Consider the following 127,200-nt stretch of genomic DNA (forward strand, 5'->3'; position numbering starts at 1 on the left):
GTAACCCTTTAGCATTTAGCATCCTCAGACACACATCTTTGAGAATTCTGTTCTGTTAAATCAGACATCTTAAGTTTAACACTGTACTCAGGTCAAAAAGTGAATAGCCCAAATTTTACAACCTCAAAATTTAAAAGTGAAATCTGAAAACAAATGTTTTACAAAATCTAGTTAGTATGTAGTTCTGATTCAAAATACAACAACCCAGTGTCAGTCTAGCAGGGACGAAGGCCACGTGACTCCTGTATGTAACACCTGAAGAATTACACTCCTCGATGTCAGATTGCTTATTTAATGACAAAGATGAAGAAGCCCTGCAGCAATTCACAAAATAACAATATGAGCTACAATCAGTAATTCCGTCATGCACATGTCTAACACAAATATCAGCAAGAACTTAATAATGATGATATAAGATGACATAAATGATAATGATAACCAAATAAGATAAAGGACTTACATGAATTATGTTAGCATGCTTAAAATCCACACTCTGTAACAGGAACGTCTGTATTGCTTACTGTTTAACTTCTGTAACCGGAACGTCTATGATACTTACAACAATATGGCCGACTCCTAACTGAGTATTAATAATATACTACCCCCTAGTGGCCAGTGGTAAACTCTGCATCCCCCCCAGTCCGTAAAGCTATGAACGGGAATAGGTTAACGGACTCAGTCTTGCATCCAATGGCCCGTCTCGGGTTCGTAGCGTTTGGGTGGCTTCCTCGGGCGGCATGGCCGGTCAATGCGGGGCAGCGATGGCGGTGATTGCGACACTGGAAGCGACGCATCCGGGGTGACTCCTGCAGGGACGGGTAAATCTTGGGCCCCAAAACCAGAGGTTGCCTCACCAGGGGGCGCAGGCGGGGAGGTTGTCACAGCCGTGTCACTGTTCCCATCTGCTGCCCGTGGAATGAACCCCTGGGGTGTCACAGGCCCCGGGTGTGCGGGCAGGGTCTGGCGTTCCAGGGTTGCGGGCGGCAGCAACAGCACAGCCGGCTGCTGTCGGGCGTAGGGGGTGGCTGGAGTGTAGCCGCGAAGAAATCGCCGGTTTCGCAAAGTAAGGCGCCCCGACCCGTCAACCTTAATCCGATACTGATCGTGACTTAGCGACTCCACCACGACTCCCGACCGGTCCCACTTGTGAGGGCCTGGGCCCTGCTGATTCTGGAGGAAAACTTTCTCGCCAAGTGCCAATGGGCGGAGTGGTCTTGAGTGAGCCCTCAAAGACTCAGTGGTGTGGGACATACGGGTCCGAAGGGCATCCTCCTTCGCCGCCCATGCCTGGCGCCAGAGTGGCCGGATATGTGGGTTCGAGAACTTTTCTAGTCTGTTGACAAAAGAAAATGAATCTCGAAGGGGGCGACCAAAAATGATCTGTGGCGGTGAGAGGTGGGGTCAGGCGTGTTGCGCAACTGTAACATTGCGCGCAAAAAGCGATCATGATCAATACTGCCAGTTGGGCCAGTGTTAGACATCAGAAGGCGCTTAGCAGTCTTCACTGCAACCTCCGCTCTCCCATTCGACTGTGGGAACCCGACCGAGGAGACGCGATGTCTGACGAGCCATAAGCGGAGGAAGTCCTCTGTATGACTAGCTTTGAACTCTGGACCACCGTCGCTTGAAAGTTCCTCCGGCACGCCAAAGGTGGCAAAGAACGTGCGGAGGTGGCGGACCAAGCCAGCTGAGCCTCCTAGATCAGTGCCTGCTGTGGAGCTTAGGACCTCCACCCAGCCCGAGAGTCGATCTCCGACAACTAGGTAGTGGCGGCCTCCATAATCAAAGAAGTCAGCAAACACCGCCTCGAATGGGGTCGATGGTGGTGGGGATAGTAGGGGGGGCGTGGCTGCCTGTGATGGAGCATTGCGGTTACAGTCTGAGCATCCTTGCCTGGCGGCTCGGATGTCCTTCGACATTCCGGGCCAGAAGACTATGGCACGGGCGTGCTGCTCCATCGCAGAGGTTCCTTGGTGAGCTGCATGGAGGTGCCGGAGGACTCTCTCACGGAGCGACGCTGGAACCACAACACGGTCGTGATATAGGAGGACGCCATCTTGTGCGTAGATGGACTCACAGGCTGGCGACAGACTCGCCAGGATAGGATCATTAACATCCACCCTGCCCTCGTGCTCGATCAGGTGCAGGAGGTGGCCGAGGCATGTGTCAGCTGCCGTCTCTTGCGCCAGAAGGGACCATGAGATGGCTCCAAGTTCTTGTGCATCGTCGCGGATGGAGGCCATTAGTGCCGACTCCACGGCATCAGGCACGCTTGGTGATCCCAAAGAGAGGCCGTTCGCAGAGCCCGAGGGGGAAGGATGTCTGGAGGTTGCATCAGCGGCATGGTTGCCCTTGCCAGGCATGTATACGATGTCAAAGCGCCATGGCAGGGTGCGCTGCTTATGTCTGAACAGGCGTGAGTTTGTTATCTCATCTAGCGTACGGTCGCCAAAGATCTTTACAAGGGGCTTATGGTCGGTGACCACTACGAGGTTGTCACATCCTTGTGTGAAGTACCGCGTTTGCTCCAGGCCCCAGGCCACGGCAAGGGCCTCCCCTTCGATGGCCGCATAGCGCTGCTCCGCCGAGGATAGGAACCGTGAGCCGGCGAGGGTGATCCTCCATCCTCCTGGGCAACAGTCCGGTATGCCTGAAGTGCAGCTACAATGTTTCTGGAGCAGGAAGTAGCCAATACCACGCCTGGACCAGTCAGGGCGGAGGCAGGTGCGCCTACGCATGTCGAAGATCTCCACACCCTCACGGATGGCCCCAACTATGGCTTGTTTGGACGCTTGGAAGGCTTCCTCCAGTTCCGGGGACCATGAGAATTTGCAGCGTGGGCTGAGGAAAGGCTTGAATGGCGCCATAGTGTCGCGCAACTGGGCGTAGTTCGCCACCTGGTTGACGAGGCCGAACCAGCTTCTAATATCCGTCGTAGAGTCCGGGGTGGGGAAGTCTCGGATGGCGTCCAAGTACTTCGGGAGTGGCTCTATGGTAGCGTCTGACACCCTGAACCCAGCAAAATCAACACTCCTTTCTGCGAATTGAAACTTATCTGGGTTTAACACAATGCCTGACCGGCCGACACATGCCATGAAGTCGATGGTCCTCCACCAGTGATGCTCTAGGTCAGTGTCATAGTGAATAGTGTCATCCACACAACGTTCTTTGCGCTCAAAGTCCGAGAGGACAGCGTCAAAGCGGCGGTTGTAACCGTCCCCCGATGACAGGAAACCTTGTGGCGCCCTGGTGTAGCGCCAGCGGCCGAAGGGCGTGATAAAGGTGGTTAGATGTCGATCCGACTCACGCAGGGGCACACTATGGTAGCCGTTCCAGGCGTCCGTGACAGTTTTCCAGGTGTCCCTCGGGATGCGACGTGCGAGGTGGAATGGGGATTCAGTGGCGAAGGTTTCACGTTGGCAGAACTTGTTAAGAGGCGAGAGGTCCACAGTCCTGCGGGGGGAGCCGTCGTGCTTCCGAGTGACCACCATGCGATGGCACCATTTCACCGGTTCGCCGTATGGCACACGTTCAATGACTCCAAGGGCTTCATCCCGAAGGAGGTCGTCGTAGACTCTCTGCTGCCAGTGCAGAGACACGATGGCCGCAGTGTGGCATGCTTTTGGTGTGGCTGCGGGATCCACGTGCATTTCGATGGGTGGCCCCTCCATGCAAGGCAAGGCTCGATGAGGGCAAGTGTTGAATGTAGATGAGGCGTATCTCTCGAGTAGCCACTCTTTCATCCGACCATTGTTCCCCGGTGTGCAGGGGAACGGTAACGCCTGAGGACGTGGAGGAGGGGCTGAACGCTGGGGGCATGAGCATGGAGCGTCATGTGGATTATTTTGGCCTGTGCAGCCACTGTTGGTGGACCTCGTAGCATTCACAGACAAGGACTTGTCTGGTGTGTCACGAGTGCCAGGGCCATGCTCGTCTCTGGGTCCACCTCCACTGTTACCTGACGGGAAATCCGTAGGCAAGAGGCCGAGGCTAAGCAACGACTCATAGGAGAGGTACATTGCCCGAACTGAGCTGCTCACGTACACCATCGAGCGGCAGGACGTCACACTGCAGTTGCTGGGGGCTGTTGAGAGCCTAGCAAAGAATGCTCCCTCAATGGCTATGGGGGAGCGGTTGGCGGCCGACAGGCTAAGTTTGACGGGACGCAGGTCGTCACGCGAGAACCCGCAGGCGAGGAACTCCTCTAGAGACCAAAGATCAGATTGTGCGCCAGTGTCCGCAATGGCGGATATGTGCACCTCATTGACCGAGCGGTTGTGGATGCTGTCCCTCGGCCCGACTGACCTGTCACCTGAGATGGTGATTGGGACTCGGGGGTGGTCTCTTAGCTTGGCCCGCCTCCATTCACCCCGGGAGAAAATGTGGTGCTCGAGCCTAATGTGTGTGGGATGATGGACAGTGCTGTGTGTCATCTGAGCGCGGTGACGGCCCCCGCAGCGTCGGCCAGGGCGTGCCCCGAATTGAAAAGATGATACCTGGGAGATCTGCACTGACTCCACGGCAGCCTGCTGACTATCGGTCGATGGCTGTTGTCGGCTCTTCCGGCGGCGGGCCCTATAGCAGTCAATGCAAATCTGGTGTGGCTTGACATTCCATCCGCGAGACCCCTCCGTGAAGACCCTAAAAGTGCTTTTACAGTCCGGGCACGAGGCTTGTCTAGCCCTGTCTGTCGGGGCTGGGGTCGGGGTGGGGTTTGGCCGTATACCTTTCTTTAGGCGCTGGAACGACGACATGGCTGACAGAGTGGATGATGGGAGAGCATTGCGGGCCATTTCCTTATTCTCAACGACTGCAATTACATCATTCACTGGTTTTGTAAGAATGTCAGGTATTCCCAGTGTTTCGCGGCGAATATCAGAGTCATAAATTCCATTGATTAGAACTTCACCAGAGAAAAAGCGTGAAAGGAGCACAGAGGCTTACGGAAACCCTAACAGAGTGAAAGGACAGAGACGTTCTTCCCCACGGCTACAGTAAGAGGAACACCTCCTGGACACACTGTGAGGATGTCTATGAATGATGAGGGACATGTGGTCCGGATCAGAGGACTCCCCTGGTCCTGCACACAGGAGGAGGTCGCCAGTTTCTTCTCTGGGCTTCTTCATGAAGAATTACACTCCTCGATGTCAGATTGCTTATTTAATGACAAAGATGAAGAAGCCCTGCAGCAATTCACAAAATAACAATATGAGCTACAATCAGTAATTCCGTCATGCACATGTCTAACACAAATATCAGCAAGAACTTAATAATGATGATATAAGATGACATAAATGATAATGATAACCAAATAAGATAAAGGACTTACATGAATTATGTTAGCATGCTTAAAATCCACACTCTGTAACAGGAACGTCTGTATTGCTTACTGTTTAACTTCTGTAACCGGAACGTCTATGATACTTACAACAATATGGCCGACTCCTAACTGAGTATTAATAATATACTACCCCCTAGTGGCCAGTGGTAAACTCTGCAACACCCAGTTCAGTTTCAGGTTAAAGATAGAAAAACACAAAGCAGTTTAGAGTCTTCATGTATTCGTGTTTTATTCAGGGGCAACATTTAGATATATTAATGCATTCCTATGTTGAGAATGCTTCCACTGGCCATTGTTCCTCTGACGGTGTTCCTGGGCTCAGTTTCTGCTCTGTCGCAGCGAGGACAGGAGGGGGGGCAGCAGGTTGAGAGCGGGTCGGTGCTCCTGCGCCCCCAGCGCCACCAGAGCCCCCGCAAGGAGAGAGGTTACTGTGGGCAGGACCGGGGGCTGAAGCGGCATCACCTGCAACAGAGACAATCACACAGGAAGCTCACAATGATAAATAAACACAAAACTAACAGCTTCATCCATAACCATGTTCTTTATTTATTTCTAACAACAGATCTAACAGCAACATTTGGCATTAAAAACAATTAAAATAATTCCGTAGCCCTTTAGCTTATCACAATTGATCTTTTTTAAGAAGCTTTACTTAATTTGTGACAGCTCTTTTCAGTTCAGTTACAAAAAAGGTAAGACAGTAAAGGCGTATCTTTCTTCCAAAGATCTCAAGAGAGCTTTTTTCTTTTGACCTGGACTGAAAAACCTGTCTGCTCAATAAAACAAATGTAAAATGGGACCACATATCAGTATTGTAACTTTTCCTACCGTTGCAAAAGGCTTTTACCTAAGAGAAATGGAAGCGCTTTGGCATTTGTAGAACAGCCAATTGGAGCTCTCTCTGAAATTATCAGTAATACGGGAATGTCTATAGACAATACTGTGTCTCAATTTTGATACTTCCTATAGTACACTGCCATGTGGTAAAGTGTGTGAATTTCAACCATGTGATGTTGTTTCAGATTACACATGGCTGCTGTGCCCTCACAGGAAGTGACAGCTAGCTAGCTAGTTAGCTAACAGCGACAATCATTCGCAGTACAAATGATTACAAACTGCTAAATTAAACCTATCAAATAACAGCTGCTTCTTTTCAGCACGAGAAGTGGTACATTACTTAAATACTTGAAGAATACACATGTATATCTTTTGCTTATCTCGTGATGTAACGTCTTTATGTAGTCAAGATGGCCGTCGCTGAGTGTGAGAAGTGTCCTGCGTTCAACATTCTTTGACCGTTACGAGTTCAACATCCAGGTACTCATAGCATTTTGCCATACTTTACCGAGAGACACACTTGTGCACTCCAAAAAAAATAGACAAAAGAAAAACAAAACCACAGGAAAGAGTTTCTACAGCCTAAAAGTTGTGCCAAGAGAAAAAAACCTTTTAATTACATTGTTGCTCTATATTGACCAAAAGTATTTATTTATTATTATTATTATTCTACTATTACAACATTAATACAGACAATTTCAGATTCCATCAAACAACAATATTAGTAGAAGCGGGAGGACACAAAGCCTAGCTTATACAAAGAGCAGCCTTTGAGAGGGCTGCTCTTTGTATAAGCTAGGCTTTGTGTCCTCCCGCTTCTACTAATATTGTTTGTCCAGTTGCAGGATAAAAAAAAGAAAAGATAAATCAATAATTAAATATGCACACAAATAAACAGAATTCTATACATCTATACATTCTATCATTAACATCCACCCTGCCCTCGTGCTCGATCAGGTGCAGGAGGTGGCCGAGGCATGTGTCAGCTGCCGTCTCTTGCGCCAGAAGGGACCATGAGATGGCTCCAAGTTCTTGTGCATCGTCGCGGATGGAGGCCATTAGTGCCGACTCCACGGCATCAGGCACGCTTGGTGATCCCAAAGAGAGGCCGTTCGCAGAGCCCGAGGGGGAAGGATGTCTGGAGGTTGCATCAGCGGCATGGTTGCCCTTGCCAGGCATGTATACGATGTCAAAGCGCCATGGCAGGGTGCGCTGCTTATGTCTGAACAGGCGTGAGTTTGTTATCTCATCTAGCGTACGGTCGCCAAAGATCTTTACAAGGGGCTTATGGTCGGTGACCACTACGAGGTTGTCACATCCTTGTGTGAAGTACCGCGTTTGCTCCAGGCCCCAGGCCACGGCAAGGGCCTCCCCTTCGATGGCCGCATAGCGCTGCTCCGCCGAGGATAGGAACCGTGAGCCGGCGAGGGTGATCCTCCATCCTCCTGGGCAACAGTCCGGTATGCCTGAAGTGCAGCTACAATGTTTCTGGAGCAGGAAGTAGCCAATACCACGCCTGGACCAGTCAGGGCGGAGGCAGGTGCGCCTACGCATGTCGAAGATCTCCACACCCTCACGGATGGCCCCAACTATGGCTTGTTTGGACGCTTGGAAGGCTTCCTCCAGTTCCGGGGACCATGAGAATTTGCAGCGTGGGCTGAGGAAAGGCTTGAATGGCGCCATAGTGTCGCGCAACTGGGCGTAGTTCGCCACCTGGTTGACGAGGCCGAACCAGCTTCTAATATCCGTCGTAGAGTCCGGGGTGGGGAAGTCTCGGATGGCGTCCAAGTACTTCGGGAGTGGCTCTATGGTAGCGTCTGACACCCTGAACCCAGCAAAATCAACACTCCTTTCTGCGAATTGAAACTTATCTGGGTTTAACACAATGCCTGACCGGCCGACACATGCCATGAAGTCGATGGTCCTCCACCAGTGATGCTCTAGGTCAGTGTCATAGTGAATAGTGTCATCCACACAACGTTCTTTGCGCTCAAAGTCCGAGAGGACAGCGTCAAAGCGGCGGTTGTAACCGTCCCCCGATGACAGGAAACCTTGTGGCGCCCTGGTGTAGCGCCAGCGGCCGAAGGGCGTGATAAAGGTGGTTAGATGTCGATCCGACTCACGCAGGGGCACACTATGGTAGCCGTTCCAGGCGTCCGTGACAGTTTTCCAGGTGTCCCTCGGGATGCGACGTGCGAGGTGGAATGGGGATTCAGTGGCGAAGGTTTCACGTTGGCAGAACTTGTTAAGAGGCGAGAGGTCCACAGTCCTGCGGGGGGAGCCGTCGTGCTTCCGAGTGACCACCATGCGATGGCACCATTTCACCGGTTCGCCGTATGGCACACGTTCAATGACTCCAAGGGCTTCATCCCGAAGGAGGTCGTCGTAGACTCTCTGCTGCCAGTGCAGAGACACGATGGCCGCAGTGTGGCATGCTTTTGGTGTGGCTGCGGGATCCACGTGCATTTCGATGGGTGGCCCCTCCATGCAAGGCAAGGCTCGATGAGGGCAAGTGTTGAATGTAGATGAGGCGTATCTCTCGAGTAGCCACTCTTTCATCCGACCATTGTTCCCCGGTGTGCAGGGGAACGGTAACGCCTGAGGACGTGGAGGAGGGGCTGAACGCTGGGGGCATGAGCATGGAGCGTCATGTGGATTATTTTGGCCTGTGCAGCCACTGTTGGTGGACCTCGTAGCATTCACAGACAAGGACTTGTCTGGTGTGTCACGAGTGCCAGGGCCATGCTCGTCTCTGGGTCCACCTCCACTGTTACCTGACGGGAAATCCGTAGGCAAGAGGCCGAGGCTAAGCAACGACTCATAGGAGAGGTACATTGCCCGAACTGAGCTGCTCACGTACACCATCGAGCGGCAGGACGTCACACTGCAGTTGCTGGGGGCTGTTGAGAGCCTAGCAAAGAATGCTCCCTCAATGGCTATGGGGGAGCGGTTGGCGGCCGACAGGCTAAGTTTGACGGGACGCAGGTCGTCACGCGAGAACCCGCAGGCGAGGAACTCCTCTAGAGACCAAAGATCAGATTGTGCGCCAGTGTCCGCAATGGCGGATATGTGCACCTCATTGACCGAGCGGTTGTGGATGCTGTCCCTCGGCCCGACTGACCTGTCACCTGAGATGGTGATTGGGACTCGGGGGTGGTCTCTTAGCTTGGCCCGCCTCCATTCACCCCGGGAGAAAATGTGGTGCTCGAGCCTAATGTGTGTGGGATGATGGACAGTGCTGTGTGTCATCTGAGCGCGGTGACGGCCCCCGCAGCGTCGGCCAGGGCGTGCCCCGAATTGAAAAGATGATACCTGGGAGATCTGCACTGACTCCACGGCAGCCTGCTGACTATCGGTCGATGGCTGTTGTCGGCTCTTCCGGCGGCGGGCCCTATAGCAGTCAATGCAAATCTGGTGTGGCTTGACATTCCATCCGCGAGACCCCTCCGTGAAGACCCTAAAAGTGCTTTTACAGTCCGGGCACGAGGCTTGTCTAGCCCTGTCTGTCGGGGCTGGGGTCGGGGTGGGGTTTGGCCGTATACCTTTCTTTAGGCGCTGGAACGACGACATGGCTGACAGAGTGGATGATGGGAGAGCATTGCGGGCCATTTCCTTATTCTCAACGACTGCAATTACATCATTCACTGGTTTTGTAAGAATGTCAGGTATTCCCAGTGTTTCGCGGCGAATATCAGAGTCATAAATTCCATTGATTAGAACTTCACCAGAGAAAAAGCGTGAAAGGAGCACAGAGGCTTACGGAAACCCTAACAGAGTGAAAGGACAGAGACGTTCTTCCCCACGGCTACAGTAAGAGGAACACCTCCTGGACACACTGTGAGGATGTCTATGAATGATGAGGGACATGTGGTCCGGATCAGAGGACTCCCCTGGTCCTGCACACAGGAGGAGGTCGCCAGTTTCTTCTCTGGGCTTCTTCATGAAGAATTACACTCCTCGATGTCAGATTGCTTATTTAATGACAAAGATGAAGAAGCCCTGCAGCAATTCACAAAATAACAATATGAGCTACAATCAGTAATTCCGTCATGCACATGTCTAACACAAATATCAGCAAGAACTTAATAATGATGATATAAGATGACATAAATGATAATGATAACCAAATAAGATAAAGGACTTACATGAATTATGTTAGCATGCTTAAAATCCACACTCTGTAACAGGAACGTCTGTATTGCTTACTGTTTAACTTCTGTAACCGGAACGTCTATGATACTTACAACAATATGGCCGACTCCTAACTGAGTATTAATAATATACTACCCCCTAGTGGCCAGTGGTAAACTCTGCAACACCCAGTTCAGTTTCAGGTTAAAGATAGAAAAACACAAAGCAGTTTAGAGTCTTCATGTATTCGTGTTTTATTCAGGGGCAACATTTAGATATATTAATGCATTCCTATGTTGAGAATGCTTCCACTGGCCATTGTTCCTCTGACGGTGTTCCTGGGCTCAGTTTCTGCTCTGTCGCAGCGAGGACAGGAGGGGGGGCAGCAGGTTGAGAGCGGGTCGGTGCTCCTGCGCCCCCAGCGCCACCAGAGCCCCCGCAAGGAGAGAGGTTACTGTGGGCAGGACCGGGGGCTGAAGCGGCATCACCTGCAACAGAGACAATCACACAGGAAGCTCACAATGATAAATAAACACAAAACTAACAGCTTCATCCATAACCATGTTCTTTATTTATTTCTAACAACAGATCTAACAGCAACATTTGGCATTAAAAACAATTAAAATAATTCCGTAGCCCTTTAGCTTATCACAATTGATCTTTTTTAAGAAGCTTTACTTAATTTGTGACAGCTCTTTTCAGTTCAGTTACAAAAAAGGTAAGACAGTAAAGGCGTATCTTTCTTCCAAAGATCTCAAGAGAGCTTTTTTCTTTTGACCTGGACTGAAAAACCTGTCTGCTCAATAAAACAAATGTAAAATGGGACCACATATCAGTATTGTAACTTTTCCTACCGTTGCAAAAGGCTTTTACCTAAGAGAAATGGAAGCGCTTTGGCATTTGTAGAACAGCCAATTGGAGCTCTCTCTGAAATTATCAGTAATACGGGAATGTCTATAGACAATACTGTGTCTCAATTTTGATACTTCCTATAGTACACTGCCATGTGGTAAAGTGTGTGAATTTCAACCATGTGATGTTGTTTCAGATTACACATGGCTGCTGTGCCCTCACAGGAAGTGACAGCTAGCTAGCTAGTTAGCTAACAGCGACAATCATTCGCAGTACAAATGATTACAAACTGCTAAATTAAACCTATCAAATAACAGCTGCTTCTTTTCAGCACGAGAAGTGGTACATTACTTAAATACTTGAAGAATACACATGTATATCTTTTGCTTATCTCGTGATGTAACGTCTTTATGTAGTCAAGATGGCCGTCGCTGAGTGTGAGAAGTGTCCTGCGTTCAACATTCTTTGACCGTTACGAGTTCAACATCCAGGTACTCATAGCATTTTGCCATACTTTACCGAGAGACACACTTGTGCACTCCAAAAAAAATAGACAAAAGAAAAACAAAACCACAGGAAAGAGTTTCTACAGCCTAAAAGTTGTGCCAAGAGAAAAAAACCTTTTAATTACATTGTTGCTCTATATTGACCAAAAGTATTTATTTATTATTATTATTATTCTACTATTACAACATTAATACAGACAATTTCAGATTCCATCAAACAACAATATTAGTAGAAGCGGGAGGACACAAAGCCTAGCTTATACAAAGAGCAGCCTTTGAGAGGGCTGCTCTTTGTATAAGCTAGGCTTTGTGTCCTCCCGCTTCTACTAATATTGTTTGTCCAGTTGCAGGATAAAAAAAAGAAAAGATAAATCAATAATTAAATATGCACACAAATAAACAGAATTCTATACATACACATACATATATACATACCTACACCCAGTTTCCTGGATGAAAGGAACAATAATAAAGATAAAAACATAAACTGTCAGAACGGAGACTCCAGGGTTTGAGAAACGTCGAGCCATATTGCCTACACAAGCTTATAAAGATGTAGATGTTGGTTCTAAATAGTTGGAACTTTCTTAAACTATTTAATGAAAATAAAAAGGTTGGGAGCCCCTGCTCTGTAGCTGTCAGAACACCCACTGGTTCGCTGCTCACCTTTTCAACTTTATGACAGTGAATGAGTCCATCCGGTCCAATGTAAAAAGTAGAGAATGCATCGTATGACCTAGAAAACAAGACTTTGGATGCAATCAAAACAATTGTGACAAAATACTTTGGAATAAGGTGCTCCGAGTGATCGACCACCAATAGTATTTAATCTTGAGGTGGGAAATTTGAGCTCCAGAATTCATTGCAGCATGTGGGAAAGAGGATTAAGGAGTGAATAACAGTCCATGATACTTTCTAATCAGAGGTATAAATAACGAATGGAAGGTTCAAATAGGAAGCTATCTGACAATATTGCTTCCATTGACCGCTTATCAGCTCCCAAAATCCTGATCTGAGCACTTTATACTTCAAATCAAACACTTACCTAATACTTACTGCATATTTATTGATCAAAGGCTGTGTAAACGCTGAATTCAGATGTAGTAATGCATGTTTGTACCTGTACAGGTGAGATTTGTCTTTGCGGTAGAAGCGCAGCAGCTGGGAGTAGAAGGGCAGGCCGATAATCCTCCAGCGAGCCTTTACAGTGCCATCCTCAGAGTGTTTAGTGAGCTTCAGCACCTCCAGCCGAGCCTTGGAGTAGTAACACACACACAGGATGCGCCACAGGGAGAGGGTCAGCTGGTACACCAGGAGGCCTCTAAAACACACACAGCCACAGGGAGGGCACAGAGGCATGACCAACAGAGTGGAGACTTGTATGCAGACATTTTGAAGTAACGTATCCCCGTTAGCCCTGACTGCAGGAGCAGCATCACCTGGATTTGGTATTAAGGAGTCCGTTGATGAATTCCAAATCACTGGAGTACATGGTGTAATCGTGGTCCTTCGAGAAGAAACTCGGGAGCTGCAAAGCAATCATAAGGTATGGTTTAAAATGAGTCACCATGTTGGTACTTTAACAATTTGAAAAAACGAAATTTGAGAATGTTTTCAACTGAAGTAATAATTCCTCAGTGAACAATTGTCTATTTGTGCACATTATGACCAAGACACTGTGTCTTATCTGTTTGAGGGAACTCCGGTCAGACGCAGTTTCTATTTATGACTGTCACAACGGATAAATTAGCTACTCCTTTCCTTACAAATTGCATTTTCATAGCAAAATAAACATGTTTGTGGTTTCTATGAGACGAGGATCCGCGTGTTTTTTTCTTTGAAAGTTTGAAGTTATACATTTTGATATTTTCTTTACTACTACAACATTGGATACACTACTGGAGGCCATTGCCCTGTAGAACAACTCCCCTCTGGCTGGCAGAGAACTCTCTGCTCCATAGCTTCCCTGTGATCACTGGACTCAAACCATACTGTACATTCTTTATTTATTCTATTTAATATTCCACACCTCTCACACTTTGTACATATTACATCCTGCTTTATCTCTTGTTTTTGTTGATATTTTTTCTGTACATTTTTTTCCCCAAATGTATTTACTTCTTTAATTCTATTTTATTGTACATATCCTTGTTTTTATGCTGCTGCAATGAAAAAATGTCCCAAATTGGGATCAATAAAGTAATTATATTGTATTCCATGACAGAAGACTAACATTTTAGAACAGCCCATCTGTTAATTGGTTCTGTCTCTGATCTCGATGTTGATTGGATGCGTGGTTTGTTTACGTGATTAACGGTAGAGCAAACAAACTCACATCTGCACTTCACAAGGCAGTCCTATTTTGGTTTTATTTCATCTACTGCTTTTTCAAATCTTCAATAAAGCATTTTTGTTCCAAAAGTATTATTCCCGTATAGCTGCACATCTACTCCCTGGCATTCATTTGTTGTTGTGAATGTTAAAATCCAGAGATAGCAAAGAAGAGAATGTGCTGCAGAAACAAGTCTTCTAAGTCTGGAGGTGGGTATGACAGTGTGGTTGGTCACGAGTAACTAGCTTTATTAAGTGTTCTTAAGACTGTTAGCTATAATGCATACTGCTTATTATTTATTTCCCCAAATAAGGAACACAGACATACTGTGAACAGTGATCAGGGATTTTCTCAAGGATGCTCCCCTGGAGAGTTTCCACCCAGGCTGCTCTGCTTACATAGAGCTGCTCACCTCTCCACCTCTGCCTGGTTCACGCTGTCTACATTTAACTGATTCCTACATCCTGAAGCTGAACATTGCAGCCACTGTTGAAACCACCCTGTGATTTCTGAATCTGCAATTTTCATCCTAAAGTTCCGACTTTATTATCAAAATATTTAAACTTTTATTCCCAAAATGGGTACTTTGACCTCCGAACCCAAACATCCTGTTAGGGCTGCTCGATTATGGAAAACATCATAATCACGATTATTTTGGTCAATATTGAAATCACGAATATTCAAACGATTATTTTTAAGTCTGAAAACACAATGCATTTATTCAGCATTTCTCTCCAAAAAAAAACCTCACTTGTAACTGAGAATTTTCAAAATCCCCCTTAAAAAGACAAGCCTACTACACAAAATGTTCAAATCGAAAATAATGTACAAATATGTATCCAGCTGTTCTGCAATTTCTATAAAACTTTGCATGAATAAAATAAATATACTTAGAAAATCAAATAAGACATAGAAAAGCACATTTTGCACATTGTGTGGTGCTGTGCCTCGTCGGATTCTTCGAATCCAAAGTGTTCTACCCTTTTTGTCGATCAAACGGGGCTGCCCTCCCTCTGCCATTTTCCACTGATTTTTGAATACTGCGGGTCACCACATACACAACTCGCGTCCTTCACTTTACAGCTGCTTTGAGAGCCAGTCAGCAGGGCCGCGTTGAATGCTTTGGGGGAGGGACTGAATTGCTGAATTGCTTGACCCAAAAATCGAAATCACGATCAAAATTCGATTAATTGCACAGCCCTACATCCTGTCACATAAATTAAGCTGCGTGCTCTGTGCAAATTTAATCCAGACTCGTTTTCTATTTTTTTGCTTCTCTGTTTGCCCGCTGCCTGTGACCCTGAAGCTGATCTCAGTGCATCATCTTGGAGGACATTGAATTCCTTAAATGCATTTAGAAGAGAGAGGGCATTTGGGCAATGGTGCACAGGTGTATCCTTTGCAGAAAATGTTCCGGCATCTGGGAGCTATAAAAGAGGCATCACAATGAACAGGTGGTGCAGCTGAGTCATGGGTCTTTTTGAAAGTGAGGTGGCTTTAAAATGACGCCTCTGTGTCTCTTTCTTCTCTGCTCGCTTGTAAGACGACAACCGACAACCACCCGCCTTCTCAGGTCAGCTGTTCAACTGCTCCTGCATGTGCCCAAAGCTAAAACAAAGCTCAGGTGATTGTGATTTCGCTGCTGTGGCCCCTGCACATAAGACAGGCCTCTACACTGTTTTTAAATTGGTTCTTAAAACCCACCCCTCTCCTTAGCGTTGGATACTTTGTAGATCGTTGCTTTTAAATGGTGAATTGTTTTTACTATATGGCTGTTATTTCATTGTTGTTTATATTTTCTGTGTTTTGTTGTGTGATTTTTTTGTTTCTATTCATATATTTATGTATCTGTACAGCACTTTGGTCTGAAGTGCTGTGTTGTATTGTGAGGAAAGGAATGGATGATCCACAAACAGAAGAGAGACGGGGCAGTCTTACCTCTATCCTTAGTCTTTCATACATCAGGGCCAGCTGCCTCTCTCCCTCACTGTCTCCTTCAGTGTGCTCCCCCTCTGCTCTCTCTGCATGGCTGTACAGAGAGCTGGGAGGCTGCAGAGAGAGCGCCAGAAGCTTGTTTTCAAGTCCAATATCCTCCATAGTTTTCAGCCCGCAGCCAGGCACCGGCTCCGTGCCCGGGCAGTGGAAACAGTAAAACTGAGAGCCGTACATAAACGGTGCCGGACACCGCTCGGCTGCAAACAGGCTCCGGAAACAACCGTGTTCTCTCTCTATAGCTACGCCATTTCTCTTGAAGCTGTCCACGCTGATGTCGTCCTCCCTGCTGCCGTCCACCGTGGTCAACGGGAAGGAGAACTCAGAGGGGGTGTGAGCCCCCGGAGCAAGGAGGTGTAGTTTATTGTGGGCAAACAGCGGGAGCTCCAGCAGGGTGTGGAGGCGGTGGGACTCGCCCTGCCGCACAAGCACACACAGGCTGAGGGCCTCTTCCCACTCCTCCTCGCTGTCGGCTCCGGACAGAGGCTGGCTGGCATGGTGGAACGGGTGCGAGAGGACAGGCTGCTTAATGTTCTGATATCTCAGGCTGTTGGGGGGCGCCAGGGCCCATGATGCACTGCTCAAGGGGCGTGTCTGACGGATCCAGTGCCAGTCGAGTGCCTGATGCAGGAGGACAGGAAGAGAGAGAACAACACTTAACACCACCAAGGATGTGTAAGAATTGTTAGTATGAAAAGAAATATTATTGTTAATATAATTATAGACGGACAAAGAGGAAAGCAGGACAAATATCAGCGTCATTCAGTAGAAAATCAGTGATTAGGAGATGCTTTCTTGTCTCTGATCCAGGAGAAATGGTGTTAAGAACCCGCCAAGATTGACTTTTTGATCACCCTGTCTCTTGGACGGAGAAGATTGACTGTCCACTTCGTTTATTGACGTTAAAAACACATGAATTTCTTTAAAATTCAGTTTTAGATCATGTGTCTAAAACTGAATTTTTAATGAGGTGTAAATAAGACTTTGCTTACTATTTGTAAAAAAATAACACATTTTTAACAACTTTCTTTGACTTCATGTTGATTTTTGGAGTTCGATCCGTTTTCCTTTTTGTTTTCTTAAATACATTTATTTTTGGTTTTGTCATTTTGGATCCTCTGGACTATTGTAATTTATGGATAAATCGGTGGTTAAACTATCTATATTCCAACTGTATTGGAGAAAGCAGCTGACTTTTCTTAAAGGCATATTTCAGGACATTACTGAGTCTGTTTCTTGCACAAATACCCGTTTAAACATTTTAAAAACTCTTAACGATACCACTAAATTATTTGTCAAATAACTTCATAACTCATATATGAAATGGAAGAGAGGATCTTAAAACAGACTACCTGACAGAGACTCCACCTCTGATTCCTGGCGGTTTGCCTCCTGCCGTGGCTGCGGACACAACCCACCCAGAAGGCAACCCCCCCTCTGCTCACAGCCATTCACCACAGGAGCAGGGGCGACCCTCAGTTACCAGCTGACCATCACACAGAGCAGCAGAGACACCAGGAAGACACACACAGAGGCTAACCGATCACTCCAGACAACTCCCGCTCTCTGCAGCCACAAACCTGAGGAGAAGAACAGAGCGAGTCAGTGCTTCAGCTTCCTCCCAGACACTGGTCAGCTGTGAGGAAATCATGTGCTTCTGAACTTCAAATGCTACCAAATAGTATTGATATCCGCAAGAGATTTTCACCAACCATAAGATTCATTGGTGCTGGAAAAAAAAAATTTTTATGACTAATAATCATTCATTGTTTAAGCTAAAATGCTAAATAGAGTGATGGAGTGATGGGTTAGCATCACAAGGGCTCCCTCGACACAAAGTACATTTTTCCAATTTGAAACATAGCAGAAAATAAGATCTACAGCAAACGTATTTTTATGATATTTCAGCAGGGTCATCTCCACATATTAACATCACTTTATGATTTTTTGAAGCATAAATGCAATTAACAGAAGTAAAAAGCTAACATTAGGCTATAAACTTAACACATCAGGGTCACATGACTTTACGTAAAATACGCTAAGCTGAAGACGGCTAGCGTACGGCATGATGACATTTTTATGACACATAGACCTTCACCAGTGGGGTGTTAACCGACATAGTTTATCGTAGAAGAAAACGTGAGAATCTGTTCATCTTGTGTTCAAATATCTTTGAGACAGGGGAATGGAAGTGGTAAAATGCTAACTTATTTCTGGGTTTTAGGACTCATTCCTGCACCACACCACCAAAATGTAAGAAAGGCAACAGGCCACTACCACCACCCTCAAAGGCTGAGGATTTTTCACTACATGCAACATATTATACAGTCATTTCATCCATCTTTAATATGAAATAACTATGTGCAGCCCTAAAGAGAGAAGGTTTTGTTGTCCGTATGGAAAATAAAACGTCTAAAAAACTCTAGCCGATGGATGTCTCCCTGGCCTGGGTCTTTTACTGAGCTTTCAGAGACTGTGCCAAGAGCACATGACCTGCAGCAGACCACACGTTTATAATCAGTGTCTCCATGGTGACTGATAGACCAATTAACAGACAGGATGCCATTACAAAAGGGTTATTTCACAGACTGTGTACTACAACTTGTCATGTAAGAAGGCGAAAAGGAGTAAAACTCTTCCCAGTGAATATTCCTTTGATAGATAACACCTTTATAATGGAAGTTGTATGCAGGTATACCTGTATAACTTTTGAAGGGAATGCCGTGGTTAATGTCATATGATAAAAGAATAAACAATATGTCATCTACAATAACCCAGACAGTGAGCAATAATTTAAATAATGAAGTAGCAATACTAAATATCAGTGGTGTGAAATAAATAAGTACATTAACTCAAGTACTGTACTTTAATCGAGTTCTTATTTTTTGTTACTTTGTACTGCTACCACACTACAGTTCAGCGGTCACTCTTGTACATTTATACATATATTTAATCCCTTTAGTTACTTTACAGATCTGGATTAATGATGGTAAATATAATCAGCCCTTAAATCAGACTTTAGTTCACCTGGAGTAAATCCAGCAGCTACCCTGCAGTATACAAAGCCATTAAAACTAGCTGCACCTTTACCAGCTCTGAGAACACTTTGATGATCAATCATTATAAAACATATCAGAGATATTATTCTGAAATGGACCAATCAAACAATGACTACTTTTACTGTCGCTACTTTAAGTACATTTAGATGAGAGTACTTTCTACTTTCACTGGAGGAACATTTAGAATACTTTTACTGTGACAGAGTATTCCTACACTCTGGTAATTCTACTTTTACTCAAGTACAAGATCTGAGTACTTCTACTTTTACTCAAGTACAAGATCTGCATACTTCTACTTTACTCAAGTACAAGATCTGAGTACTTCTACTTTTACTCAAGTACAAGATCTGAGTACTTCTACTTTTACTCAAGTACAAGCTCTGAGTACTTATACTTTTACTCAAGGACAAGCTCTGAGTACTTCTACTTTTACTCAAGTACAAGACCTGGGGGCTTCTTCCACCTCTGGCCAAATATAAACTAGACAATGAGGTAGTGCTGGTCATTTCTAGATGTTTCTACACGAATGATGACAGCGTGAAGGAAGAATGACTGTTTGGTGACAGAACAACCACAACACATTATCATTATTGTAGATTTAGTAACACATTAAATACCAGGAACATATTGTTTTACATAAACCTAGTCATTTTGTTTTTCAAAATTAACGTTACACTCGAAACAGCTGCATTTGAAGTATCTACTAACTCCGTCACATTTCTCTACAATTGCTGGGACTCCAGATATCTCGCCGTTAACCGTTGACTTTACCTTAAAAGCTGTTAATGCTGGCTGCCTAACTTGACAGCCAATGGTAGCTGCTAGCTTGCTAGGCTAACTATTTACTAGCTAGGAGCAGGCTAGCCAACGGCTAGTCAACCGTCCCTGAAGCATTAACGCACTGACCCGCGCTGCAGTCAGTGTAGCTGCGGTGCCCTCCAAGGGTTGGACAGCATTCAAGGATATGTAGAAAGCACAAGGTAGCTAACTTTCACAAATGTCATTCCTGTGTGTGTCCTTGCCTGTGGTCCTTGCCCAGCACGCACACCGTCGTAATGCCGCGTTCACTGCCGTTGGAAATAACAGGACTGTCTTTTACTGCCTTTTTTTTCTTTCTTGTTTTGTAATTATTATTTTTTGCTAAACAAGTGCAGTTACTAAATTACATTAGACCAACAGTAAATGAATATCAGGGGTGCATTAAAATAGAAACGACAGGGTTAAGAAAATAAATAAAGATTCAGCAGTTTATGTGTCATTGTGCCATTTAAGACTGCAATAAGGCTGTAGAACTTACACATATTTATTGATTATTACAATAAACAGTATTATTTTCCTGTACAGTATTATTTTGACTTTATTTAGCTTATCTTATTATATTTGTAATGTATATAGTTTACTGCCTACGCATTTACTTGTGTATAGGTCACTTGCAACATTCTGGTGCCATATTTTATTTTGATTTGTTTTTTTCTTGCAAAACGTTTCTTGTTTTATGTCAACTTTTTTCATGAATGCTACCATTTGCGCTTTTTTGAAAACCAATAAAGTTGTAATGGAGGATATAGATTTGTATTTGAATAGAGTATATATGTAACCCTAACCCAAAACATGGCGTCTGAGCTATACATTGGTTTGTATCATTTAAAAGTTAAACATGTATTTTCTGGCCTTTTCTGTTTAAAGTAAATGTATTATTATTCTAGCCAATTATTTAATTTTGTTAAAATAATTCTTTATGCTTTTATTGTGAACGTGGTTTTGGGCACTTGATGATTTGAGCACCTAAACCATTCCCAAACCATTTCGAGGATGTGGTGTTGACTTGGTGTGTCCTTTTTTAAAGTCTAATTAGAAATGAACACAGCTACGTTCGTGGATCAACTGAGAACAGTTAAATTCCCTGGTCCTTTGTACCAAAGCGAGGCAGACCCTATTACTTGGATCAGGTTTTGTCTATGATGATCACCATGGTTAAATATGGTGAGTTTCCCACCCTAAGCGGTTAGATAATCTTAATAATCCTAATATTAGATATATATATTAGCTATAGGTTTGCATGCTAATGTGAACATGTTGCTTTTAAGTGCCATGTCCAGTTGCAGCTGGACAATAGAGGGCGCTAGGGTTCTATCAAGGTTTCAAAGTTTTATTGGTCATATGCACAGCATATACAACGTATATGTTGGCAATGCAAATCTTATATCCCATGCTCCTCCAACAACTCAACATACATGGTGCAAATAAGATAAATACAATAGTGCAAAAAGAGAGAAGAATATTTACAATAACAACAATAAAGATTTAAGGATGTGAAATACATATGTGGAATACATTGAAAGTATTTAAATACACTGTACCTACAGTCATTTAAAGCAATACATTTTTTAAAGCAGAAGCACTCATTCCTGTTTACAAAGCAGCGGGGTCGGCTCTCGGCCTCGGCCCCGAAAAGTGGTTCTTATTTGTAAACACAACATCGGAGGTGGGGGCGGGATTAACCTGATCAACATCAACAAAGAGCTGCACGTTTTGCATACACCAGGGGCGTCGCTAGGAGCGCAAAACATCCGGGGCTTTAGCCCAGGGCCCCTCGCTCTGTGCTGCGGGGCTGTTTCGTAACCCCGTCACGACTCAGGTGTTTTCATTTTGTTACAAGCATTACTGTCGCAGAGGCAACGTGTGTGCGCATGTTTGTGTGCGTGCGTTTGTGCTACATGCATAATAACTAGAATTAAGTTTGGACACCATGCCTTCACAGTCCAGTAATATCAGTGAGAGACAGAGGGGGAAAGAATAGAACACTGATGTTGAATTTGCAACAAATGATTCGGACTCCAAAAGGAAAGCCAGGTCAGTTAGTAACAATGTTGCAATTGTGGCTGCTGGCCGTGGCCTCATACAAACCTCTGGTGCGATTTCATCAGAATAGCCCCGGATCTCTGTGCCTTAAAACATATAGGCCTACATATAATTGTATATATTCTTTATATATATATATATATATATATATATATATATATATATATATATATATATATATATATATATATATATATATATATATGTAGGCCTATATTTTTTTAAGGCACAGAGATCTGGGGCTATTCCCAAGAGATCCGGGGCTATAGCCTCGAATGCCTTGGTCTAACGACATGCCTGGCATACGCCACAATCATGGATGCCGGCAAACTAAAACAGCAGTGGACCACCGGGGAGACGAGCTGCCTCCTTGGTAGGCCTATTTGGTCCTTGCAGGAGGTCTAGACAAAGTTCGAGAGGAGTACTAGATCCAAGGCCATTTTTCAGCAGCTGCAGCGAGAGATGGCCAAGGCTGGATTCGAACGGACAGTAGAGCAAATCAGCAACACATTAAAAAAAACTGAAGAACCACAACTTCAGTTGAAGTGAAAATGGTGGTCCAAAACACTGCCCGCATTATGATGTTCTGGACTCTGTCCTCCGCGACAGACCGCAGAGTGGACTAGGCGGCGGTAGGCCTACAGTAAACTCCATCACGCCGGAGTCGATGGAGGGCGACATGCTGAATATACAGAGCTATACTGACAGTGATGAGTTATGCATTTCTGATTTATTCAGTACCGAAGAAAATACAGCTGCGGTGTACTATTGTAAGCTCACCTAGATATGTTGCACCGTGCACTTTGGTAGTGTTGTTCTATGTGGGCTTTAGGAACGTAGGTAACAGTGAAAATATTCTTCAGTACATAGGTTGGAATTTAAATAAAAAAGGAAAGTGGAAGTTATGGTTGCTCATAGCTCTCCAATGCCCCAGTCAAGGAGCTCTCCCCTCCCCAACTCTTCTCAGAAGCCCTTGCTTCCCACTGGCCTACACAAACAGGGTAAGGTTCAGGGGCGGCTGGCCCATAGGGGGCGATAGTGCACCGCCCTCCTTAAGCCAAACGAAAAAAAAAAAAAAAAAAAAAAAAGAGAGAAAAGAGTTTATTTTGCCGGTCTAAGTCTTAATAGTATAGTCCAAACAGCAGCCTGAATATCGCTGCGACAATCAGCAGCCTGGATGTCACTGTCCAACCAGTAGCCCCGCCCCCTTGGGGCGATATCAGTCAGATTGAAAATCGCCCCAGGCGCTCTCATAGACTTACATGTTGAGACTCGTTTTTTCAAAAATCGAACGATACAATGCATTTCTATGGGCTCCGGGGGGGGCTTGCCCTAACGTGATTTCGTCATACGCAGTTACGCACTGATGCGTGCTCGGACGTACAGCGCGCGCGTCTGGCGGAGACCTGTAAACCTGTAAACTGTATAGTGGTAAATGGAATATGTTCTGGAAAATTTTGATTAATTACAGTTTTGATTATAGTATAATTTGATTTGATTATTGCTATGGCATCCATGATGGCTATAAATTGTAGACTGTGCTAAAAGTGATTTCAAGGGCAAACTATTAGATGACAAACTATCTGTTAATGTGTGTTTTATTGTGGAACCAAATGTATTGTATATTTTATGTCTGGGGTTGCATCTAGTGGTTGAAAACCAAATTAAACAATGAGATGTGACACTGTAAAGCTGGCTATCTGACTTTTATTTATTATTATTTTACCCATTGAATGGGTCATCTTAGCCATCATCACAACTTTTGCCCCCCCTGAGAAATTTGTCAGGAGCCGCCACTGGTAAGGTTTACAGTGGTCATAATAGAAATGTGCATATAGAGTAGCATGGCATACTCACTTGTCGTTTTTAATTAACTACATGACATTATATTACACAGTACATTTCAAATATATATTTGTGATAATTTGACATAATATAGATTGATCAGTATACATTTATTATAAAATGTCATGACTATTGTTTTAATTGTTATTGTTCCCTTTGTAGGGAACAAGTTTGGCTGCAGACACCTTTTTAGCTTATATTCTTTACTCCTGGAAGAAATTGATCTGTAACCAATAATAACTATTAATTTGTGTAGAATGCTACTTTTGTAAGTTTTACTTTGATCTCACTTAACATTACCTTGCAATTTAACATCAATTGGTAACTACTGTAGATGGCCAATGGGGGAATAATTGACCCGGGAAGACCACAGATGATACACATTTGAATAAAAAACCCCAAAATGATATAAAAGTAGTTATCGTTAATTGTATTTTCTGAATGTGTATAGAACTATCCATTTTATTTCTGTAAACAGGTGCAACACAACCACAACAAGGTCAAGAAACCAAAATATATTTTTTATAAAAAACGTTAAACCGGGTCACATTGGACTTGGAGGTTAATATCTAATTGACCTTAAGGAATTGCAAAGTTTAGGTTAAGGATTATGTGTTTTACAGGGGAAGCTAATTCAAAATAATAATGTTAGTTTAATGCATGTTAAACTTGAATTTGTGTGCATTTTTCTCCAATTGGTATCCACTGTACTGCGTCCAAGTTAACCACTCAGCCTCAACCTTATCTTTGCTGCCAACATTCACTCAGAAGCCACTAGGTGTGAGATCGCCCCTTTCCGAGAAGAGAAAGAGAGATCTTACAGACGAATAGGGAATTTCGTTGCGCTTGACTTTAGACCAGTAAACATCGTCAGCAGCAAAAGGTTCAAAGAAATGGTCATACTCCTCAAGCCAGGGTACAGCGTTTCCAACCGTGACACTATAGTGCACAGCATTATACGCAATCTGACTTAAAAGAACATTTGAATAAAATTAAAGTTGTTCAGCAATCTGCTTTGCAACTGACATCTGGACCTCAAACCAGATGGAAGTATATGACATTCACTGCTCATCTTATTTCTGAAGATTGGGAACTACATTTGTTTGTATTAGAATCAATTGTGTTGGAGGTGACCCACTCAGCTGGCAACAAGATAAAGCGGCTCTGAAGTGTGGACACATTGAGTTTCCTGCAGTAAAGAGAGTTGCTGTCATAGAGGACAATGCTGCTTGTATGTTGTTGCGCTTTGAACTACTGTCTGATGACTCAGCGTCAGGTAATGTCCAGGGAGTTTGCAGATGTGCATAAATGTGGCTCTGAGACAAGATCCAAACTGTTGCGCCTACTGGAACAGAGCTGGCCGGTTCAGCTGTGCTTTCAGACCTTGATACCACCAAACGGTCTAGATATCAGAGCAGCCCAATGGAGCACAAATAAAGACATTTACTGCAAAAGTGGGTCCAAGCAGGAAATTAAGTGTTTGGGAAATGACATTTCCTGGAATGGAAACCTCAGACCCTTCACAATGAAAACTTTTTTTCTTTTTCACTTGCTCTGCATCCAAAAGGTAACAGCTGATGCAGCTCTGTTCTGAGAATCGTTTCACAGCTCAGCTCCCCAAAAAATGCCCACTTTTCCTGAGGCAGTGCTATTTGGAATGGTTCAGATTTATTGTGCGTTTTGGAGGGTGATCACGTGCATGTGGTCAGTAGCAGTGAGCCAGTGACCCAACCTACCTCTCAGGTTACACCCTATATATAACGCCCGCTCCCCCCCCTCCCTCTCCACCAGCTCCTCTCTAGAAGCTCCCTCTCCTTCACTCTGGTCCTGGTGTTCCTTGCTGTCAGCAGTGAGCCTCTTCTGCCTTGCACTGTTTGCCCTCCATCAGCTTGTCAACCATCTACATGCTCTGGAAAACCAGGGACTGTATTTTCAACTGGCTTTCTTTGGGAGTTAGGGGGTTCTGGAGACCCGACCTGACAGAGGCTGCAGCGGACACACATGCCCACATCCCTTTCTCCTTTTCTTGCTTGTTTTGGGATATTCAGGTTTAGCAGGAGTGGGGGTTCGGAGGACTCCCACACCATGGATCACTCTTTATATGGTTGTCTACGCAGCCCTCACACCCCAGCCCAGAGCCTGCACCCCGCCATCACCCACTCTCCACTGGGCCGGAGCTTCAACGTCTCCTACCTGGATGTACCGAGCTCGTCCCCCCCCTGCAGTTACTCTGAAGGAGAGGACACTGGCCACCTGTCTCAGCAGCAGCAACCTCAGCCCCCGCCCGACTGGTTGCTCCCTCAGACCACGCTCTCACATAACTCACGGCACAGTGTCTGCCTGCCAGAACTCGAGGCCACTGCCCCAGAACTGTGCTTGGGGGGGCCTAACCTGTGCAGAACCAACCCCAGTTTGGGCAGTGTTGACCCTATCGGAGGGTCCTTGGTGTCTGGGGAATACGGCCGGGAGAATCTGTCTTCAAGGGACAGAAGGAGCCACAAAGGCAGGAATAATGGCTCAGGTAAATCTATAATCCATTCACTTTCAAACAGCTCAGTCCAGCCCTCTGAATGAAATTAGTTTCCAGATTTTTAATTTTTTTTACTTTATTTTAACTGTTCAACAATTTCCTTTAGTTTTAAATGCAGATATACGTCTGTTGTTGAATTGATTCTTTATTTTCTTATAAGAACAAACTGAAAAAAATCTTCCAATTTACTGACGTGGTATTGTTTGCTTGTAATATATATATAATATATATATATATATATATATATATATATATTATATAATCCTCACTAGTGTGATTTGCTTTAACCTGTCCTCATTAAACTGATCAGTCATTATTTTCTTTAAAAACTAAACTTGAGCATCATTTGATGTGGTCAAAACTTTTGCCATTGCATATTGGATCAATTAAGGATTGATTGCTTTTAATAGTTATACCAAAGAAAAGACCAAAGACTGTTTTTGGTCTAATAAAAATCTAATTGGAATAGAAAGGAGAAATAAATAGTACCAAGTGTGGCAGCTGTTTATCAAATTACAACAACTTATAATTTAATTTAAAAGATAACAAGACCAAAAAGTAATTCAATTTAGCAGCAATTTTGATTTGATTCCTCAATTATTTTTAAAGGAGGAATATCACCAAGAGCTTTAACCCTAAACTAATTTTCATCCTAATTATAACCTAAACTAAATATTACATTTTAACAATATCTATAAACCAAAAATAAATATGCAATGTTACACATAATTAAGTGGAAAAGTTCCCATTTGGCTTTAAGTCTATATTTATTTTATTTCTTGGCATACATTTCAATGTAAACTCACCAGGTTGTTAAAACAAAAGGCAGGTTCAAGTATCAAAGGCATAAAGCCTAGCTTCATATTTTTTTAAGTACTCTGCACAAACAATATTTGATTGTATGAATGGTAAAAGGACACAAAAGAGCACATCATTTCCAGGATATATCCATGAGATTTAAAGGCAGGAATTATATCTTGCAGCGGTTGCCAAGTTAGGAACTTTTTTTCCGATTCCCCTGACTGGATGTCCCGGCCAGGAGCGAGGCAGCTGACTGACACACGGAACACTTGGAGAGGATGTGTTGAAGCTGCCAGCGGGCGGACTCAAATCCAATTTCCTAACTTTAACTTTACTGGCACTGACAGAAGCCGCAGCACTTTTATTACAGACATTTTTCTGGACTGGATGTACTTAAAAAAGGATGATGATGAAATACACTGAGTTATTGACCTACAACCCTACAGAGAGCTGGCTGGGTGAAGCTTAAATAATTACCTAGAAGTCCTTCAATTACAACTGTCAGAATGACTAAAAACACAAATCCTATAAATTAAAGACTTCAAGGCTTAATATAATAAGTAATACATGAAATAGAATACAATGCCATGGAAAAAAGACACGAAAACACCAGTGATCAGTTTTTTATTTGTTATCTCTTGGATTTCTGTTTAACATAATAGCAGAGGAATTGTCCTGACTGTCAGCACATCACACAATTACATAACTGATGAAAAGTCAGTTGGATTTATGCACTAAAGACTGGAGAACCTTGGAAATGGTAAATAGGTACTTTTTATGAAGGATTACTTTCAAAAGCTTCCATTCATTCTGTCTTTTTACTGTTAACAGATATACAAAGCATACCTGAAATCAGAAATCCTCCTCGGTCCAGCAACAGGGAAATTAACAGCAATACAGAGTGCAGAGTACAAAGAGTTACTTATAAACTATATAAAAACACAAGCACAGGTTGATAGATAAATTTAAAAAACAATAAGTGGAAACAAATAGGTAGCATTTTCTTTTTCAAGTTACCATACAAAAGTATTGAAGTAGCCGGTAAAGTTTAGATAAATTGTAAATAAAATAAATTGCACATGAGGAAAAGTTTCATATTTATGGGCAGTGATATTGCACATCAGAGATATTAAAGTTTTGTTGGTGTGTAATGACAGATTTTACGAGTGCGGAAAATATTATTTCACCTTTAGAGTGCATTAAATCAGGGGGAAGCTTACTGTTAATGTTCAATAATATGTAAGACATGGCTCCTAAACTGAGACTTTTCTACTTTGTATATGTTATGAACCTATTTTTATTTATTTATATCCTTTTTAGACTTTCTGTTTCATTGTTATTTAAAGCTTGGAGAGACACGTAAAAGAGTTGACTTTAGTTAAGGCCGTGGACGGGAATCAAACCTGGGTCCAATCTTGACTCTTACTTTTTGCTACTAGCTGCAGGCTCAGACACAGGCAGTCTCTTTGCTCTGAATTCTTTTGAGAACTTTAAGGCACCATGTTGAATTTGGACCACTGCTATGGAGCAATGCTGTGATGACTAAATTACTGTCTTGGTTGTATCTTTTGCAATGACACAAAGAAACATGTACATTTATGCCAATGGTTAACACAGATGTTACATAACAAATACAAGTATATTGTAATGTTCACAGACAAATTTCAACTCAAGAGTACGACACGGATACAGACAAGGTTAAACAAGTTCAGTTTGCTTAAAGCCAAGTACAGGCAGGGTCAAAACCAGGATGTCCAGCATAGGCAAACCAGTCAAATAAAGAGGGCAGGCAGGATATTCAAGGTCCAAAATCAGGCCTTCGAAATGGGTACAAAAGATAACTGGGCAAAAATGATAATGCTGGAAAAGTGACAGGAGAGCTATTGAAAAGCAACACCGAAAAACCAACATGAGCAAAAGACAGAAAAAGTAAATCTTTGCAATGCAGGTTTAATTTTTTTAATTGGCTTCAACTTTATTTGTAGCATAACTCCAGAGGGGATCAGACTGACCTTTTCACATCAGAATAATGGTTCCTGTATCGATAATAAATGTTGACTCTAGACATGTATGTTGCAGATATGTGTAGCATTTTCACATTATTTCTGGCTCAATGAATTGTACAGACTTCTAAGATTTGAGATGTTATTAATATAATAGAAATAATACAATACTGTTTGTAAAAATAACAGTTATAAAGGACCTCTTAAATTACCATCTTCACTACTTCTCAATCAACTTCACTATATGTATATCATTTTTAATAACACACATTAAGATCACTTTAACAACCCCCAAGGACAAATTCAGTTCTTCACTCTGGTGTTCAAAATTACACATATTGGCCGGGAATACACACATGCACAGACTGGACCTATAGGCATACACCATTGGCCCCGGAGCAGTTTGGGGACTGGTGCCTTGCTCATAGACACATCTGCAGTGCCAAGGAGAGGAACTGACACTACGCCAGCTACCAGTCCACATTCTTTTTAAAAAGTGTATTAAAAAAACAAAATTATTATTATTATTATTTTATTTTTTTCAAATATTTGGCTGTCAACACATCCCTAGATCATTCTGATGGTGAACAAACTATCAGGTTACAAACGTATTAAAAAGCAACAATAAAATAGCTAGATACTATTACTCAATAATGTCAGAATGTTGTTACAAATAACCAGAATAATGATTTGAACTCAAGCAATTAGACCCTAGTTGTAATAGACTGTCGTTATCCTCTAATGTATTTCCCCTGAAAAGAGCTAGATTTGTATTTATTTGTGCTGTTGGTCTAGGTGCAAAAATGGAAGGATGAATCTCAAAACACAACGTGACTTATTAAGTTTTACAGAAAAATAGAAACCAAACTTCCTGCTGGTACCACGGGAAGCATCACCAAGACCCCTGTAATACAGTAAAGTCGCCTCACACTTCTAATTAGCTTTCTCTTTATTTTTGTTTCCGATGGGCCCCTGCAGTTTGTCATCCCCCCTAGAAAATTTCAACCCCTCTTTTTGTCCTTCCTCCCCCCTCTCTTTTGGAAACTCGGCTGTGGTTGGAAAAAGTTCTGTTTTTCATTTCAGAGTCCCAAGACGGGAGCTATAAGTCAGACATGAGCAGCAAGCCCAGGAAGGAGCGCACAGCATTCACCAAGGAACAGATCCGGGAACTGGAGTCCGAGTTCGCACACCACAACTATTTGACCAGACTGAGACGCTACGAAATATCTGTCAACCTCGACCTCACGGAACGACAAGTATGGTACCTGCATAGTTACTGTGAATCATTGTGAGGGCGGGGGAGGAAACAGAAGCAGCACAATGAGTATGATAGCCGTCACAATCCAGCCATCATCCTCCAAGTCATGAAATACAATCAATGAGGTATACATTTTGTAATGAGTTCTGTTAAAATCTGGTTAAAATGAACAAAGGCATGTAGGGAAAACCAGAGGAAAAATAAAAAGCAAAGCACATAATCTTGAGGATTAAAAACACTTGACAGAAATAAACTCAATCAATGGATACTCACAGGAGATGGCTGGCAGACATGGCATAATGAGACAAGACAAACTGGGGGCGAAGGTGAAGGCAATCAGGACGGGGTCGACAATCACAGAGGCGGGAAACACACAAAGTCAGGAAGATATGTGAAGCGAGAGTTTACCGCCAAATACAAACAAACAGGAAGTCACGAGAGAAGACCCAGAATAAGACGTGAACTAAATTCATAAATGCCTGGACAACACAGGTAATGTGATTCCTTTGGGTACTTTTTTTTTACCCGTTTTGGTTTCCATATTAATCCTAAACATTAAAACGTTGGCGGCACTAAAATAAGCATATTTTTACTTCATAAGAGTCCTTTAGTATCTTTCATAGAATTTTACAGGAATTCAGTAGTTTTTTTTTTTTCCTTAAACACTTGATCCATTAAAGTTTTAGAGAGCAGTTTATTTATTTATTTAGCTAAATGCTGTCGTACTTAGCATCAGATGGAAATATAAATGTCAGGCCTATCTCTTTTAATTTCTTGCAATCAGATGCAAGAAATAGGCATGTAGCATTTTTGTCCAGACTTTGTGTTAAGGCTGAACCTATCCTGAACATATCTCTGTACTCTGTATTTACACAGAGATATGATGCTATATGTAGCATCTTTTTGTTTGACTCCAAAGAAAGTCTAGCTCAATAATATGAAAGCATCGTTATGGTGAGACACACATCTTTTAGCTTTTTAAGAGCAGAATCAAACTTTTAGTTAAAACATTTGATTTACATTACTAAACATTTAAAGGTACCATTTTATACTCTTTTTCAACAATAGATTACAGGTCTCAGATATATACAGAACATGTCTCTGATTGGCTGAAACACTAAACAGATCATTGTAGCATCCCATAATCCCCTCTGTTTCAGCCCTGTTCCACAAGTGCTGATTCTGTGTCTGTAGCTTTAAATGCTAATGAGCTGCTGCTGACCACGCCCCTCTGAGAAGTGCTTGGTTAAAAAGACACAATGGTGCTCTAATAGGAGACTCAGGTGATAAGGTGGGCGGGTGTTACCTTGGTTGGTTATTGGCTAACGGTTGCACAACCCCAAAAAATCATTGTGACGTCACAAAGTGGCCAAATCTTATCAGCTCATTTCCAGGCAGGTTTTTATAGAGATGGATCAGGACAGAAAGTGAGAGGGTCTGAATCTCTTAACACAGAAGTGACATATGTTTATATATAAAAGACATGAAAGAGGGGATTTTGCATAATAGGTGACCTTTAATAATATTGCTTTATTCGTCCACATTTTCTAAGAGAGGCGCAATGAGATCCATCCCTCTGAGGATAAATGTCTCCCATTTAAAAAATGACCAAGACTTCACAGGAGAAACTCTCCAGTGTTGTGACATGAACCAACGGTTGGCTCTGAGGTTAATCTATTCCAAACCACACAGACTCTTTGAAACGTCAGTGTGCTGCTTGGTCTGTGAAGTGACTTTCTGATGCTGTGTGACACAGTCCAGATGGTTGATGCTCACAAAGGAACATTTGTATGGAGTTAGCGGTGCCGTAGATGGTGACACCAGCACAGTCTGCTGTTGATCATTGGGGTTTAAAGTGTTTGGAAACAGCTGTGTTTGACCAGTTATTCAGAAAACAGACAGATGACTGCTTCAGGGTTTTTCTGGAAAGTAGAGGGACTAATGGGCCAACGGCCTGTCATTAATGCTTGTAGAAAAGTAATAAGACACAGGTGCAACATTACTGTTTAGTATGAAGGGTAATGATGAAAAGTAGAGCATCACTTTACTGTATTTAAGATAACAAAGATAGGATGTTGGAAATGGAAGCAGGGTTTTCAGTTTTTTGGGCGATCTACGGTTATTCTGCATTTCTTTTAATCCAGAACATCAGAGTGAACATACTTGTAAGGCTACTTGTTGTTTGCAGGTTTTGAATAAAAGTATCATGTAACTGAGACAAGCAGTAAATTGTATTCAATCTTTCAGTGCGGCCCGGTACCAAATGACCCATGGACCGGTACATTTGCAGACTGTCCAGCACTTCTGTCCAACAACAATCCTGCAGTTTCAGCACCACCACCCAGTGCATTTGAGGTCTGTTCAGTGTTTTGGATCAGGCAACAGCCAGGACAGCTTTCCCAGGATTTAGGTCTTTCTGTCTGGAGCCAAGTCCTCAACAAGCACATCGGCTGCTCCTCCAAACTTCACCAATACAATTTCCAAAAATCTGTACGTGAGAGGGCTGATGTTGGCTTCTTAGAACTTTCTCAAAGCTTCTGATTCCACCAACAGCACAGATCTATGACTCATTTTAATTGGCTTGTTTCTTTCACAACATTTTTTAAATATATAAATTCATATTGCAATTTCATGACCTAACTAAAAGGTGAGCACCAAGAAATTCATGCCGAAATGAGCCAGACATGCAAGGGGTTTATTCCCAATAAGTGTTCGGCAGATCACATACTATAGCTGTAGGCCACGGGACAGATTACTACAGGGATGGACAGGACCTCATTCGTCAAAAACGGATGTCCCGAATTTGGGCAAGAACTTTTTCAGAGACACAAATAAAAGGAGGCAGCTGAGAGAGACTCGTGCATCAGCAAATATCTGGTTATATTGTATAACCTTAACCCTAACCCCAACACTTATCTAAACTGCATGCTGCAGGGAAGTATTTTTGTAGGCTGATACCCAAGTTAGCATCACAAGGACTTCCTCGATAAAATCTGAAATATAGTCGAGAGAAAAAAGATCTTTGGCAAACACCTGGTTTTGAATCTTAAATGTTTTGTTAAGCAGGATAATCTCCACATATTAACACCACTTGAGGTGATAGAGATGATTTCTTGAAAAATAACTTAATATAAAGTTAAAGACACCTTTTGCTGTTGGGTCACTAAATATTCTCTGCTCTATGATGCCTTGTAGAGTTACCTGTGGCTATGTTGGTCACACTAAGGATATGTATAAACATAAAAATGTTTTTTTTTAAATTCGATTAAACCCATCATAATGAGGGATGGGGAAGATTTCTACAAAATTGGCAAGGGAACATATTTCACACAACAGCAGAAGCATTACATGTTATGTGATTTTTATGCAATGATTTTTGAAGTGCAAATGCAAACACCAGAAGTGAAAGCTAACGTTTGGCTTTAAAGGAACCACAAGTCTGTCATATGACTTCCTGTCACCATCACTGAGCTCAAGGCGGCTAATGTTTGGAGAAATTAAGTTTATTAGTCTCTTTATTGAATTATTAGCAAACACCATTGTGAAGACACAAAAGCTTTGGACAATCACACATTTTGGATATCTCATCAGCTTGTGTTAACCACAGGCCTTATTTCACGCTTCTAACCAAACACATTTGGACGAACGAAAAAATGTTGAATTCAAGACGAGGGAAACTGAAGTTGTAAAATGATTACTACTTTCTGGGTTTAAGGACTAATTCCTACTGTATACCTCTTTATTGGTTATTACTACCCTCACTTCAAGAGGACAATAAAAACTGCCAAAGATGTCAGCCAACTACTCATGTGCACACATGCAGGGGGGTTCACTTGAAAATAAACCTGGGTGTTTTCTTCATAGAAATTGATTTAGAATTGGTGTTCATTTTTCTGAATAAAAATGTAGTCACTACTCTTTCTTAAATACAAACAACATCATGTCTATTAAAACCCCACAGGAGCAATTTGGGGTGAAGTGTCTTGCCCAGTGACACAACAACATGCTGACTGCAGTGGGGATTGAACCTGTGCTCCCATGATCCAAAGATCAGCCCGTAACCCACTAAGCCACAGCCTCCCTTTGTACATAGAAAAGCCACAAAGATAACGTTTACTTCTGTTTATGAAAGACTTCAACCTTCAGGGGTGTGGATGCTTTTTTTTTTATACTTGTGTGTAAGCATTTGGATTGGATTGGACAGAGTGAGATTTATGGTTTTGTCCTCTCATACACTCATGAGCCTCCCAGTTTTAAAAGTGTAATACTAAATCACGGAAATAAAATCAACTGACCATAAATATTAAAGCCTGTTTTGATTGCTCGGGAAATGATGATATTGTGGAGATACATAGAAGATGCAAAACACTCCATTTCCTGTAATAATATGTTTATGTTTCTTTCTAAAGTAATGAATTAGCTCAACGCAATGATCAGATATTGCACTTCGCCTGGTTTGCTGTGTAGAGATGGAACAGACAAAGTTATTTGGTCTCACTGCTTTGTTTTTCCTCTCAGGTGAAGGTCTGGTTCCAGAACAGGAGAATGAAGTGGAAGCGTGTGAAGGGAGGCCAGCAGGGGGCAGCATTACGAGAAAAAGACTTGGTGAATGGGAAGAAAGGGACGCCACTGTCTTCTGAGCTTTCAGAGACAGAAGGACAGAAGTGTTCACCAAGGGAAGCTGAGGAGGACAGCCAGGAGAGCAACCAGAGCTCAGACAACCTTCCGCTATGACCTTTGATGGTGGTACTGGTCTGGACAGAACTTGAGGAAATAGTGGGGGGACACATGTATACAGCATGTCTCTCAAAAGACAAGGAAATCAGACTCAAAGAACATTCCAGAGAGGCTTCAAACAGATAAAAGGTTTGTATTTTGTCTGAGAATGTGTTTCATTCAAATTGTACTGTACTTCTTGTCACAGTCAATGCAAACATCTTTACATGTACAGTTAACTGAGTTAAGTAAGCATTCTTGCCAATTCTTTTTTAATTTAATAATTTATCAAAATGTGTACCCAAAATAAACTGAACCTTAAACTGTTTTCTACATTCTAAAATAAACAGGTTTATCCTCTGCCTCTTGATCACTCTGAAAGTTTACTTGCTTGTCAACTGAAGAAAACTTTGATAGTAAATGCGAATAAACTATAAAAATTCAAATGACTATGTGGCAATGTCTAGCATTTATACATTTAGGAGGGAAAGTAACGATTAGGCACAAACAACTTGGCTTAGGCCACCAACACAAATTATTATGTAAAGGAACATGCAGGAACATTCCTACTTTCACCTATAGCCATGAAGGGGGGGTCATGACCAAAAGAACGAGATTGTGAACGCAAGTGGTCGACAGAGCCTTGCATGAAAACGGCTAGTTAAGTTGTGTTTCTCTGGTGACGACCCCTGTTAGCTTGCTCTGCTGCATGCAGCTGTCATCTGATTGGTTGGACGTCAAAAGGTCAGCGTTAACTAGGTCATAGTTACAATTATTTTAACTGTAGCTATTTTAACTATGAGCGCAATGCTCAGCAACAATTTCAAGTGGTGTGCGACCCCAACGGTAGGACCTCCGCCTAGTTGTCAAACATGTCGACAGCGTCAGGTCAGCCATTTCACCGCTTGACTCCTCCAAGTTGGTCTCCAAGTTGGCAACACTTCCTCGAAGCCTCCCTCCACACCCCTCCCCCAAGTAATCATGACTGTACGTAAAAAAAAGTAAGACTGTATTCCAGACTGTAGGAATACTCCGTTACAGTAAAAGTCCTGCACTCAAAATGTTACATAGCTAAAAAATAACAAAACTATAAGTATCTAAATATACTTAAAGTACCAAAAGTAAAAGTACTTATTGTTTGATTGGTCCATTTCAGAATAATATCTCTGATATGTTTTATAATGATTGATCATTAAAGTGTTCTCAGGGCTGGTAAAGGTGCAGCTAGTTTGAATGGCTCTGTATACTGCAGGGTAGCTGCTGAATTTACTCCAGGTGAACTAAAGTCTGATTTAAGGGCTGATTATATTTACCATCATTAATCCAGATCTGTAAAGAAACTAAAGGGATTAAATACATGTAGAGGAGTAAAAGTACACCATTAAGCTCTAAAGTGTAGTGTAGTAGGAGTACAAAGTAGCTAAAAAAAGTAAATACTCAAGTAAAGTACCTCAAAAGGTTACTTGAGTAAATCTACTTAGTTGTGTTACCATACTGTGTGTTAGATCCTGTAGAAAAAGAATACTTATATTTTTACCTGAATGATGATCCAGGTTTGTGTTTACTGAGAGGAGGATAATAAGCTGTGAGGTGTGGAAAGCAGGAGGCAATTGTCACGTCTGATCCTCGATGAAGCTCATACTTGACCCCCGAGGGAGGGGTCTTGTTGTCGTTACAGCACCCGTACCAAGATCAACACAGCAGAAGACTTTCCACATTCAGCTGGAGGCCCGCGCTGTTTTCCAGCCAAATTATTTAGGAAGATTTACGGCACTGCACCAGTGTTGATAGGCCTTGGAATTCTTCTAGCTTTTTGTTAACAAATCTGGTGAGAAATCTGATCTTTCAGGAGAGCAGAAAATGAAAAGAGATATTCAGTCTCAGTTTTTCCCCGGTGACTCAGTCCCTTTTGGGAAACAGTTTGACCGTGCGTCCTCCAAGATTATCCACAGTCTTTGGGAAGTTTCCATACCGTTCATCTGGGGAATATTAAAAAGGGCCATCTGTTAAAAGTCTTAAACCCCGTCATATTCAATAGAATAAATTACACTTGAAGAACAGCAAATCTTTTAAGGCAGGTTGTGGATCTCATTGTGTTTTTGTAGGAGGGAAAATGAATCTAGAGCAGTTTAATATAGGAAATGACAGACCAAAGAAATACCAAGCATTATTTGTTCAGTCCTGGTTAAATGTATGTAATGATGCGATGGTAACTTTGAGTCTAATACCACAGTGTGACAGTGGAAAGTGGGATCAGGGGCCAAGGACTTGGAAGCCCTTCAATACGCTGGCAGGGCCCCCCGACTGACTGCTGTGGTACGCATTCAGAGCTTTAGCTGCTCGACTGTGACTTAAGCACAAGGGAATTGATGACTAGACCAAGAAATAAAAGTTCTTAAACACAAAGTGAATTCTAAAAAAATACTGAGCATTATTACACTTTTTATTTCAGGTACGAGAACTGTGATGAGTGGAAATTAAAAAAAAGTCATTTCTTTTTATCCAAGACTTTGATGAGATGAAACAGTCTTTAGAACTTCTCCATACAACATGGTTGACAAAGAAGAAAATGACCAAAATGAAACTTGTTAAAGACAATTTGGAAAAGGACAAGTAGAAGAAATGTAATAAATAAGTAATTTAAAAATCACTTTAGTTTTAGGATTCTATTTCTGTGTGCCTGGGTCATTGTTGGGTTATTTACAGAAGATTAAATAAAAATGGTTTAATCTCGCACAGTATTGCATATTATTCCAATCTAAATACAACATTTGTTGGCTTTTATTCATTTATACATGTTTAAATCTTCTGAAATCTTGTGCAGCTCAGCATAAAATGAGTGTCTTTTCAATGAACTAGTTTTAGTTCATTCATTCATTTCGATTTTTTGTCTTCCTGGGGATTTCCAGGGCCTTCCCTCTTCAGAGGATCTGCAGCACCGTCCTTCAGTCAGCTCACAGTGAGTTCTCCTGTCACTTTGCAATTTTCCAGGGTTTGGTTTTCCAGTCATCAGAGCATTTCGCCACTACTGATCCAGTCTCTTCAGCTGCCAGTACACCACACGCTGTTGTTGCCCTGCTGGCTTTTCCAGCCGCTGGCTCCTGACACCAGACGAGTCCTTCAATAAACCTCCAGTCAACATTTCAGAGAACCACAAATAACCAGACGGCCTGGAAGAGGACATTCACTCCTTTTTCCCTTTCATTAATGCTTAAGTTGTATGGCACTTAATTAATATCCTGCTCTCAGTAGAGGAGATGTACTGCTATAACATGAACAAATGTAAAGCAATGTGTGAAGGGACTAACAGAAAGGCTGAATAGAAGACTTTTGGTGAAGTGGAGATTTGTGGTGAGCTGCTCCTTGGGGGTTAAATAAAGCTGGAGGAGGAAATTGAGGGAAGTAAAAGTGCAGGTTGTTGACAGATGAACCCCCATTCAGACCATCACTGTCCTGGAGTTCTACCAAAGATCCAAATCTCCAAATGGTGGCAGTGTGGGCTACATAGCTTCAGAACACTTCTACAGTGTATATTTTCTTTAAGGAAAGGTTTAATAACAGATGTGTGGATGCAGTTAGTGGGACTGCTGTAGCAAAAAGACAAATGTGCAGTATGAGAAGCTTCTAGATTGCTTCTTATCCCAATATGTGTAGTGTCCACTAGAGACAAATGTAAAATGTGTGATATTGGGCTATATAAATACACTGATTGATTGAGTCTTTTTTCCTGTGACATGTACAGTTTTTAAAAGCAACCGCTGGAAAATCCAATCTGTCAAATTCTGTCCTTCAAAGTGAATCACACATTTAATCTTCAAAATTGCAAACTGTGTGCTCCATGATACCGGTATACAGCTCTGAAAGTGTGGTGGTCCAGTGCCTTGCTCAAGGGCTGGAACATTTCCACGCTACCCTCCATATTTGGTTCATTAGAGATTACGCTAGCCAAAGAAAAAATTGAGGGTCAAAAAAATCCCTTCGTCTTGATATTTTTAGATGATTTTACATATTATTATTATTATTATTATTATTTTCATAGAAGCCATTCATTTATAGATATTTATTTTGACATATTCATTTTGGGGTTTTGAGGATATTCCCACACTAGTAACATTATGAATTGTGGTCAACCTTGTTAGAAGTTTTTTTCTTATTCCCAATCAAAGTGTTATATGTGATCCTCCAAAATACACATCCAGAAGGGGTTCGGAGAAATCAAAATACACCCACTGCCACAGAAAGACTCTTCCTGCTCCACATCTGGAAGACAGACTCTCACACTCACACATTAACCCTAACACACGTTGAAACTTCATAAAATAGTCAAGTTGTAGTTCTATGGAATCTTTCATATGTCATCAGTCTGTAAATAGATTGGTGCCATCATGGTTTTGTGGAAGTGTGAGGGTGTTTGGCAATGGTTTAGTTGTGTTAATTGACAACAAGAAGTCAAACTGAAAATGCGTCCATGGTAAGGGGTAGTTCAACGCTGAATTCACACCAAGTTAAGTGTGGCATGCGACCAGCTGCCATGCAAAGTTTATGTGTGGGTGTCACTCCAACCTCAGCTAGCAGCACGTGGATATGAGCAGCAAGTGCTAAGCTAAGTGCTCAGAGGACCCCCTGGAGAAGAGCAGGAAACCAAGTCATAACACCTCCATCTCTCTGGTGTACCAGGGGGGTGCAAACCAACACCGACAAACTCAGCTGACCCTGACCATATCCTCCGCTTAATGGGCCGTCACCATGTCAGGGGGGTAAAGAAGGTCTATTTAATGTCCCTTCACAGTCGACGAATAATATTTTTTTTCCCAAAGAGAGTGAAGTCTTTTTGGCAACAGAGGAGCCAAAAGGTGTCCCTTGAATTCAAGCGGTGTCAGAAGAAGTTGAGTTGAGAAATAACTCGTAAGAACACCATCCTCCCTGATGTGAGGACTGGCAGCTCGGTTGAACCACTCTTACTCTTTAAAGAGGACATATTCTATTCAAGTTTAGGCTGATATCAGTATGTAGTGTCTCTCCTCAGACATGTCTCCATGCTTTAATGTTCAAAAAGCTCTTTATTTTTCTCATACTGTCTGTGCTGCAGCACCTCTTTTCACCCTCTGTCTGAAACCAGAGCCCAGTCTGATCTGATTGGTTAGCTGGCCGACTCTGTTGTGAGTGACCCACCGCTTACACCCCTTTCCTGTTGTGGTCACAGCAGTCTGCTGTGTTTTTCCTCCTCCTGGGTTTGCCACTCCCCCTGTCGGTCTCACTTCACACCTGGCCGTCATCTGCAATCATGCTCACCTGGTCGTCATCTCCAATCAACTCCCCTTCATAAACCCTTGGATTCCCTGCTGTCGGTGCCAGATCGTACTTCGCTCTACAGTGGTAATGATACGTACCCGGCTCCAGTTTACCTTGTTACCTTGTTACCTTGTTACCTTGTTACCTCGCTACCGAACTCTCGTCTCTTGTTGCCTTTGACCACAACCTAACTCTGTTTCCCTCTGCCTGCAGTTATCCGGATCACGCACTCCAGCTCGCCTGCCTCACCCTCCCCCCGGCTTCCGCGTCCTCTACCTGCTCCTCCACCTCACTCAATAAACCCCCTTGCATCAATTCAACACCGTCTCTTGTCTGCTCTTGGGTTCAGAATCGTTATCATAACAGAACGATCTGGCCAAGATGGACCCAGCGGACATGGACAGCATCCGCGGAGCTCTCGCCGCCCAAGGCACTCAGGTTGCTGAGCACAGACAAGCCCTCCGGGAAGCTATGGAAGCCTTTAAGAATCTCGCTACCCGAGTCACTCAGATGGGTGCGCAATTGGACTTACTAGCCCCCCTTACCACAGCGCCTCCACCGTCAGCTTCACCTCCGCCGGCCCCCACTCTCCCGACACACCTGCCACGAGCTCATGAGCCTCTCATTCCTGCGCCTGAGCGCTACGCTGGGGACATGGGTATGTGCAGAGCCTTTTTGATCCAGTGTTCACTAGTTTTCAGTCAGCAGCCCCTCACCTATCCCACTGAAAAGGCTAAGATCGCCTACATTATGGGGTCACTTAAGGGTAACGCATTAGAGTGGGCTTCAGCATTATGGGACAGTGATTCCCCAGTCAACGATAATTTTGAGCTTTTTGTAGCCGAAATGAGGAAGGTTTTTGATCATCCAGTAGAGGGAGGGGACCCTTCGTCAGAGCTCCCGCAGTGTAGCTGAGTTCTCCGTCGAGTTCCGGACCCATGCAGCCAGGTCGGGCTGGAACGACAGGTCACTATGTGGGCTTTTTCTTTCCGCTCTCAGCGAGTCAATTAAGGATGAGCTGGCTACTAGGGAGGAGTCTAACACTCTCGATGAACTGATCTCCCTTTCCATCCGGCTGGATAATCGTCTACGCGAGCGGCGTAGGGAGAGGACAGGCAGTTCCGTACCCCCGGCACTCGCTGCTTCCTATTCTACTCACTTCCCGAGAGCTGCTCTCTCTGCCCCCGTGACACATGCAGTCACTGAAGAGGAGCCCATGCAGCTGGGGCGCACTCGTCTTACCCAAGCGGAGCGGCTTCATCGGATCAAGACCGGAGTGTGTCTGTACTGTGCGCTGCCCGGGCATCTCATCTCCACCTGTCCGTCACGACCAAAAGACAGGGCTCGGCAGTGAGACTCGGGGCCCTGCTGAGCCACGCCCCCTCCGTCCCCGTTCCTCACTATGCACGCTCACCGCTGGATGCCACTCTGCTGTCCCTCGGTCATCCCTTTCCGGTATCGGCCCTTGTGGATTCGGGAGCGGATGAGAACTTCATCGACGCCGGCTTCGCGTCTCAGGTTGGCATTCAGTTGGAACAATTACCCTCTCCATTAAACGCTAATGCCTTAGATGGCCGCCACCTGGCCCTTGTTACTCACTGTACTAAGCCCCTGGAGTTAATTGTTTCTGGTAATCACCACGAGATGCTTCAGTTTCACGTCATCCGGTCTCCCCTTATTCCCCTGGTTCTGGGCCACCCCTGGCTCAAGCGGCACAATCCCCAATTTGACTGGTCTTCTGGCAAGGTGGTGAGTTGGAGCACCTTTTGTCACTCCACCTGCTTACAGTCTGCCCTGTTTCCAACGGAGGGAGGTGTCCCCTTGCCCCAGGAAACCCCCGACCTCTCCTTGGTCCCCCCCATCTATCATGACCTGGGAGAGGTGTTTAGTAAGTGTCGTGCACTCACCCTGCCTCCCCATCGCCCCTATGACTGTGCCATTGATCTCCTCCCCGGCGCCCCTTTGCCCAGTAGTCGCCTGTATAACTTGTCCCGTCCTGAGAGGGAGGCCATGGAGAAGTATATTAAGGATTCTCTTTTGGCTGGCCTCATGAGACCCTCCTCTTCTCCTGTTGGTGCAGGATTTTTTTTTGTTGCCAAGAAGGACAAGTCTCTTCGTCCATGTATTGATTTCAGGGGACTCAATAACATTACAGTCAAAAACAAGTATGCCTTGCCCCTCATCAGTTCCGCATTTGAGCCGCTGCAGGGTGCTACAGTCTTCTCTAAGTTGGATCTACGCAATGCCTACCACCTGGTGCGTATCCGGGAGGGCGATGAGTGGAAGACTGCTTTTAACACCCCCCTCGGCCACTTTGAGTACCTGGTCATGCCCTTCGGCCTCACTAACGCCCCTGCCGTGTTCCAGAACCTGGTAAACGATGTCCTCCGGGATTTTCTCAACCGCTCAGTTTTTGTCTATTTAGACGACATCCTTATTTTCTCTCGCAACCAGGAGGAACACTTCCAGCATGTCAGGCAAGTTCTTCAGCGGCTGTTGGAGAACAAATTATATGTGAAGGCCGAGAAGTGTGAGTTCAGTGTCACCTCTGTATCCTTCCTTGGGTTCATCATTGAGAGCGGGCAAGTGAGGACCTGTCCCGAGAAGGTCAGTGCAGTGACAGACTGGCCCATTCCCGATTCCCGCAAGAAACTGCAGCAGTTCCTGGGATTTGCCAATTTCTACCGGAGGTTCATCCGTGATTACAGCAGGGTTGCAGCACCTCTCACCCGTCTCACCTCTCCTGCCCGCCCATTTGCCTGGACGCCTGAGGCGGAGACTGCCTTCTCTGGTCTTAAGAGACTTTTCTCGTCTGCCCCCATTCTTATCCAACCTGACCCCTCCAGGCAGTTCATCGTGGAGGTCGATGCGTCTGACACGGGGGTGGGGGCGGTCCTGTCCCAGCGCTCAGCTTCTGATGAGAAGATTCACCCCTGCGCCTTTTTCTCTCGCCGGCTGGTACCTGCTGAACGTAACTATGATGTTGGTAACCGCGAGCCGCTGGCTGTGAAACTGGCATTGGAGGAATGGCGGCACTGGCTTGAGGGGGCAGAACAGCCGTTCGTGGTTTGGACCGACCACAAGAATTTGTCATACATCCAGACAGCTAAGCGCTTGAATTCCCGCCAAGCCCGGTGGTCCCTGTTTTTTGGGCGGTTTAATTTCTCCCTCACCTACCGTCCCGGATCCCGTAACGTCAAACCTGACGCCCTCTCTCGTCAGTTTAACACTATGAACACACCGGCCTCCCCTGACACTATCCTCTCTCCTTCCTGCCTCAAGGTTGCTGCTGTCACCTGGGAGATAGAGTCCCTCATCCGGAAGGCCCAAGCCACCGAACCAGATCCGGGCAACGGCCCTCCTAACCGTTTCTTTGTCCCCAGTTCGGTTCGCTCTCAAGTTCTGGTGTGGGGCCACACATCGCGCTTTGCCTGTCACCCTGGCGTGGGCCGCACCCTGTCCCTCCTGAAGAGGCACTTTTGGTGGCCAGCGATGGACGCTGACACCCGGGCATTCGTGCTTGCCTGCACGGTGTGTGCTCGGGCCAAGTCCTCCCATCAACCTCCTGCTGGTCTGTTACGCCCTCTCCCTGTTCCTGGTCGGCCCTGGTCCCACATTGGCCTGGATTTTGTGACTGGTCTTCCCCCCTCTAAGGGCCACACTGTAATACTCACCGTTGTGGACAGATTTTCGAAGGCGGTTCACTTCATTGCGCTTCCTAAGCTCCCCACTGCCACAGAGACTGCCCAGCTGCTTGTGCAGCATGTCGTTCGCCTCCACGGGATTCCCGCTGACCTCGTCTCCGACCGTGGTCCCCAGTTCGTTTCCCAAGTGTGGAAGGCCTTCTGCCGAGCGCTGGGGGCCTCTGTCAGCCTGTCATCAGGGTACCAGCCGCAGACTAATGGGCAGGCTGAGAGAGCCAATCAGGACCTCGGAACCGCGCTGCGTTGTGTGGCTGCGCGCAACCCCTCGGCTTGGAGTGACCATCTCTCTTGGATCGAGTATGCCCACAATTCCATGTCCTGTGCTGCCACCGGCATGTCCCCGTTCGAATGCTCCCTGGGATACCAGCCACCCTTGTTTCCTGCTCAGGAGGATTACATCTCCGTCCCCTCGGTCCAGCACCCGGTCCTCTCCGCCGTTGTCGCAGGACGTGGAGGGACGCACGCACCGCTCTGCTGCGCTCCGCAGAGCAGAACCGGCGCATTGCTGATCGCCACCGGGCTCCCGCTCCTGCCTATCGGGTGGGTCAACAGGTGTGGTTGTCCTCTAGGGATCTCCCCTTACGAACTGGCTCCAAGAAGTTAACCCCTCGTTTTGTTGGCCCTTTCCCTATTATTTCCGTCATCAATCCCTCAGCGGTCACACTCAAGCTGCCTCCAGCCATGCACGTCCACCCCACCTTCCATGTCTCTCGTTTAAAGCCAGTCTCCACCAGTCCCCTCTCCCCCCCGGACGTTCCCCCCCACCTCCCCGTTTGACTGACAACCACCCAGATTACACCGTCCGGCAGTTGCTGGACATTCGTCGTCGGGGCAGGGGGTATCAGTACCTCGTGGATTGGGAGGGTTATGGGCCAGAGGAAAGGAGCTGGGTTTCGCGGGGCCTCATCCTCGACCCCTCCCTCATCCGGGATTTTCATCGGGCTCACCCAGAGAGGCCTAGGCCGCCTGGAGGCGTCCATTGAGGGGAGGGTACTGTTGTGGTCACAGCAGTCTGCTGTGTTTTTCCTCCTCCTGGGTTTGCCACTCCCCCTGTCGGTCTCACTTCACACCTGGCCGTCATCTGCAATCATGCTCACCTGGTCGTCATCTCCAATCAACTCCCCTTCATAAACCCTTGGATTCCCTGCTGTCGGTGCCAGATCGTACTTCGCTCTACAGTGGTAATGATACGTACCCGGCTCCAGTTTACCTTGTTACCTTGTTACCTTGTTACCTCGCTACCGAACTCTCGTCTCTTGTTGCCTTTGACCACAACCTAACTCTGTTTCCCTCTGCCTGCAGTTATCCGGATCACGCACTCCAGCTCGCCTGCCTCACCCTCCCCCCGGCTTCCGCGTCCTCTACCTGCTCCTCCACCTCACTCAATAAACCCCCTTGCATCAATTCAACACCGTCTCTTGTCTGCTCTTGGGTTCAGAATCGTTATCATAACACTTTCCCACCGAACCAGTTCCACTTCTCGCTCCGTGCTTGTGCTCTTCTGGTTCCGAACTGGTTCTTCTTTTTACCCCCAGTTGTGTTTCCACCGCCCAGAGCCCGGCTGGTGCTGCGTCATGACATCATCGTTTACATCACAGATTTTCGTGCTAATGTCGCTCACAACAACAACAATGGGGCACTGCGTTCGGGTCGATGATCGTGTTGCTTTTAATCATATGAAGCCAGATCAAATGAAAGAACTACTTCTCCAGCCTTATAATTTTCTCCAGAGAGCCGTGGTTCATTGTTTATTAATGTGGTTCAGCATCATATACAGCCCGGCATTTTGCTCAGCGCTACTGCTGGTTACAACATTTTTTTGCCATACTCGCCATGACTTCAGGTTAATCTCGCCCCCCTCCAACGTAAGCGTGATGTTTTTGGTTGTTGTTTCTAGACGGGCAGTCGAGGGGGGCCAGATAAGAGCCAAGAGCCGTAAACTACAATGGAGGTTTTTTATTTGGGGGGAGGTTATGTGGGAGAGAAACTCCCTCTGTATGGAACACAGGGATTTTAGCCTTTGCAGACCATTTACATGCACTAAAACATAATAGCAGAATAGAGCCTCTTTAACTTCCTTACAATGTGTCAGTTTTTGTACAGAGAAGTGCCTTAATGTGCATTATATTCCATATATTTGATTGCCTCTCATCCCTCTGTGTGACTGCAGCACCTCCAGTATGGAAACAGCTTTAAATGCTTTCTCCAACATGTCTTAAAAATGGTTTATTTTGGAGGCTTTACTCTCAAAAGTTGCATTTTTGCTGGAGAGAAAGTAATCTTTGGACTGGTGATGGCCAAATCATCACTGTTGATGTGAGAACACAGCAATCAAATACTGCACCGTCGTAAGAAACTTAAAACATAGGGCTTTTGGAGAAAAAAAACCAGGGGCAATAAATCACTCATCTCAAAGTCCCCTGTGCACTCTCTACATAGAAATAAACACTCAGAGATGTTGACTGATCCTAAACACCAGGCTGACGCTCTGCTCATGAATAAAGGGCTCTCCGTGTGAACCTGATACTGTTTCTCCTGGGAAGGAAACACTAGAGGCAATAATTCAGGTTCAACTTTTTAAGAGTTGTAATAAAATGGTGATGATGTACAACCTTCAGTGCAAACAGGGGTTAACAAAATGAGGAAAAAAGCTGCCAGCATCCCATCAAACCTGATGAAACAGCAACACGAGTTGAGGATTTTCACATATCGTGTGAAATAAATCTGATACATTGGTTCAGCTACATAGTGTACCCTTTTATTTACACCATTAGAGCGTAGGGTTACAGACAGTGTCTTTTACCTGAGATGGTTTTAGAAAGAAAAAGAGGGACCCCTTATAAAGTTAGAAAAATCCCTTGCCTACTCCTCTAAGGCTGACTGATTTACACACTGTAGGTGGTGGTGGAAAAGTCTGAAGGGAATTGGCTTGGGAACCGATTCAAGTTCTCGAAAGACCAAGTGCTACTGTGGTGTCCCTGAGCAAGGCACCGTTCCCTACACTTCCGTACATATGGCAGCCCACTGCTCATAACACTAGGATGGGTCAAATACAGAATGTAAATTTCCCTTCTGTGGGACAATTGAGGATATATTCTTCTTCATTTGTGGTTTAAAAGGGAGGAACTTGCTGGAACTATTTCAACAGTTCAGTGAACTCGACCATAACTGGTATCCTGCGCTGCAGCCAGAGCAGCTGCACAGCACTGGGTGGACAGAGACATTAATATAAATCAGGATTATTAATCACATAATTACATTGTGTGATGCTCCAGCTAAAAAAGTTTGACAGTTGATGACTTCTTCCTATTTAATAAATGTCTATCTGTAAATCAACAGAAATATCAAAGCAAAATTAGGAATATATTTGCATTTAAAATTAAAGAGTTGTCTCATTTTGCATGACGAAAAGTACCTGGAACTCATTCCGCTGGATAGACAAATGAATTAAGAAGTCATAAAGTATTATATTACACGAGCATTCAGCGCCATCACCTGGAGACAGGGAGTATAACTTCCTCTGAACGTCTATATCCTGACAGCGTTGAAGAGCTACAAACTCACTCTGGATGAACTGACAAATGCTATTCATCAAGTCTGCTTGCAGAAAATAATGATAGTTTTGTAGGTATTTAATGTTACAGTTAAAATTACAAGAAAAGTAACTTCTTGAAAACATATGAAATGCAGTTATGACCATAATGATCCTATTTTCACAGTGTGGACACATCAATAGTCCTAAGAGAAGCTTCATTCGTGAATTCTCCTTTGGGTGTACAGAGGCTCTGATTAACAGCCAGCAGTGCTGATGTTTGATCACAAGATGTCAGTAAAGCCCTTTCTTTCTACAGTTCTACAGCAGGGGTGTCTAGACTACTTGTTTTATATTGTACTTCTTAAATATATAAGTAAACATATATTACATAGTAGTATTTATGTGTTAATAAGCCCAATTTCTAAATAAATTCAGTCGATTAAAGTTGAAAACATTCTCTAACAAATATAAGTTGATAAGAGAAAAGCCCAATAACTTATTTATATAACAAGCTTAAAATATAGCCTTCATATTTCCTCTTATTATTAGCTATCAGAGGCTCCTGTTTTAAGGAAGAACCTGCCAACAGAATAAATGAAACCTACAGAGAGCTGTGGTGTAGGCTGATTTTTCTTAAAGCATTTTCAATTACCAGGAATATTTAGCTACATTTGATTGGTGTTGCTAATTTATGACTTAACTCATTAGGCGATATACCTGCCTCGAGCGGCCGAGCCCTTCGTTTGTTTTTCTGTATGTGGCCCTCAGTGAAAAAACTTTGGACACCCCTGCTCTACAGTATACTCCCCACCTCTTTATTAAGGACACCAAGGGTGGGAGGGTCACTACCCTGAGTAATGTATTGTGTTACAATTATTAGTAACCTGTACAAAAATGTTTTTATTAGCAAAATAATCTAAGAATTATCATTCAGAAGTATCGTAACCTGATTACTTTCCATTGCTTTTAGATTACCTCAATATCAAATGAGTAAAAGAGCAAAGGAATATCGATAGGATGTTGTTTTATGTGAGACAGCAGATCAATGTGAGCTTAGAAAAGGAGAAAGCAAGATATTTAGGATCAAAATGATTGTATGATAGGAAAAGCTGCCTTTCATGAAGCAGATTCAGCAGCAGTCTACACACCACCACTGAAACACATGAGCACATACTACAGCTTAAAGAAGAGAAATAAAACCTGAGCTGACGGGAAATGCTCCGTTTCAGTTTAACACACACAGTTAAGCTCACACACACTATTTTATCAACATATAGGTTCACCTGCTGAATTAAAAACAGAACAAATGAACCAAAGAAAGAGAAACCATGAAGCAGATTCAGGCAGTAGATTCACTCTTACAGTATTACAGAACAGAACAGGAACAGCTGACAGAGAGAGAGAGAACCGCTGACCCTTTACAACACACACTATATCTTTTTAGGTTTTACTAACACTGTAATCCTGCTAGTAATCTTTGCTATTTTAGAAATGTACCAAAAATGTCATTACATCTCTTCTTTCTGTAAATTTAAGGGAATAGATTTGCCTTTGTTTTCGTATTCTGATTACGTAATCCTGCTGCGTGTATCTGTTACTCCCCAAACCTGCTGTTAGGAATACAACTAGAACTACACAGTGATGTCACAGGGCTTGAGGTCTGTTTGGTTATTGGTTCCAGACAGAACCGACGCAACCAGACTCCATTCAACACACTTTTAAGTTGTTACATTTTGTGTCAAAGGACAGAGCAGTGGCTGATAGACCTGTATTTAAGGAAACGTCTCAATGAATTGAGTCTGAGATCGATTTCCTCAAGAAGGCTCAAAATCAAGAAATAAAGAAATGACAGATCGCTGTCATATTGGAACACAGAAACACACCTTTTGAAATGATTAAAACACATAAGGGTTTGATCATTGAACAGCTTATCAGATTGATTTCTTTCACAATTTGTTTTTGTCCTCTTGACATTATCACTAAATAAACAATAAACCAAAAGAGAACATGCTGCAGGCTCACTGTGTCCGCTTCTGGTTTTTATGAGTACAAATTAAACTATGTTTATCTTTTGATTACCAAAAGAGAAAGGAAGATCTCTCAACAGAGAGCAGAGATCTGCCAGCAGATCCCTGCTGTCTGCTACTTTATCTGGAGGGGAGGCCTGTGTGGAGACAGCTTCAGAAGACAGGAAATGTCTGCAGAGGTCTGAGAGCCTTACAAATGACCACAGGCAAACACAAAGCTACCCACAAGATGGAAAACAAATCTGAGGAATGTTATGCATGCCTGCACAACATCCAAAGTGAACATGTAACACACCTAACCCGATCAACCTAAAATGTGTTGTGCTCGTTTATGAACTTTTGCTCAACAATGTTTTGTAGTTATGGCGAGTCACAATTTGTGTTTATATCCTCACCAAATTCAGACTCCTCACTATTAATAACTGCTGCGAGGAGCAGTTATTAATACACACAGCTGCAGGCACCAGCAGAATACATTAGAGCACCTCTTTTTACCCTCTGTCTGAAACCAGAGCCCAGTCTGTTCTTATAGGTCAGCTGGCCGGCTCTGTTGTGATTGGTCAACCACTAGGTACCCCTCAAGAACACGTGGGTTTGCTATCTTGGCTCCGGATTGGTGGAACAGGCTCCCCATTGACATCAGGACAGTAGAAACTGTGCATATCCTCCGTCGTAAACTGAAAGTTTATCTGTTCTCATGGCATCTTGGCAACTAAATTCTTAGAAGAAAAAAACAACTTTAAAGAGTTAGCTTAGGCCTTGTAATAAATTCACCAGCACCTACATGCACAGAAACCTATAGAGCACACTACAGGAAAGGCAATACTCCAAAAAGAACAAACCCAATGACTGGAGTTAATTTAATCACTGCTACATGGCATTTGAGGTGTAAAACATGAAAGGAAAGTAAGTGTATTTCAGTTCATTCTTCTCACGTGTTACCAACCTTTCCCTTATCCCTCTGACTGACAGGAGCTCTGCACTGCTGACAGAGATGGACTTCCTCTCACCTCCATATTCTATACCACCTTCTCCATAAGGCATCAGGCTAAATGCTTCAGTAATAACGAGGAAATAGTTTATTATCAATCAATTATTACACAGTTTAGTTTTTTTCACTAACAGATCATTGCTAAAGACAACACACCATTGCTGAGGAGAATCATGGGACTATGTACAGTCATATCAATCTGCAGAAAAAGTGTTTGGCCAATGTAACTTCAGCTCTGAGCAACAAACATTATTTTTCTCCATCAGAAAACACCATGGAGTACTTTTGGAATATTCATTTTTATTTTTCTGGAGAGCAGGAAACTCTGGATTGCTTAGTAGCTAAAGTGTCCCAAGAAAAAAAAGGGAACAAGAAAAGAGGCTAAAAGTCAGAGCGCTGGACGTCAGAGAAATCATCAGAAGAAGACAGACAGGAAGTAAACACATACAAATGTAAAATTATTATTTAAATAAGCTCCAGAAATCTTGAATGGTGTTTCTTTTTCATAAATGTTAGTTTTTTTATCTTACGTTCATAAGCTGCTTAGTTTTTGCATCAGGCTGTAAATATACAAGACGTTATAATAAAATGCACACATTTACAAATTTCTAGACTCAACACGGGCATATGATCCTAAGTTAAATAAAGTACGAGGTAACATGAAGTTGTTTACATCTCTAAGTTGATATTAAATGTCTATTTTGTTGTGCACTTTATCAGTAAATGTTTGCAGGAACTGTTTGTAAAAAGCGTGTTCCATGACAGACACACACAGCATTGAATCCGGTCAGGTAGAGCAGCAGGTGAAGTCAGGTACAATGCAGACTCTCCATTGGAGGGCTTAATAACCCACTCCCCCCCCCCCCCCCCACACTCGGTGGTGTGGAACAATACTTAATATGGCGGGCCCCCAACGCCCAAACAGAGAGGTAGTATTGGGTAAGGTGTTGGGGGTGGTTTGGAATTGGGCCGCAGAAAGAGCTAGACAGGAAGTAAACACTAAAGTGAACAACAGAAGAAGACTGACAGGAAATAAACACTGAAGGAAAAAGCTAAAGAAGATAGACAGGAAGTAAACACTAACAGTTACAGAACTCTTTGTCATCCACAAACCCTTGCTTGGACAACACCTCATACAGCCGAACAGACCAGATGGGAAAGTATGTTCTATGCTGCTAGGTTTGTCAGTGTTGTTATTCAGGCTCAGGTGAAAGAGACTGCTTCTACAAAAGGTTGAAGAGAAGGCTATGTGAATGGCATTACAAGTGGTTTTGAAAAGGGAACATAAGCATCAGGGATTTCCATACATTTCTCATGCCCTCAGTCTCCTCTATGCTAACACAACCTCTATCTTTGATGTGAGCCATATCAAATTCTGCATGTGTGCAGTGAATTCATTCAGAGACAGTGATTTATTATCAAAGGGAGAATACACGGGGCAGGGAAGATGTGAATGTGTGTATGTATTGCTGGGTTCCATTGAGTGTGACCGTTTGTGACACAAAAGAGTTGGGAGCAAAATCTGGGCATCACCCTCAACCCACTTGAGCGGCACAGAATTTGGAGGGCATCACTGGACTCCCCTCCAGACTTAAAAGGATTAATGAAACACTTTCTGGCTTATGTTGGCATGGTTGTGTTGTGGGCACCCTTATACACTCTATGGATTTGTCCGGCTTGAAAGGTTCTCTGGGATGTACTTGGAGATACGCTTTCTGAGATCTTGAACATGGAAGTAGTCATAAGTCCAGCTACTGCTAGCCGGACATCCCGCTGAATGGCATCATTTCTAAATTTGCACACAAACTCATTGCTATAGCACACATTTCAACTTAACACAGAACTGAAAAGTCAGAAAGCCCAACTGTTGATAAATGGTGAGAGGACTTTCTGAACATAATAAACATGGAAAAAGCTGCCATCTCCCTGTCAAATTTTGATAAGAGAGATAACAGGTTATAGGTAACAATAAAATCATCCCTGAACTTAAAGTTCCTCTATTATACTTTATCAACAATATACTGTTGTTGAAAATAACTGTTTCAGCCCTGTTCAAAAAGTGCTGATTCTGTGTCTGTAGCTTTAAATGCTAATAAGCTGCTGCTGACCACGCCCCTCTGTGAGGTTATTGGTTTAAAAAACCACAATGGTGCTCTAGGAGGAGATTCAGGTAAACAGGTGGGTGGGGGTTACCTTGGTTGGTTTTTGGCTAATGGTTCCATAACTCAAAAAAACATTGTGACATCACAACGTGGCCCAAAACATATCCGCTCAGTTTCAGACTGGTTTTTATAGAGATGGATCAGGACAAAAAGAGAGGGAATCTTTTTTTCCTGACATTTTCAGAATCTCTTAACACAGAGGGGACACATATTTATGTATGAAAGACAAGAAAAGGTAGATTTTGCATGATAGGTGACCTTTAAATCATCTGCACTGCTCCCTGCTGTAAAAAACAACACAACCATTGGACCCACGCTTTTCTCACTCCGGAATAAGGATCATGAGCGTAATTGTATGTAATACATCAGGAGTAACTGGTAAATATGTATGTAAGGGACACATGCATTCAAGACCAAGTTTCACATTGTTAACTGAGTTGTGTTGGGTTTCTTAAGCTTTTCTTCAACATGTTTGAACGATGTGTAGGCCTAACAAAATAAGCATATGTTGCATAAAGTTTTAATGAGAGCACGGGATGAAGTATTTATATGTGCTTATAGTGGTGCGCTGTACACAGAATTGTAGTTAACACAGCAGTCTCTTTTCCTGAGCATTTCTCATTCGCATCTCTCCTTAACCCCATGACCTTTTTCCCAGAGGTCAAGCAACAGTGGTTGGAAAAGTCACAGGACCTGATGTTTTTGACAATGTGACCGCAACCTGTGTTTGTCTGCCAGGGAAATGCAGCACAGCCAAGCAGGAAGTAGATCGGGACAGTACAGACGGTGTTGACGTAGGTTGTGTAGCTCACATGCCGGGCGCTGCGCCAACTCTCTGATTATTTTTCTGCTCTCCTGGAGACTTGAACTGAATCAAAGTCTCAGTGCCATCGCAGGAACCTCCACAGGGAGAGCAGATATGATCCACACTGCAAACATGTCAGGACATTTCATCTCCTCAAGCTCTGTAAACAATGATGTACAGTATTGTGGTTGAGGAGAGAAATATTAGCATAATAAATTCAGGTTTTACCAAACCAATAAGTGGTGATGGAGCCGGCTATTCGCATCACGGTGCCTACGTCATGGGCAAAATAAGGCACTTGAACACAACGCTAAGACTACAACAATCTACCAAGTATGTTCTGCACCTGCATGTAGTAAATAACAAGAAATACAAGCTGTTGTTATGAAAAATACATTAAATCAAACCAGTGTTTTTCTGACTTTTTTCACACCACTCCCTCAAACAGCTTCATTCCAGAAATCCGTTGTGAAAATATCAGAATTTAACAAGGATCAGATGAAGATGAAAATGAAGAGAGCGTATTCTATTATTGATGAGATAGATAGATGGAAAGAACGATCAATCAGTGTGATTTATTTTGCTGAGACCTTCTTCCACAGACTCCACATGCTGGATGGGTGGTGGAGAATGTCGGCAGCAGCAGAAAGTGCCAACAGTTACACCGCAAAAACATGGCTGAAAGATGCTCATCTCCAACTTTACCAATGCCCCATAATTGGTTTTGTATGTCAGACACTTAGTCAGATGCAACTTGAAGTGTTATTGACAGTAACAAGGGTACATTTAATCAGTTACTACTCGAGTTTAGGTAAGAAAGATCAGTCACCATAAGAATTCTGACTGTACTTATGAGACAAGACGTGTTCGCTTTATTAGTATTTAACTTAATAATTTAGGATTAGGGTTGGGGGTGATTATGTGATTTGTAGAGTGGTCAATTGCAAAATAGGCTGTAACAATAGTAATTTTAAAATTCATAGCCCCACCCAAATAAATTAGCATCGGCTCCCATCAGTGGATGTAAAGATGTAAAAGTGGAAATAGAAATCCAATCACAAAGTCCCACAATTGGGAAGAAGTTAACTGCAGTAAGTTAGAGGCCTTGGTATTGGTCCACCCTTGGCTCCAGTTAGTTGGGATAGCATAGGCCATGTGCACATTCAAGTGCATGAAGTGCATTCTCACATTTGACCTAGTTGAAGTGTCTCTCTTGGGGAAGTGCTGGCGGCGTAAGGGGCTGCTGAAGTGGAGTTTATCATCAGCATAGAGCTTACTTCCATCTCCTCCTGGTGAGCAGCAGCTGTAAGGCGGAGAATCTCTCTCGTCCTTATCAGAGCAGGTGGAGGAGCACACAGTGGGAGACTGAGTTCTCTGGCTGAACACATGACACCAGAAGTCCCACTGCAGATTTCCGAGAATGTCATCACAACAGAGATCTGACCTGAATGACAGCATGTATTTTGTAGATCTGACAACACCATATCAACCACAGGTCTTTTCAGCAACCAACTTAAAAATCTAAGCAATACCACTGTTGACTATGATATGATTTAACTTTTTAAATGTTTATTGCTAAGAAATAAGTTCAGGAGTGAGATTGTGAGAACATGCTCATTGAAATGCTTTTAAAAAAGGTGATTTTTCAGACTCAAATTCAACAGAGAGATGACTTACAGACGAGAACGGAACCAGTGTGTGCCTGCGGTGCGCTGTAGATCTCTTGATGGCTGGTCTGGGTACACGCTGTATAAATGTCAGGAGGTAATTCCTATGTTACATGTCTTTCATTCAATCACGTCCAGTGTTTCCGGTTTTATTTTATTTCTCAAATCTCCCCTCGTTTCAGATTAACTCCCTTGCTGTTTTTGTTTGATTGTGTGCCCGCGCTGCTGAGTGTCACCTGTCTGTCATTATCCCTGCTGCCACCTGTTCCGCGTTTTCACCCTCCTTTCCTTGTGTATTCATTTGTTGGGCGCCCCTCTCTCCTTTAGCTAGTTTGTCTTAGTAGATCTGCATCGACCGTTCCTCTAAATTTACTTGCATGAGGCCAAATGCTTTTTTTTTCTAGTCGATATACCTTTTTGGAAGCCCATGACAGTTAAAGCCACAAGTCATGAATGGAGTAACTCCTTGTGAGGTAATCATAGATGCTCCATAACTAAAATAACATATAGCCCTTAACCTCATACTCTATCTTAAGCACAGTTTTGCAGTTAGCTGTGCTGTCATTACTATTAATAACACATGTGTCTTGTTGGCAGTGTTTCACTTCTGGTGTCAGTGCATGTGATCTGTCAACAAGCTGCTGCATGATTGATTACAGCTAAACTGTAATTATTGTTCTGTCTATGACAGATTTACAACAAACAGGCCATACACTAACAATACAATCAAGTCATTATACATGTCCAACGCACATTCTACAAACACTAGAAGCACTGTACACAGAGTTATTGAAATACAATACTGACAGCATACAGTAAACTGCAGCTTCCTTGGCCTGCTGGGCATGAGACTCAAGTTTTGACTGATTACATATCAGGGTTTGAGGGGAGGACTCTTTTAGATGTAATCTTCCAATGGCTACTTTTCAAAATCTTTTTTAGATGTGTTGTAGCTAAATTGGTTTTACAGTAGCCAAGCTATCAGTGGACAAGTTCTGATACAAAAATGATTGTTGATTACAACTTTCAGTTTTAACTGTTTATTCATGCCTTGGATAATTCTACCTCTTGGAATACTGAAATATAGTGCAAGTAACTGAAAATTGAACTTAAGTAGGCTATAGTGCTTGGGTAAATCTGTTTAGCTACTTTCCACCACTAGTATTACGCTTGCCCTGGCTGCTCCAAAATGTTCCAAACTGAGATGGGGAGGGGAATGTGTGTGGGGGTCACATAGGAGACACCTGTTTTTTTCAGACACAGGAGTCTCAGGGTGCTCGGGGTTGGAAGAAAGGGACTGTGTGAGGTGTCAGGGAAAGAGAGAAAAGCTGAGCCTAGGTTGAAGGGAAGTGAGCAGAACTGTAGGGGAACCCAACCGGCCGCCTGCTGAAGCAGAGGAAACATATGAACCCAGGCGCAACAAAACGATATAAGAGGATAACATGGCTGAAACAGAAGGGGAACAGACTTGTAAAGTATGAAAGGACCCATCATGCTCATGCTCCACATATCTGGAACAAACTACCAGGTGTGTAACAACCTGGGGAGGAGACCAGGCTTTGTGCCACTGAAAAGTCATGACCTGAGGAGGTCCTGGTGCCTGCATTGCACATTATTTTGTTGAAGTTTCAGAAACTGCCACACCTTTGAAAATGTGTATGCAATATAACGCAGAAAGAGTCCAAAGCTCTGCTCGCTTATAAGGTACTTTCCTATATTTGGTTCTACTCTGAAGACATTACGGCAACATTAAAGAAGGGACTGCTGTCACACTGTTGTTAACCATAAAAACATAACTTAATATAAAGATAATCTTTATATGTTCCTTTTACTTTAATTGAGTCAAATATTTGTAGCGAGTCAAATGCAATGATTTCAAAGGGAAACAAGTATTGAACTCACTGATTAAAGTTATAAATGTTTTAATATATTTCCTCATTTAAATTAAGCGCCTAAGCTAAAGCTGCCACGCCGCACAACAGCTAACTAGCATAACAACTAATGTAACAGCTAACTTGCGTAACAGATAACTAGCCCAACCGCTTGCTTGTTCCGTTTCAGTTAGCACCCCTGCTTGCCTGTGCCTTCTCATATAGCTTTTATTTGATTGGTTGTGTGTCGTAAGGTCTGCACCAATCAAGGTCAAATTTGAAATTATGCTAACTAAAGGATAGCGTTTCTACTAGTCGAGTTGCACAACTCTCTCCATATTGAGCATATTTCCACACTTCAAAGAAGCCTGCTGTCTTCTGCTGACCACATGCTCTCCGATGAGGCTTTGACCTGATTTATACTGCAGCTTGTGTTACTCCCCAAAAGAGTTATTTGTCTTGACAGCGCAGAATTATGTAATTCTCCGTGTTTTTCTCACCTCGCCTTACCTTGTGCTGCACCAGCATGTACCCTGGCATGCTCGGACTGACAGTTCCTATCTCTCACTCCCTCTCAAGCACACCAACACACACTCCTGTCGGCCCCTCGGCAGTGGTAGTTGGCTGTGTTTGAAAGTAGATGGTTGTGTAACACACTTCCCCAGAGGCTGTGTAGTTGTGTCTAGACTAACCATGCTGAACAGGAAGACAGCTGCTAAAGCATTACAGAGAAACACTTTGCTCACTGTTTATTTAAAAATACATACAACAATGGAATAAAAATGTAATTCCATAATAGTGTTATCATTATCACCAAAATGTTATTTAAGTTATTGTTATTTGATATAGGATGATATCGAAAGGTAATTTAGAATGTGTAAATTAAAATGCAATCTAAACAATACAGTATATCCTATTATTTGAGTGACAATAAAATAAAGTGCAAAAAAGGCCACCTCTGCATGTTAAAATCTAGATATACACCAAAACCAACAGAGAAATACATGGACACTGTACTGCTGCTAAAAAAACTAAATAAAAAACCAAATTAAAGTGGCAGAGAACAATGTAATATAAACATTCAGACTAAAACAACATGTAATGTTATCCCTGGCTGTGTGTTTCCTCCACACTGATTGGTTTCCTGTCTTCGCGACAGCCTCTTTCCTTTCATTCAAACTCCTTTATTTTTAGGGAGCTGGCCGCAGTTCCATCCTTTGGTACTCAGTAGAACGGATGTTGTCTTAGTGGAAGTAATTAGATCATTTTTGAATCAATAAAATCATGTCTTACTGTCGTGTTGAATAATTGAGTTCTTCAGTAAGTAGCGGTTAAATAAGCGGGATAATGTGCAGCAAATCCTGACAGAAGGGTCTTGAATCGCCCTTAGATGTTAAAATAAAATAAACCTTTGTTTTATGGAGTAATGATGTCACTATAGAGGCTGGGGAAACTACAAAGGACCACAGACACATGCTCACGTATTTCAGAAGAAGGGTGGCCTGTAGAGGAGGGGGGGATCTCGCCCGGGGTGTAATTCCATGTAGAACCGCCACTGAGGGTGGCTCCTATGACTGTGCTCAGCGTGCTGTTATCTGTATCCTGCTGGAGGGGATTTACATGGATCGCCTAGTTAACCCCAGGACTTAAGTTAGTCCTCTGCAGCTCGAATGAACAGCTCTTTAAACGTGAAACCTGAAATTTGAGGCCGTAATTAAGTTTTTCATATTCAAACCTAGTAAAGCCCTCTACAAGGAGCAATGGATTTCAATTCCATTGTGACTTACCAGGAGTTACATTTTTAGCTTTTCTGGAGCCTAAGACAATACGTATCTGATAACGTCTTTTTTAATGTAACTGTAAAGGAACCCCATTACTTTTTTTGTATCCTTATTATGTAATTCAATTCCTACTAATCTGTTACTCCCTAAACCTGTTGATATAAATTCCATTTTGACTCCACAGGTTGTTAGTCCAACAAGTCATTGTAGAAAAAGTTTTAATGGCGTTGAATCATCGTTGAGAAAACAAGTCAAGGTGTCTCCCTTCTCTATCCAAAGGAAAACACATCCCTCCCTGCCATTGTTCTCTTCACACTGAGGTCATTTACACCCCTGCGGTGGTCCTGCAGCACGGGAAGGAACGGCAGCATGAGAGGGAAAGGGCTTCCTATGGAGACGGGGGTTTCAAAGCAGTTTAAAAGATAAGCATAATTTATCCTTTCAACATTTACATCCAACTGTATAACTACCAGAATTCAAGGGTTTATTGACCAGACAAATACTGATACATGTGATTGATTTATTTATGTATTACATATACACTCACCTAACAGCAATTAGTGTTACGGGACACAAAAGCCTTCAATAAAGATATAACTATTAATGCTGCTGCTGCTTTGTCCGAAAGTACTGGTAATATTTAACATAGTAATTAATACTTTTTGGCATCTGAAATTCAGGCTGCTGGTCTTTGAGTTCATTAAAAACATAAAAACAGTGGGTAATATGATCTTTCTGTAGTTAAAGGTACTATTTATTGTAGCACAGATTTTAGTGATCATTTAGGGGATGTTAGCTGGTGTGTGATTAGTCAGCCATCAGCACATGGGCTACATTCTATGTCTTCTAATTGACATTTCCTCCATCCTTGATCCTCACTTGAAAGAAAAACTGTTGTATTGCACCATCTTGAAGACCATTCCAAAAGGAGCAATGTATAAGCAGACTATGGCAGTAAAAAGATCATCTAGTGTTTTTTGTTGTAAAGGATCAGATGTTCTCTCTCCTCTCAGCTGTTCTGTTCTGTAGGCTAATACTGTAAGAGTGAATCTATACGCCTACTGCCTGAATCTGCATTATGGTTTCTCTTTCTTTGGTTTATTTGTTCTGTTTTTTTTCTGTGTGTGTTAAACTGAAACGGAGCATTTCCCGTCAGCTCAGGTTTTATTTCTCTTCTTTAAGCTGTAGTATGTGCTCATGTGTTTCAGTGTTGGTGTATAGGCTGCTGCTGAATCTGCTTCATGAAAGGCAGCTTTTCCTATCATACAATCATTTTGATCCTAAATATCTTGCTTTCTTCTTTTCTACGGTCACATTGATCTGCTGTCTCACATAATACACTTAAGTAAAAAACATCTTATTGATATTTATTTGCTCTTGCATTTATTTGTATTGCATTTGGTCATCTAAAGTGAACAGAAAGTAATCAGGTTACTTTTATATTTTGATACTCAGATTAGGTTTCCTAGATTTTGTTTGTAATTGTAACAGAATGCATTTTAAATTAAGCCTCCCAACCGTGGTGAGGACACAAGTGAGAGACAATCAGATCAAACAAACACTAGCGAGTGTGTGAGCCGTTACAGGTGTGTTGTATTTGTCACATTCATTAAAGAGGGCTGGGCTGACACATCTGGCTGTTCAAACATTTGAACAAACTGAAAGGGATTTCAGCTCCCCGCCCTCTCTGCATGTCAGTCAGAGGTGCTAATGAAGCATCGTGGGGGACTACCTGTTAGCCCCGCCTCCCTCCACCCCCCTGCAGTGGAGCTGCGAGGGAACCAGGCTGTGCAGGCTTTGGTTGGAGGCAGAATCAGCAGTCTGTGGGACATGAAATGAATTATTGGCAGTGGAAGGGGAGTGGAAGATTGAAAAGCACTTGAAACAGAGTGGCTTCTTCAGCCTGTCATTTTCATCTGAGATATTTAGCTGGAGGAATGTGTCAGCGATAAATAAAAATAGTGTGAGGTGTGGTGTGATGTGCAAAACATTAGGCCAAGTTATGTAACAGTTTAGAGGGAATGCATTTACACTTGACAGCTGGAATTTTGTTATGCTGTTTCTAGTTAGACTGCCTCAGGGACAGTGTGTTTCAGCAAAACAAGGAAGGACAGCAACGTGCACAGAGCAGAACCTTTGAAAGAACATGAAGCAGAACATCTATCCAACTGTTCTCCCAAATCCAACAATTAGACTTTAATAACATTGACCAATTTCACTATCAACAGACTTAGCACAAAAACATTACTACTCCTTTCAAACATGTGTACTGATTCAGGAGTTCTTTCCAACAATATAGGTCTGGTTTTACCTCCCTATTAATGAAAGAATCATTGTTGTTGTTGTTGTGTTGTTGATGCCATACCACCCAATTTCATTATAAGGGTAATCTGTCTGAGCACTTCATTCAAATACGACCCCTAAATTTGTCAAAAAACGCCATAAGATTCTAAATGGCCAACTTTCTCTTCGGTTTATGTTCTTACTTTTTTGCCCTCTCTTGATGTTGCGACATACAGTATACCCATGACATTTCATACATGTAGGACATTGGTTTATACATGGGCTGTGTTTCAGGTGGAGCAGTTGACCCAATTTGCAATGCTCAAACACAAAACGCATATTTTTCTAAACTTTTCACCATGTGTAAATGTCCCCAACATCATGAATCACAAACAATTTACTACTATGATAATTATATTTATTTATTTTATTTATGTAATAAATTAATTTATATTTAGTGCAGGAAATGTGTTCAGTACAAAAAGGCAAACTTTTATAAGCATGTCATAGAACTTACAATGTTATGATCCGTCTTAGTTTTATTTTTGTTATGTCTAGATCTGTCTTGTTTTCCTGTTTTATTTTGAAAAGTGTTCACTTCACCCTTTTAAGACTGCTGTCACTTCCTGTGTCTGTGTTCCCTCCTGTTTGATTGCCTGATTGTGCTCACCCGGTGCCCCTGTGTTTCTCTTCCCTCCCCACCTGTGTCTTGTTCTTGTGATTAGTCTTGTGTGCATTTAAGTTCTGTTTTCTTTCAGTCAGAGTCTCATCATTGATATTCTTGAGATAGTTCATGTTTTGCCTGGCCCGGCTCAGCCAATAAAGGATTCTCAATTCTAAAAATGGTCGTCTGCATTTGGGTCATAACTGCTCCGCCCTCAAACCCTGACATCTGCATTTCTATAGGAGTTTAACTGTTCAATTCACTCCAAATTAACAAAAGGTATCCAAAAAAACACTACATTTTCCTAAGTATACTTGATGCTTTAATCCACTTCCATCAGTGTGTACAGCATTCAGCACTCCCAAATGCCGACACAATCTTTAATTATCAGTCATGAAAACGTTATACATTTTGAAGCAGATTGGCTCTTTAGAGACTTCTATGCAGCCATTTCCCTGGCAGCAGTTATTATGTTGAGGGCACATTAAACAGACCTTATTAATGTTGAATTACAGATATTATCAATTTGAAGTATGAGCCTCATGTGATTGCTGACACTCAAGATAACATTTTTTACAACCCAGAACAAGGTGTTGTTTAACCTGTCTTCCTGACTGCTGGGATTGTCTCAATCCTCTTCCTAGGTTAATTTCATGAACCCCTGGTCAGAGAAACACATCCGGAACAATAGTGCGACTCCTCCCTCTTCCCACCCAAAGCTTTGTTCAGTCTGCGAGGCTCTGAGGAGCCCGATCCTTCCACTGGGGTCAGAAACAGCCCTGGAACAGATACAATAAACAAACATGGCAGTTAAAGGCTTCTGTGAAACTTCAGAGAGCCTTTGATGTATGGTAAACAGAGATGATGGCTCGTTCTGTTCAAACAGAGAGAAGACGAGACATTCAAATGCTCGGCTTCACGTAATGACCATGCAGGGTTGGGAGGGTTGCCTTGAAAATAAATTGAAACAATGTAACCTCCATGTTTTATTTTTTTTATGTAACAGTGGTCAAATTACATCGTTTTTATGCAACTGTAAGGGAACACTTGTTTTGTATCCTGATACGTTATCCTGTTATGTTGGAAGAAAAGATACACAGCACTTCTGTGGTTAAAAAACGTACATTTCTACATCAAGAAAGTTGCACAGTATGGCTATATGTATGAAAATAGAAATGTATGAGGTAGAAATGTTTGAAAATAAATCTGATCATGAAATCAAGGTTATCAGCTCTAAAGTTTGTGTATGCTCTAAAGAAGTCTGCTATATCGGAAATCTCTGCAATGATTATAACGAAATAAATAAATGAATTACAAAGAATAGAAGCAAAGACTCATGGAGAAGACTTTTTAGATGTTAAATAAAAATAACGTGATTGTTTATCTTGCTATAAATTACATTAACAATACATGGATGTTAATGAACTGGATGAAACAGCAAAAAGGAACCCCTCAGTTCGGTAACATGAAATTGATGAATTGAAAATAAGATCAAATTTGCATACAGCATGGAAATCAGACTGAATTGTGATTTTTGTTAAGACCTAAAAAATTGTCCCGCATGTTCAAACTCGGCCTTTGAAATACACACCTAGAAAAGTTTTGTGAGACCAAATAGGGACTAAAGTACTTAATTTTCAATAGGGTTAGGACCGTCTCCACAGAATCAGAATAAAATCACCTGGCTAACTGCTCAACCACTTCTCACTGCTGCTGGTCAGTCATGTGGTCAACGACTTTAAGATTGCCTTTTTCAAGCCCAAAAGTTGTGTAGTGTAAACAGATCTGTTATTTTATGCTTTTGAAAGTGGTGTGAGTTTTTTTTAAGGTTGGGTTCAGAGTTGTGTTGGCAGACTGCCGGGCTCTTCTCAGGAAGCAAAGGCCGGCAGGGAGTGGTTCCTTTTCCCTTATCACCACATCCTGTCCTCTGCTCTGACGACCGCAGCGTTTACACCCTTCTCAGCCCTCTCTGACCGATAAACGGTTCACGCAGTCTTCTATCAGCTTAAACACTCACACCCCTCCTGCTAAATACACACTCTTCAAATGGACTCTCAAAGTCTGTTTCCTAAGCTGTAAGAAAGAGGGGGTTCAAACCCTGGACACCTGAATGGGGCTGAAATACACAAACACAGGTATACAGGTTAAATAGAGAGGATAAGATCAAGAGCCTGTTGTAACTATCTTAATATCAATGAGAGATACAAAGGTTTAAAAGTTGAAGATCTGTCTAGACTCTAGACATTCCATTTAGAAGTTTTGACTAACCACATTCTCTTTACATTGTACAAAAGCTCTAATGTTGGAGATCAAAGAGTGACACTGGGATTGTTAAGCTTTATAGGTATCTTAAAAGTGATAGCATCACTGAAAGTCTTTCATTAAAGCCGACTAATTATCTGCTTTTTGTAGAAACCTGATCTGTTGATGCTCTCCACCTATTCATTTCTGTTTTGAGTGAATCCCTTTAATTCATCTTTTATCCCGGCTGAATAGTAAGCAGTGAAATGACTCAAGGCCGAATGTTTTTATGGGAAATCTCATCTTCTATTACACTCTTTATTTTGATGACTAAGACTCTGACTCTTTATCTTTCTGTGTGTTTATGTAAAACCTGTATGTTCTTGTGCCTAGGCTCAGAACCTGCAATTGGGCACAAAAACTGGGACTTAAACATCAACTTCAGGGCCATCTTACCAGAGAAATACATGAATAGGCAATTAAACATGTCCATGTTTGAAGTCTTTGTTTGTGAAGTTTGTGATGATCTAAAGAAGTCGTAAATATTATTTATAAAATGAATAAATAACAGGGAGTAAAATCAAATGCAAATAAGCAGAAATTATATTAACATTACATTTGGGGTCCTCTTTGAACATTATTGGATAATTCACAATCAGCACACGGAACACAAGTGACATGGCCAAATGATGCCATTCTTCACTCCAGGATCTGTTACAATGAAACATAACAGAAATCAGTTCCTCACATTGGCCAGAGGTATATTTCTAGTATTATACATTAGTTTTGGAGATTGTCTCCTAACTGGCTGAAGGCTCAGAAGAAACTAATGTTAGTGTAAATTGTTTTTTTTTTTAAAGGGTAAAAACAATTGACCTAATCATGTAAAGGTACCAAAAGACCATTATCAAAAAAGATCAGGTGTTATCCTTCAGTGTTCCTAATCCAGTACATACAAATAAACCTGGTGAACCTAGTAATGATGTGTGTATATGTTTATCTGATACTCCATATATATACCAAAATGAAGCTGTGTTCTAAGAATCAGAAAGTTCTATTTTTACTTGAATTAACAATCGGGTTACTTTAATGTATGAAAGAAGAAATATTAACAACTTGATGTGCAGCCATTTGCTTCATCAGCAAGGATGACAATGTAATGGATGACCAAGCCTGTAGACTGTAACAATATGCCTATAAAAATAATATAGAAAGTGTAGGCTGAAGTTAACAAAATGTAATCTAGCTAAATGTTTTGTTACATAGTCAGAAGTGGGAGAAGTACTCAGATCTTGCTCTTGAGTAAAAGTAGTAGTACCAGAGTGTAGGAATACTGTGTTACAGTAAAAGTCCTGCATTCAAAATGTTGATTGGTCCATTTCAGAATAATATATCTGATATGTTTTATAATTATTGATCATTAAAGTGTTCTCAGAGCTGGTAAAGGTGCAGCTAGTTTGAATGGCTTTGTATACTGCAGGGTAGCTGCTGAATTTACTCAAGGTGGACTAAAGTCTGATTTAAGGGAGATTATATTGACCATCATTAATCCACATCTGTAAAGTAACTAAAGGGATTAAATAAAGATAGTGGAGTAAAAGTGCACCATTTACCTCTGAATTCCAAAAACACTCTGAGTTTCAGTCTGTGCCAGGTTTTACTCACACGTTGTGGTGAACAACACCCGCTCTCTCACCACTGTTTACTACCGGTGCACATGAGGAAGTGAGGCTTGCTAATATGGATGTTTGGAACATGACCCCTGAAGCCTCCTGTCAGTGGGATTTGGGTCACCCCCCAGGCAGGGCCATGGGAAGAGGGTGACGTTTATCCAAGCCCCACGTCTGTGTAATGGAAAACATACACACGACAACTGGGCAGGAAGGATGCTCCAGTGAGAGGAAGGGCAGTGGATCATCTGTGTCAATCAATGAGGATTTTTCCATCACTGATACTGATTCATCCATAAAGCACGATGATGAAAATGTAATTACGTGAAGGCGTGGGGGTAACGGAGTACATGTAACAGGATTAATCAGGATTTATAAAAAAGGTAACTGTATTCCCTTAACGTTACATTCAAAAAAAGATGTTACCAGATTTGTTTTACATCACAAAAGAGGGATTACAAGCAGGAATACGATGCTACAATACACTTTAAAATAAAGACCTTTTTTTGGCTTTCATTTATGCTACTTCTAGTCTTTTTTTATTTTAAATATCTTTTTTCAAATGCAGTTGGTGAACACCTGATGTATTAAACAAAAATCCTGTGTTTAATTAATGTATTAAACTAAATCAGCATTTGTTAATAACTATACTATTCTGCAGGAGTCTCCTATAAATTAAGAGGACACATTTCTGATCCTTAATATCTTGTTTTCTTCTTTTCTAAGTTCATATTGTTCTTTTGCCTTACATAAAACACTAAAGTAAAAAAGTGTCTTGTCTTTATTTGCATTGCATTGGATATTCAAGTTATCCAAACGTAACAGAAAGCTATCAGTTTTACATTACTTTTATATTTTAAAACTCAGATTAGGTTTCTGATTACATAAACTAGCAATTGTAACAGATTACATTCCCAACCCTGAAGTAGAAAGGTTGTTCTTTCTGAATATGGCTTGTGTTTATGCACAGCTGCAAGCTTATTAAAACGAGACATCAACAGTTGACGATTCCAAATTCCTCCAGGGTTGTTGGACTCGCTGAGCATGCTCAAGAGCCTCTTCACATATTTCATCTCTGACACGCTTACAACATACACCAGTTTATCCTTTGGCTGTAGGCGGTGTGCTGATCATGGAGAGGGTGAGACCATAATGGTGCATGTGCCCCCTGCCCACCTCCCCCCATACCCTCCGTAAGTGTAATTGTTGTCAGAGCAGACTCAGTGTGAGCCAGAAGCACCCTTAGCCCCCCTCGAAACACATTGATACCACATGTGAAAGCTCAAATGCAGAGGTGGGATAAGTACTCAGATCTTGTACTCAAGTAAAAGTAGAAGTACTCAGATCTTGTACTTGAGTAAAGTAGAAGTACTCAGATCTTGTACTCAAGTAAAAGTAGAAGTACTCAGATCTTGTACTCAAGTAAAAGTAGAAGTACTCAGATCTTGTACTTGAGTAAAAGTTGAAGTACTCAGATCTTGTACTTGAGTAAAAGTTGAAGTACTCAGATCTTGTACTCAAGTAAAAGTAGAAGTACTCAGATCTTGTACTCAAGTAAAAGTAGAAGTACTCAGATCTTGTACTTGAGTAAAGTAGAAGTACTCAGATCTTGTACTTGAGTAAAAGTTGAAGTACTCAGATCTTGTACTCAAGTAAAAGTAGAAGTACTCAGATCTTGTACTCAAGTAAAAGTAGAAGTACTCAGATCTTGTACTTGAGTAAAAGTTGAAGTACTCAGATCTTGTACTTGAGTAAAGTAGAAGTACTCAGATCTTGTTCTTGAGTAAAAGTTGAAGTACTAGAGTGTAGGAATACTCTGTCACAGTAAAAGTATTCTAAATGTTCCTCCAGTGAAAGTAGAAAGTACTCTCATCTAAATGTACTTAAAGTAGCGACAGTAAAAGTAGTCATTGTTTGATTGGTCCATTTCAGAATAATATCTCTGATATGTTTTATAATTATTGATCATTAAAGTGTTCTCAGAGCTGGTAAAGGTGCAGCTAGTTTGAATGGCTTTGTATACTGCAGGGTAGCTGCTGGATTTACTGCGGTGAACTAAAGTCTGAATTAAGGGAGATTATATTTACCATCATTAATCCAGATCTGTAAAGTAACTGAAGGGATTAAATACATGTAGTGGAGTAAAAGTACAAAGTAGCAAAACATTCAAATACTCAAGTAAAGTACACCTACCTCAAAACTGTACTTAATTACAGTTCTTGATTAAACCTAGTTAGTTACTTTACACGACTGCTCAAACGTAAAGGCTTTGCTCCACACCACGGATTCCAAATATTATATAGTATACGTTTTTATGAGTTTTGCTTATGGTCATCAAGCTTGACTGACATTGCTGTAACAACAGCAGGACACTGTTTTAAAGGTACTGTATTAACAGAGAATTATATTGGAAATAACGGTCACTCAACCAAATGTATATCTATTAAGAAAAAAATGGTTTTCCAATTTAAAAACCTTACATTTCATATACACTTTCAGGCTATTTTCAGGACAAAATTCTCGTATTTCTCCCAAACAATTGTGATGCTCTAAAGTTCTGTACAATCTTTTACTGTGGCCAACATGGGCAAATGTGCAGTGATGGAAGAAGTACTAAAGTCTTTAAAAGTACATATAGCTAATTTTAAAATACTTTGTTACAAGTAAAGTCCTGCAGACTAAATCTTACTTAATTAAAAATACTACTGATCTATTACTAATCATAATGTGTTAATCACAGCCAGTGAAAGGGGAGCTTCTTTAATACCAACCTTTAATTAAATAAATAAGACAATGTTTATTTATATTTTGTCTTAGCTAAAAATCTGTATCTGTAAAGTAACTACAGCTGTCCAATATACATGTAAAGGAGTAAAAGTACAATATAGGATTGCAGAACAAAGCAGAGTAAAAGTATAAAGTAGCATAATATGAAAATACAGTACCTGTAGTACATTCCATGTGCTCCAGCTTCAGAAACTCAAAGTCACAAACAAAAACTATGTTACTGTTTGGGTTCCTGCAGTATTTTTCTATTGTATTTATTTCGTATACGTGTTTGACTTCTTTTCCAAAGCTACATCGTGTTTAGTTGTAGTAGCCTTTTTGTCCTTGTGAAATAAACTCATCATGGTCCACTAGTTATTGTTTTTTTACTCCACCAGCTAAAAAGACAAAACAGCACTATTGACCTTTTTATAAATGTTATATAATGTTATATCGATTGTAAATATTTCTTAACTTGTTTTATAGCAATAACTGCCTTTTGGAACTTTTAAACACATCTCACAGTCTTATTTGTCTAATTCTTTCCAGCTGTCAATGTGAAGGGCAAACTGGATTTTGAAGCAACAGTATGCACCTCCCTCTGGATTAGCAGCTCATATAAATGCACACAGTGTTTCTCCCTCCTTATCTTTCATTGAATATTCATTATGATGCATGTTTAAAGGTACAGAAAGGTTGAACTGGTACCAGTGTAGAAGATCAGGCCAGTATGTTCCAGCATACCTGGAGGGGGCTCTTTTGATCACCTTTCTGAGCTGACCAGTAGTTACATTGATAAAAAAAACAAACAACGCCTTCATTACTGTCCTTCTGTTGTTTTATTCCAAGTGAACAAAGTGGTACAGGAAACTTAACTTGTGTGGTTGACATTTGATATTCAGCAACATAATACATATACGTAACACACATCTTTTGAAGCAACATTTCATTTTTAGGGTCCTAAGAATTCTGTCCTTTTGAAAGTAAAAGGAGCCTTAAAGTGCATCACACAAGACACGTGTCCAGGGATCGATGCTGGTGATGAAGTCACAGCATCCAGCACCTGAAGAGCCTCACACCTGACACACAACTAGCTCTTGAACTGTGGGTACAATCATCGGTTTGGCAATGTGATTAAGCTAAGAAGCCAACTACAGAACCTGTTATCCCAGTAAATGATGCATTACGTCAGACCATCCCGAAACTATAAGAACAGCAAGACCATTTTTTAAAATTTGGGCTGTAAACTTAAAACATTAAAGCTTTTATTTCCAGCTAGATAACTGAAAAAAAGCTAATACAGCGAGCTAAAGCTGCTGTCACATGATACTCGATTTGCTCTTTGCTCACAGTTGGTTAAGTTGTTTCTTTGGCTATGGGACAGAGCCGTTTTAGTGAATGCAGCTCAAGGAATTTTAGTTCACTATCAGAGGCAGTGAAAAACAAATGGCATTATGGGTGGTACAAACTGTTTAAAAATCACATTGAAAACAGTCCAGCGCTAACATTTGTTACGGTACTTTGAAAATAAGGATGGGTTTGGAACAAGTAATAAAGTATTGTAAAATACTTGTTAACTTATTACTCAGTGATGCATTATTGGCACTATAATTGTATGTTTTCATATCATTCCCAGCCCTATTAGCAAGCTAACTTCCTTTCCCTTCTAAAAGTTAACGATCTAGTAAACTCCAAGCTAACAAGATTGACGCAGATTGGGTGACTTTTTTAAAGTCCTTTTTGGACACATACAAACATTTCATATTTTTTATACATTCCCTCAATCATATCTTTGGTATTTCCATACTGACATTGCCTGTTACTTAGGAGCTCAACAAATATACTGCCACTGATATATCTGCGATTAGCCAATATCCTATTATTGACCAATTTAAAATCTGCCAGGTATGGGTATCGCCCTTATTAATTATCTATCTTATTAATAGTAAATTGAAAAGTAAGTAGGATCACAGTGGTCAGGGAGAAGTTGAGGTAATGCATTAATTACTGCGACAATTATCCAAATCCGGCATTGAGAAACAATCAGCCATGCTGTCCTTAAACACAAGCCCATTTTTGAATTCCCTATAAGTTCTTAAAATAAACCATGGCCCGTTTGTTTCAGAATCATAACACAAAAGCCTGATAATTTCAGATGGATTAACATGTTGTGCTATCAGTGTGGCTCACAGGAAGGTAGGTCCACTACTAAACAACTGAAAAATAGTTTCCACCATTAACATCCAACTTGAACGTTGTTTGGGGGTCATTGTGCATCTTCATGTAAACTTCTTGACCAAAACCTCATTATGCAACACAGATATAAGGTACTATCCAGAGACTGACATATGCGTTGATCAATTGGCTCCAACACATTTGAACACAACACAGGTGAGTCAGAGCACATTGTCTCCTTTAAAGACTTCAGTGTAAACTTCATTGTTTGCTGCTGAACAGTATAATACTGGACTCCCATGACTAATAACAGGATTGTTGGCATCCAAAGTCCACGGGGCAAAATCAATCTCACTGTCATCTCTGGGAGCGAAACCCTGGCTGACCTGTACAAACAGTCCCACTGCAAGGGTCAAACTCAGCCAATCAGAGGGCAGCAAGTGACGCGCATCACAGTGGTTTTTATATAGCTTCTTTCCAAGCTCACATTTTAGAGTTCCCACAGCTAGAAGCTGATCATCTCTTCTTTTTCTGTTGCCGCAGCATCTTTCTCCGTTTCATGATCATGGCGTGCAGCTTCTCCAGACCTTCTGGCAGTCCCTCGCCAATGATAGCACACGCAGGCTGCAGGTGCCAGGGTGTTGCGGCGCTGAGTTCGCTTAGAGCCAATGAGCTCTCCATCTCAGCCAGGCTTAGTGAGTTCCTCAGGTCCTGTTTGTTAGCCACCACCAGAACCGGCACTCCCTGGTTCTCAGCCAGCCGTGTGATCTTGTGCAGCTCTGTCTTGGCCTCCTCAATGCGCTCAGCGTCCACCGAGTCCACCACAAACACGATTCCATCAGCACAGCGGGTGTACGAGCGCCACAGGGGACGCAGCTTCTCCTGACCGCCTACATCCCAGAAGTGGAAGGATGCCTTCCGTCGGCTCTCTCCGAGCGGCACTTTGATCTTCTCAGTGTTAAAACCCTTTGTTGGGACAGTGTTCACAAACTCATTGAAACGCAGGCGGTACAGTACAGTGGTCTTGCCTGCACAGTCCAGCCCCAGAATGACAATGTGGAGAGCCTGGAAGGGAGGCAGGCAGGGGAAGAAGGAGTGATGATCAGATAATCCGTTCCCCATCTTGATGGAGCAGGATAACTCACCAAATATTCACCAGGCTGCTTTTATTCCACGGGGACTGCAGCAGGAGCCTGGGGGGGAAACACAGCATGCATAATGAGTCAAAGCACACAGAATAGTCAGAAGTCCATTGCTTTAGGAAAGACAAAACACTAACAAGTGAATGTATGCCCCTCTTTCAATACAGATCCTTACACTACACTGGCAGGAACACATGAATAAGAAGTAAAACAGCAGGGTGGATCGCAGTACATTTGCACATGTAGCGCCATGGCATACAAAAAGGATTTCATACGCTAATTTCTATTCAGTGTGTGAATGAGTAAAGAAGTCTTTTGAATTTTACAGAAATCCCGGATGTAAACATTTATTGATCAGCGATAAGGGCAGATCAGAGGAGGGCTTTCCAAACAACTGAGCAGACTGACATGGAGATATAGAAAATGGTGTTGCTCGGCAACATACTGACTTCTCGCTTATGCTTAATGGCGAATTTTAATTTAAAAATCCGTCAATTAATAAAGCCTTGCTCATCAGCAATCACTGACACGTCTAAAAAAATCCAACATCACCTGCATCAACTCACTAAGGTGTTCTGATAAATTCGGTATACATTTTATTGCATTAAACTGTATTAAAATTGCTACTTTCAGAATAGATCTACAGCTGCCGCTCCCACCCTGCACAGTAGCAAAGGGAGACTGAAACTGTTGAATATTCGCAAAAAATGGGAGATTTGATTAATATACAATGCTTCTTGTTGTAATGGGTATTAGCCGAAGTAAAAAGCAGTTACTAAGGATTCAGAAAACGTATTACTTATCGACTACGACGGTTTTATGGGTGGAAATAGACAACATCGCGTTAAATGATGATACTTTAAAACGGAGACTGGCATTTAGTTATGTCTGCTCTATGCTAGACCCCACCAGGCTTGACTTGAGGCTATGATGCCAACAAGTGTTAAATATCATAAAAGTTAAATTGGTTTTACAAGGCCCAGTGTGGCTGAATATCATGCCTGCACATTATATATATTAACAACGTTAATGAAATGCAAGTAAACGTAACATGACAACACAGAGGACAGCTGTCATACTAACATTATATGGTTCATGAGGGGAAATTAATTCTAGCTGACGTTATTTTAACAGCAGTTATTAAGGTGCGTTCTACAATGAAAAACATCATTCGTAGTATCGCTATAATAAACTTACCATTTCATCCAATGTTAACGGAATCGTTAGTCCATTAGATTCTGTATGTCCAAAGCATCTGTGCTCCCATAGCTGCTCTCTTAATATCCTCAGAACCTCTGAGATACTGAGCTGTGGAACTCCCTCTACATTCAGAGACATCAAGCCAGACACAGTAAACAATACCACTTCCGCTAAGGGTTTTCAAAATAAAGCCCCTGCCTCCTGACAGACGGATGGGCGGATAGATGGACAGAAGGATGGATGTATAGATACTTTATTTATCCCAAATTGGGACTTTTATTATTATATTTCAAAATTATTCTATGGTTTAAATTGAAAGGAAATTATGTTGGCCTATTTTTACAACAACTAATGGAGTTTGAAAGATTGTTGTTAAGTTGGAGAACTACTTTGTTGAGAATGCTTTCAAAGTGGACATTGAGTTATAGATTTTTTTTTTACATTTTAATGGTAAAGAAAACACAAAAACTAACAACAATAAATAAATATTGCAAATATATTTAGGTCTCCGTGTAATCTAATTGCAAACACAAAACCTTGTGAATTGAATTGTTAGTAATTTAATTTGACAGTTTCATATGGGACACAGTATTAGCCTACTACTATTAAGCCACATTGATACTGCAGGGGGGTTTCTATCTTTCCAATAGATACATAGTGTATCGTACACTTACTGACTGTTGCCATAGTTAGTCTACTCTTGAAAAAGCTTTCATAATGGGCATAAATGCTGTTTGTAGAGAGGTTTCCACAAAAGAAACAGAAGGTTTTATGGTGAGATGTTTATGGTTTGAATCTAGAACACAGCCCTTCAATCAGACTCAGCACTGCTAAAGTTAGCCATGGTAGGGAGAACTGCTTCCCGTTCCTTTAAAATAAAAGGGAGCAAACGTTTACAGGCATGTATCTTTGTGTACAGGGTGTGCAGCAGATTGGCCCCTGTGAATATTTGTATAAAGTGTATTTTATTAATGGAGTACTCCCACAGCATTTTAGTGTTATTTAGTTTGGTTCCTAACAATTACTGATGCAGAATATCTGAATGAATAAATAAGATATAATAAAAATGACACACGTTACATAACATTCAAGACAAAGCAAAGCTATATGCCAGATGTGAGGAATACAAAAAGATAAATATTTGTGTCTGGGAATTGGTTAACAATAAACCTTTTTCAGATCAAGCATGCATAATTATTGCAATTCAATAAATAGATGTATTTTTATTTAAACTTTTTTCTTTGAGATTTGCATTGCTCTAGACACTCTAGTCTAGCTGTTGTTCCATTAGCATGCTATACATTCTTAGATATATAACATGCTTGATGTTTACCAGGGAAAATGTGTGGAAAAATGTTTAATTTTGAGGTCTTATTTTATCACAATAAGCATGTTAACCTAAATGCTGTGACACACTGGGTTATAAAAAGTGGCAGAACATGGTGTTGAAACACAATGAAACACAGTCAAATTAATGCCACAGTACCAGAGTATTGATGTACTGTATTACATGTCTGATATGTTATATGTAATGTAAAGTGCTTTGGGCTCTTGTCAAAGCACTAAAATAAATGCAATGAATTATGAATGATTATGTTTTTACAGGGAAGTGCATCAAAGAGTTGACTGTAAACTACAACACAGTTTTCAAGCATAAGGCTGCGTGAGTCCGTTCTGCAGATGTCTGTGTGTCTTTGAAGAACATTTTGTGATCTTCAATGACGCTATGCAGGTTACACATCTACACATCCATGCTGGATTTTATACAGGTTACATATAAACTAATCTCAATAATGTTAGATATTGCACAATAATATATTTGTATTTGTTATTTTAGTATTTTGTATATCTTCATCCAAACTGGGGAAGAACAACAATAGGCAATTTGGCCTCTGTTGTTATTTATATTGCCTTTGGTGACAATCTTTTTATTTATTATTATTATTATTAACAATAATAATAATAATAATAATAATAATAATAAGAAGAAGAAGAAGAAGAAGAAGAAGAAGAAGAAGAAGAAGAAGAAGAAGAAAAATATAATTGAAAATGTTTTCATTGCAGCAGCATGTAAAACAAAGTATTGCACATAATAAAACATTCAAAAAACTGCAGAAAATAAACAATTATATATATAAACATCTTGAAATAGAAAATTAAACAGAACTAAAATGGTAAAAATATAAAAGTTGACCGTGAATATTAAAATATTTCAACTATCTGACCAATAAAATACTATTGAATGGCATATTTAATTACATATAAATGTAAAATGTAGAGTGTGAAGTTATAACTAAATAATGTGTCATTTAGTAAGTTACCTGTATTTTGCTGAGTTATTACAACTTCATCAAAACAAACCAACTACTGTTGTATTGATATTACCTGGAATGCATGATAAGAAAACATGCTTTATGAAAAGAAGTTAAAAGTTATTTTAACTTCATTCACACTGTCCGAATATATCCACTAGCTGGAGCTGTGGGCTTATTAAGGGGATATTTTCAGCTCTTTGTTGCAGGAAAATATTTTTTTCTTAGGGGATCTATATTAAAAAAAATATAAGAAAGGGTGAAACAATGTTTGCATAAAGAAAAGGGGGTAAACTGTAGTGATTTAATTCTTGAAATGTAATAAGCATAAAAGTTTATCATAAATCTAAAATATTCTGATGGTGTTCAGCAGGTTTGGCTGGGTCTAGACCATTGACTGTAAAAATAGACGCACAAAACCCCAAAACAATTCTTCAAATAAATACTTTGTAAATGGATTCATAACTGTTTAAATATAGTGGTAAACTTTTCGGTTTTTTAAACACTGATAAAAAACATATTTGATAAAAAACAACCTGATCTGAAATTGTGTTAGCAATCGGAACAGTAAATAAGTACATTACAGAAGGTATAATACTGAGGTACTGCTAGTTAATACTTCTACTTCTCTTCATCTATACACATCTTTATCAAATATGATATATTGTAAATAAAAATAACATTCCATAGTACATAAAGTATTTCAAGTTAGCTCCAATGTGATCAACTGCAACATTAACCTACCTGTTACATCTTAATACACCAATGATAATGATCCAGCAATATCACAGTATAACAAGTAGTACTGTTCATCACAGTCCATTTTGTTGCTACACCTTTATATGTATCTTTAAGTAAACTTTTGAAAATGACATTTACTTGTAATTAATAATAATAGGTAATAGAGTGTTGTACTTTTCCGACTACTGCTGAAACGTAACTAAAGCTCGTCTAAGTTAAAAAAGGAACCTTCCAAAAGGTCAAAGCATGTCAATCTTTAATAGTTTATTTATTTATTTTAATATAAGCCTTTTGTTTTGTTTTGTTTAAGGCGACTCGACTTTTATTTCTGAAACACCCCGGAAGCCGTATTCTTTCTTTTTGCGTCCGCTGATGAAACACAGCTGTTGTTGCTTTAGCTTCACACGTAAAACATATGGTGTCTAGCAGAATATGGACGTTAGCCGAGCTTTTTGTTTTCCTGTGAAAGTTTGTTTGAGTTCCAGCAGTTGTCATCCATCTGAGTCTCTGTATGTCAGGATTGACCTGTCTGAAGGGACTGTGTGCTCTTAACATTCACGGTAGCCTACAAAGCTAATAAAGTTAGCTTAGCCTGCTAGAAATAACAGTGTTTTCACGGCCTGTGTGTGGAGGAAAAGTTGCTGTGAGTTAGTAAACATGTGCAAAGTCCGAATACTGAGAGAGTTGGTGAAGCAGCGACTCACTGCGGCTGCTGAAGAGATATGTGTTCTGTTTGAAAGAACGATAGCAGAGTACGAGGAGGAACTGTCTCGTGCGAAAGGAGAGAACGAGCGACAACGGAAACTCCTGCACGCTCACGCTGCGTTTCAGCCTCAGCTTCGGTTACATAGAGCAGGTCTGTTCACTTCACTTATCCTTAAAATGATATATGCACAAGAAACCGATGAAGACCATTAAAGATATTTTAACACAACATTTATAACCACGGCAACTAAAATATTATTTATAAATTCAGTGTTTTAATTCAAATTAACATGTATTTCTGTATTATTTATATAAATAAACACACACACACACACACACACACACACACACACACACACACACACACACACACACACATATATATATAACAAAAGAAATATAAATATGGTAAAACACTGATAAAGAATAGAAGAAAAGTACAATAAAAATATGAAAAAGACTTAGCAAGGTGTACGTGACAGGCTTCTTCTGCATTTCCTGTATTTGAGTCATTGCGTTGTTTTGGAGGTTCTTGTACTTCACTTGAGTATTTTCACTTTACGCTCCTATATGTTTTACTCCACTACATGTATTTTACGGCTTTAGTTACTTTAGCACATTTAGATTATTAAAAAGCGATTGGCTACATTATGGTCTATTATTATAGATTTAACTCAGCAGTACATAAAGTAATTTAAATAAACCCACCTACCATTTAAGCATCAATAATCAGTAGTTTAATCTAACTATGTACATTTACTCATGTACTGTACTATTTGACATACTTGCACTACTTGAGTATTTTCATTTTATGCTACTTTGTACTTTTACTACATTTGGGAGATAAACTGTTTATTTTGTATTTAACACTCAAAGCTACCAGATACTTTTTACTTTTAAAAACACATGCCATTTTTGTGTATGATGAAGTACTGTACTCCTAATGTTTAAAAAGAAAATCTAAAGTTTGCTATCCTTGGCAAACTACAACATTGTATTTTAATTTGAAAATGAATACAATATTACAATAATCTATGATAACAAAAGTTTTACTTTTGAAACTTTGAGTACATTTATCTGATAATTCAACTTTACTTTACTTGTAAAGGGAGTATTTTAAGACCAATGTGTATCTACTTTTAGTTAAATAAAGGATTTGAGTACTTCTTCCATCTCTGGCTCTGAAGCATCTTTGGGTTAAGAGCCACTAATTCCACTTTCTTCAATGGCATCCCAGAACTTTTCATTAAAAACTACAGTTGTCAATCGATTAAAAATTTAATTGCAATTCATCGCAAATTACTTGCAAGGTTTTTTATTTATTCTAAATGTACCTTAAAAATATATTTTACGTATCTTGGTGGGTGGAAAATATGATTGCTTTATAATATATTCTGTTTATAATTAATGTAGCCATCCCAACCACTTAGCTCAGGACAGGTTAAGTAAACCAGGACAGTACTACGAGCATGGGAGGAGCTGTGGTGGGCTCTACTATAAGCTCTCCTATCTAGGGTTCTCTCTTTGGTCACTAAAAGCCCTCAGGTAGCACGGCGATAGACTGTAGCTATACTGCAAAATAATAAATCTCCCATGCAACTCCAAATATCAGCTCTAGAGCCCCCAATCTGATTACCATCAGAGAAATATTCCATTAACAGAAATACCCAAACTGTACCTGAAATGATTGTCAATCTGTATACACTTTACTTTAATAACATGTCAACTTAATAACAACAACACATATTCCACGACTCGGTTCAAAACAAAATAAATAAAAGTACCCGGGATTTTAGTCAGTTATGGTACCCTTGTTGGCGCGCTAGATGGAGCTCATATTCCCTCCACACGGCCGATCCTTAGACGTATCTCCCCGATGAAACAATCTCGCGTAGTCCTCCTGTTGGCCCGATGTCCTTCTTCTGTCAACCAGCAGCAGGCAGGCACACGAGTCTCTTAAGATTACATATACCAGAGGTGTCAAACGTACGGCCCGCGGGCCTGATCAGGTTTAGTCCGGCCCGCGAGATGATTTTGCAAAGTAGGGGAGACCGGGGCTTGTTGTCACACTTTTTACACTCATATATTTCTTGGAATCAATACATCATATATAAAACAAATTTGTACCAGATGAAAGACAAAAGTCTCAGGTATATATTTTGAATTCATATCATGTTCATATCTTGTGTCAGTGCAGAGTTATAAGCAATCAAATAGAGATTGTGAACATGTGACAAGTTGCCCCGCCAACGGGTAAGTTGTCACACTATATGGGGTAAGATGTCACACTGGATTTTGCAATTAATAAAACGAGGACAAAATTATTCTTGTTATTTTTTTACTTAAATGTGAATAAACCTTGACATAAAACATTATGCGACATTAAACTAGTCCCAAACTAATCCTGGAAGATCTATTCAAAAAACTAAAACAAAACCTGACCTCTGTCAGTCCTGGAACATCCAGTCATAAAATCTCAAACAAAACCTGACTTCACTAGTCAGACTCCTCATCTGGGTCGCAGTTCTGACATACGTACACAGATTTTCCAGGGGTGCATTCTTCGTGGGCCCATCCTTTGCATATTATGCACTGCACCCAGGTTTCTCCTGGGCGGCTGTTTCCAGATGGCTCTACACAGACCAGACACAGGTTCTCATCTTCTTCCGACGAGGAGTCATCTGCAGTTTTTCTTTTTTTACCTGCCCTCTGCTTTTTCCCTGTGCTTTGCTTCTTTGGTATTTTGGATTTGGTTGCCTTGCCTTTATTTTTGAATAGTCTTTTTTTCCCTTGTACCTGCCTTTCAGCTTCAAGTGCCTCCTTCACGGGTGTGTCGGTGAGAATAGCAGTTTTTATCTTTTTTCTCTGCTTGTTAACTTGTTTTCTTGGACCAGCTTTTGGGTAAGGCCTAATATCCTCTGGAGTTAATGTGTTGGTGGAGGAGGCTGGCTTGCTTGGACCTGGAGCAGCTGGGTCAGTGCTGGGTCCTGAAATGGTTGGTCTGGTGCTGGATGGGTTAGTGCTGGGGCCTGGAAAAGATGGCTCAGTTTCGGAGCCTGGAATGACTGGGTTAGTGCTTGGGCTTGGTAGAGGTTATCTGAGACATAGGAAGGAGCAAATTCTGTCTCCAAGAACAAATCTCTGTTGTAAGGCTGAATCCCTGTCACCCGAAAAAGCAGTGGCTATAATCCCAGGGATATCATAGATGCTGAGTGTTTTACCTGGGTTGTTCCTCGTCCAGGAATCTGAAACAGAGTTCACATGCTTTTTAAGCGGCCCATAAACACTTCTGTCCAAAGGCTGCAGCCTGTGCGAGCAGTGGGGTGGGAATGACAACACACTTATGCCATTTTCTTTGGCAAAATTCAGCCCATCAATGGAGAGGTGTGAGCAGCGGTTGTCGAGGAGGAGCAAGCAGGGCTTCTCCTTTGAACACTTGGCATGCTCCACAAAATGATGGAGGAAATCGACAAAGTGTTGCTCTTTCATCCACCCGGTCAGATTTGCTCCACCTTTGCTGCCAGGTGGCCCATTGTTGATGAAGGGATCACGAAAGTGCACCCGAGGAAATATAAAGTAGGGGGGATACTGTTCCCTGTGGCTGAGACTGCGCAGGCAAGGGTCACCAGGGTACCCCTTTCCCCAGATGTCAGTGACCCCACCTGCTTGAACCCACGCCTGGCTACCAATCGGTCTGGTTTCTGTACCGTTGTCACGCCAGTTTCATCCATGTTCCAGATATCTCCTGGTCCCAGGGAATCTCTGGTTAACACTTTCCCCAGATTGTCAAACAAAGACTTAACGTTCTCCTTGTTAAAGGCACTTGCTCTGGCAAGGCTAGTTGCTTCTGCTTTTCTGAGTGAGAGTGAAGGGTGCCGCTTTAGGAAGCCTGTAAACCAGGGGTCTCAAACTCGCGGCCCGCGGGCCCACTGCAGCCCTCGAGACGATAGTTTGCGGCCCCCACCTCAATATGAAAGTTTAATGTTAATGCGGCCCGCGAGTTTGATACGAATGGCACTTTTCAGTGTTGTGTGCAGAGCTGAACGAACCTACCAATCACGGTGGGATATATTGCTCTCGGGGGCGGGACATCGGCCGCGGGCTCAGAAGCGGAGGCGGCCGTGGAAATTGCTGCTCAGCGGGACAGAAAAAGAAGCGGAAAAGACGTATCGGCTAAACACTGAAACTTCAACGCGACAGTGACACCAAGTGGAATACACAGCCCCAAACATGTCTTTTTCAAAGCCTGCAGTGAAGAGAAAGGTTGGTGATGAGCACAGACAATTTCAGGAAAAGTGGGAAGTGCAATATTTCTTCGTTGAACACAGGGGCATCCCAACGTGTCTTATTTGCACAGAGAAAGTTGCAGTGCACAAAGAATACAATTTGAAACGTCATTACACAACTACACATGCTGAGGAGTATGCAAAATACCAGGGAGATGAGAGAGCCAACAGGGTTGCTAATCTTAAAACATATCTACTGAGGCAACAAGATTTCTTTAAGAAAGCAACCAGAGAGAATGATGCAGCAGTCGAAGCTAGCTACGTGGTTAGGGAGATGATTGCTAAAGCAGGAAAGCCATTCACAGAAGGTGAATTTGTCAAAAAGTGTATATTACAGGCTGCAAGTATTGTCTGACCAGAAAATAAAGGTCAGTTTAGCAACATCAGCCTTTCTGCCAACACCGTGGCAGAGCGCATTTCTGACCTGTCAAGTGACATTTATGATCAACTGTGAGAAAGCAAAATGTTTCAGTGTATACTCAGTCGCTCTTGATGAGACCACAGACATCACCGACACTGCCCAGCTCGCAATCTATGTCCGTGGTGTTGATGACAATTTTGAAGTCATAGAGGAGTTGCTCACAGTGATTCCAATGCATGGCCAGACCACAGCTCAGGAGATATTTCACCAGCTGTGTGATGCCATTGAGAATGACGGTTTGCCATGGAATAGGTTTGTTGGAATAACAACCGATGGAGCGCCATCAATGACAGGGAGGAAAAATGGACTGGTGGAGGAGGCCATTGCTCTGCACTGCATTATCCATCAGCAGGCTCTTTGCAGCAAATGCCTGAAGTTTGACAATGTGATGTCTTTCGTTGTGAAATGCATCAACCAAATCAGATCCAGGGGCTTAAAGCACAGAAGGTTCCGTGCTTTTTTAGAGGAAATGGAGTCAGAATATGGGGATGTGCTCTACTTCACCGAGGTACGTTGGCTCAGCAAGGGAAACATGTTGAAGAGAATTTTTGAGTTGAGAGCGGAAGTGAAAGCCTTCATGGAGAAAGATGGGGTTGCTGTTCCTGTGCTAAGTGATCCCAAATGGCTCATGGACTTAGCTTTTTTTGTTGATATCACACATGAGCTTAATGTGCTGAACAAGAAGTTACAAGGCCAGGGGCAACTTGTTAGTGCTGCCTATGACAACGTGAGAGCATTCTCTACAAAACTTATGTTATGGAAAGCCCAGCTTTCTCAGACAAACCTTTGCCATTTTCCAGCATGCAAGGCACTCATGGATGCAGGCACACCATTCAGTGGTGAGGAGTATGTGGATGTCATTTTGAAGCTACAGGAGGAATTTGATCACAGATTTGCAGACTTCAAGACGCACAGAGCCACATTTCAGATTTTTGCGGACTCCTTCTCCTTTGATGTGCAAGATGCCCCTCCTGTGCTTCAAATGGAGCTCATTGACCTGCAGTGCAACTCTGAACTAAAAGCCAAGTTCAGGGAGGTGAGTGGAAAAGCAGACAAGCTCGGGCAATTTTTGAGAGAATTGCCCCCCAGCTTCCCTGAGCTTTCACGAATGTTCAAGCGGACCATGTGTCTTTTTGGGAGCACATGCTTGTGCGAAAAGCTCTTCTCTACGTTGAACTTCAATAAGTCCAAGTACAGGTCTAGACTTACTGATGAGCATCTTCAAGCCCTACTGAGGGTCTCAACTGCTTCATCCCTGCTTAAGCCAAATGTGGCTCGGCTATGTGAGAGGAAGCGCTGCCAGATCTCTAGCAGCAAGAAGTAGGCAGAAGAAGCCATGTTCAGAACAGTTTATGTTCAATGTTCCATTCATGTTCAGAAAGTGAAATGTTAAAGAACTGTTAATACAGATATTTGAATCTGAATAATAATAATTACATTTCTCTAGTCAGCAACTATATGTGGTTTCTTCAGTCTATATCTGCTGTATTATTATTATTATTATTATTATTATTATTATTATTATTATTATTATTATTTTCATTTTATTTATTTATTACTGATTGATTTGTTTTTTTCTTATGAATTTGTTAATTAATTTTTTCATCTTATTTTGTGTTAAAAAATAAAAATAAAGACATTTGATAACATTGGAATGTTTTTTAGTACTTTTCTTGTGGGAAACCTGATGCGGCCCAGGCTCACCCAGATTCTACCTCTAACGGCCCCCGGGTAAATTGAGTTTGAGACCCCTGCTGTAAACCATTCAGCGCTGGCTTTTTCTTTGTCAGACCAAGCTTGAGGAAATGTCAGGCCCTGTGCCACTGCAAATTCATATGCCAGCTTTCTCACCTCAGATGGGTACAAACCAAAATAGATGTCAGATGATCTCTTAATATATTTCTCAAGCTGTAGTTCCATCACTGTGCTAAAAACTTCCCGTGGTGATTTGTACCCAACCACTGTAGTTGGGACAGCTGTCTGACTCTGTATTTCAGCTGGGGTGAACGTCTTGCAGTACCGAGCCAAGGTACGGTAGTTGACCTTAAAATCCTTTGCTGTACTCCTGATTGACTTTTTAGCTAGGGTCACCTGTCGGACTGCCCTCAGCATCACGTCAGACGCTGCACTGCCATGTTCTGTTTTTCTTTTGTAATCCTGACCATGTCTTCTCACTTTCTCCTCACCTTTAAATCACTCTTTTTTTCTGTAAAAATAAAGTAAAAATGTCATTATAACAACTGCTGATAAGCAGACTGTCTTTGTTTATTCAAATCATTTTTGAAAGTTGTTAGTCTGGGGTAACTTGTCACATGTGAAAACTAACCCCCAGATGACTGAGACAAGTTGCCCCAAACTACCATGTTTGCTGATGCTAGCTCTAGCTCAAAGTTAGCTTAACACAGAGCAATGACTGAGGTATGACAGGATACCTTAATCTCTTCTCTAACAAGTCCACATGTATCACTGCTAGGATTTTTATCTGAAAGAAGCTTAATTTTAAATACATAAAGTTAATATTTTTTACTTCGGGTTGTGGAAAATGGTTAATTGGTGCTCATCTCAACTTACAATGTGTTGGTGTCTTCTCACACAGGACATGAGACCTGACCATGTAGAGCAGTGATTCTTAACCATAGGGCCGCGGCCCAAACTTGGGCCGCCAGCGCCACCTAGAGGGCCGCAAAAAACGTTCAGTTTTGCACCTGTGGACCGCAAGGGCCGCGGGACTGCATAGGTTATCAACTGAAGACACCAGAGATATGTTATCCATGAGAAGCTCAGTTACAATGCAGCTTTCGACCACGTGGTGGCGGTAATGCATCAGTCAGTTGTTTAACAAGCTGCAATAGACAGAGAAGAAGACGGTCTTCTTCTCTACGCTAGATGTATTCACCCTATTACGCCCCGCCCATTTTTAACGGCTTTTTTCTTCCGCTTTGTGTATGATCTTCCGGTCAGCTAGTTCCGGTTAGCTAGTGTAACCTAACCTTTAGTGTGACCCTGCATTGTTGCCCTAATAGTCTCCCTGGGTAGCCAAGGGATGTAAAGCCGCATCCTCTCCTCCATGACCTCTAACCAGAAAGAAATTACCTTGCTGACAAAGGGCTGTGACACCTGAAACCTCTCTGCGATGTCTTGTTGAAGTAGGTTCAGACGAAGCTTCATGAGAGTCATTAAGACCTGATCCCACGGATGAATATGAGAGCTGTTAGAGAAATCACGGGTTAGGTCATCAGCCAAAGAGGTGAAAGCATCCAGATGCAACCCAGTGTAAAGTAGGCTCAGGTTGTCATTTCGCACAAGCTCTTGATATTTTGCAGTGCTCGCTGAGCACTGGGTTGCCTGGTCACACAGCAGAGGTTGGTGAAGTAAAGGTCTTGCAGCATAGTTGTGATCGGTCATGCATTGATCCTCCCACTGCGTTCCGATGTCGCGATGTCCATCACCCTCCGGCTCGAGCTCAGGCTCAGCCTCAGCAGCATTGCTGGTTGATGCCTCTATGAAAATAATGACTCAGTTAAAACTAAGATGTATCCGTGTTGTCATGGCTTAACTAAGGTTAACACTATTTTGAAAACATTTACTCCTAAACTACAATCGTTTAAAACTGTGTTGACAAGCAGTCGATAACAGAATGTTACCACAGCTACTAACTCGCGTTATGGCAAAGTATGTTCTGAGAACTTACCTGATTGCCTAACAAGCTGTCGTCGCGGACGTCGCACCGGAGCTTCATACCCAAGCCATTTCTCGGGATACGGGTGTTGGGTAGTAGGTCTACCATCCACAAAATGAAACGAACAGACATAGGGTCTTTTTGGAGTGCCCTCAGCCAAAGACGCCGGTCTTCCTCAACGCTAGGAGGCGGATATAGATGAAACGATGGCCCACAGCATTCAATTCGCTTCTTCCCGTGAGTAAAACACTCTTGCTGAAGAGACAATCTTCTTTTTCTCCAATTGTTATGGCAACCACGGACTGCACAAATTATACTCGTCATTTTACCTGACTTCTTTTTGCCCTTGCTTTTAATGTTAGCGAACGCCTCAGCTGTTCCACCGGAAGTACTAGCACAAAATAAACAAGATGGCTCCGCCCTTGTAACCATGGAGAATAGGGTGAATAGCGATATATATAAAATATATATAGATATATATATATCTATTTTATAGATATATAAAATTATGGAGAAGTTTTTAAAACGGAAAAATGACGAACATCGTGCCGACCCCCCACAAAAGAGTACATTTTTGCGTCGGTAGAATCCCGATTATATAAAATACGGCTTCGTAAACGGAGGTACCGAGGCAGTGCCGAGAGCCCAGTGTGTGGAGTGTGGGTTAACACTGTCAAATGAGGCACTAAAGCCCTCAAAACTACAGCGGCATCTACAGACCAAGCAACCGACGCTCGTGGGAAAGCCGGTGGAATTTCTCAAAAGAAAAGAAAATGGGCTGCAGAAAAGGTCGGTCGTGTCACTGACTGGCAGCTCCAAATGTGCACTGAAAGCCAGCTATCTCGTAGCCAGACGTGTGGCACAGAGCAAGAAGGCGTTCACCATAGCGGAGGAGTTGGTTCTGCCTGCCGCTGTTGATATGTGCCGTGAGATGATCGGAGAGGCCACTGCAAAGAAGCTGCTGACCATCCCACTGTCAAACGACACTGTGAGTCACCGTATCGCGGACATGGCCTCAGACATACAGCATCAACTTCTTGAAAGAATAAAAAGTAGCCAGTTTTTCTCTTTACAACTAGACGAGTCCACGGATGTCACGAATGCTGCACTGCTGCTGGTTTTTGTTTGCTATCGCTGGGACAGTAGTTTGCACGAAGACATACTGTTTTGTGGAGAGCTACCAACACGTACCATGGCTCAGGAATGTTTCCCCTGCATGTATAACTACTTCACTGAGAACAGTGATGGTACAGCATCAATGACTGGCAGGCATCAGGGTGTCATCAGACAGATACTCGATTGTGCACCAGAAGCTAAATGGACACACTGTTTTCTCCACCGTTAAAGCCTTGCAGCAAAAAAAGATGTCACCAGATTTCCACCAGGTGATGGATGTAAGTGTGAAAACCATAAACTTTATTAAAAACAATGCTGCGAACTCCAGATGTTTTGCTAAGCTTTGCAAGGACATAGAAGCAGATCACATCCAGCTGCTGTATCAAAGTGAAGTGAGATGGCTTTCAAGAGGACTAGTCCTCAAGCGTTTGTTTGAACTGAGGAATGAGGTCTTCTCTTTTCTCACTGAGAAAAACAATCATCTTGCACAGTACTATGCCAACACAATGTTCACAGCAAAACTTGCCTACCTCTGTGACATTTTTTCACTGCTGAACCAACTGAACATCTCACTTCAAGGAAGAAACAGCAACATATTTTTTGTTGCAGACAAAGTTCAAGCTTTCAAGAGGAAACTTGCTTTGTGGACCAGGAGGGCCCAGGAAAAGAGGATGGACATGTTTCCACTTTTATCTGACATTTTGGAAAACTCCCCTCAGATGAATATCAGTGACTCAGTCTCTCAGCACCTCTCACAACTGGCAGAGAAATTTGATAACTACTTTCCTGAGGATCCCAGAGAGGGAAACATGTGGATTTGGGACCCATTTTCAGTGGATCCCACTAAAAATGATGTTGTTTTGCCCTCACATCTGGAATCCCAGCTTCTGGAAGTTTCCACTGACAGCACTTTAAAGTTGCAGTGGGGCAAACTGGACCTGGGCTCCTTCTGGATTGCTGTCTCAAAGGAGTACCCATGTCTTGCACTGAGGGCCGTGAAAGTCATTCTCCCATTCAAGACTACATACCTGTGTGAATCAGGATTCTCCATTGTGGCCACAACCAAGACCAAAGCCCGAAACAGACTCAGAGCAATGCTGGAGGCTACTCTGAGAGTGAGCCTTTCCCCCATTCCACCCAGACTGGATCTGATTATGCCTCAGAGGCAGGCCCAAATGTCTCATTAAGAGGTGAAGATAAAAAAGGGAGTTGTATTACTGTTGTTCATTGTTGTTATTGTTGTTGTTATTGTTGATTTGTCAGATATAAAGACTCTTCTGGTTCTGCATGCCTGCTGAAGCAATTGTCAAATGACTTCACAGATTATAAGGCTATAGTTTCATTTGCACTTTATTTCAATTTTATTTACAGTTTATTTCATTAAGAAAATATTCATATTATTTGAATGTATTTATTTTGTCACCTTTTTATTGATTGATTGATTTATATATATATTGTACTTTTTTATTATAAGTAAAATCTAAATAGTGGTCCTTTTTTAATTAAAAAGCCTGACTTGATCCTTTAAAAAAATGTCTTTTCCCGCCTTGATTTGTGCCAGGAATTATCAGCCTGTTCAGTGGCTTGATGTGTGTGCAGGTTTACATACACATGTCTAATAAAAGTCTTTGTGATGATCCCATTTTATCATGTCATTTTATTTGACAAGGTTTTTGCTTGTTAAACTGTAAGTGGATTTGGTTTATTATTGAATACAAATCAAACCGTGAGTGAGGTCAATTAAACCTATACAGTGTAAATATTTAATGGGCCCCGGGCCACTTTGTACTATAAAAATGGGGCCTCAAGGTCAAAAAGGTTAAGAACCCCTGATGTAGAGGAAGAAAACTAGTATTCCACTTTTTAGCTCCCCCCTTTGGTGAAGAAGATAATTGCAGTGTAACAACAAGCCCCGGTCTCCCCTACAGTATAATAATGAGCTGCAATTTTTCAATGAAAGAAACTGTGGTTCTAATTGTGTCAACTGGATACTGCAATAGCAATTCTGTTAAGCAAGCAAACTGTTTATACCGGGGCTGAGCAAGTAACGTTATAGCAAGTACAGCTAGCCCGGAGCTGCCTTGTCTCTGCCTATTACGTCTTCTCCTTTGAACATTGTGCGCTTGGGAACTCTCATTGCCCAAAATGTCTCTGTCAAAAAGAAGAGTGGACACAGAGTGCAGAGTTTTCCAAGAAAAATGGTCATCGTCCTATTTATTCACGGAAGTGAATGGGAAACCTGTGTGTTTGGTGTGTTCACAGCATGTTTCAGTGCTGAAAGAATATAACCTTCGGCGCCACTATAGACTCTTCATTCCGAAAAATACAACAACTTGCAAGGACAACAGAGAATAAATAAGGTGAATGAACTGTTGGGTGTCTGAAGAAACAGCAGTCTGTGTTTACTCATAGCCGAGAAATCAGTGATGCTGCAGTGAAAGCCAGCTACCTAATTGCTAATGAAATTGCACTGGATTCAAAACCTTTTAGTGAGGGTGAATTTGTGAAGACATGCATGCTGAAGGCTGCAGAGAGTGTGTGCCCTGAAAAGGGTCAGGCTTTTGCAAATATCAGCCTGACAAGAAACACAGTTGCAGACAGGATTTCTGATCTTTTCGGCGGATTTGGACAGTTTATTGCATTTTCAGTTGTAATTGATTAAAGTACGGACATTACAGATGTTGCGCAGCTGGCGATATTCATCCAAGGAGTTGATCACACTTTGACCGTCACCGAGGAGTTCGTGGAGTTGGTGCCAATGACGGATAACAGGACAGCAGCTGATATTTTTACCGCCCTCATCGGAGCACTGGACAGGGTCGGAGTGGACTGGTCCCGCGCTGTCAGCCTGGCTACAGATGGTGCGCCATCAATGATCGGGGAAAAAGCAGGTGTTGTGACAAAACTCAGAGAGAAAGTGCAGACTGCAAATGGAGGACGTGATTTGTGCATACAGCAAACAGTCTCGCAGTGTTGCATAGTCTTGTGAATTTGTCACCAAATGGGTTCCACGCTCTTCTCCCAGGCACTCGAACACACAACACTACTTCTAGCTTATTTTAACATTGGTAACTCAAAATGAATAAAGACGTTTTCCTCCCGTCTTAACTTCTCCGTACTTTGCCTCTCACTCCTTTTCGCCGTTCTCCGACCTAAGTCCCCCCTCTTCTCAAACCTGGTAGTTTAGAAAACTGAACTCTGATTTGTTCGCTATATAACTGACACCTCTACCAACCAATAGAAATGTGAAATTCAAGGACTTTTAAAACTTAAGAAATATGACAACTTAACGAATAACTGACACTGAATGTACTCTACTTGTAACTTAGTGGTGACGAAACAAAACGACATGTCAATAAACATCGGTCTAACCCTTTTCATTTTCTTTATAAATAAAAATGTAAACAGAAATAAGTAGGGCACAACATAATAATATATTTTTTATGTATTATAAATTATTTATTCATTATAAATCATTATTTTATAATTATTATGAATTATAAATTATGTCATTGTGTTTATTCAATACAGTAAACGTCATTGTTATTTCTACAGTGGTGGCTTGTGCGGTGGCTAGTGCGGTTGTTTGATGCGATTATCTCCAGCAGAGCCTCCACCTCCATATTATCCTCTGTCTCTGTTGAAAGAGTGCTCTTCTTGCAAGGGGGAGGGGGCGGAGTCTCTGTGAATAAGCGCTATGCTTGGCCAGCAAGTGAGATTTGAAACTCTTCGTACTCCGGTGGAAACTTAAGTTACTTTTCCTTCTCAATGTGTTTCTGGTTTTTGCTGTCATCCACAACGTAGGCAGCCAGTGGAAGAACTACAAGCAGGTTTCTAGCCTCACACACACTAAAACCGGATTATTGACTTTTGCTTTGCTAGGTATCTCTGGGCTTAGAGATACCTAAACTTTTTTTTGTTTTGGTTGAACGAAACATAGGTGCAGTACCTTCTCTTTCTGAATAGCCATCATCACTGTTTTGCTGAATTTCTTCTTCTCTACTTTCAAAATAAATCTTATTGTTTTTCACTTATTATTACCAGTTTAAGTTGAGTTGTAGTCAGTAATGTGTCTGTGTGTTTCCTGCAGATGTCCAGCAGCTGTTGGTGGTTAAAGAAAACGTTCCCCCTGAGCAGGAGTGGAGCTCTACCATGGATCAGGAAGACCAACAGACCCCCACAAACATTAAAGAGGAACAGGAGGAACTCTGGAGTAGTCAGGAGGGAGAGCAGCTTCAAGTGCTGGAGGAGGCTGATATAACATTGACTCTTGCCCCTGTGAAAAGTGAAGATGATGAAGAGAAACCTCAATCCTCAGATCTTAATCAAAGACCAACTGATCAAATAACAACAGAAGCTGATGGAGAAGACTGTGGAGAACCAGAACCAGCCAGCAACTTGGATCCAGACAGACATTTACAATCCGATACTGAGGACAACACTGGAGACTCTTCTGAATCTGACACTGAAGACAGTGCTGATTGGAATGAGACCAGAAAATCTCAGTCGGGTTCAAACTCTCTGAAAAAAGATCGAGGTTCTGTCAATGACTCAAGAAGTAGTGCTGTAGAGAAAAAATTTCTCTGCTCTGAGTGTGGGAAAAGATTTGGCCACAGGACAAATCTGAGGACACACATGATGACTCATACGGGAGAGAAACCATTCAGTTGCTTAGTTTGTAAAAAATCTTTTACAGTGAGTTACAGGTTACAACACCACATGAGAATCCACACGGGAGAGAAACCTTACAGCTGCTTAGTTTGTAAGAAAACTTTTAGACTAAATGGTAATTTATACACACACATGAAAGTCCACAAAGCTAATGATCAAGCCTCTGTCAGTGGTTCAAAGGGTAGTGCTGTTGAGCAGCCATTTGCGTGTGTCGTGTGTAGGAAAAGATTTAGCAGCAAGAAAAGCATGAACAGACACTCGCTGACTCACACAGGTGAAAAGGCATTCAGCTGCTCAGTTTGTGACAAAGGTTTTTCACAAAAAGGAGATTTGAATATTCACGTGAAAACTCACACAGGAGAGAAGCCTTTCAGCTGCTCAGTTTGTAACAAAAACTTTTTGCGAAAGGGACACCTAAAACGACATGCGATGACTCATACTGGAGAAACACCATTCAGCTGCACAGTCTGCGAGAAATCCTTTACACGGAGTGATTATTTAAAGGAACACATGAATACCCACACGGGAGAAAAACCATTCAGCTGTTCAGTGTGTAGGACATCTTTCAAGCTGAGTAGTAATCTAAAAAAACACGCAAGAATCCACACAGGAAAGAAACCCTTCAGTTGCTCTGTTTGTAAGAAATCTTTTATATTAGGTGATCTTTTAAAAAGACACATGAGAACTCACACAGGGGAGAAACCATTCAAATGCTGTGTTTGTAATAAAACATTTGCCTGGGCTCATCAGGTCAAAAAACATAAATGTAAGGGTCCTCAATCCTCACAGCTTAATCAGACTTTAACTGAGGAGGAAAGAGAGGCAGAGCCAGTTTCTGGAGACACTTCAGGGGTTCCCACGGCCATGGGAGACTTGGAAAATCTTGGAAATAGTCCTTGAGTGCCCTCCTCAAATCAAACTACTTGAATCAGCAACTGGTTACATGGTGATATCTGTGTCCGGCTGATTAATCCTTTTATCGCTATTCTGTTTCACTTTCATGTATGAGCACCATGGGTAACACTCCCAATTTAGAAGAAAAGATATCTGTAAATAATATGATCTTGTATAAATGATGCTTCCATATTTTATGTGCGGTAAGTCCTGTAAATATTGCGTCTGTACGTGGAGTGCAGCCTGTTTCAATCAGGAGCACCACACAAAGTTGGCCTGGATTTTATTTTTCTCCCTGTGGGTAATATTTGTATTCCCCCGCTCTTTTAACACTAGAACCGCCAACGGGTGTTTCTTGATTGTCTGTAACTTTGTTTCAAAAAAATATTCAAGTCTCCCAGTCCGTGACTTTTCCTGAAAGTGTGCTATGTAACACCCTCTGCTTTTAACAATTGTCAATATCAAGACATATCGAAAGAAATGGCTATTTATACCTATCACCTCTAGCAGGTAATATTTACCTCGATAGAAAATGCAGTGGTTTTCGCGCTATTTATTTCGCGCGTAATGATAAACATGAGGTGTTGCTATAGCAACGCATATTGTGTGCTGCTGTTCCTTATAGAGCCGGTTATATTTTGAAGGCAGACTTTTAAAATGGACAAAAGAAAGAGACTGATGAATGTACAGGAGGCATTAGCACTGCTAAACCGTCTGAGTGAGGATGAGTCTGATGGTGGGGAGGCGTCAGGACTGAGTGATGTGTCCTGGGTTTGTTCTGCTGCTGACGGGTGACAGCGATCCAGAGCCTCCGCGGAAAGTGAAGCCGTCCAAATGCCTGGGTGCTTTTTTTCTTAAATAAGGATGATCTATTGACTACGATGGTAGTTGGAATTACTGAAGTGGATATGAACATAATCAGAGATTAAAATGGTTGCTCTATCATTTTCAGACATTAATTAATATTAGAGTATACTGAAATATATATTGCTGTCAGTTGAGTTTACATACAGTTTAGAAATGTTAATGTAAATTGTATTATAGGTCCTTTTAAAAGCCATGGAAAGGTAAGGAGAACTTCTGTCGGATTTAAAATATCTGAAAAATTATGAAGTCAATGTCAGTTCAAAACAATGCTGGGGAGAAACCATTTAGCTGTGTGGTGTATTAAATCTGTTCATATACAGTTAGTTACTCTCTGAGGTCATAGAGAGGGCAGAGAGTGATGTGGTACAACAGGATGTTGTAGAACAAACCTCTGGACTATGTCAGAAGGCCTCCAGGGATGAGTAAGAAAAAGACCAACGTATATCTCACCTTATTTGGGTACGCGCAAGACATGGTGTACGAACGTATAGCTAGATCACCTTATTTGGGTACACATTCTTATAGAACATTGCATTTGGTCACACACCCACATTTCTCCTATAAAATGCACAAAGACTGTTCGGGGGACTTCCACAATTGGCTCTGGGAACCCCGCATCGCCCGTGTTGGTGTCTGATACTATGCTGTTGTAATAAACCTTATTATTTACAAGCTGGTGTCTCCGGAGACTTCTTCATCATCTTCACAAACATCGCTACAAGATATACTTCAGCTGCTCTATGTGTAAGATGAGATTTGGCAGCAAAACAAGTCTGATGATTCACTTGGAAAACCATACAGAAGAGAAACAAAACAATTGTTCAGTTTGCAATAAAAAAGTTGTTTTCAAGAAAATGTAAGAACTCACAGGAGAAAAACCATACAGCTGCTCAGTGTGTAAGATGTCTTTTTCATGGCGTAGAGGTTTTCAGCGTTACATGAAACTTCATACAGGAGAGAAACCATACAGCTGCTCAGTCTGTAAGAAGTGTTTGCACGGGATGTTACTTAAAGGGAACACGTGAATCTCCACAATGGAGTGAAACCATTCAGATGTAGTGTTTGTGACCAACGATTTGGCTGGTATCATCAGGTCAAAAGACATACACGTGTTGCTTGTCCGTCCTCTCACCTTCATCAGGCTCAAGCTGAGGAGAACAGAGAGGCAGGATCTCCAGCCAGCAGCTCAACACAAGGCATGGAAACATAGGCTGAAGGAGCTGACTGTGGAGGACCAGAACCAGCCAGCAACTTAGATCAAAATAGATCTCGATCCAAGTCAATCAAAATCCACAAACGCATTCCATAACAACGGGGGGAAAGTTTGATAGTTAAACTATATACACAAAAACTAAAGTTTTCTTGTGAAATGATAGAAAGACAATAAAGAAAACTGTTATTTTGTGTTTATAATAAGTAGGCTAACCAACTTTAAAATATATATTTTTTAAAAACAACTAAAAACATTATAAAAGAAAGCATAAAAAGTGTCCAGTTTGAATTGAATCATGTAATAGCTCATAATCATAATCATCATCCACATCTATTCATTTTATTCTAACATGGAGAATCAGTAAAAATAACCCAATATTTACCTGAATAACTGAAATTATTACAATTCAGATTCTTGTGTTATGAAGATTATGGCTGCCATATTTGGTTTTGTTGTGAGGGCATCCATTTTTAAAGCTGGTGTTCCTATTTTTTTTTTGTCCAGGCCTCTTTAAGAGTTACATAAAGGATGGTTAACCCAGAAAAGAAAGCCAGGGTGCAGCAGAGGACTACAACTTACAGTTACTTCAAAATGTTAAGCCTTGAGTCCCTTGAAAGGCTCTATAAAAATGTAATCTATTATTACTGTTTTTAAAATTAAACGTATCTTAGCTTTTATTTAAAGTTATCATCTTACAACATCAAATCATGTTTATTTACCGCATTGAATTATGCCTATCATGCTCACTTATGGGTACATATTTGAGCAATGATTTACTTTCCTTCTCTTACTCAAATTACAAACTTTAAACCTCCATCCAATTAAATCTTTAATATTAACCACACAAAGAAGAATCTGACACAAAATGTTTTATATTTTACAAGAGAAACTACTTCTAATTTGACATCTTACTCAAACTATGTTCCTTATTTTTCCCTACAAATATCCAGCATTGTTTGTCAATTTCTGCATCTAACATTAAACAACAGTCAACAAAATAAACTTCTATGAACTCTTTTATGTGCTCTCATGTACAATTTATGTTCTTTAGATATATTTTTTCTATACTTGATATTCCAAAAGGGGAAACAATTCGTAGCCATTCTGTGTGAATTAGCAGAATGGTAAAGAATCAGAATCAGAAATACTACATTTATCCCAAACTGGGATTCTTTTTCGTTGCAGCAGCCACATACAAAAAGAAGCAAAACAAATAACAAATAATTAGAACTACAAAATAAAAATGAGGAATGTACAAATAAGGCAATGAAATGGAATATTAAATCAATATAGTGTAAATATACAATGTTGAGTGTGAGGATGTGAATGTTAAGTCCAGTTTACAGAGAGGCTATGGAGCAGTGAGTTGTCTGCCAGCCAGAGGGGAATTATTGTACAGAGTTATTGCAGTAGGCAGGAATGTTCTCCTGTAGTACCTGTCCTTGTGACAGGATGAGGCCAGAACAGCTCAAATCACTTCCATTAGGAGACACCATAAACTGTAGCCTATATATAAAGAAGGAAAGAGCAACGCGCTTCACTTTCAAAAACAATGCAAATAAAGAAACACAAATGAGCCGAAACACATGCAAAGAAGAACCGTCTTAACCAACTTGACAAAACAGTCGCAGCGTTTACTAAAAGAGCTTCATACACAAAACGCAGCAAATAAGAAAACAATGCAAGAAGCTGAAAACACAACGGAAACCAGGGGACACTAAAAAGTGATCATAACAATAATTGTTGTTCGAAACTTATAATGTAAGTGTTAATGTCTTATTTTAACAATGTGATCACATGATTTCTTCAGGTATTATTGCAAGTCTGCTGCTAGCTAGCTAACGTAGTTAACCTAGTCATTTCAAATGTACTGACAACATTTGCTATACAATCATGAAACAGATTAACTCTGCCAATAGGGACAGATGCTACTTTACAATCCTGAACTTCAACAAGCACCCCGGTCCCAGCTGTTGCGTCACTTCTTAGTGCCCCCTGGTTTCCGTTGGGTTTTGATCTTCTTGCAGATTTAGTTTCTGTAGTGCCGTTAGTAAACCATGTGAATGTTTCATCAATCAATGTTTTCTAAAGGCTGTGCATGTGATGTTGAAGATGTCTCTTCATTTGAATGTGTTTTGGCACATTTGTGTTTTTATATTTCCGTTTCACCTGATGGCTTTCATTTGTGCATAATCACAAAATGTTGTTCTGGTTACCTAAGAATGAGACTCCTTAATGTTAAAACATAGTTTTATCATTCAAACAAATAAATATGTGGCAACAAAAACACAATACCTTATATAAACAATGTATAATATAACAATATAATTCCATTTAATGTATATACTTTATAAAATATGTACTTTTTTTGCCAGCAGAAAAATATTGAGAGACCCCTTGTTAATGCCCCTTGAGAATTGCTTAGAAACATATGCACACATAAAAATCTACATAAAACACAAAATACTTGAAATAATACATGGACACAGTTCAAATAATATTTATAATTAGCAAAGGTCTTGCAATGTCCTTTTGAAAACAGCTATTTTGATACTAATTGGAATAACATAATAAGCCCTTCCTGCCCTTGATTGACCCCCACCTGACTCCCTAATAAGTCTCACCTGTGTAACATTATCATCCCTCCCCCTGTGTATTTAGTCTGTGTTCACGCTCCCCTCAGTGCCAGCTTGTCTTTGTTCTTTCAAGCTTTCCAGTGTTATTTTCCCTAGAGTTTAGTTTCCATGTGTACCGGACCCAGCTTTGTTTCCTGACCCGGTTCCTGCCTTCCTTGTCTGTTTTGGTTGCCTTCCTGATTGACATACCGTGTACCAAACCTTTGCTCAGTAAAGATCTTTCTTTCAAACTAAAACCTCTGTCGCTGAGCCGTGTTACTGAGTCCTCTATCTGTGTTCATTCAGTCTTTACAATCCACTGCAGTGTCTAAAGATGATATCAAGAATCTCAAATTAGTCTCTCTTTAACATATCTGTAGGAATAAGGACATCAGTAAACAGGCTTGGAATTTGAAGGTAAAGTTTATGTTGATGTCTGTATTTAGCCTTTAGGCTATTGATCTGCTGGATCGATTGCTATTGTAACCATGGTGACGTGTGTGTGTGTGTGTGTGTGTGTGTGTGTGTGTGTGTGTGTGTGTGTGTGTGTGTGTGTGTGTGTGTGTGTGTGTGTGTGTGTGTGTGTGTGTGTGTGTGTGTGTTTTCCTACAGTCTGATGTGTTCATGCTGAGGCATCACGGTTGTTGTTATTATGTTTGGCTTTGTGATAGCGCTCTTTACTCCATGTATATTAAGGTACAACAAGCCTTTATATATCTAAGTTGTTCGTGCCCCACCAGTTTTGTACATATAAAAACGCCACTGGGTGAGGAGAAGGGAGGTTCCTAGAGAGAGAGAGAGAGACTGGGGAATGCTATGGGAGAGCTAACGGTATATATGTGTGTGAGTGATAATTAACATACTTCTTTGTTGTTTTGCCGTGGTTCCGGACGACAGTAACCTGTCTCAGAAGTGAATAAACCCACGGACAAAAAGAGACACGAGGCCTCCTTGTACTCTTAGAGCGAGACGCTGCAGTGATGATTGAACGATGCGATGATGACATGTGAGGTGCGCGCAACCAATCCAAGCTACAAGCACTAATGCAGTTCAGAGCCCAGATCACCGCTCTGACACTTTTAAAGCAACTTCGAGATTTTAGCAGTATCAGGGCACAACATGGTGGCCGTAGGACGTACAATTATTTTGTAACTTGTCAGTAAATCACATTTGTGGTTTTGTGGTCTCATGTTTGACATAGGAAAAGTATTCCTGACACAAAGTCTGTTTACTGTAGAGTTAGGGAGCTTTCAGTGACATCTCAAGGCCGCCGTAGGCTGATTCGTTGCTTGGTAAATTTGTTTCAGTTTCTTTTTTCTTTTTTTTTTTTAAACTTATGTTAACACATGACCAACATGACAGGTCTAGGAGAACCACTGAACTATCTCCATGATAACCCTCTAAACTCTATTCTGAGGCGACACCATTTTCTGACGCTCCGGAGATTTTAGATTAATCTATTTCATACAGCACTTTTTCTCAAAAATAAATAAAACTGTATGTAGCTACATTAGAAGATACAAATGTATTAAACAAAATGCAAGAACAAAAAATAGATATATTTTTAAATCACTAAGTAATACCAATCCAACTTGCAATACAATTTATCTTTAAGTGAAAAGAGGAGAGAGAGACAAATAAAACTTCTATGCAAACAAGCATGTTTAGTATACCGTGGCTGTTGCTTAGCTAAGCCTATTTTTGGTGGACTTCAGCCCAAATGAAAATGTTGACTTTGCTCAGTGCAAAAATCCCTGACTTACTTATCCATCATCGTGCCATCTGAGTTCCTTTAATTGTTATTGTATTACCATGCAGGTGCACCCCCCCCCCCCCACACACACACACACAAACACACACCTTAAAAAAAGAGGCCACGGAAATGTTTTTTTTGCTAACCCACCCTAACTTGAAAACCTAGCTACGCCCCTGAACTGTGGTACACTTTGCCATTTTGTGTTTCGAACACACGTTGAAAGGGTCAAAACTGTACGACAAACACACGGCGCTGAGGAGGATCAGAGAGAGAGGACACAGGGATAGTTCAACTTCAAGCGTTAAGATAAGTTTATCTGGGAATGACGGACCTATTTTGATAAAGCAGGTTACTTATTGAGAATGCAGGTTGCTTTTAATTGAAGGACTTTGTTGCTTTTCTTTGTGGCTCAGGTTAGCACACTGAGCTCCATGTTTGGTGTCGATGTGCCGCCATTAATTGTATTCCTCGGGCACTGTCACTACCTCGTAGCAAAGAACATATGCCAGCTTGTCTCCATTAAGCACAAAGATGCCTTCTCTGTCCTTCAACTATTCTTTTCTTGGACATTTTGCCACTTTTATGCCACAATGTACACTATAAGGTGTGTGCTTTCACACAAAATATGGCAGGGTGGAGTAGAGGTGTGGTGGTGTTTATATGTAATCCAATACATAGCTGTCCTGAACCATCAATAAATGAAATGTGAGTCCTCTGATTCACTGCTCTGTCCCTATAATGCCGCTCCCTCCCTTCATTCAAATAGCTGGTCACGCTGGGAAGGACGGGCCAACTTTGATTGTTATAAGAAGCAAACAACAAATTTCTCAAATCTACCTTGACACCAGCTTTACATTCTGTTAGACGCCCATTTAATCCCTAAAGCCACAGCTGCCCCTTTAAAAACCCTCAAGAACAAGGATCATCCAGCGTTCCTCTGCAGCTATTTAAATGTTTTATTGACAAAGGTGAAATATTTAATTCTATTTAAAGAGAACAAATATTATGCTCATATCAGTATGTAGTGTCTCCAATCTTTAATGTTCAAAAAGCTCTTTATTTTTCTCATATTGCCTGCTGCAGCACCTCTTTTCACCCTCTGTCTGAAACCAGAGCCCACTCTACTCTGATTGGTTAGCTGGCCGGCTCTGTTGTGATTTCTCAACCGCTTAGAGATGTGTCGGAAATGTCCTGCCCCTGCACATTTCACTTTCAAAATATGGAGCGTTAGCCAACAGAAATGCAATTGTTACATGTCACTACTACTCTTAGTAAGACCTGTAAAGACACCGTTACAGTAGTCCAGTCTACTGAAGGTAAAAGCATGGACAAGTTTTTCTAGATCCTGCTGTGACATTAGTCCTTTAATCCTAGATATGTTCTTCAGACTGTTGAAGTTCAGGTCTCGATCCATAACTACAACACCCTCTTTTTCTATTGGCTTATGCCCATCCGTCTGAAAGGCAACTGTTGTGTTCTCTACAGCCTCATGCAAACAGGTTGTACTCACAGTGTTTTACGAGGAAGACGACACATTCATGTGACTCTGAGTCAACATGTCATTAGCTTCCGTCATGTATTGTATATCGTGTTCTGGTTCAGGTTGTGTCAATACTAACACAATTGGGAAGGGTGGGCCAAGTGGGACTTATGTTTGAGACTTGAAGAATTTGTTGGTTGCTCTTAATAACATTCAAAGTTGGCCCGTCCTTCCCAGCTCGACCAGATATTTGAATGAAGCAAGGGAGTTTCGTTACAGGGACAGAGCAGTGAATCAGAGGACTCACATTTTATTTGCTGATGTTTCATGACACCTATGTATTGGATTACATATAAACACCACCACACCTCTACTCCACCCTGCCATATTTTGCGTGAAAGCGCACACCTTATAGTGTACATTGTGGCATATAAGTGTGTGTGTTGCTCATCCCCGACCTCTGGGTCTTAAAATGTGAAATTAATACGGAAGGATCTTACACCTGATTCTCTCAGATGGCCAAAAGGTTCAAATCCAATTGTGTTGAAGTTTATGAAAAAAACAAAAACAAAAAACAATGTGGTGGAAACATTTTATCAACATTTATTGTCTTTGAACATTTAATAAGCTTTTCTGCAGGAAAGGATTAAACAAAACAGAGTTACATGCTCACGGCAAGAGTCTGCAAAGTCTGAATGAAGAATGTGTGTGTGGTGTATCTGGTTTACGTGGAGCCATTGAAACACCTGCTTCCTCGAGACTGCCGACAGTGCCGAAACAAACAAAGCTACACAGTTAGTTGTAAATTAAATATATTGCTGTGTTATCTGCAAAAGGACTCTCATGTAAAAGACATTTGAGTAGGCAAAATTCAAATTAAATGACATTTTTATTACAGTATAACACAACTATTGTTAACATTCCCAATACCACTGTTGTCTAAAGGTTTCAAAGCTCTTTGAAATGTTTTACAAGTAAGACATTATGTATGGCATGTGTGCAGACTTAGGCAACTAGATCTGTCAGACACAGCTTTTGGTACAACATTAAACCTGTTTTAATTCAAGACAATCTGTTCATGACACTGATCTGTAGCCTAAACTAAAGTACTGTGTCACGTGTTTCTCGAGATGCCATTTACACAGGCTACTGCGCACTTATTTTATGACAAACAATTATGAGTATCATCCTGCATAAAAAAAAGAGGTATACTCCTGTGCTTCGCATTTAACACTTTATTACTTTGAATACTTTACATTTGCTTTGATTGTTACATGCATATCGAAATGAAGAGGAGGTCACAGAACACTCATCACATGTGCAGCAAAGTGTTTCCATCCAGAACATTCCACACAACATATCATGAATATCACTTTGATTATATCAGCTGTCAATCCACTCACTGTATGGCTCAGATTGCTCTGTGTCAACGTCAACAGTCAGAAAAAGTTGTGTCTTATATCATACAGATATACATAAAGTTCATCAGTGCATAATAAGATCTGTTAATTAATAATACATCTGTGTTTGGAGACAAGGTAGGTTAAAGAGTGCTCGCATGCAAGACATCCAACTTAAGCATATACATGATAAATTAAGGAATGATAAATAAATACATCACAGGTTAAGTTAAATCCTTCACGAATACACAGTGTGTGTTTTTAGTCCTTGTTCCAGTTCTTAACTCAGAATGACTGCAGTGAGAGCTGCAACCACCGACAGGAAGCACGTTCTGAGGACCGCTGCAGAGGAGGTAGCAGTGGTAGCGGCTCCTGGGGCTGCAGTGGCTGCTCCTGGAGCAACTGTGGTTTTGGCAGCTGGGGCCGCTGTCGTTACTGCTGCAGGGGCCGCTGTAGTTTTGGCTGCTGGGGCCGATGTAGTTTTGGCTGCTGGGGCCGCTGTGGTTACTGCTGCAGGGGCAGCTGTAGTTTTGGCTGCTGGGGCCGCTGTGGTTACTGCTGCAGGGGCAGCTGTAGTTTTGGCTGCTGGGGCCGCTGTAGTTTTGGCTGCTGGGGCCGCTGTAGTTTTGGCTGCTGGGGCCGCTGTGGTTACTGCTGCAGGGGCCGCTGTAGTTTTGGCTGCTGGGGCCGCTGTGGTTACTGCTGCAGGGGCCGCTGTGGTTTTGGCTGCTGGGGCCGCTGTGGTTACTGCTGCAGGGGCCGCTGTAGTTTTGGCTGTTGGGGCTGCTGTGGTTACTGCAGCAGGGGCCGCTGTAGTTTTGGCTGCTGGGGCCGCTGTGGTTACTGCTGCAGGGGCCGCTGTAGTTTTGGCTGCTGGGGCCGCTGTGGTTACTGCTGCAGGGGCAGCTGTAGTTTTGGCTGCTGGGGCCGCTGTGGTTACTGCTGCAGGGGCCGGTGTAGTTGTCTGTGCGATGCCTGAGGCTGGGGAAATATTTTGGATGATCAGGATAATATTCTTGTTTTGATTCTTCATTTTAAACTCATTTCTTACATTTACGATTTGTTGTTAAAGACTCAAACTCACCGACACACAGAAGAAGGACGACACAGATCTTCATCATCATCATTATGGCAAAGTGTTATTCTGTAAAAATAAATATATATTATGATAAGATTCAGTTCAGAAATAAAAATGTGTTTGCTTTTCTATTAACTACATTTTTTACTGTTGTTCAAAACCTTATTCTAAAGTGCTACATCACCAGCACACAGTGTCACATTGTTATTGAATAAAGATGGGAAACACAACTTGCATTCATTAATCTGGACAGACAATCAGCATTAAACACTTACAGGTTATTCTGAGGCGTTCGGTGTCTTCTCTGTAGTGATGAAGGTGCTTTGATCAGCTGTTCTCTATCCTCTGCTGTCTGCTGCTTGATGATCTCTGATAAACACACAGCTGCTTTTATATCCTCATGAAGCAGGTGAGGTGACATCAGACTGTGAACAGAGACGTAGAGGACCTGATGAGTAATGATGATCTCCTCTATGTGAGGTGTGGCCACCTCTTCAATAGCCCATTCATACTACTTTTTAAGTTTCATACATTCAGAGGAGCCTGTTAAATAACATTGTTCTTAAACAAAACATGTATTTCTTTCTGTGGGAAAATCTGTGGTTTCATTGTAACACTGTTTTTTTTCTTTTCGTGATTTGATTGAAGATTGCGGTGTTTTTTTGTTTAATTCTTATTTGTTTATGTATAAGAAGAAGGGATAAGAAGTTCCATACCTTAACGACAGAAGGGATTAACTCTCATCAGAACAGCCAGACGTTTTAAAGGTGGGATTACTTCCTTTGGTCAGGAGTTGAATAAATTATACTGTTTGCAGAATTATTGGAAAAACCATTTAATCCTTTACCTTAGTAAAAAAAAATCCATTATGAAGTAAAAGTCCCAAATTGAAAAAGTTCTCGAAGTAGAAGTTCAAAAGTATTATCAGTAAAAGGGATCAAATGTACTTAATATATCAGATTTATAAAATAGTCAGTATGCAGAATGGCTCTTTTGTATTATATTGTAATAAAATATTCTATCATTTTCTTTAATTACTAACAAAAACATTTTAATGTTGTAGTTTGTCAATTTTAGATACTTTTCGATTACTATAACAGTTCTGCATACTTAGCTTAGGTTATTTAGCTTATTGTTGTGTGTTTCTATATGTGAAAGGTTAATACGAGTGTTAAATAAATGTAGTGGAGCACAATACATGCTGAAAAGCTTTTGCAGACCAGGAAATGTAATTATGACTAAAGTAAACACATTGTGTGTCTCCAGTCACCTTACCCTTTTTAAATATTGAATTAAGATAAAATTGTATAGCCATTGTTAAGCAAAACTATTATAGGCTGGTAAACATAAATATATTAAAATTGGATGTTCATTATGTCCACACAAAGGAGGGCTCTGAACCGGGACATGGACGATCTGATGAATAATGTTTGTCTGTTATACATTGATTTGAAACCTTTATTTTATGCTCGTAGGGCATTGAGGTTTCCATCATTTTCAATGACGACGAGTTTACATTAAGGGGTCATGCACACAACAACAGCAATAACAGATAAACATGAGGAGAAAAAATAAAAACAGTTGCAATTTGAAGAGCAGAGATTAAACACCAAATGTTTAAAAACAGTAGCAGATGGGAGTACCTCCAACCTTATAGTTTGTTGCAGAGCATTCCATATGCAAGGAGCATCAAGGGACATGAGGTGTGACCTATAGCTCATTCATTCTACTTTTTTTTTTGAAGAAACCTGTTGTTTTACATTCTATTTAGATGATTGGATTTGACTCCACCAAGCTTTTTTTGTCATTGCACAGATTTTGTTTTGATTTGTCTTTTGTTTAGCACAAAATGCTTGGAAATTCCACACTTCCAGAAGAGAATGGATTATCTCTAATGGAACAGCCAGATGTTTTGAATTTTTTTTTTTCTTTGGTCGGAAATACACCAGAGTTAAATAGATTATACTTTTTAGGTTTGATACAGTCTCATTGGAAACAACAAGGAGCTGGTCCTCTGTTGTCTTTAACATGTATTATCTTTGTTACCTTCACATTGTCCTTGGTATCTGTGTAGCTGCATAAATCTTTGCCAAATGTGTTTTGTAAATAGTATACAGGGACTTCTTTTTCAATACATCTAATACACGCATATTTGTCTTAGTTGTCATTAAATATTTCGTGACTCTTTTGATACATTGCTTTAAAACAAAGACATAAATGATTTGTATGAGAAATGTTTCCCCTCTGTGTAAGATGTGGCCAACCCTTAATAGCTCATTCAGACTTTACTGTTTCCACTAGGGAGGGAAACCTGTAGAGTTACATTCTTTTGGATATGACCTAATGATTTGATGTTTTTGGTAGCAATATATGGGGTGTGATTGAAAACCTGTGACGTGCAGATGCGAGGTATATACGTGTTTTATAGGTGCAAGTTTAATTAATTAAAAAAACTGTTTTAATATCTCTGAAAGGGGGAAAAAAACATACCATCACTACCTAACTACACTTGCATTCACTGTTTTAGTGAATTTTAATAACTGACATTTCCAGAACTCAATAGCTAACACAAACGTCTGCTCTAACAATAGACTTTTCCATTGGATTTCAGAGTATTTCAAAAAGAAAATATGACCTGTGGTAAATACATGTTCATGATACATACTCGTTTTGTTTAGCAAGATAATCTTACGAGAAGTAAAAAGCTAATGTTAGGCTTTAAAATAACTACATCACGGTTGGATGAATGTGCAACACCACCACAAAGCTAAAGATGGCTAATGTTTGGCATGATGATGTTAAGTATAGCCTCATTTAGACACTTGGCAATGGCTGATTTTAAGAAACACAACTTGCAAAAATCAAACATTAACCAGAGAGGTATTTCCTTACCTATTTTATGAAATAGATAAAAAATGTTTTCAGCTCGTATTAACCAAAGACCTTATTTTAGGCATCTAACCAAAAACACACTTAAGAAACAGTTCACTTCAAGATGAGGGAACTTGTGATGTGATGTGGTAAAATGCTGACTCATTCCTGTCCCACTCTATGAGGGTGGACAGCATGCCCCGAGATAATTTGCTTTTCTAAATCAACTTGTTAATTCTGGATTTAGAGACCATTTTAGGGTGAGCCTAGACTGAATGTAATCTTGCTGATATAAAATAATTGTGACTTAAGAAAGGGTAATTAAAAAGTCATTAAAAAGTACATTTTAAGATGTATTCTAATTTCAAAAATACATTTTCAGACATTTTACAGTTTTAAAGGATCCGTGGTGACCATTAAAACTTCATTATTGAAAATATTCCAGCGTTTATTCTTTGTACACAAACAAAGCTTGCCCTCGTCTAGGTCAGGTTTCCAAAGAACAATGCATGTTATGTTCCTCAAATGTTCCTAATAAAACAATAGGGTGTAAAAGGGACGAGTATGTCCAACCATGACGTGTGCAGACAGTCTGACTCACCACAAACTGTTGATGCACAAAAATCTTATGCATTATAATTTGTACATACATGCAGCGTATTCTCACACTGTTGCCAATAAAACTTGCATCCTCTACTTATCTCAGTAATGTTTTTCTTTTGTCAGATACAGGTCCTTTATTTTTATGGGGTCTGCTGTTTGTTAATTTTAGTCGTTTAGCTTAAGTTGTCACTGCCTGCTATTCATAAAAAGAACCTATTAATATTATACACTCAGAGGTGCCCAGCAAACATGGGCTTAAACCACAATATTAAAACAGCAGCAATATGAAAAAAATGATTAAAAAAATAGCATGTGACAATGAAATGTAATCTGTTAATTCTGAGTTAATCTGATTTAAAACCTCAAGAACAGTTTGTAAAGACCTTGAGGTGAGATTGACTTTTGATCCTTTTAGATGAATACTGGTTGGAATAACATAAACTAGATTTATATAACTTAAAAAACTATTCAAAAAGAGTCTGGTGCAGAATTGAGTCTAACCTGGAAATGATTTAGCATGTTAGCACTTCCAGTCTCCCTCATCTCAAGCCAATGTTTTTTTAATTTTAAAAAAATGTTAAAGGTTAATTCAAGCTTCTGAGATTCCATCAATTTTTTCTATTTTATAAAATTTGTCAGTAATTACCACACTCTCAGGAGCTTTTACCTGTGTCATAAAAAGGGAGTTAAATGACACTACTGAATGTCAGCAGGCCGAACAATAGCCCCCTTTAGCTTAGCATTGGTACCTCATGGCATTTACGCTTGAACTTTTATGTGGTGAATTATGTAGAGAATATCTTGCTGAATAAAACATGAAGTGTCAACAATGTGTGTTTGCCAAGTATTATTTTCAGCAATATTCCAGAATCCAAGAAAATACGTCATACCTGCACGTGCACCACTCCATGACTCACCACATCAATGTGAAGATCATTGCTTAACAACCACAAAAACAACACACACACACACACACACACACACACAGGGAGCAGACCGTGTGTGTGTGTGTGTGTGTGTGTGTGTGTGTGTGTGTGTGTGTGTGTGTGTGTGTGTGTGTGTGTGTGTGTGTGTGTGTGTGTGTGTGTGTGTGCGTGTGCAGGTATGCCTTCAGAGATCAACTATCTTCAGAATCTTTTCTGACATCAGCTCTGTGACGTTTGTTCCATGAGTGTTCCGGTGCCATTCCTACATCATTGTTGATCCTTGGTTGTATTTATTATTTTCTGTCTTATTTGTGTTTTTATTCTACTAATTTCAAGCTACAAAAACGCTTTCAAAACATCGCAATGAATCCAGGACCACATTTGTTGATAGTTATCAAAGGAAGTTTCAGGGTCAATGTTTTGAGAAGAGTCCCAAATTGTTTCCTGGAAAATATATTTTTAGCAACTAAAGCATGATTCAAGATTTAATCGTTGTGTTCGGGAATTTTAAAGCACTGTGATAAAGTTATTGCAATAAATCTTCATTTTTATTGAATACTTAAAAGGGTACGGGATCCGGAATAACAATATATTTACGTTAATTTTCCATTATAACACATCTGCAAAACACACTTTGCCTGGCCTGCATGGTCTGCCTACAACAAATACATTTAAAAACGTCTACGCAGCCCAAACAACAGCCTCTGATTTGTCAACACACTTTATGCAATGCTTCATGGGATGCGTAATTAGATCTATAATCCTTATATAACTCGTAGAACATTTATCTACTTCCAACATGTAAAAGACATCCATTGTTTGTTCATACGCAACGGAATATCTGACAAACCTTGTAGAGCAGGTTCACTGTTGTGTTTTCTGTTGTCATCTGTCTTTTCCAACCGTACGTGCAGACTGATGCAGTTGTTCCTGCTAAACTTGCTGTAAATGAGGTGTTTGCTTATGCCTGTATATTCTTCTGCAATCTGATCAAGCGTTATGAAACACCACACATTTCCCAACAATGTAACTTTACAGGGTTTTTTTTAAATATAGAAAAGTAGTATGAGCTATGAAAGGGGTGGCCACACCTCACATAGAGCTTATTAACATTACTCATCAGATAATGAACGTCTATGTTCACAGCCTGAGGTCATCTCATGCTTTTGTTTGGATAGAGCTTCTTTAGAGACCTTTAATTATTTTTGCTTTTTATTGAATATTAAAGTGAGAGGAGAAGCAATGTGTTTACTTAAGCCATAATAACTTTTGTCTGCTAATAATTCAATAACTGCAACTACAATATGAAATACTCATAATTACCGTTGACAATTAGAAACACACAATAGGTTAATAAGATAAATATGATGCAGAACTATACTACTATTCAACCCATTAACAAGGTATTTCAAAAAAATACAACATTAAAATGCTCTTTCATGTATTTGTTAGTAATGAAAGACAATGATAGAATATTATATTATAATATAATACTGTCAAAAGAGCCATTCTGCATTTCTTTAGAACATTGTGCTTATGTTTGTACTTCTACTTAAGTACATTAGTAATGGAATATTATTACTTACGCAAGGGATCAGAGTAACTTTTTGTTTGTAAAAGGCTTGAGAAGTCCTGCTGAAAAGTATAACTTATTTAACTCCAGACCAAAGAATAGTGATAACACATTAAAACATTTGCCCGTTCTGAATAGAGTTAATCAGTGGTGTAAAGAAGCTAAGTACATTTACTCAAGAACTGTACTTAAGAACAATTTCAAGATATTTGTACTTTTCTTGAGTATTTCCATTTTATGCTACTTCTACCCCACTATAATTCAGAGGTGAATGGTGTACTTTTACTCCACTGAATATATTTAATCCCTTTAGTTACTTTACAGATCTGGATTAATGATGGTAAATATAATCAGCCCTTAAATCAGACTTTAGTTCACCTGCAGTAAATCCAGCAGCTACCCTGCAGTATACAAAGCCATTCAAACTAGCTGCACCTTTACCAGCTCTGAGAACACTTTAATGATCAATCATTATAAAACATATCAGAGATATTATTCTGAAATGGACCAATCAAACAATGACTACTTTTACTGTCGCTACTTTAAGTACATTTAGATGAGAGTACTTTCTACTTTCACTGGAGGAACATTTAGAATACTTTTACTGTGACAGAATATTCCTACACTCTGGTACTTCTACTTTACTCAAGTACAAGATCTGAGTACTTTTACTTTTACTCAAGTACAAGATCTGAGTACTTCTACTTTTACTCAAGTACAAGATCTGAGTACTTCTACTTTTACTCAAGTAAAAGATCTAAAATACTTCTCCTACCTCTAGAGTTAATCCATTCTCTCCTGAAAGTGTGAAAAGTCTTATCTCTTCTTTTTATACATAAACAAAGAATATCAAGTACATGTCCTTTCTTAAGAAGTACAGAAGAGGTTTAGAGCCTGACTTTAGGGGCAGTCTATTTTAATAATTGGGTTTCCCAGCCTATAATTATAATACATTTGCTAAATGATAGCTAAACAACTTATTATACAGCTATACATCTTAATTGAATATTTAAAAAGTGACAGGAGAAGCAATGTGTTTACTTGATCCATAATTACTCTGGTCTGTGAATTGTATTATTAACGCCACTACATTATTAAACACTAATATTTAAGTATGACGCATTTCTGTACTATAAATCAAGCCAGGATTTAACAAAGTATCTTAAATTGAAAAACTAGAACATTAAAATGCTCCTGCATGTATTTGTTAGGATTTGAACAGAATGATGGAATATTATTTTATAATATAATACTGTCAAAAGAGCCATTCTGCATATTGAATATTTCTGCTTTTAATTCAATCTGAATATTTGCTAAAATACTGAAGTACAGTTGTAATGGAGTATGTTTACTAAGGCAAAGGTTCAAAGTATTTCTTTCCCCTGTGTTTCCAACAAGGCAGTAGAAACCCTAAAAAGTTCTGCTGCAGTAAAATGTATTGAACTCGCAACCAAAGAAAAGTGATTTAACGCATTTAGACATCTGACTGTTCTAATTAGAGCTAATCTGTTCTCTCCTGAAACATGTTTTATGTTCTTCTTTTACATAAACAAATAAGAACTTAACAAAAACACTCAATTAAAGCTGGACTATGGCAAAAAACTGAGCAAAGTAATCATGAAAATAACAATACCACGACAGATTCTCCCACAAAAAATATTAAGTACATGTCGGAAGAATGTCACATAACTGGGTTTTTTATTTCATTTTACAAACTATCATTGAAATATTGAAGATGTGGCCACACCTCACATAGAGGAGATCATCATTACTCATCAGGTCCTCTACGTCTCTGTTCACAGTCTGATGTCACCTCACCTGCTTCATGAGGATATAAAAGCAGCTGTGTGTTTATCAGAGATCATCAAGCAGCAGACAGCAGAGGATAGAGAACAGCTGATCAAAGCACCTTCATCACTACAGAGAAGACACCCAACGCCTCAGAATAACCTGTAAGTGTTTAATAATACACTGAAAAAACTGAAATGATGACTTGAATTAAATGTATAATGTCAGCAAATTTGTATTTGTAACTGTATTGGGTTAGTTGAAAGCAATAATATTAAGTTGAAGTAAAATAGGTTAGGTTCAACTTAATATTATTGCTTTCAACTAACCCAATACAGTTATGTGAAATCCGTTGACATAATGCATTTAATTCAAGTCAATTTAAGTTACTTTAATTAAATGTCTTTTGTCAACTGACTTCACATAACTGTAATAGGTTACTTTAAAGCAATAATATTAAGTTGAAGCTACATTTTATTTATCCAAACCTCATATTAGTGAGAGCCATTTTTTGTGATGATTATAAATTAAATATTTTCTAATTCATTTAGGTCTTAATATATTCTTTCGATTCATGAATTTGTATTAATTTAAATATTCTGACAATAGTTTGGGTTTATTGTGATCAATCAGCTGTTATGTAAGGAAGGGGTGGGACTGAGCCTCGGGCGAAATTGTCTTGAGCACGGAACGGGGAATCGGTACCGACTTTGACCTCACGTTAGACTGATCATTTTCGTTTATTTGTTTGTTTAATTTTATGGAAGAAGTAAATAAATCAGTCAAAGGAAGGCAAAGAAATCAGCGCCTGCAGAGCTTTATTTGGACCGTTTTAACGTGTGAAGCAGAGCCCTGTTAGCAATTGTCTTGGCTGATCCTTGTAACCAACTAACATAATACAGTAATGTTTATTTGTTAACACAATATATTTATTGAAGTCAACGTTTCAGATTGCAGTGCAGATTATTGAATGCAAGTTGTGTTTCATGTCTTTCTTTAATTACACCTGTTGGTGGTTGAGCGTTTTAGAACGAGACTTTAAATATGAGTGAGAGGAGACAACAACAAACAAAAAGCAAACAGTTGTCTTTACTCAACTGACTCTAACCAAATCAATTTATTTTTACAGAACAACACTTTGCCATAATGATGATGATGAAGATCTGTGTCGTCCTTCTTCTGTGTGTCGGTGAGTTTGAGTCTTTAACAACAAATCGTAAATGTAAGAAATGAGTTTAAAATGAAGAATCAAAACAAGAATATTATCCTGATCATCCAAAATATTTCCCCAGCCTCAGGCATCGCACAGACAACTACACCGGCCCCTGCAGCAGTAACCGCAATGGCCCCTGCAGCAGTAACCACAGAGGCCCCTGCAGCCAAAACTACAGCGGCCCCTGCAGCAGTAACCACAGCGGCCCCAGCAGCCAAAACTACAGCGGCCCCTGCAGCAGTAACCACAGCGGCCCCAGCAGCCAAAACTACAGCTGCCCCTGCAGCAGTAACCACAGCGGCCCCAGCAGCCAAAACTACAGCGGCCCCTGCAGCAGTAACCACAGCGGCCCCAGCAGCCAAAACTACAGCTGCCCCTGCAGCAGTAACCACAGCGGCCCCAGCAGCCAAAACTACAGCGGCCCCAGCAGCGAAAACTACAGCGGCCCCAGCAGCAGTAACCACAGCGGCCCCTGCAGCAGTAACCACAGCGGCCCCAGCAGCCAAAACTACAGCTGCCCCAGCAGCAGTAACCACAGCGGCCCCTGCAGCAGTAACCACAGCGGCCCCAGCAGCCAAAACTACAGCGGCCCCAGCAGCCAAAACTACAGCTGCCCCAGCAGCAGTAACCACAGCAGCCCCTGCAGCAGTAACCACAGCGGCCCCAGCAGCCAAAACTACAGTGGCCCCAGCAGCCAAAACTACAGCTGCCCCTGCAGCAGTAACCACAGCGGCCCCAGCAGCCAAAACTACAGCTGCCCCTGCAGCAGTAACCACAGCGGCCCCAGCAGCCAAAACTACAGCGGCCCCAGCAGCCAAAACTACAGCGGCCCCTGCAGCAGTAACCACAGCGGCCCCAGCAGCCAAAACCACAGTTGCTCCAGGAGCAGCCACTGCAGCCCCAGGAGCCGCTACCACTGCTACCTCCTCTGCAGCGGTCCTCAGAACGTGCTTCCTGTCGGTGGTTGCAGCTCTCACTGCAGTCATTCTGAGTTAAGAACTGGGACAAGGACTAAAAACACACACTGTGTATTCGTGAAGGATTTAACTTAACCTGTGGTGTATTTATTTATCTATTTATGATATTTTTTCTCTGAACATTGTTCATTTTATATTGTTTTAAACATACAATGGATGTTATGATAACAGATTCACCAACTGAATGTATATTCCTTTTATATAAGACAGGTGTTAACATTGACACAGAAGCCATATGAAGCGAGCGGATGTGAAAACATGAACAGTCCTGACATCTAATGTAATCAAAGAGATATGTATAGATTTCCGATTTTTTGTATTCAATTAAATTTATGACTGTCTGTGTTGTATGTTACAGTAAAAAACCATTTAGTATTCAAAGTATTAAAGTGTTACATGCAAAAAGTGAAATAAGAGTGTCCTTTATTGTTATTTGTTCTGGTACGATCCGGCATTGTGAAAATGAATGAACAGACCTGGTTCCTAGCCTGAGCCTTTAAGGTCCTCTCCTGTTAGACCCAGTCTGGTTAAGGTAGACACCCTCTCCACATTTCAGACCAGGCTTAAGTTTTTAGCGGAATTTTCTTTTATCTAAACACCAACTATGTGTTTGTGTGAAAGTGTGATGTCAGTGACAGTTTTGTAGTAACAGTCAGTTATTCAAGGTGGCAGACATGTGGTTATTAGAGATTATAAGCATTAAAGGAATACCCCCAACACATGCAGAAATTAATTGTAGCAAAATTGGAAGATGTGCAAAAAAATGATCATTTGGAGTTTTAATTCAAATCTCATCAATTATGAAAAAAAGCCCTTCTTAAGATAAGAATTGTAATAAACAACGTATCATTTATTAGATTATAAACTGAAAAGTATTGTGTTTCCCTATATCATTATTATGATCTCAGTTTTCCATACATACTTACTATATAATACAGTATAGAGGAAACAAATATATATTCTTTCCTTTAATTCATTTTATGTTGTATTATATTAAAACTGAAATGGTACTTGTTTACCCTTAAATGTATTTATATGATTAAAACTGATACATACTACAAAAGTACTAATAAAGTAACTTGTAATCTAACTTAGTTACTTTTAAAATCAAGTAATCAGTAAAGTAACTAAGTTACTTTTTAAGGAGTAATCAAACCGCTCTTTCGACAGGTGCTGCTCTTTCACCAACCAGGAAACAAATGCCCCTTCTCCCTTCTCTTCCCAGTCATTTATGGGATAAATAAAGTACTTCTGATTATAGCTCATTTCCCGCCTTCCCAAACTAGTCTGGCCAATCGGGTCATGGCTCTGAAAGGGTAGTGAAGAGTTAAACAAAAATAAACATTGTTTTCAACATTTAACAAAACCCTCAAGGCCTAAGTACATTCATTATCTGACCTTACAAAACACTGTACATTCAAAACAAACGAGATCTTAACAAAACGGATAGTTTTTAACTTAATTGGCACACCTTACATCACACATTGTTTAGGCCAACCACAGCCAAGACTCCACCTACTCAGGACACATATAAGCAGCAGCTTGGAGGCGTGCTCCCCCTTTGAGCACTGGGACAAGATGGCTTCCAGGTCTGAACAAAGGAAATTGTAAATCATATTGTGATTGTGTGGCGTTTTAAATGTAATACATTTAAATACACAGCATCTTTATTTGCCTATGTAAATGTATATTATTCACTTTAACTTAAATAAAGACAATTCTTCTAAAACATTTGCCTACCTTTCTTAACAAAGAAACAAAGAGAAACACAGGGATTTTAGTCTTTGCAGACCATTTACAAGCACTAAAACCTATATAACACATTACAGTGATGATTACACCTGAGAAATGCCCATACCTGTCTGAGTTCACCAGGTGTCGCTGTAGGACAGTGAGGACATCCTAATGATACAGGCTTCAAATAAATACAGTCTATGTTCAAACCTCGGTTCATCATCAAGAAGTTACAATACACACATACTTATACAATTTAGTTTTATATATTTTTTTCTTTTTGTTCCTTTTTCCTTGTGTATATTAGAAAATGTATTCATAAATGTTATTTTACATGTAATTGTCTAAGGTCACTAGGTGGCGATGTAGGACAGTGAGGACACTTCGATACTGGCTCTAGACCTCTGTTAATCATTACACAAGTTACTATACACAAATAAATAAAACTCAATTGGGACTTATTATTTGCAGCTCTTTAGCTTGATAGACTGCATTTGTGAGATATGATATTTACCCACACTATGAGATAGTGTAAAAGATAAATAAATACATTGTTTCAAATGTTATTTAGGCACATGGTCTCAGAGGGCAATTTAGTTTTGATATGATTTGATCTAAGATAATGTTTTCACACATTTCCATTTGGAATAAGAGATGAAACACATTGTTTATATCCAATGGACTTTTCTCACTTAGAGTAGACTTAGAATAACTTTACAGGGGCACTGTTATGCTTGATTTCAGGTTCATATTCTTATTTTGTGTCTCTACTGGGACATGTTTCCCTGTTTTAATGTTCAAAAAACGTTTTATTGTTCTCATACTGCCTGTGCTGCAGCACCTCTTTTCACCCTCTGTCTGAAACCAGAGCCCAGTCTGCTCTGATTGGTTTGCTAAACCGAAGTAGACAAAAGAGTCTATTGGAGGCTTGAACATACTCTCCACTGCTGGATTTGATTTATGTAAATTGCACTGCATGTCCAATTCTTCCTTAATAAATCTTTAAAAAACTATTTTAATTTTAAAATTAGTTTAACTTATTGTTGTTCCCTTGGGGGCTCTAGGTTCCTGAGGTCCTTGGCACTCCTTCCTCAAGGCTGACATCCAATAGCTTGCTAGTTCCTTTGTCTTGTAAAAGGTTACGTTTCGTGTCATTAAAATTAATTGCTGTGTTTGATAATGTAACATAATTAGGTCAGTCGAACGTCACAGCACCTCAATGCTGTGTCAACACCTACACATTATTGACATTGCATTCTGGGATCATTACAAAACACAATAGTAAACACAGTACTAATAAGCGTGGGTTAGATGATGCCTACAGCTACGCCTGACTGCCAGCATTTTTTCTGAGGAAAAGGGTGTGACCTGTCACCCACACCCTGATCACAGCAGTCACAAAGGATCCGCTTCTGTTTAAGTGCTACCCTTTTGGTATCTTGTAGGCGACGGGCCAAAAGCCATACAAAATTAATTTAAAAGAAAAATAAACTAAAGGTCAAGTTCTGGTGGCAGTCCAATCAGCCTGCAGATACTCTACTCACTGACTTATAGGGTGAGAAAAGTATTCCAAAATTCTAAAACCAACCATTAAAACACTACAAGTTAAAGTCCTGCAACTTAAACCTGACTAAAGTACGAATTTGGACGTATGATAAACTAACATTTGCTTAAAGTATAAGAAGTTAAAGTAGCCATTGTGAAGAACAAAAAAAATCACTGGACGTTTTTATATTTACATGTTTGTTAATAATACTGCTCCATCATGTTTATGTTCCATTTTCCTGCTGATGTTTTTGTTAAATGGAGTTATATAGTTTCATGGCGATCCCTCAAACTTTTTCAACCTTTGGAAAAACAATGCACTACCTCACAGCCACAGTTGTTTTGGTTTGTGCTCAATTCCCCTTCTTTGTCAGGTGGTTTAATCTACAGCATCATATTCTATAAAATCCTCCTGTTTGTAGATTTGACCTGTGAGAACCATGTGTCACTCAAAGGGGAATGCTTTGAACATATATTTTTCAAACATTTTTGTTAAATCAACAATCAACTTTGTGACAATAAATGTTTCAGTTGATCCAAAAGGGTTCTAAATGAGTTTATTCAAAAACCAGTCTTTTGTTGAAAAGAATAATCTTCATATTTGATAGTATCTGTCAAGTTATCCAGATGTTAAGATTCAGATTCAGCTCTGCCCAAACTTGAAAACGGCTTGTTCAACACAAATGATGCAAGGGGACAACTCTGTTCCGTTCTGGTGATTTATTTTCTTTTAGATTGATGGCACAAAGGGAAATTCCAGAGGAAGAATAGGTTGATAACCTTTAAGAAACAAAAGGGCAAATTACATTCCACATCAGTATGCATCAATCATGATCATTAAACTAAACATCTCATTTAAATTCAAAACAGATAAAAATCAAACAGAAAACAGCAAACAAATGATTCTTTCAAACTAAATATTTGAAGTCCATACGTTGCGTCTGTGGTTGAACATGAGCTGTCAGTAGGCTGAGGAGACCGAGCAAAGAGGGCTCGCCGAGCTAACTCCAAACATTTTATATTGTGTGTGTGTGTGTGTGTGTGTGTGTGTGTGTGTGTGTGTGTGTGTGTGTGTGTGTGTGTGTGTGTGTGTGTGTGTGTGTGTGTGTGTGTGTGTGAGATAAGGAAGGGAACCATGGCATTAAAACACATTTATTTTGCATGAAAGATAAAAGTAATTTATGCGATCTGATATTTTTTACAGTTTTAAGTAATTCTGTGATTTAAGTCTGCTTTTAATTCTTCAGGTGTTTTTGGCCTAGATTCAGTCCGAACTTGACAGGCAAGCTTTTTTTCTAAAAGCTTGCTTTTTCTAAAAATTCCAAGCTAGGGACTCAAAACGGAAAGTTGCAAAAACAAAACTATAATCATCCAGAGGACGCAGGAGGACAAAGGAGGGTATGCCAGGGAAATCCAGGACATGAAAAAGACTTGACTTGATACATGAAAGACGACAACGAACTGACAAAGAACACAAGGGAAAGCAGGATCAATCACAAGACAAGACACAGCTGGGGAGGGGAGGCAGAAACACTAGGGCAACAGGTCACAACAATGAAACAATCAGACAGGAGGAAAACCAAAGACAGGAAGTAAAACTAGACACACGGAGGGAAAACATTTCAAAATAAAACAGTTAACTATAAGCACAAAACAAGGATCCTGATGAGGCCTGAGAGCAACAGAGGACCCATGGACCAACTCAGATTTTTGCTTGTCTTTTTATTTTCTCCAGTTATTTTACTTTAGACACTTTGTATCCAGTGGAAACCAAAGGCGTCTCTGAACCTTCTGACTCGCCAACTTCTCCCTCCGTGGCATTAGGAATAAAGGCAGCCGCCATAATTCCTCCCCCTTTTGTTGCGGTGTTACCAGAAGCGGGATTATTATTTTTAATAACCAACTTGCCTATCATTTCGAAAAAAAGTAGTTATGCGATTCAAAATAAAGCGAATACCGCTTTTGGTATCGAACACCTAATGATCTGAATGAAAACACATGAATAGAATATTTATTTATTTATCCGTCCATTTTTATCAATTATATATTATTTTAATTTTAATATTGACCCTTGTCGTAACAGATAGAGATACATTTTTTACCAGCCATAAGTGTAATCTAAACAAGGATCTAAATCTGTTTAACAATTGTACTAGATAAAGAAAATGATAATTGTTGCTAAGGTTGAGTAAAAAAAGTGTTTTAAAAAGTCAGAAAATGACTCAACTGTGTATAGTATTGGAGTAATTCATTTCCAGCACTGTTGAGTCCATATGTGAAGGAGTCCTGAGTATGATGGTAGGTAGGAAGTACAAGCATTGTCTTTGTGTTTTTGGAATTTCAACATAAAATACCCATCTGATGAAAGCTTTTTAACTTGTGGCAAGAACTTTTTTATGATGTTTCTTTCAACAACACCTGAACGCAGCCGAATACCCGGAATGTCAGTGAGTTAGGTTAGATGACGTGAATCCGTGAGTGCCAAATAGAAACTAACGAATGAGACCAATTATATAAAACAATAAATCAGCTCTATGTGTCATCTGAAATTTGACATCTCATCTGAGGTGTGTGTCAGCATTAGCACGACATCAGGAATCTGCAGCAAAATTGGAAATGCACAGCAATGACACAGGTTTCAGGAATAGTGAGGAGCTCAGCTTCACCTATTCCAATGTTTCATCTAATACTTTACAATAAACTAAAAACTGCACAAAAGTTTAAAAATAGTAATAATATTATTATTTTATTTGTAATTCTATTTTTGGATGTTTATATTTTTACAATAGTTTATTTTTATTCTTTTCCTTTCTAATAATGTCCGAGCGACCGCTGGAAAGTATTGACTGTCTGACTGTCACATGAGCAGCTGATGCTGCCCCTATCCCCATCAGTGTTGTGGTTCAGTCTGAATTGACGCTGTTTGGCATCTGTTGGAGCGTGGACCTGCTCTGCGTGTTGTTTTGAATGACGAGGAAACGTTCTTCTTAAATTGAACACAATCAGCTTTAATAAAGTAACACAATAAGACACAGGTTACAGAGCGCTCTGGGCCACACTGTCCCTACACACAACAGAGTGTGTCAGGGCACGAAGTCTAACAGACTATATTTCCCTCAGCCCAGTTTTTATACATGTTTGCAAAAATAGACAGTTGGGGCAGTGTTGATATTTAGGCATTGTTCCAGCTCCTTCTTCCGTCTCCCGCGTGCAAAGATTGTTGCTGCCTCTCCCACGGTGTCATCCCATGCAGCCGGTCTGCACACCAAACGCTACAGCATCTGTGGACAGAGCATAACGACCTTGCAACACACCTCCTTCCCTTTTACCAGTTCCTGTCCTCTATTCTTTGCTCTCTGTTTCCCTGTCCTCGACTGCCTCCAGCCCCCACCTTTGCTGCTCTTCTTGGCCTTGCATGTGAGAAGTCCCCACTTTTGCTGCTCTCTTACTTTGTAGGTGAGTCCTCTGTCTGACCTGGTTTCACCCTGCTGCTCCCCTAAGCTTTGCCCGCACCGTCTGTTATGATTCATACATTCTTATACAAGTAAATCAACATTAAAGTTAAGTAACACACTCTTGAGTAACACAATTACTATGTATTAATCTGAATATAAGTAAATCATAAGTACATGAGTAAATCATATTTCTAACCAAAACATTTAGCATGAAGAACTGAATTTAACTGCAATAGGCTACATCACAACGCTGTTATGAACGTTTGTCTGGTATAAACAGGTGATATTAGCATAGCAGCCGAAGCTAATCGGACTATCTTGACTACTTGTTGCTATCTTATTGTGGCATAAACCGGCAACAACAACAACAACAGCCACAGTGAATGACTCAGGCCCATCCTAACATTAAAAGCATTTTTGTATCATTGCGGCCCACAGCCTCGTTAAACAGCCTCGTTGCTACAACAACACTATGCCTTAGACAACGTGCCAAAAGCTGGCTTTAACAGGAAGACAGTTTCATGGTACAATTCCCAAATATGAGGAAATCACGCACGTGTTTGACAACTGCGAAGAAACCACAGGGTCGCAGCAGCTGTAAGGCTAAAACAACGAATTCATACAGACACAATAAGACTATGATACATTTACTTGACACGTACAAAGTGCAAATGATAAGCTTTTGTTGGCATTGTAAGAAATAAATCAATCTTTATTTTTATTACCAAGCAGTACTTCTTAATTTGTGGCCCCCCTATGTACATACAGTACATTAGTGTCACCTCCATATATAAGGAATCCCCACCAAACATAAGTGTCAACAGTGTTTTTGCTTACTTAATGAAGTAGGTCTTTGTATTGTCTAATTAGATTCACCTTTATAAAGATCAAACAGGATAGCCATAGGGTGTCCTGAGGTGTTCTCTGAGGTGATCATTGAAGTTTGCATACCATTTTCTGAAATCATCAACAGATAGAAAGGGCAGATATGCCAATTACAGAGCACACCTCGCTCTCTTTGTGAAGGCCATTGGAAAGTTTTTTATTGGTCTTACGCGGCATATAACTGCAATGGAAACTTTTATATCCTTTACGTCAAGGTCTACAGCATCACTTGTCACTTCTGACACTTATAAGAAAAAAAATATCCAAAATAACAACTACAATTCTAATTATAGTTAATTGGCCCTCTCAATAATGGAGATTCTTATTTCCAAATAAAATACAACTGTTTAGCTCACAGAGACTCAAAAACGGTTATGTATATGTTCATATATATTATATGACCAATAAAATGATTCTTACAAAAAATAGAAACTTTTTACCATCACCAATATAATGTTATCCAAAAAACAAATATTTTTGGATTTATACCAAATTTACAATTTCGGAGTTGTAAGGTAAAGTTGGCTGTAAATATTTTATAATTACTGTCACTTCCTGAATAGTAGGCACAGGACCACACTCCAACTCTTACATAGGTTGTAAAATATGAATTTGATTATTTTGAATTAAGTGAGCCAATGATTTGGCCATAGCTAACATTTGCTAGCTAGCTTGTAAGATGGGTAGGTAATGTAATTGAGCTAACTAATTAGATAGATATCGAATGTTGGCTAGCTTGATATACAGACAGACAGACAGACAGACAGACAGCTTGCTAAATGTCTAACATTGGCCAGCTAGCTTGTAAGATGGGTAGCATGTAAGCGAGCTAACTAAATAAAACGTTTTTATAATTTTCCCGTCCCCCACAAATTGAGATGTTCTGCTTTTGATTGACAGTTGCCCAAAAGTAAAAACTAGGCTTTTATCCATTGGCTGTTTAGAAACGAGAGAGGGCTATTAAATAAGAACAACATTCCATTTGTTCACTTGCTTTAATGGACGATTGCAGTGAAATGACAATAATCGAACATGTCATGAGCAGCTGAAAGTGCTGGTATGTGTACATCTAAACAGAGGTCTTCCGCTTCCTGTTTCACTACGTGCAACAGCATAAATGACCGTAGTGCAATATTCCCTATCTCCCCCTGAGCCTTTAACACTCTAAAAATAGGCTGAAAGAAAAACAGAATTGAACGAATGGTCGTACGCATAATAAACACAATGGTAAAGTCCACAACATCAACACAATGCCCGCAGAACCCATCCAACACTAACCAAAAGCATAGTCCATGTGCCAGGCAGACACACAGGCCATCCTGGTGGACCGGCCAGCGGCGGCGTCACGGCAGGCACCGATGGGGGAGAGGCCACGGGGGTCTCAGAGGTCGGCAGTTGTGCACAAAGGACATCCTGGCCCGGCACCACCGGCACGACGGAAGTAGGCTGCGTCCCGCACCGGGGAGAGCCTTCCAATGTCAGCGCTGGTGTCAGATTGGGCCCTGACCCCGTCACAGGCATCACTGGGCGGCAAACAAGATCAGGCAGCCGCAGCGTCGCAACAGGTGCTGGCATGGCGACGCGAGACGCCAGATTGTCGTAGATTGATCGAGGTACTGGCAGGTCATCGCCAATCAGGTAGAACTTGCGCAGGAATCTCCGGTTCCAAAGTGAGACCCTGCCCGACCCGTCAATCTTGACCACGTACTGATCGTGCTGACGCACTTCCACGACACTGCCTGTCCTGTCCCACTTGTTAGGGTGGGGCCCTGTCTGGTTCTGCACGCGGACTAAGTCCCCCACCTTGAGAGGTGGGAGGCATTTGGTGTGCTCCGCCCAAGCACCAGCCGTGCAGATGTGGCGTTTGCGGAGGGCCTCCTCCCTGCCATCAGCGTCTCACGCCATGTCTCGTGCGCCTGTATTTCCCGGGGGCAATCAGGATGAAGTAGCGTATCGGCCGGCCGAAGACACACATCGCCTGGGATAGCTTTGTGTCAGGGTCGGTGTATTGCGGTATTGCAGTATCGCCCTCTGCACAGCGTCGGTGTGGAGTTCGCCCTTTGGGCCTGTATTGTCAGTGATGAGCCGCTTCATCGTCTTCACCCCATTCTCCGCGCGGCAGTTGCTGTGGGGGAAGGCCACCGATGAGATACGGTGGTGCACGCCCCATCTGCGAAGGAAAGACCTGGTCTCGGCGGAGGTGAACTCTGGCCCCCCGTCTGATGCAAGCTCTTCAGGCGTCCTGTATGTGGCAAAGGCACGGCGTAAGTGGCATATGAGGTCTGCGGCACCACCCGTCGACCTCGAGATGATTGGCCAATTCGAGTAGCGGTCCACCGTCACGAGGTAGTGTACACCCCTGTGCATGAAAAAGTCTGAACACACCGCCTGGAAGGGGTAAATGGCTAGGATTGGTGGGGTCGGTGGTGCCGCGGGCTGAGAAGGTGCCATCCGGTGACAGTGTTCGCAGTTATTCCGAGTGGCGCAGATGTCGGCCGACATGCCTGGCCAGAACACAGACGATTCTGCGCGGGCGGTCATCATGGAGATGCCCTGGTGAGCAGCGTGCAGGGCGCTCAGTACCTCGCCACGGAGTGAGGGCGGTATGACTACCCTATCCTTGTTCAGGACCACCCCATCAGCTGACGAAATGTCCTCGCGGTACTGGTGGAAGCAACCAATCTCCACCGGCATCCCAGTCCTCGACTTGGGGAAGCCGTCTACTGCCATCTCCTCCAATATGAGCATTTCGCCTTCGATGCTGGTGGCCTCCCTGACGCGGTCCCATGTCACCGACTGCAGCAATTCGAGCCCCGCAGCGCACCATGTCAGGTCGCCCTCCTCAACGTCGTCCACCGGCCCAGTTCGCCGTGTGAGAGACAGGACATCAGCGTGTGTGCTGGGTGAGAGGTGGGTCACCACGGCGGCATTCTCGTCTGGGAGATCCATGGGCGATGGGCACGGGGAGCCGACCGGCCTGCGCGACATGGCGTCCCTGTTCTTCATGGACATGTATGATGCGGAAACGATAGCGCAGGGTCTTCTCCTTGAGGTTTCTGAGACGGGGGTTGGGTATGTCGTCAAGTGCTCTGTCGCCAAGGAGTTTTAGCAGCGGCTTGTGGTCGACTGCCACAATCAGGTCCCTGCAGCCCAACACAAAGTAGCGTGCTCTGTCCAAGGCGTCCTCGACTGCGAGCGCCTCGCCCTCTACGGGCGCGTATGGATTCGGCATGTGTGAACCTGCTGCCAACCAGGGTCACCTTCCATCCATCAGCGCAGCAGAAGGGCCTGACCAGTGTGCATTGACAGTGCTTCTGGAACAGCCAGAAACCAATGCCCTCCTTGGACCAGTCCGTGGCAAGGCACGTTGATTTGGAATTGTCAAAGATGCGGACACAGCGCTCGATCTCCTGGACAATTGCCTCCTTCAACTTGTGGAAAACGTCCTCCAGCTCACCATTCGGTGACACCACGTCACCGGCGTGCCAATGGGCACTTCTTCCAACACGCCAAGACGAACGTCCCGGTTGAGGCCCACTTTCACTTCACTTTGCCAGTGTATGGCCACGGGAATGGGGGTGTGGCTGGCAACTGGCGTTGCATCCTCATCAAGCATGAGACGAAGCGGTGGACCGGACATCCTCGGCAGGGGCTGGTGGGGGCATGTATTGAATGTGCTCTGAGCGTATATTCCCAGCAAGTATTTCCGTAGAGCTTCCCTGTTAGCCTCCATGGCCGGCATGGGGACCGTCGTTGGCCTGGTCGGAGGCTCCGCACGCCGCGGGCAGTCGCATGAGTCCGAGGCCGCCAGGTTTACCTCCCCGAGTGTTGGGAATTTGTCTGAGATCATGCCCAGGTCCACGCAGGCTGTGCGCGAAAGGAATATACGGTCTGAAGTGTCCGTCACATACACGATCTGACGTGTCTCCATACTTCGGGCGTCGTTGCTGTTACCGGCGAACCTGACGACTGCGGCCCCGAGAATCCGTATTCACTCATTGATCGCGGGCTTCATGGTCATGGATACAGGAATAAGGTCCTCTGTACTCAGGCCCATCTGTTGGGCGACCCTGACGCCGATCAGGCAGCTCTGGCACCCTGTGTCAGCCATGGCAGGCAGAGTCACAGCGCGGGTGCATTTCCGAAGGTCGAGGCCCAGTGCTTTGTAATCATCACGTTCAATGGTGAGTGTGAGGTAGACGTATGGCTGTGGGTTGGACGGGCGCTTCTTCCACTTGTCACACACGTCGTCGTACAGGTGGTGAGCGAGGGGGAGTGTACGTAGCTTGTCGCCGTGCTGGTCATGGTGAGTGTGCATAGCTCGACGAAGGTGGCCGTCTGCTGTTTGTTGCACACCCCGTCGGTCTCTTCGGGAGGGGGCCTAGGTGATCAGCCACCCAGGCAGATCTTGTCGAGGTGATTCTGACGGCTGCACTTCCGGCACGTCTTGCCGTACCCGGGGCAGTCGGCGCGTCTGGTGTCGTGGCCTGCCTCGCCGCAGTAGATGCACGTCCCCTCAGACTTGACCTTTAATTTCTCTGGCCTGGCGCCCCCTCTGGTGCGGATGTCCTGCTGCTTCCCCCGTTGATATGAGCTGCTGATTGTGTCCGTGCTCTGAGGGCCAAGCAGGCGTGAGGCTGAGCGCTTCCCTGACTCCTTGGCTTCGATGTACTCTATTATGTCCTTTAATGGCATATCCTGGTTCTTTTTGCCAAGCAGATCGAGCTGTATTTCTTGGTCCGCTATGCCGCGGGCAATCACGTTGCGCAGTATTTCCTCTGTGAAGTCATTGACTTGGTCCCACCCCTCCTTAGTACATGTCATCTCATATTTACATGTGCCTGCCTGCCCTTTCAAGCGAGCCTGAAACGATCGGATGGGCTCCTCTTGTCCCTGTCGCAGGTTAGATAGGGCCACCCGGGCTACCATGGTGTTCTCCGCAACGAACGGCGAGTGCTCTCATGGCGGCGAGGACATCCTTTTCATCATTGTCCACTAGGCTCTTGCCTGCTGCGCGGGTGAGGTCTTTTCTCAGATCCTCCTCACAGCACTCTAGCAGTTGTGTGACAATGTCGGACCCAACAACTTTAGTGCCCCTCTTGTACTCACCCCAGCGGGTTAGGAAGTATGACCAGGTCTCGGCCGTTCCAGCCAATGCTATGGAGGGGCGCCTGAGTTTCTCCATTTTAGCATTTGCGCGCGGCTCCCTGGGGACTGCAGCGTGTGTGGTCGCGTGTATGTTGAGCATGGCCACCACCACTGCTGCCTCTGTATGTGTAGCTACATATGTAACAGGGTCAATTATAGCAGTAATATGTCATGTAATATTTAGTGTTATAATTACCCAAAATCTGTGTTTTAACCTGACATGAGGAACTAGTGAGACTCAACTTATGTACCCCTACGTCCACTTTTGGGGGTTACCCTCCTATAAAGGGGTGTTTCCCACGCTACCTCTGCCCTTTTGCTGTTGTACTACATGGGAGAGGTAAGCGACATTGTGGATGTAGTAACTTCCGCTGTTAAGCTAGGTTTATGGAATTTCTTTTACAGCTTTGACTCGCTGTGTAATATTCTAACATATTCCTGTGTTGTTTGATTTGCGTAGAGGCTTGAAGTACACAAGTGTGATTGACGAAAGGATTTTGTTGTTCCCCTTTTCGCCGTCAGGTATGTTTTCCATGTTTTAATGTACCATGCGCCCTTTTGCTGTTGTACTACATGGGAGAGAGGCTTGAAGTACACAAGTGTGATTGACGAAAGGATTTTGTTGTTCCCCTTTTCGCCGTCAGAAATAAACGGAGATTGCCTCCAGAGACATTAATGGCCTGCAGCGTATTAATCAACACACAACGCAGAGAAGACGAAAGTCCACCGGTTACACTTGGTGCCGTTCGACCCGTCGCATCTCTGATCAGCGCCCGTCTGGTCACCCGGGATTCAGCTGCTGACACTCGGCTCCTCTCCTCCTTCTCCCCGCTTTGTGGCCGCGGGGAACTGCGCTCACTCCCAGGTGCGCGCGAGGTGTGTCAATCAAGGTGTTAAAGAGACACTCGTGCACTGCTTTGGGGAGTGTGTATTTCTGTTTGGGTTTTTTTTTTTCTTCTCTCTATTTCGTTTCACGAACGAAATAATTTTTTTATAATTTTATTCTATGGTCTATGGCCACTTAAAGGGGACATCTTGGTGAAAGAAATACAAAGTGACTGCATTTGTATAAGGGGTGATAGTAACCCCAGTGAACATATGTTGATGGTCTTTTAACCTTTATTGATTAAGTATTTCTCTGTTTTACATCAGTATTGCAATATATATTTTTTTGTCTTTCATTTTTGTGGCGCATTTGATTTTGGTTGCCACTTTGGGTTTTTATGCGCTTTGTGAATACTATGCTGTGCTAGGCTCATATTGGGAAATCTGTATCTTATGTCAGGCGGAGATACTTTTGAGGTTCATACTATGGCTGGTCGTGGACATGATGTTACCTTTGGGGTGGGGAGGGCCCAGCAGATCGCTTCGCTGTGTTATGGTAGGGGTAGGTCTATGTCCCCCGGTGTTCTCAACTACACAGTTGATCAGTCAGCTGTTGACCCATCATTAGCCCCCACTGCTAGCTCCACGCCACTTACCTGGTCAGCCCCTAAGCCTACACAAGTCATCTCTGTTGAGGCTCTTGGAGACATGATGGCTGATTTGGCTAAACAAATTGGAAATAGCATCTCGGCCAACCTCAGCGCTATTCACCAGTCCAGTACGGTCCAGCCTCAGTCTCCTGCAGGTCAGTCGTCCAGTGATGCAGGTTTGTCACAGCTTAAGGTCGTTGTGCAGTCTGACGCCAAAGCTCCACCTTATTTCAGGGGTGATCATACTGATGTGTTCTCTGTTCATGAATGGGAGGACATGATGAAAGGTTACCTAAATAGGGTTAAATGTGACACTCATGCTGAAATGTATGCCCTGATAATGTCAAGACTAACGGGCAGAGCTAGGGATGTGGTGAAGGTGTCTCTCCACAGCCGCCCTGAACCGAGTGCAGCTGACCTGCCCACGGCTGTGCTTGACATATTGAAAGGTAACTTTAGTGAGCTGTCATACTCCAATTTGCCTATGAAAGATTTCTACAGCACCATTCCCCATGCTAATGAGGGTGCTATGGATTACTGGATTCGCCTTAACAAATCCATTGACGCTGCTGATGAGTGCCTCCGGAGGAGAGGTAGGTCCGTTGAGGACCCCAGTGCTGAAGTGGTCATGATGTTCATTAATCACTGCCCCGACCCCAGTCTCGCCATGTCATTCCAGCTGAAGGCGCCTGAGCAATGGACTGCAGCTGAGGTTCAGGAGCGTCTGGATAG

At 41.6% G+C, this 127,200-nt stretch overlaps 6 protein-coding genes across 8 annotated transcripts; 3 read left to right on the top strand and 3 right to left on the bottom strand.

Moving 5' to 3' along the window:
- Positions 1 to 10,538: 10,538 nt before the first annotated feature.
- On the bottom strand, positions 10,539 to 20,169 carry c13h6orf136 (chromosome 13 C6orf136 homolog). 3 transcript variants are annotated; one of them, XM_063899575.1, is made up of 7 exons: positions 20,073 to 20,169; positions 17,344 to 17,571; positions 15,938 to 16,612; positions 13,107 to 13,195; positions 12,788 to 12,988; positions 12,334 to 12,403; positions 10,539 to 10,797 (listed from the first exon to the last, which is right to left on the bottom strand). In XM_063899575.1, exons 2-7 carry the CDS (start codon positions 17,440 to 17,442, stop codon positions 10,654 to 10,656), a joined length of 1,278 nt encoding a protein of 425 aa, XP_063755645.1. In that variant the 5' UTR covers positions 17,443 to 17,571; positions 20,073 to 20,169; the 3' UTR covers positions 10,539 to 10,653. The 3 variants fall into 3 exon arrangements, with proteins under 3 accessions (XP_063755645.1, XP_063755642.1, XP_063755643.1); XM_063899572.1 differs by having other exon boundaries at positions 19,957 to 20,115; XM_063899573.1 differs by having other exon boundaries at positions 19,822 to 20,090.
- A 5,594-nt stretch (positions 20,170 to 25,763) lies between these two features.
- LOC134875305 (homeobox protein MOX-2-like) lies at positions 25,764 to 35,435 on the top strand. The gene is made up of 3 exons (XM_063899832.1): positions 25,764 to 26,278; positions 30,175 to 30,347; positions 34,868 to 35,435. Exons 1-3 carry the CDS (start codon positions 25,843 to 25,845, stop codon positions 35,081 to 35,083), a joined length of 825 nt encoding a protein of 274 aa, XP_063755902.1. The 5' UTR covers positions 25,764 to 25,842; the 3' UTR covers positions 35,084 to 35,435.
- Positions 35,436 to 69,344: 33,909 nt separating this feature from the next.
- arl4ab (ADP-ribosylation factor-like 4ab) lies at positions 69,345 to 73,183 on the bottom strand. The gene is made up of 2 exons (XM_063899580.1): positions 73,039 to 73,183; positions 69,345 to 71,892 (listed from the first exon to the last, which is right to left on the bottom strand). Exon 2 carries the CDS (start codon positions 71,819 to 71,821, stop codon positions 71,216 to 71,218), a length of 606 nt encoding a protein of 201 aa, XP_063755650.1. The 5' UTR covers positions 71,822 to 71,892; positions 73,039 to 73,183; the 3' UTR covers positions 69,345 to 71,215.
- Positions 73,184 to 76,472: 3,289 nt separating this feature from the next.
- Positions 76,473 to 93,405, top strand: LOC134875374 (gastrula zinc finger protein XlCGF57.1-like). The gene is made up of 2 exons (XM_063899928.1): positions 76,473 to 76,950; positions 90,392 to 93,405. Exons 1-2 carry the CDS (start codon positions 76,752 to 76,754, stop codon positions 91,870 to 91,872), a joined length of 1,680 nt encoding a protein of 559 aa, XP_063755998.1. The 5' UTR covers positions 76,473 to 76,751; the 3' UTR covers positions 91,873 to 93,405.
- A 7,612-nt stretch (positions 93,406 to 101,017) lies between these two features.
- Positions 101,018 to 102,700, bottom strand: LOC134875124 (spermatogenesis-associated protein 31H1-like). Its single transcript, XM_063899558.1, has 3 exons — positions 102,551 to 102,700; positions 102,282 to 102,341; positions 101,018 to 102,178 (listed from the first exon to the last, which is right to left on the bottom strand). The coding sequence occupies exons 1-3, from the start codon at positions 102,694 to 102,696 to the stop codon at positions 101,422 to 101,424; spliced, it is 963 nt and encodes a 320-aa protein (XP_063755628.1). The 5' UTR covers positions 102,697 to 102,700; the 3' UTR covers positions 101,018 to 101,421.
- Positions 102,701 to 110,054: 7,354 nt separating this feature from the next.
- On the top strand, positions 110,055 to 112,953 carry LOC134875215 (spermatogenesis-associated protein 31H1-like). Its single transcript, XM_063899689.1, has 3 exons — positions 110,055 to 110,200; positions 111,166 to 111,225; positions 111,329 to 112,953. Exons 1-3 carry the CDS (start codon positions 110,055 to 110,057, stop codon positions 112,299 to 112,301), a joined length of 1,179 nt encoding a protein of 392 aa, XP_063755759.1. The 3' UTR covers positions 112,302 to 112,953.
- The last annotated feature ends 14,247 nt before the right edge of the window (positions 112,954 to 127,200 follow it).

Source organism: Eleginops maclovinus, chromosome 13 (assembly GCF_036324505.1).
Source record: "Eleginops maclovinus isolate JMC-PN-2008 ecotype Puerto Natales chromosome 13, JC_Emac_rtc_rv5, whole genome shotgun sequence".
In the NCBI taxonomy this organism is placed as follows: domain Eukaryota; kingdom Metazoa; phylum Chordata; class Actinopteri; order Perciformes; family Eleginopidae; genus Eleginops; species Eleginops maclovinus.

Excerpts from the sequence above, each read along its gene's own strand:
- c13h6orf136 (XM_063899575.1), bottom strand. The coding sequence starts at position 17,442 with ATGGCTGTGAGCAGAGGGGGGGTTGCCTTCTGGGTGGGTTGTGTCCGC. Across the intron at positions 16,613-17,343 it reads AGAGGTGGAGTCTCTGTCAG|GCACTCGACTGGCACTGGAT; the intron begins GTAGTCTGTTTT and ends CTCCTGCATCAG. Across the intron at positions 13,196-15,937 it reads ATGAAAGACTAAGGATAGAG|CTCCCGAGTTTCTTCTCGAA; the intron begins GTAAGACTGCCC and ends ATTGCTTTGCAG.
- LOC134875305 (XM_063899832.1), top strand. The coding sequence starts at position 25,843 with ATGGATCACTCTTTATATGGTTGTCTACGCAGCCCTCACACCCCAGCC. Across the intron at positions 26,279-30,174 it reads AGGCAGGAATAATGGCTCAG|AGTCCCAAGACGGGAGCTAT; the intron begins GTAAATCTATAA and ends TTTTCATTTCAG. Across the intron at positions 30,348-34,867 it reads TCGACCTCACGGAACGACAA|GTGAAGGTCTGGTTCCAGAA; the intron begins GTATGGTACCTG and ends TTTTCCTCTCAG.
- arl4ab (XM_063899580.1), bottom strand. The coding sequence starts at position 71,821 with ATGGGGAACGGATTATCTGATCATCACTCCTTCTTCCCCTGCCTGCCT.
- LOC134875374 (XM_063899928.1), top strand. The coding sequence starts at position 76,752 with ATGTGCAAAGTCCGAATACTGAGAGAGTTGGTGAAGCAGCGACTCACT. Across the intron at positions 76,951-90,391 it reads GCTTCGGTTACATAGAGCAG|ATGTCCAGCAGCTGTTGGTG; the intron begins GTCTGTTCACTT and ends TGTTTCCTGCAG.
- LOC134875124 (XM_063899558.1), bottom strand. The coding sequence starts at position 102,696 with ATGTCACCTCACCTGCTTCATGAGGATATAAAAGCAGCTGTGTGTTTA. Across the intron at positions 102,342-102,550 it reads CGAACGCCTCAGAATAACCT|AATAACACTTTGCCATAATG; the intron begins GTAAGTGTTTAA and ends TTATTTTTACAG. Across the intron at positions 102,179-102,281 it reads CGTCCTTCTTCTGTGTGTCG|CCTCAGGCATCGCACAGACA; the intron begins GTGAGTTTGAGT and ends ATATTTCCCCAG.
- LOC134875215 (XM_063899689.1), top strand. The coding sequence starts at position 110,055 with ATGTCACCTCACCTGCTTCATGAGGATATAAAAGCAGCTGTGTGTTTA. Across the intron at positions 110,201-111,165 it reads CCAACGCCTCAGAATAACCT|AACAACACTTTGCCATAATG; the intron begins GTAAGTGTTTAA and ends TTATTTTTACAG. Across the intron at positions 111,226-111,328 it reads CGTCCTTCTTCTGTGTGTCG|CCTCAGGCATCGCACAGACA; the intron begins GTGAGTTTGAGT and ends ATATTTCCCCAG.